At 42.9% G+C, this 138,487-nt stretch overlaps 1 protein-coding gene across 7 annotated transcripts; it reads right to left on the bottom strand.

Annotated features, from left to right (window-relative positions):
• Positions 1-31,392: 31,392 nt before the first annotated feature.
• epb41a (erythrocyte membrane protein band 4.1a) lies at positions 31,393-124,383 on the bottom strand. 7 transcript variants are annotated; one of them, XM_072370811.1, is made up of 21 exons: positions 124,222-124,383; positions 102,153-102,475; positions 97,986-98,240; positions 97,203-97,307; positions 96,988-97,030; positions 96,817-96,892; positions 95,856-96,074; positions 95,629-95,716; positions 89,302-89,454; positions 89,105-89,202; positions 88,808-88,983; positions 87,003-87,241; positions 85,278-85,346; positions 80,160-80,204; positions 73,901-73,963; positions 63,681-63,851; positions 51,541-51,669; positions 38,763-38,879; positions 37,376-37,456; positions 36,476-36,578; positions 31,393-32,533 (listed from the first exon to the last, which is right to left on the bottom strand). In XM_072370811.1, exons 2-20 carry the CDS (start codon positions 102,462-102,464, stop codon positions 36,480-36,482), a joined length of 2,538 nt encoding a protein of 845 aa, XP_072226912.1. In that variant the 5' UTR covers positions 102,465-102,475; positions 124,222-124,383; the 3' UTR covers positions 31,393-32,533; positions 36,476-36,479. The 7 variants fall into 7 exon arrangements, with proteins under 7 accessions (XP_072226912.1, XP_072226914.1, XP_072226913.1 ...); XM_072370813.1 differs by having other exon boundaries at positions 38,763-38,864; XM_072370812.1 differs by having other exon boundaries at positions 102,153-102,472.
• Positions 124,384-138,487: the final 14,104 nt, after the last annotated feature.

Genomic DNA, 138,487 nt, shown 5'->3' with positions numbered 1-138,487 from the left:
CGGAACACCTCCCCAGGGAGGCGTCCAGGGGGCATCCTAACCAGATGCCCGAGCCACCTCATCTGACTCCTCTCAATGCGGAGGAGCAACGGTTCTACTCCGAGCCCCTCCCGGATGACTGAGCTTCTCACCCTATCTCTAAGGGAGAACCCAGACACCCTGCGGAGGAAACCCATTTCGGCCACTTGTATTCGCAATCTCGTTCTTTCGGTCACTACCCACAACTTGTGACCATAGGTGAGGATGGAAATGTAGATTGACCAGTAAATAGAGAGCTTCGCCTTCTGACTCAGCTCCTTCTTCACAACGACGGGTCGGCAACACTGCAGACACCGCACCAATCCGCCCGTCAATCTCACGTTCCATTCATCCCTCACTCGTGAACAAGACCCCAAGATACTTGAACTCCTCCACTTGGGGAAGGATCTCATTCCCGACCCGGAGAGAGCATTCCACCCTCTTCCGGCTGAGAACCATAGTCTCGGATTTGGAGGCGCTGATTCTCATCCCAGCCGCTTCACACTCGGCTGCGAATCGCTCCAGTGAGATCTGAAGGTCACGGCCTGACGACGCTAACAGAACCACATCATCCGCAAAAAGCAGAGACCCGATTCTGAGGTCGCCAAATCGGACACCCTCAATGCCCTGGCTCCGCCTAGAAATTCTGTCCATAAAAGTTAGGAACAGAATCGGTGACAAAGGGCAGCCCTGACGGAGTCCAACCTTCACTGGAAACATATCCGACTTACTGCCGGCAATGCGGACCAAACTCTGACACCGGTCATACAGAGACCGAACGGCCCCTATCAAGGGGTCCAGCACTCCATATTCCCGGAGCACCCCCCACAGGACTCCACGAGGGACACGGTCGAACGCTTTCTCCAAGTCCACAAAACACATGTAGACTGGTTGGGCGAACTCTCATGCACCCTCCAGGATCCTGCCGCACTATAACGTAGAGACATCGTTCAAATGTTCAAAACACGGGACGCTTTGGACTACAACATATTAGCGTCTCGTTATGATGGCTACTACGGTGTTTGAGATATGAAACTTTAAATTGGTCATAATTTTAATGCTAATGACTGACATGCTGATTTTGGAGAGGTTTTGCTCAGCCAAACTTGATCGTACAGACATCGTTCAAACATTTAAAGACTCAGGACGATTTGGACTACAACATATTGTAACCTTATTAAGCTGGGATTTACAGTTTCTGAAAAAACTTTAACTTGATGATATTTTAATGCTAATCGAGTGACATGCTGAATTTGGAAGCTTGTTGCTCGGCAACATTTCATCGTAGAGACATTCAAACGTTCAAAGACCTGGGGCGCTCTGGAACCAGGGAGTGTGGTTCATTAACAACAGCACCCCAAACACAACCAGAACCACTTTAAACAGAACACAACACAAGCACTACCACCCCAAAGCAAAGCTGCAAGAGGGCAGAAATGGGCAGTAGGGCATGCCCATATCAAAATTTCCTGAAATGTTCTAGTTCTTCTTCTTCTTCTTCTTCTTCTTCTTCTCCTTCTTCGTGTGAGAGGTGTGGAAGTGGAGCTGAGAGAAAGACTGAGAGTGAAAGTGATTTTCTTACCTTTTTTTCTCTATCTTTGTCTAAATTTGTTTAATGTTTCATTAGTTGTGTTGGTTTTGAGTCTTTTGTGTAGTATGTGGACAGTTTAATTTCGTTTTTTTGTTGTTTTGTTTGGTGTGCTTCCCAGCCTTGCTGGGAGGCCAAAATGGCGTCCGGTGGCTTCTCCATGCTGTCACGGAAGCACGGCATCAGGGTTGGTGCCGGCTCTCCGTGCAGCGTGGAAGAAGTGGCGCTGGCCGTGGGGCAGGTGATCGGGCACGGCGCAGTTAAGTCTGCTGCCCGCATGAACAAGGCGGTGGTCTTGTTTGTGGAGAAGGTGGAGCACGTTAAAAGGTTGGTGGAGACAGGCATCACCGTGAACGGGATGTTTGAGCCGGTGCTGCCGTTAACGCAGCCGGCCACGAAAATCACCTTGTCAAACGTCCCCCCTTTTATTAGTGATGAGTTCCTGATAAAGGAACTATCGAGACACGGAAAGGTAGTGTCTCCTCTGAGGAAGGTTCTGTCGGGCTGCAAGTCTCCCCTGCTGAGACACGTGGTGTCTCACCGCAGGCAGCTCTACATGATCCTCAACAACAAGGAGGACGTGTTTGACTATCGTTTCCGTGTCCGTGTAGATGAGTTCGAATATATTCTATTCGCGACATCATCGTTTGTCAAGTGCTTTGGGTGTGGTGAGGAGGGACATCTGATCAGGGCCTGTCCCGGCCGCGGTGCTCCGACCGAGCGGGCGGCTGTCGCCGCTGGACCGGCCGCGGAGCCGGCCGCGGAGCCGGCCGCCGGGCCGGCCGCTCCCGGTAGGCGGTGGGCGGCGGTTGTCGGCGGCCGGCCCGGTCCGGCGGTGCGGCATGCGGCCGCGGCCGATACCGGGGGGGTCTGTGCTGCGGGAGAAACTGCAGGAACTGCAGAGAAACAGCAGGCTGAGGAGACCCAGAGCCAGGCTGGAGGGAGCACAGAGGTGAATGGTGAAGTTGGGGGGGGGGGGTTGAAACGGGTGAGGTGACAGGTGATAATGTAGGTGAAGTAGAGGGTGAATTGAACACAGAGGTGGATAAAACGGTTGAGGGGAGTGAGGTGGGTAATGTTGGTTGTGAAGTGGAGGGGGGACATCCGATGATAAGTGTGTTGGAAGGGGCAGGTGGGGATGTAGGTGTGTTGGAAGAGGTAGGGAATGTGACCGGAGGACTGTGTGAGGAGTCGCTGACCAACAGTGTCACAAAAGTAAAAAACTGGAGACACAAGACACTGAAATACGAGAAAACGAGTTGTGCGAGGAGGGTGCAGTGGCTGAAGCTGAGGAGATGGAGGCCTGTGAGGCTGGGGAGAGCTCTGCTCCTCAGAAAAAGCGCACCAAGAGAAAAAATGTGGTCATTGTGATGGCCAGCGGTAAGGCTGGACGGCTGGCAGGCACACCGGGTGCTGCAGAAAGCAGGCCTGCCTGTCTGTCTGACAGCAGCGACAGCGAGGGGTGCGTGTCTGACAGCAGCAGCGTGCTGTCTCACACCCAGCAGGCTGCTGTACAGATGTATCCTCCTGCCATGCTGAAAGGTTTCCTACAGAAGACCAAAGGCATGAAAGGTCTCATAATAGAGCAGCACTTCCCTGACCTGCAGGGGTTTTATAATTCAGCCAGGACCACGATAAAACAGAGAGCTGATTCAGACCTGACTGAGCAGGAGATATACAGGCTCAGGAAGCAAATGATCAAAGTCAGGAAACAGCTCGGTCTTTAATGTTAAATACACCACGGATCTTATTTCTATTTCTTTTACTGTTTGTGTTCACTGTGCATTTTAACATCATTATGGATGCTTTTAAAATAGCAAGTCTTAATGTCAATGGTGCCCGGGAAGAGAGGAAGAGGGCACTGGTATTTGACACAGCTAGAATGAAGCACATTGATGTTATGTTTTTACAAGAAACACACAGTGATCATAGAAATGAGACAGATTGGAGCAGAGAATGGGAAGGGGAGCTGATCTTAAGCCATCATACCAACCTCAGTGGAGGTGTGGGCTTCCTGTTCTCCCGAGAATTTGCTCCAACCTCTGTGGAGGTTCGGCACGTTGTGGAGGGGAGGTGCCTTTTAGTCAAAGCCCACTTTGAGCTTTTTAACGTGTTTTTTATCAATATTTATGCCCCCAACAACGGTACAGAGAGGAAACGCTTCCTGGAGAACTTGAACGATGTTTTAAACAGCTGCAGCTCGGAGGATTTTTTAGTCATGGGCGGGGATTTTAACTGTACAGATAATGACATTTTAGACCGCAACCACGCAGAGCCTCATCCAGCATCCCAGCATGCCTTGAGGCAGCTGGTCTCGTCCCATGGCCTGGTGGACGTGTGGAGAAGGATGCACGCAAGCTGCAGACAGTACACATGGTCCCACGTTAGCGAAAACAGAATCTCCTCGGCCAGACTTGATCGCTTTTATGCTTTTAAACACAGAGTCAGTGTCGTCAGGATGTGTAAGATTTTACCGGTTGGTTTTACTGATCACTCTCTGGTTTTATGTAGCGCTTTTATTAGGAATATTTTACCCAAAAGCGCATATTGGCATTTTAACTCTGTTTTAACTGTTGATAAATCTTTCAGGGAGGTTTTAAACTTTTACTGGAATGATTTTAGACAGAGAAAAAGTGAATTTGTCAGTCTGAGGCAGTGGTGGGACCATGGCAAGGTGCAGATTAGACTTCTTTGTCAACAGCACACGCTCAATGTCACACGTGACATTCATAGATCTATCAAAGATCTGGAGACTGATATTGTGGATCTCGAGTGTGAGAGCGAGTCCACAGGATATCGAGGATATATTGAAATCCTCAAGTCAAAAAAGACGGCGTTGGCCGACCTGCTGGACACTAAAGTACAGGGTGCACTGGTCCGGTCCCGGGTACAAGACATCAGGGAGATGGATGCTCCATCGAGCTACTTCTTCGCACTGGAGAGGAGACGAGGGCAGAAGAGACAGATCCACTCTCTGCTCTCGGAGACAGGACAGGAGCTGACAGAGCCGTGTCTTATAAGGAAAAGAGCTGTGGAGTTCTTCGCCTTGCTGTTCCAGAGTGAGCACAAGGAGGACGAGGAGCTGATGGAGGAAGTCTGTGGTGGGCTTCCTCAGCTGTCTGACGAAGTTAACTCGCAGCTCGATAAACCTCTGACCCCACAGGAGCTGCACGCCGCGCTGCAGAGCATGCAGGGGCGACGGGCTCCGGGTATAGACGGCCTCACTGTAGAGTTCTACAAGGCTTTCTGGGACATCTTGGCCCAAGACATCCTGGATGTCTTTGAGGAAAGCCTGGTGTCTGGGTCACTGCCGCTGTCCTGCCGGAGAGCGGTAGTCACCCTCTTACCGAAAACCGGCTGCCTACAAGACATCAAAAACTGGCGTCCTGTCTCTCTCCTCTGCACGGACTATAAGATTCTGTCCAAGGTCTTGGCCAACAGGCTGAGAGGAGCCATGGAGCAGACTCTCCACCGGGACCAGACGTACTGTGTGCCCGGCAGGTCCATGGTAGATAATATCTACCTTATTCGGGATGTTTTGGAGGTCTCCAGTTCATTAGGCATAAACACTGGATTGATCTCATTAGATCAAGAAAAGGCTTTTGACCGCGTTGAACACAGCTTCCTCTGGAAGGTCATGGAGAGGTTTGGGTTCAGCGCAGGTCTTATAGCCAAGATCAAAGTGTTGTACAGTGACAATGAGAGTGTGCTGAAGTTTAATGGTGGCTTGTGTGCTCCTTTTAGGGTGCATAGAGGCGTCCGGCAGGGCTGTGCACTGTCTGGGATGCTCTATGCACTCTCCCTGGAACCCCTCCTACAAAAGATAAGATCATCTGTTCAAGGCCTGCTTTTACCTGGTTTTAACAGTCGTGTTGTTTTATCTGCTTATGCAGACGATGTTGTTGTTTTTATCAAGGACCAACAGGATGTGAGCATTTTAAACTCTGTTGTTGAAAAATTTTCTGTTGTGTCGGCTGCGAGGGTGAACTGGAGGAAGAGCGAGGCCCTGGCTGTTGGCGAGTGGCGTGAAGGCCTCCCAGTTCTCCCTCACAGCCTAGCATGGAAAACAGAAGGTTTAAAATACCTTGGTATTTATCTCGGCAACAACGACTTCAAAAAGAAAAACTGGGACAACATCAACACAATGGTTGACAGCAAGCTGGCCAAGTGGAAATGGCTCCATGGCAAAATGTCCTTCAGAGGCAGGGTGCTGGTCCTGAATAACCTGGTGGCCTCTCTATTGTGGCACAGGTTGACCTGCCTGGACCCTCCATCGGGCCTCGTTGCGGAGATCCAGGCAAAGATGGTTAGTTTCTGTTGGGATAAGTTTCACTGGGTGCCGCAGTGTGTGTTGTTTTTATCCAGAGATGAGGGGGGCCAGGGCCTGGTCCACCTGGCTAGCAGGACAGCCACCTTCAGACTCCAGTTCATTCAGAGGTATCTGACTGGACCTGAAGATCTGGTGTGGCGGGATGTGGCCAGCTGCATACTCAGGCGTGTCAGCAACCTGGGGCTGGATGCTGCTCTGTTTTTAACTGATTTTAATTCTCTAAAAGTAAGTGGGTTGCCTCCTTTTTACCAGAGTAGTTTTAAATCATGGGCGCTGTTTAAACACAAGGTGAGCGGGAAGCGTGACTCTCTGTACTGGTTGTTAAAAGAGCCTTTGATATGTGGTGCCAGGCTAGATGTGTCTTGCAGCATCGTGCCTGGGGTGGCGGGGGCGCTGTGCAGGTCAAAGGTCGTCTGTCTGGAACAACTGGTGACTGCGGCAGGACCTGCACTGACTGGCAGCCGGGCGCTGGGCTCTGCTCTGGGGGTGCGCTCTGTCCGCCTGATGGAGAGGAGCCTGGAGCTCTGGAGGAAGAGGCTGACGGAGAAAGAGAGAGACCTCCTCCTCAGGTACGGCAGAGGAGAGGCCAAACCCGACGCCACAGACCAGTACCCAGAAATAGACCTGGAACCAACATTTACAGAGCTCAGCGGCCCAATGCTAAAAGTCTGCGGAGGAGACAAACTAAGCCTGCACAAGGCGGATAAAAAGACGTTCTACATGAACTGTGTGAAGAACTTCCACAAGAAAACACTGTGCAATAGGGCTGAAAGTGTGTGGACAGACAGGCTGAGTGGACTGAGCCCACAATGGAGAACTCTATATAAACCTCCTATAAAAAAGAGGACTGGAGATCTCCAGTGGAGGATTTTACATGGTGCCATAGCCACGAATGCTTATTTATCTGTTTTTACTCACAGTGTTTTAAACGAGTGCCCTTTCTGTGGTTTGCCTGAGAACATTTTTCATGTTTTTACCGAGTGCACTAGGTTAGCAGAGTTTTTTATCGTTTTAACTCGTGTTTTTAACCTGTTTGGTGCTACTTTTACTGTCCCTGGTTTTATTTGTGGTGTCAGATACAAAAAGACTGAGAAACAAAAATGTCAACTTTTAAACTTTCTCGTAGGTGAAGCCAAACTGTCCATTTATCTGACCCGCAGGGACAAACTGCAGGGAGGATCGACCCTGGATGCTGTGACTCTGTGGAGGTACAACGTTAAAGCCTGGCTGAGGCTGGAGTTTTGCTTCCACAGAGTCACCGGCAACATTGCAGAATTTGCACACCACTGGGCTCATGAAGAGATTTTATGCCAGGTGGCTGAAAACGAACTACAATTTGCACATTTTCTGAGATAATTTATTGATCCTTTTTTTTATTGTTGAGTAAATTGTGAAATGTGTTTTGACAAAGTGTAAATAAAGTGCTGTTAAAAATAAAAAAAATCTTCTTCTTCTTCTTCGTGTGAGAGGTGTGGAAGTGGAGCTGAGAGAAAGACTGAGAGTGAAAGCGATTTTCTTACCTTTTTTTCTCTATCTTTGTCTAAATTTTTTTAATGTTTCATTAGTTGTGTTGGTTTTGAGTCTTTTGTGTAGTGTGTGGAAAGTTTAATTTCGTTTTTTGTTGTTTTGTTTGGTGTGCTTCCCAGCCTTGCTGGGAGGCCAAAATGGCGTCCGGTGGCTTCTCCATGCTGTCACGGAAGCACGGCATCAGGGTTGGTGCCGGCTCTCCGTGCAGCGTGGAAGAAGTGGCGCTGGCCGTGGGGCAGGTGATCGGGCACGGCGCAGTTAAGTCTGCTGCCCGCATGAACAAGGCGGTGGTCTTGTTTGTGGAGAAGGTGGAACAGGTGAAAAGGTTGGTAGAGACGGGCATCACCGTGAACGGGATGTTTGAGCCGGTGCTGCCGTTAACGCAGCCGGCCACGAAAGTCACCTTGTCAAACGTCCCCCCTTTTATTAGTGATGAGTTCCTGATAAAGGAACTGTCGAGACACGCAAAGGTAGTTTCACCACTGAGGAAGGTTCTGTCAGGCTGCATGTCTCCCCTGCTGAGACACGTGGTGTCTCACCGCAGGCAGCTCTACATGATCCTCAACAACAAGGAGGACGTGTTTGACTATCGTTTCCGTGTCCGTGTAGATGATTTCGAATATATTCTATTCGCGACATCATCGTTTGTCAAGTGCTTTGGGTGTGGTGAGGAGGGACATCTGATCAGGGCCTGTCCCGGCCGCGGTGCTCCGACCGAGCGGGCGGCTGTCGCCGCTGGACCGGCCGCGGAGCCGGCCGCGGAGCCGGCCGCCGGGCCGGCCGCTCCCGGTAGGCGGTGGGCGGCGGTTGTCGGCGGCCGGCCCGGTCCGGCGGTGCGGCATGCGGCCGCGGCCGATACCGGGGGGGTCTGTGCTGCGGGAGAAACTGCAGGAACTGCAGAGAAACAGCAGGCTGAGGAGACCCAGAGCCAGGCTGGAGGGAGCACAGAGGTGAATGGTGAAGTTGGGGGGGGGGGGTTGAAACGGGTGAGGTGACAGGTGATAATGTAGGTGAAGTAGAGGGTGAATTGAACACAGAGGTGGATAAAACGGTTGAGGGGAGTGAGGTGGGTAATGTTGGTTGTGAAGTGGATGGGGGACATCCAATAATAAGTGTGTTGGAAGGGGCAGGTGGGGATGTAGGTGTGTTGGAAGAGGTAGGGAATGTAACCGGAGGACTGTGTGAGGAGTCCGCAGTCGCTGACCAACAGTGTGACATAAGTAAAAAACTGGAGACACAAGACACTGAAATACGAGAAAACGAGTTGTGCGAGGAGGGTGCAGTAGCTGAAGCTGAGGAGATGGAGGCCTGTGAGGCTGGGGAGAGCTCTGCTCCTCAGAAAAAGCGCACCAAGAGAAAAAATGTGGTCATTGTGATGGCCAGCGGTAAGGCTGGACGGCTGGCAGGCACACCGGGTGCTGCAGAAAGCCGGCCTGCCTGTCTGTCTGACAGCAGCGACAGCGAGGGGTGCGTGTCTGACAGCAGCAGCGTGCTGTCTCACACCCAGCAGGCTGCTGTACAGATGTATCCTCCTGCCATGCTGAAAGGTTTCCTACAGAAGACCAAAGGCATGAAAGGTCTCATAATAGAGCAGCACTTCCCTGACCTGCAGGGGTTTTATAATTCAGCCAGAACCACAATCAAGCAAAGAGCTGAATCAGACCTGACTGAGCAGGAAATATACAGGCTCAGGAAGCAAATGATCAAAGTCAGGAAACAGCTCGGTCTTTAATGTTAAATACACCACGGATCTTATTTCTATTTCTTTTACTGTTTGTGTTCACTGTGCATTTTAACATCATTATGGATGCTTTTAAAATAGCAAGTCTGCATGTCAATGGTGCCCGGGAAGAGAGGAAGAGGGCACTGGTATTTGACACAGCTAGAATGAAGCACATTGATGTTCTGTTTTTCTGCTCTGGGGGTGCGCTCTGTCCGCCTGATGGAGAGGAGCCTGGAGCTATGGAGGAAGAGGCTGACAGAGAAAGAGAGAGACCTTCTCCTCAGGTACGGCAGAGGAGAGGCCGAACCCGACGCCACAGACCAGTACCCAGAAATAGACCTGGAACCAACATTTACAGAGCTCAGCGGCCCGATGCTGAAAGGCTGCGGAGGAGACAAACTAAGCCTGCACAAGGCGGATAAAAAGACGTTCTATATGAACTGTATGAAGAACATCCACAAGAAAAAAACTGAGCAATAGAGCTGAGAGTGTGTGGACAGACAGGCTGAGTGGACTGAGCCCACAATGGAGAACTCTATACAAACCTCCTATAAAAAAGAGGACTGGAGATCTCCAGTGGAGGATTTTACACGGTGCCATAGCCACGAATGCTTATTTATCTGTTTTTACTCACAGTGTTTTAAACGAGTGCCCTTTCTGTGGTTTGCCCGAAAACATTTTTCATGTTTTTACTGAGTGCACTAGGTTAACAGAGTTTTTTATCGTTTTAACTCGTGTTTTTAACCTGTTTGGTGCTACTTTTACTGTCCCTGGTTTTATTTGTGGTGTCAGATACAAAAAGACTGAGAAACAAAAATGTCAACTTTTAAACTTTCTCGTAGGTGAAGCCAAACTGTCCATTTATCTGACCTGCAGAGACAGACTGCAGGGAGGATCGACCCTGGATGCTGTGACTCTGTGGAGGTACAACGTTAAAGCCAGGCTGAGGCTGGAGTTTTGCTTCCACAGAGTCACCGGCAACATTGCAGAGTTTGCACACCACTGGGCTCATGAAGAGATTTTATGCCAGGTAGCTGAAAAAGAACTGCAATTTGCACATTTTCTAAAATAATTTATTGATCCTTTTTTATTGTTGAGTAAGTTGTGAAATGTGTTTTGACAAAGTGTAAATAAAGTGCTGTTAAAAATAAAAAAAAAATCTTCTTCTTCTTCTTCTTCATAATAATAATAATAATAATAATAATAATAATAATGTTGTTGTCCAGTATGCAATCATTGCATAATTTTTGAGCTACTCAACTAATTTGAATTTACCCCACTGGGGGATGAAAAAAGTATTTTTCTAGTCTATTCTATTCTAATTAGCAGGGTCACGAAAGGGAAATTTCATTTCAGAACTTGATAGACTTTATGTGGACTTTGAGGTTCAGAGGACAGAAAAAAAATCGAGTTATGTTTCCTTTTTTCATATGCCTAAACCTAACCATGAGCAACTGAAAACTAATGTATCAATAGTCTTGAAAACACTAGAAAATAAGAAATGGAGCAGAAGTTACGCTAAGGAATTAAACCAGACTCTTTTGGTTTCAAGTCTTACATTCATGATAATACATCAGCAGCCTCTCCTTCTCTGTGAGTAGACTTATATGGGTAATTTTAGTGGAACCAATTTGTAAATGGTAAATGGACTTGTACTTGTATAGCGCTTTTCTAGTCTAGCTGACCACTCAAAGCGCTTCACTACATGCCGCATTCACCCCACTCACACACATTCATACAGCACGTCTTAAGATACACATAACTACGTGCTTTTCTAATCATTCATACACACATTCATACCCCAATGGATACACTGGGAGGCAACATGGGGTTCAGTGTCTTGCCCAAGGACGCCAGAGTTGAGCCACCGACCTTCTGATTGGTGGGCGACTGCTCTTCCTCCTGAGCTACAGCTCATCATGTTGTGTGTCCAACATGATGTGAAAAGTTGTGTATCTACCACGACCTGAGATAATGAGTGTTCATTACAACTGTATCTTGCTCATTCTATTTTTCTGTGATATGAGTTTGGCTGTTTAGTCAAAATAAAAAAATAAAGTTTTGTTATTTAGTATTCATATACTATTAAGTCCCTATTGCTGATGTATTGTAGACATCTGTAATCCCTAAAAATGTCTTTTTAGCATCTTACAACTGCATAACGTTATATACAATCCTCTGATAGACGTCTTATTTATTAAAGGATTGTATAATAGTGAAAAGTAATAATGCTGGGCTGAAGGTGTTACCAGTTTAAACCTCATCTCATAGAAATAGACAAATACTCTGCAACCTTTTTATCAAAGAATTATGTGGAGATGTTTAGGTGATGGAAGATGTTTTTCAGATGTGATTTTTCCTCAAGTAAAAACACCAGTGTAAACATACTCTTGTATATTCTGCATGACACATTCAATTCAATTCAATTCAGTTTTATTTATATAGTGCCAAATCACAACAAATGTCATCTCAAGGCACTTCAATACATGTACATGAAAGGTTCTCGATGAATAATCCTTCTCAAGTGACAGTTCTGGAGCAAAACATAGTTAAAATTGAAAAAATAAATAAATTTGGTCCCTCAGATTGATGTATTATTATTTGCAACATCACTCGATCATCAGACAGCATGCTGCTGTTGTAGCTGCAGAAGATGGAGCTTGTTTGAACTACTTTCATATATAGGATCACTTGATACTTGAATTTGAGGGCTCATGACATTAAATGGTGAGGGAAAGAAATAGTTTTGATGCAAAAATCTATTCTTGTACTTTTTCTGTAATCTTCACATTTTGGTGAATATTTTAATCTTTTAAATATTTATTGAAACAAAAAGTATGAAGGGGACAAAATGTATAGTTTATAGGGGTGTTAAGAACTCAGAGCTGAAAGAAGACCCAACATCACAATATTTTCAGAGACATCGGAATGTTGAGAACTATGGCTTTGATATTTAGAAGTATGTTGCATTTTTTCAAGGTTATTATATTATTGGCTGAGGCTCCTTGAAGTACCCGGCCCAGATCCTTCCCATCAAGAAACTTTTATATAAAGGTCACTCCTGCCACACAGATCCTTTAAAAAGGTATTAAATGATCCACCATTTAAATCTGTATTAAAAGGAGGTCTTCACTAAAGCTGAACATATTTGTAAAGTAACACAAAATGGATAAACAGTGCAGTGTTCAATTCAATTCAATTTTATTTATATAGCGCCAAATTACAACAATTGTCATCTCAAGGCACTTAAATAATATAGTCCAATTCAAGCCAATTGGAATTCAATTCATTGTAATCATAATCCAATTCATACATGTAGAGCCTATTCAAAAATTAATATCCTAGCTAAGGAAACCAACAGATTGCACCGAAACTTGTCTTCAGTCCAATCTCCCGTCCTGAGCCTGAGGGACTGTGGAAAGGAACGACTCCCTTTAACAGGAAGAAACCTCTGGCAGAACCAGAACCAGGAAGAAACCTCTGGCAGAACCAGAACCAGGAAGGGTGGCCATCCGCCTCGACCAGCTGGGGTTTGAGAAGACAGAAAAGGGGGAAAAGAGGGGGGAAAAACACCATAACACCATTCAAAGGATACCTGTTGGAACAGGGAAACACAAGTTAATAACCACAATAATGTCACATGTACATAATATCATTTGAGAAATTAAACAGGGGGAAAAAGAGAGCAAAGTGAGGAAAGGTGTGACAGATGAGGTCCCCCAGCAGTCTAAGCCTATAGCAGCTTAACTATAGGATGTTTCAGGATTACCTGAGCCATCCCTAACTATAAGCTTTATCGAAAAGGAAAGTTTTAAGCCTAATCTTAAAAGTGGAAAGGGTGTCTGCTTCCTGGACATTTACTGGCAGCTTATTCCACAAGAGAGGGGCCTGATAACTGAAGGCTCTACCTCCCATTCTACTTTTAGAAACTCTGGGAACAACAAGTAAACCTGCAGTTTGGGAGCAAAGTGCTCTGTTAGGAAAATATCTTACAATGAGATCTTTAAGATATAAGGTGTTAAACAGTCCTGTTTATTTTTGGTATTTCCTCTGAGACTTGTCTGAGCATTTTATTGGTAGTAGGTTAAAATTATGACAATAAGACCCAAGTTGGAAAAAATGTTGTTAATAGTGAAGGCAAATTTCTGTAATGGTCAGTCTTCTGAGAAATGTTGTCTTTTCTCTTGTTATCTTTCTGCTACTGGTCTCCTGTTGATTGTTTCCTTCCAGGATGCATTTGTATTTATGAGGAGGATTATCCCACAAACATCCGCCCTCCCTCTCCATGTTCTCCTTTAATCAATGACTGACAGAATGGATGTACAAAGAGGCCACCCCACAGCTCCACATGGATTCAGTAAACTGATCAGTGTGACTGCATGTAGCTGCGCATGGGGAAAAATATGAATCACAGTCTCGTGGACAGCTCCACTCTTCATACCTTGGGTAGATTTCAAAGGCGATTCATCCTGTAACAGTGATATTGTTTCCTTTCTGTCTGTGTTGCTTGTTTTGTATGTCATGTGTGACTGTGATGTATTCAAAGCAATATCCGCAGTCTGACAGAACAAGCCATAGCTGTGTCTTGTCCTTTGTCTGCAACAGAATTAAACATTGTTGTCATGCTGGCGTTGCAAATATACAGTAAGGCAAAGCAAATGCAACTGCTGTTTGTTTTTTGTCTCACTTATTTAAGCTGTCAAGGAAATGGCTTCTGGTTGTATCGAAAGTAAACTGCATGCATTTCTTGCCATGCATCCTAGTGACAACACCATCCCTAAAGCCAAAGGAGATTTTTCATTTCTGGGTAAACACCCAGCTAGTGTTACCAGCACCAGACCTAGGGGAAATCTGGACCAGCAGCAAGGGTTACACAGGCTAGAGAGCACTGCATAGCCAAGATATACGTGTACTTAATCTGTGAATCAACAAGGAGAGGACGAGAGTTAGTGTTGCTCATGCTCGTTTATTTCTGAGCTACACATGAGCGGAGCCAGGTAGCTATTCTCCCTTATGAAATCCACAGCAGCACTAGAGCATCACCTATAGCGTAACTATATACTATTTCGATGTGTAGTGTATTAAATGTCAAGTGAAAATACATGTAAGAATAATTCAAATATTACAAAAAATAGGGTGTGTGCCAGTTTACATAAAAAACTAAATATAGCATTTTCCTACCTATTACACTAGTGTATGCACCGATAGGGCAGAGATAACTGCAGAAGCATGAGAAGACACAAAAATGAAAAGTATGCATTCTGTTTTCTTCACCAGCTGGTCAAACTTTCACCACCAACCACAACAGCAATATGAGGAAAAATACCTTTCTGTAATGAATAACTGTGTAAACGTGCAACGAGGATAATTTTCACTGCCACATAGTTGTTTCTGTTCATTAGCTAATACAAACAAATGCATTAGTATCTGGCAAGCACTGATTGATACAACAGAGCCATCTACAGAATGAGGTAAGAGCAAGATAATTAGTACCACATCATCTGGTGATTGAGTTTTCATCCCTATTGATCTACTTTCTGAAATTCAAAGAATCAGCATCATTACTGATGACTCTTTCCACCAAAAGCATGAAAGAATGTTTCACAGCTTTTTCAATTCAATTAAGTTAAATTAGAAAATACTTTATTAATTCTGAAAGGGAATCATTTTACTGCAATACAAATTATTATTAAAGATATGTTTTTGTTATAGATAGATTAATAAATTGATTTGAAAAAAATCCCCAGACAAACATTTTGAAAGTTGATGTGTAGCAGAGAGAGTTGTGTTTGAAATATTCGCGAATGGTTTGGGGTGTTATTTTAGTAACTTAGCAACAACTTAGCTTATGAGTGCACACAAAGCGTCAGCAGGTAACACAGCTGAACTCAGTAGACAACATGGACTGAAACTCACAGCCAACATCTGGGGTGCAGAGGCGCTCCTTCTCAGTGACACGTCCAGGATTCCACCATCTGTTGTTAACCAGCTCTGTAATCCTCCTCCTTTCCTGTTACCTCTGTGCCCGAAACTTCTGTCAGCCCATGTAGTCTTAAAGCTGAATAAAGAGGTGTTCCAGAAGCCATGTTTAGGTGTAAAAAGAACAATATTATCATTCTGATATTCCTGCTGCATCTTCATCAGGACACCAAGCTCGTCCATTTTTTCCATCAGGGATTTTCCATCTCTCATGATGATGAAGGGAAGAAATGGTTTATACGTCTTCCTCCTTTTTCTTCAGTTTGTTCCTGCTCTGCATTCTAGATTTGTCCACTTCAACTCATCCTGATTCGGGGTCTTATTCCAGGCATTACTTGGGTTTTGAAAGCTCAGCTGCTCCCACATGCAAAAAAACCATTGCCATGGTTATGTTCACAACACAATGTGTGAAAAAGTTCCCAGCAGAAATCACTCCAGTAGCACAGTATCAACCAGCATAGAAAATAAAATTTGTATATCTGTGTTATCACCAAAAAAGCTCAATAGAAAATCTAGAGGATACAAAGAAAAAAAATACAAATAAGTTCAGAGCTACTGCTGGCTACCACTAATGTGGTGCCATTCTCAAACATATACTTCATGATGTGTTATTTTGATATTTCATCAAGCACCTCTCATCTCTCACGGGATACTTATGGATCTTGTTATATACAAGATCTATATATGTTGTATAAATATTAGAAACATAGATCTTGTTCATGAGTGATGGCGAGCTGGAATAAGAGCTCGGCAGATGGGTTGGGGCTTTGTCAGCAGAAATTAGGGCATTGTAGGAGCTGAGCCGAGAGAGGCAAAACTTTCAATTTACTACTCCATTTTGATTCCAACTATGATTGATGGTCAAGAGATTTGGATAATGACCAAAAGAAATAATCACAGAAGCAAGCAGCTAAAATGAGTTTAACTTCGGATGGTGGCTGGGCTCAGCCTTAGAGATAGGATGAGGACCATGAACATCCAAAAGGGAACTTGGAGTAGAGTCGCTGCTCCTCTGCATTAAAAAGAGGGAACTGAGGTGGTTGGGGCAACTGATTAGGATGCATTGGTTTAAGCATTGGTACAGACAATGAATGGATGGATGGATGGATTGGCCCCCAGAGTACAGATCTCATCCCATCTGAGAATCTTAAGAATGTGATGGAGAAGACTTTACACAACGGTCTGACTCTCTATCATCAATAAAATATCTTGGAGAAGAGATAATGCACCTCTAAGACAGAAGTGAATGAAATGAGATTAACTGAAAAATTACAAAAAAATGAATTTATGAATAATCATCATAAGCTGTCAATATGAAGAGTTTTTGCTGCTGGCAGGGATGACCTCCTGTATCTCTCCGTGTTAAAGCAGGGCTGAGGAAGCCTCACACTGATCATACACCATGGTTTTAACACAATATTATGAAGAGGATGAACTGTGTTATCAAATTCATGTTGCCCAATGATGTCAATTATCTTTAGTAACTTGTGCTCCAACTCCAAGGGCATTAGAGCAGTCCCCAGCACAGAGCCAGCCTTCTTTATCAATTTGGTCAGTTTCATTGAGTCTCTGGCTCTGATGCTGTAGCCCCAACAGATGCTGCAAAGCAGATTGTACTCTCCACCACAGACTTGTAGAAAATATGCAACATTTTGGAGCAGACGCTAAAGGACCTTAGCTTGCTCAAGAAGATTGAAGATAGCCTTAGTGTTGCGTTTCAAATCCTGTCTGCTGTCCAGGTAGAATACAAGGTATCTGTTTTCCTCTGTCACTTCCACCTCTTCACCTAGGATGGAGATAGTGTTTGGCTTATTCCTGCTCCTCCTAATATCCACAATCATCTATTTTGTTTTGTTTGTGTTTGGAAGTGATTGCTTCTACACCATGCCACAAAGTGTTGACCAGTTCCCTACACTCAGCCTCCTGTCTATCACTGATACACCCAACAACTGCAGAGTCATCAGACTATTTCAGGAGTGAGTTGTACTGGAAGTCTGAGGTGTACAGAGTGAAGAGAATTAGTGAGAGTGCAGTCCCCTCTGGTGTTCCTGTACTTCTGCAGCTTCTTACATATCAGTGTAGGCTGAATTGAATTAAAAGCGTTTGAGAAATCAAAGAACATTATCCTTACAGTGCTGCCTGCTTTGTCCAGATGATTGTAGATTTGCTGGAGCAGGTAGATGATGGCATCTTTAGCACCAATGATGATAAACAAACTGTAGTGTGTCCTGAAAGATGTTCACTTTCTTTCCAGCAAATCACTTCATTTGATTCTCAAGCAATCAATATCCCTACCTCAGATAAAAAACAGAATTTTTTTCTTATTGTCATATTTTCCCAGGTTGTGAGGGATGCCTACAATAAAGAGGATATATGTTTTATTGTTGTAGTTCCACATTGTATTGTGGCCACTGGAACTGCGACTTTTGGCACTTTGCTTGCTTGATTCTTCCGCTGGGGAAGCAATTGATTAATTGATAGACCACGGAAGCATACACTGTGAATGTGATCAACAGCTGTGGCTCTTTTGCCAGAAACTTAAGTTTAAATCATATTATGTATTCACTATAATGAACTACAGACCTGGTCAGACAAGTGAAGTCTGACACTTAGAACCTCAAAGGTGATCTGACTGGATGTGCTGAGGAATTCCATAATTATCAAGATGCCCAACTTGTGAAACTTTAAAGCTTCAAAGCTCATATTACAAAATGATCAAAAAGTGAATATTAGTAAGTCAAATCTGTTAATATCAGTTATTTGTGAATTCAGTCAGCAGTGTGACATACTTCGCTTTTAAATCCCTTTGTTTGTGTGGATCATTTATATTGTTGGAACTTGTATGTAGACTCCTCTCACATCTTACAATAACACTCTTATCTCTACATCATCATGATCCTTCCCTGGCATTTGCATATTGAGCATTACAGCAAAAAATACAACAGAACAAAGTCAACTAAATAAATAGAATTCTGTCAATTTTTTATGACCACAAATTTGCACCAACAAGGATTTATTTTAGTGCACTACATCAACCAAAGTATCATTTCTCTTTTTAGTTCAGCAGAATCAGCAGAGTTGTATTTCTTTACAGTCCAGAGGAATTTTAAGAGTGTCTTGATATTAATGGACAAGCATTACAGCATAGCCGACTACGTGATGTAACACATGAGTGCAAAAATTGTTATCTTTACACACTAGGCTGACCTCTTAGACAATCAACCTAATATGCCCAAGTGTATTTGACAGTGCTTGTCTAGCCAATACCTAGCCTGCAGTTAGCAATGATGATGTGCTGTGAAACCTTAGAGAACAACTCGCTCTTGAGATACATTGAAGAGAGTATTTCTGGCAGAGCGTAAGCACACAATCAGCTGTGAAAAAAAGACTAAAACTTAGATACAGTCTTACTTATAGATTAGGTGGACAGTGAAGAAGTGTTGTGGTATTTTCAGTGTCTATAACACCAGATTGCTATGTAAAAACTTTCCTGTTGTGGTACAAATGTCTTCCTTCTGCCACATAATCTTTTCCACTATCCTCCTGTTTTCTTTGTCATGGTTTGAGTATGTGAGAATCTCAATGCAGTTTGCTTCTCAATGCTGGAAAAGGGCCCTAAATCAAACATGGGAGCTAAATCCTTCAAACCCATAAAAATGAATTAAATTAAATTCAGTTTATCTATATAGCACCAAAATTACAACAAATGTAATCTCAAGGCACTTCAATGATACCATTGAAGCCAATTAGAGTCCAATTCATTATTGTCATAATCCAATCAAATCCAATTAATACAATTCAAAATTAGTCCAATTCATACATACAGAGCCAATTCAAAAACAATATCCTAGCTAAGGAAACCAACAGATTGCACCGAAACTTGTCTTCAGTCCAATCTCCCGTCCTGAGCCTGAGGGACTGTGGAAAGGAACGACTCCCTTTTAACAGGAAGAAACCTCTGGCAGAACCAGAACCAGGAAGAAACCTCTGGCAGAACCAGACTCAGAGGAAGAAACCTCTGGCAGAACCAGAACCAGGAAGAAACCTCTGGCAGAACCAGACTCAGGAAGGGTGGCCATCCACCTCGACCAGCTGGGTTTTGAGAAGACAGAAAAGAGGGAAAAGAGGGGGGAAAACACCATAACGCCATTCAAAGGATACCTGTTGGAACAGGGAAACACAAGTTAATAACCACAATAATGTCACATGGACATAATATCATTTGAGAAATTAAACAGGGGGAAAAAGAGAGAAAAGTGAGGAAAGGTGTGACAGATGAGGCCCCCCAGCAGTCTAAGCCTATAGCAGCTTAACTATGGGATGTTTCAGGATTACCTGAGCCATCCCTAACTATAAGCTTTATCGAAAAGGAAAGTTTTAAGCCTAATCTTAAAAGTGGAAAGGGTGTTTGCTTCCCGGACATTTACTGGCAGCTTATTCCACAAGAGAGGGGCCTGATAACTGAAGGCTCTGCCTCCCATTCTACTTTTAGAAACTCTGGGAACAACAAGTAAACCTGCAGTTTGGGAGCGAAGTGCTCTGTTAGGAAAATATCTTACAATGAGATCTTTAAGATATGATGGAGCTCGGTCATTAAGAGCTTTACATGTGAGGAGAAGAATCTTAAATTCTATTCTGAATTTAACAGGAAGCCAACGTGGCACGATGTTATGCAAAGCGCTGCAACATTTTTGTTATAAAATACATAAAACACATCTACACATTAGTCCGTGCACAGGTTTGTAATAAACAAAACGCAGGACCTTTCCCAGTACATGAAAGTTACAGAACCAAACAGACCCTGACTTTGTTTTGCGCAGCTTGGCGCACAGTTGTACAGGAGGAGGAGAGCTTATCATTTCTGCACCTTTTCCATATCCTCTGTTTCAAGTGTAATTCTTATGCAAATGTTCAAAGCACCACAACATTTTTTTTACAAAATATGTAAAAAACTAATCTATGCAGGCGCCTCTACACAAATAAACACATGAAAGTTACAGAACCAGACAGACAAGTTTATTCCTGGGGCTCCTGCTCAAGGTAAGGGTGATTGTTTCCACATTGTGTCACGAAGTAATTGGCCAGTTCCCTATACTCAGCCTTTTCTCCATCACTGACACAACAACTGCAGCATCATGTGAGTATTTCTCAAACTGTGGTCTGTTTCAGCTCACTTAATAATCCAGGTGTTGTTTGGAGCTTCTTTCTAAAGCATTTTGGCAGACACTTTTATCCAAAGCGACTTCCATACATATCCCAGGTAGGCAGGTAGCATCTTGCCTAAGGATCTTTCATGCAGGGGGTGTCAGGATTTGAACCCATATCACCCACATGAAACGTGGCAATCTTACAACTACACTATCCAGTCCCACTATCTGGCATAACTAGTGCAGTCTGAAGTGTATTAAAAGCACTGGAGAAATCAAAGAACATTTTCCTCCCTGTGCTGCCTGCTTTGTCTGGGTGAGAGTGAGTTTACTGAAGCAGGTAGATTATGGCATCTTCAGCACCAAGGACCAGGACAATATGTCAGAGCCGCCATATCCAGATTATCACAAAGATTAGCTAACAATATGTGTTCTGAAGTGGAGCTATCATTTGTCACCTCCACTACATTGATAACATCAAGCCATATGCTTGGACTGAGCGACTTATCGAATCACAGATCCACCTTACCAGTATATACGCCAAGTACATCAGATCACCCAAAAAGAGGCAAGATGATCACAACTGAAGGGGTTATATTAGATGTTCAGAAAAGCTACAAAAACCTTTGGGAGTGATGTTGCAAATTTATGTGAGCCCAGTGGATCTCTGTTTCTGGACCTCCACGACAGGTCCGGTTATGTCTCCTCTTCCCCACCGTCAGATAAGTTGGTGGAGCTAACGGAGGATGAGGAAGCCCCCGGGAGGTACTAATTATCTTATTTCCATTTCCATTTTTTTTTTTACATATCATTGAGGGCCTTAAGATCTGTTAAAAGCATTGATAACAAGGTAAAATTGTGTTACAAATGAAAGACTCAGTGACAGAGCAAGCTACACTGACTTCAGCTTCAGACGTATTTCGTTTCTCCCTGTTTGACTTTTTCCAAAGGAGTAATGATGTGGGCTTCTTACATAACAAGACAGATGTTGGATGTGGATGGAGTTACATATTTTTTACCTTTGCAAAGGTCACAGTGAGAGGCAACACAAATGTCATTGTTGAAATTTTACCATGTTTACAGAGTCTCTGCACATTCTTTGTGGTCTGCTGGCAGTTGCACAGGATGAAACATATGGCACATACTGTATCCTGCCATGACTCACAGTTGCTATTTTCAGTAGTACTCTACAGTGTAGTTCTTACAACCTGTTCATTTCTGCTCCTCTGTCTGAATTGAGAACGGTGGAGGGGATTCTTAAATGGTCTTTATTGTCTGAATGACAGAACTGGTGTCTGAGCTCAGTGCTGCAGTGTTATTCTGTCATGTGACAAAGCCTACCTAAAAGAACAGACACTGTTACAGCTAAGTAGACAAAACCTACTGCTTTACTTAGCCCATATGTGAGGTCTAAATTCAGCCCCAAGAGAGATGTTCAAAATTGGGCTGTGTTTAGCCTGTGTGTGGTGGTCCATCTTAACAGTAGATTGGCAGTATAAGATGATATTTAACAGACATATTTAATATCTTTGACAAAATATTCAAAGGTATATATATACATTATACAATGGTGTTGCAGCTTTTTTTTTTTTAAGTTTTATATTTATGAGACAGTTCACATAGTGCTACCTACTGGTCAGTGCTTGTAACTACATTTGGTGCCATCTGATCTAATTTATGCAAACTTTAATGTTTGCAGTGCATACTGACAAAAAGATAACTAAGGTGCTTTAATTTTTAAAATGAATTTGTGTTGTGGTCACTCATCTGCATGTGAACATTACTCAACTGACCAAAAGAACATTTGAAAGACAACAAGTTAATTAGGCCCGAGCACAGCCTCTACAGCGCCATCTATTGTGGGACTTGTTGAATATGCATAACCCTTTTGTGATGTAACCTTATCAAAACTGTGCATTTTCTCAAATCATATCCAAGGTGAAGTTGAGGTTTCACCAAGATGCAGGAAGTCCTTATATCTCAAGCATACAACCTCCAAGATTCACCATGACTTTGCATGATAAAGATTATGCCCTGAGTAAAAGTCAATGTAAATATTTTGAGAATGTGCCAAAATGGCTCAAGAGTGCCCTTTACAATATGATAAAATTCAGCTCCGCCTCCTACTTTAACCAACAGGTGTGAAAATCGGCACTTACATGTAACATGGCAAGATGTAAAAAAAGTCTCTTAGACCCATTGGTTAATTAAACAGGAAGTCAGCCATTTTGATTTGAAGTCTGAGTTTTGGTGCAATTTCAACCTTTTTTTCAGGCCTCATGTTTTATTGAACAGATTTTAACATATCACCCTGAAACTTGGTCAGTGTAAGCAGATAGCCCTTGTCATTAAAAGTTATTAAAAACTTTATTTTTCATCAAAAAGTGTGGGCATTTCATCCCAAGTTCAAGTTTGACCTATTACTATGATCTTTTAAGCCACTTCATTCAAAGGTTGTTAGACAACACACAAGACAACATTGATAATGCTTATCCCTGATATGAAGTGTATTCCCTATACATGGGAGTGTGCACTCTCCCAGCAGAGTTGAATTAACATAATTATGCCTAGATTTCACCTTCATAAAAAAATTGTTCATGTAGATCTGTAGTGTAAATAATAACATACTTTTAAGTGCTGTTACTGGTACAAAACTAACTTAGAGGAAAAATAATTATCATATTAGCGTAAGCCTAATAAATTGCTTTTATAGCTCTTTTAAGGTACCAGAATATATATTGGAAGTTTTCTTAACTATTTTTTTTACTAGTTTTCTTTCTTTAATAAAGTTGGAGGTGCCTCGATTCCCCTCCAACTTTATTAAGGAAAGAAGACACTTCACCAAGGTTATTCAGCATGATCTGAATGTATATATATAAGTATATATGTATGAACAATGTATATATGTTTGTATATATATATAAGTATATATGTATGAACAATGTATATATGTATGTATATATATAAGTATATATGTATGAACAATGTATATATGTATGTATATATATAAGTATATATGTATGAACAATGTATATATGTATGTATATATGTATAAGTTATATATAGAAGAGAAACAAATTATTCTAAATGTAATGCACAAGGCTTAATTGATGTAATATTTATTTATATTTATTAAGGGTTTAAAAATGGTAAATGGACTGTACTTGTACAGCACTTTTCTGGGCTAGCTGACCATTCAAAGAACTTCTAACACTACATGCCACATTCACCCATATTCATACAGCACATCTTAAGTCTGAACATAACTATGTGCTTTCTAAGCATTCATACACCGAAGATGTGCATCAGTAGGCAACGTGGGGTTCAGTGTCTTGCCCAAGGCTGTAGCCTGGGGGAGCCAGAGTTGAACCACTGACCTTCCGATTGGTGGGTGACTGCTCTTCCTCCTGAGCTACAGCAAGGAATATGTTAACGAAAACATAAACAAACATTCCTCTCAATAGCACTATTTAGTTGACGCAAGATTTACTTAGGCTTGTTCTGTGAATATGACCCTTGGTAGTATTTTTTATGGAAGCAAATCTGTACCATAATTCAAATTAAAATGCATTAACAGAAATGCTTTTTAATTTTCAGAATATAGCTGCATTATTTGACTCATAAATAAAATTAATAATAGATCATCCAAACTGCATTTTCATTTTCTTCTTCAAGACTGTTCATTTTGTAACTTAATTAAAATTATAAAGAAAAGGACATTGCTTTTTTCGTTTTCATGCCCGCCCCCGCGAAATTTTTTCCATTCAATTTGAATTCACAATCCCAAGTGGCGCAGGAGAGTGATGTCAGTGGCCACTTGTTGCGTTCACTCTTTCCAGTCCTTCAGGGAGGGTCTATATATTTTGTTTATATGACGTCGATTTGGGTTTTGACGAAAACCGGAAGTGATTTTGTTAGGAAAATAAAACAAGAAGAAACGGGGAAAAAACGGGAACTTGTTCGCCGTCATTAAAAGAAGCATACCAGCTACATAAAACTAAGGAATACGTTCATGTACCTTCTGAGATATTGCCCAACGTGGTAAGTTCCTTTTGAACATTGTAAACATTCGGGAAATGTGTTTTTCCTATGTGTTTGGCAGACAAGCATTAAGCTACTATCTAGCTACTTTCTATGAGTTCTGTACATTAGCGGCTAGTTAGCGGTATGCTAGCACTTGTTTATTGCACCAAACAGATTGTACTATGATGTGTTCAGAGTAAATTATTTGTGACTTATAATGTTGTAAAATGTGGGTTGAAGCAGACTCAATTTTGGCTGTGATATGCTCATATGTTTACTGTGAAATTTTAAGATGTATGGTTTAAAGGATGTGTTTATTGGAATGTTATAAAATTCTATGTTAAATATTGTAAATTTATTTGTTTACAGTTTAACCAGCTTGACCGTGTGTTTCACAAGGCAATAAACAACAACAACAACAACAAAGACTGGTTCATGTTATTCGTAACACCACTCTTCTTCTGGGTTGGTTGGGCTCACCTCAATCAATCAATGTACTTTATTAATCCCACAAGGGGAAATTCTCTTGATGCAGCAGTAAACAGTAAGCACACATAATCAAGTTATATTATAGACAACAAAAATAGAGGATAAGCCAAAGAGATATATTCATAGTATAAAAATATTTAAGAATAAATTAATATTTACAGAATAAAGTATATATGAAACTGTTTTTTTTGTGCAAATCAATATTGAACCAAAATGGATTGGTGCAAACGGAGTAATGAATGTGCAAACTGTTTCATCTGTAGCCCAAAGGAGAACTGTTGAAAAGTCTAATGGTGAACAGTAAGAAAGACTTCTTAAACCATTGTTTGTGACAGCAGAGCTGAATCAGACTGTTGGAGAATGAGCTCCACTGTCCCTGCAGTGTTTTATGGAGGTGGGAAGGATCGTCAGTGATGGAAAGCAGTTTGTTCAGTGATATCTTGCTGATCACTGACTAAATTGCCTCCAGTTTCAGTCCAATAACTGTGCCAGCCTTTCGTATGAGTTTGTTGATCCTGCTGGCACATCCCTGGCACATCCCTGGCACTGATGCTGCTCCCTCAGCAGACAACAGCAAAGTAGATGGCACTTGCCATCACAGACTGGTAGAAGATCTACAGTATCTTGCTGCACACATTGAAAGATCTGAGCTTCCACAGGAAATACAGTCTGCTCACCCCCTTCTTGTACACAGCGTTGGTGTTGGTAGTCCAGTCCAGTTTGTATTTCAAGTGCACACCTAAATATATATTTTCCTCAACTACTCCAGCCTCCTCGCCCATGATGTCAACAGGCTTGCTCTTGACTTGCTCTTGTCCTCCTGAAGTCGACCACCATCTCCTTGGTCTTGTCCAAATTCAGGAGCAGGTGATTCCGGTTGCACCAGTCCACAAAGTTGCCCACCAACTGCCTGTACTCCGATTCCTGCCCATCCTCAATACACAGTCATGTGCAGAATCATCAGAGAACTTCTGCAGGTGGCACGATTCCGATTGGGACTGGAAAATTAGAGGTGTACAGGGTGAACAGGAATGGAGACAGAACAGTCCCCTGTGGCGCTCCTGTGTTACCGAACACGACATCAGACAGACAGCTCCCAAGACTAACAAACTGCGGCCTATCTGACACATAATCAGCAACCCAGGAGACAGTGGATGAGCTGACATCAAAATATTTGGCTGAATGGTGTTGAAGGCACTGGAGAAATAAAAAAAACAAGATCCTCACAGTGTCTCCACCACTATCCAGGTGAGAGTGAGCACCCTGCAGTAGGTAGATAACAGCATCATCCACACCCACACAAGGCTGGTAGACAAACTGAAGAGGGTCCAGTGCAGGTTTCACCAACAGTCTCAGGTGGGATAGAACCAGTCTCTCCAGGACTTTCATCAACTGTAACATGATCGTGACTGGTCTGAAGTCGTTGAGGCCAGATGGGTTGGTTTTCTTTGGTACCGGTACTATGCACAATGTTTTCCATAGCATCCTAGCATAGTATCCTATCCTGCAATAGACTGAGATTGAAAATGTACTGCAGGATATCAGACAGCTGGGCTGCACAGGACTTAAGGACCCTTGGGCTGATGCTATCAGGTCCTGCTGCTTTGGCATGTTGGAGTCTCTCCAGCTGTCTTCTCACCTGGCCAGATGTCACAATCATGTTGGGGGGCGTGGCTGATCCTGAGGAGGTTGTTGGAGTTGGGGTAGTCCGGGGTACTCAGCAGGGGTGGTTGTGGGGAAAGCAGTGGCTGAGAAGGTGTGAAACAAGCTGCTCATGAAACCAACACACTGTAGGAAAGTTACAGTTGTCACGGTGAAAGCCAGGCTGACTCACAAATTGGACACAAGGGCAGATGCTGATTCAGAGAGATTAGAGTTAAGACAAGATTTATTAAAGATAGGTGCAGGAGCCGATGAGTGGGTCCAGGTGAACCGCTAAGTCTGAGAGGAGAGGGAGATTGTTAGTGTGAGTCGGATAGTAATTGTCCATGGGATGATGGGAGTTTTCCTTACTGAATCTGTGATGGTTTCCAGAGTGGAGGGTAGGGTGCTGGCTGTGGTGAAGAAGGTACTGAGTCAGTGGAGGGGTGAGCAGGCAGGTAGTGAGCAATCTACAGTGGAGAGCTAAATTAATTGAACTGAACTGAATTAAATCCTTTAGCTTGGAAATCCAGAGTGCAACGAGCAAAGACACTGGGAGCACAAGAGAATAAGGTAAGTACATAGAGAGTTTCATGAGGAAATCAGCTGGATTGTGAGAACAATCTGGCAAAGACTGGTTGCTCTTGTAGATCCTTAAGAAGGCGTTTTGATGAGCACAGATGGAAAGCAGGTGCGAGTGCAGGAGCTGAACCAGACTCTGACCCAGGTTTCCTGGAAAACTTACTCAACCCCACCTAAGACCCAGACACCAAACAAACACCACAGCCAAGCATGATTATGACAACGGTATGAAAAATTAACGTTAGTTTACCATTCATGCTCTTGGGCTTGATGTAGTAATTGATATACTGTCAAATAGAGTCAATGGGCTCTGAAGTCTGTAGGGATTTGTCGGAGATGCTGTAGTGTCACAAGATTCTATCAGCAGAATCAAACATGGTATGCCTCTAATGTAGCAAACAATTCAGTAAGATAATAACTTTGCCAATAACTAAAGTTTAAATAAATATATTTTCAAGGAAAAAAAAAATCACTGGAGTACAGCATAGAAAGTCTTCAAAAGAAGTTGCAACAAGGGGTCACTCGGTGTGACGTCTCCAACTGGGAATGATTCAGCTGACATTTTGAAGTAAATTGATCAAAATTATCCGGTTTCAACGCCCATTTGTCTGAGTTAGAGATTCTACATAGAGAGTTTCAGGCTTTAAAGGAGTCGTTGCAGTTCAGCCAGCAACAGGTACAGACGCTGGCTGCAGAGAACGCAACCCTCAGAGAGTCTGTGAAATCCCTCACCGAGGGAATGAGCTGAATTTCCAAAGAGAAAAAAAAAGAATTAAAGAAACGATTACTGATCTCCAGGCTCACAGTATGAGGGACAACCTGGTGAATCCCGGAGCAGGTGGATGAGGATCCTGAACTAACAATAAAAAACTTCATTCAAACACACCTTAAACGTCTGGGAGATACAGTGAAGAATATCACCTTTCACCAAGTTCACAGTGTGGGAGGGAATAGTCCTGATGCCCGCAGACCGAAGCCTATTGTGGCCAAGTTTGAACATTATAAACAGAAAGAACTGGTGAGGAGCCTCAGCAGGGAGCTGGGAGGAATAGACTACAGTGTCAATGACCAGTTTTCTAAAGAAATACTGGCAAGACGCTGGGTCCTGTTCCCCATCCAAAGAAAGTTCATGGAAGGAGGCTCCCGTGCTGTCATCCCAGTAGATAAATTATTCGTCAATGGGCAGCTCTACTGTGACCAGTACACCACTCCTTGGCTCTACTAATTCCAGGTGATGTGAATTTGCTCACTTCTGTAAATCACGTTACTATAGCTGGTACATAACCCTGATATATTTTACTTAATTCACAGTGAACTGTTAAGGCAAAGTAGAAAAATCACTGGCAGTCTCCAAGCACAGAATGTTATTGGATTCCACCTGCATATTGTTTTATTTGGGTTTGTTCTGGGCTTGTCATGATTATAGTTTTTGTTTTCATGTTTTAGGTGTCTGTTTAGTCATTAGTTTAACCATAGTTTCCTTATGTCATATCTGTTAGTTTTATGTGTTCATTAGTTTTTGTCATGTTTCCCCTCTGTCACTCTTGGTCATCAGCTTCACTCACTTCACCTGTGCTTCCCCCCTCAGCTGCACTCCATCACTAATCACCTCCCTTCAGTGTTTAGTTTCTAGGTTTCCCCTTGCACTTTGCCAGATCCTCACCTTCATTGATGTTCATTGAGGTTTAGTTGTAGCAGGTTTTGTTCATTGTTCATTATTCATAGCTATAGTCATAGTTTTAGTCCATAGTCCTAGTGATGTTTCATGCCATGTTTTGTTTAGTTAGTTTTTCATAGTCCACAGTTTAGATTTATTGTATTCCGGCTCAGCCACGCTTTATGTTGTTTTTTTGTGTTTGAAAGTTTTGCTTTGAATATCTGCACCCGGGTCCTAAATCTCCATGCCAAGCCACAGCACAGCAACCACAGCTAACCTGTTCTGACAGAAGGATCTGGCCTGAAATGGACGCGGCAGATATAACGGAGTTCTGGAAGTTGGTCTGTGCCCTTTTGACCTTGCGAGGGGCAAGAAACCAACCCTCTGTGACGGTTGACAGCGTCCAACGAACTCCTGGATTTTTTTTTATGATAAGCCTGTTCACACAATGATGACAGATATGTCACACATCTGGGAGGAGGCTGAGAGGATAAACCGTGCAGCCCTGGAGGAGATCATTGGGTTGGAGTCTGCACGGGTGGCTGCCGGGGGCGCCTCTTCCCTCAATCCAGCCATGTCACAGCCTGCCAGGTTACAGCTTCTAGTCCCTGCTCCAGAGGGGGCCCAGGGGGACCGCTCCCTCATCAGTGGAAGTCCGACCATCCGTCAGATTGGCTCCAGCTCCCACGTCGCCCGTGGTCTGGCTTCCCACCAGATCATCTCCGGCTCCAGGTCCCATGGCGTCTGGCCATCCACCAGCTCCACCTAGCTCGCCTCTTCTTGCTTCTGCTCTGGAGGGGGTCCAGCTGGGCTCGCCTTCTCCTGTTCCTGAGGTGGCTCTGCCGAGCGCGCTTCTTCATGCGACCCTGATTTGATTAATTATTTCAAAAGGGAATGGTCTGTATATATATATAAAATAATGACCTGGCAGGAATGTCAGCTTGTACTCTCTGGGAAGCAGGAAAAGCAGTAATGCAAGGCAAAAATAATAGAAAAACAAGGACAGTTAAAGAATATCAGAATTAGAAGTTGTCTACAGTGCCTCCCAAGAGGAACACATACTGAATAAATTAAGGAAAGCTAAACTTTAGTTAAATGAAATTATTGACAAAAAGCAGTTCCTGATTTTTTTTTTTTTTTTTTTTTTTTTTAAATTTAAAAAATTTAATTTAATTTTTTAAATGAAAAAAAAAAAGACTTCGCTTGGAGTACTTTGAGCTTGGCAATACATTTGGAAGATTCCTAGCCAATCAACCTTATAAAACCTTCACAAAATGATCCACCAGACAGTAACATAGAACAGTTTCTTAGTAATATCAACCTTCCGAAATGACAACCCCCTAACAGAGAGAGATAATGTTTCTCCACTGGCTCCCTGTTAAATTCAGAATAGAATTTAAGATTCTTCTCCTCACATATAAAGCTCTTAATGACCGAGCTCCATCATATCTTAAAGATCTCATTGTAAGATATTTTCCTAACAGAGCACTTTGCTCATAATTATAATCCAATTAATTATGATTACAATGAATTGAATTCCAATTGGCTTGAATTGGACTATATTATTTAAGTGCCTTGAGATGACAATTGTTGTAATCTGGCGCTATATAAATAAAATTGAATTGAATGGAATGTATAGCTTTAAGGCTTTTCTTGATATTGATCATCACAGGATGAATGCCAATGTGGTTAACCTTATGCCAACATTTAAACTTAATCTAAAGATATCTTTATAATGAGCAGACGTAAGTGTAATTACTAAATATTGTCACAGTCCCCACACTATATGTGGAAAATGCACTAACATCAATTTGAAATAGAAACCGTGAAATATAATTAAGATTAAGATCACAAGCTAAAGACAACATTTTAAGCATGATGCTCTTTACATGTCTTCCTGGTGAAGTCGAGGTTTACAATCTTAGAAAAATTAAAAATGCCTGTTCACTGAGACACTGCACAGAATGTAGTGTGGAACTACAAGCATCATGTTTGAATGTAGACAAAACAAAAGAGGTGCAAATACAGTCATGTGTCTGATTTGAATAGGCAGTGCATTCTAAAGTGGTTCTTTTTGGTATTATAAGTTTATTATTCTTATAATATCAATTTAATGTGGTTTTAGGGTTTTATCAGTGTATTGTAAACATTGTATATGCATTTTTAGAGCTGTGTCTGTGACTATTATCACAAAATGACCCATGAACAATACGAGAAAAAAGCAATAATAATTTGTTAGTGTTATCCTAAAAATGCTTAAAATATATACATATGCACATCATTACATGCATGTTCTGTGGTGAAGTTTTTCACTTTCTGTTATTATTAATCAACAAATTAAACAGCTGTCTGTCTGTCTGTCTCAGACAGGTTTACCTTCGTGTTGCTGTTGCAAACGGGCAACTTATCTCCCATGTCTCATCAATTAAATAGTTACTTGTTATGTTAAAATCAGAAATGATGGCCAAAACTATGAATACAATATCCAAGCTAAACTACTAGACTTCAGAACAGATGCCTCTTGTTTTCCATTTTTCTATATAATAATCTGGTGTAAATGCCACAGTAAAATGATTCATTGACCTTGATAATGCTTTTAAAATAGAGTATTATCAAAATCAGTAAACAACATTATTAGTGTACGTGTAAGACTCTGACACACTTTAATGACACAGCTAATTTCCAGGGGTTTCTGAGCTTTCAGCAATTTAATAACAATCAAGCAGGTAAACAAACATTGGAACTTCATCTCTATGGATGAGTTGCCCATTTAGTAGGAAGGCAGAAATGGGAAAATAGTTCAGGAACACTTGACAATGATGTCATGCTCAGTATAAATGATTAAAACTCTATTTGACAAACAGGGATGGCTTGAATCCAAAACTGTGAATTCATACACTATGCTGAGTCTAAACCTAAACCATAAAACACTGAAAAAGAAGACAGAGGTGGGAATGAATAAAGAATGAAGTTATTTAAGTACCCTGTGTCTCTGTGGTCCTGATCAAAGTCCTCTTTGAACGACACAAGTACTACAACAGCTAAAACAGTCAAAAGATGTGAAATCACTCCATAAATGTTTAAGTTGAACTTTAAATATGGTGAAAGAAGTAATACCCCACCCAAACCCTCTCCACAACCCGCCTTAATAGAATTAATCTATTTATACATAAATTGAAAAAATATTTTTTGACACAGAGGGAAAATAAAATACTTACTGTACAAGAAATGACACCAAACTCAAAATTAGAGAGGGATGCTCCAGTCCCAACATGTACAATCCCAAGAAAAATCTCCCACAATCCCTTAGTGTTTATCAATACGCAGTTAAAAAAATGTCTGCTTCCAAGATACTGATAACCAATTCTGATGGTAAGAAAAGTTGTAGAAAAATAAAGTACCGGTAATCTCAAGATTAAAAGACCAAATGCCCTTGATTGTTTTTCTTAAATTCTCCACGCAAATGGGAGAAGAGTAAATCCACAAAAGCTGCATCCTTTTACTACTTACAGATTTTTTTGATTCTATTCAAAACTCCAGCTGTTGCTCTGTTGGCAGTAAATGGAACAAGAGGGGCATTGTTGGGAATACTGGAAGGGTTCTTGGGAAATTTCTGGCGACTGTCTCCCTCAAGTCAAACTCCACATATGGAGGTGAAAACTTCATTCAATGTTGAAGCCCGTTCCCTCTGATAAGTTCTGGTGTTTCATGTCAAAGGCAGGACAGCTGGGTGTGACGACAGGGGCTGCTGAGGTAAAATAGTGTTACGGAGACACAAGTAATGAGGAGGAGATACGACGTCTGAGAGGGCTAAGATGTGTAGATTGATCTGTAGATTGAGAGAAAAAGACAGACAAAGAAGAAAAAGAGGAAGATAGATATTTATTATTATATATATCAGCTAGACCTCAGTCTTTAAGATTGCAACACTTGAATGAATAAGCAAAATCTGATACACTATTTGTACAGAGGAAAACTTCCAGAATATCAAGAGAAAAGAAAAACTAGGGGGGAATTTCACATACTGAAATTGTGTGAAAAAAACCACAGTGTTGACTAAAGAAAGGCTTGCTATTGAAATACTGTAGATGAAAATGATGTTTCGTATTTAACCATCAAAGCACCATGTGCTTTACCAACAAACTAATTCAAACAGCACAAAATCATGTCATTATTGCTATTCAGTATTAACAGTAATGTTTTGATTGATTAAATGTTTCCATTCACTTTTATTTTGGAGTTTTATGTATGAACGTCACTTCACATCGTCAGGAAGGGGAAGGGCTCAGGCCTGTTACCTTCCATCAGAGCTTTAAAGGCGCAGTGTGTAATGATTATGGTGATTTACTAACAGAAATGGAATATAATACATATAACTATGTTGTTAGTGCTATATAGTGACCCTATGAAACGAGTCGTTGTGTTTTTATTACTTTAGATTTCTCCTTTCTATTTACATATACCGCGGTCTGCTCTCCACAAAGGCTTACCTGGAAGGACACCACTTGCGTCGCCATATTGATTACAGTGGCCTAGAAGGGACAAAGGTTGGCGCAAGTGCGATTTGCCACTACTTTGCAGACGATCAGCTGATCTGATTAAACAAACATAACCGTTTTCTCCGTGTCCCTGTTGAAAACTGTTGATTCACTTGAGTGTATGCGCCAAAACTACTAAGTAGCTTTGTTAGCTGGACAGAAATTACTTGGCATCATGTTACGAAGATCAGCTGATTTAAATCAAAGAGTAACATGATACTAAGAGGCTTTGAAGATGTCAGCCAGATACAATGTGTTGCCTGCTATCAGACTGAATACAAACAGCCTTGAGCTTTACGTAGTTAATGTTAGCTTTTATTACCACAAATATGGGGTCCACAAAACACTGATATAATGCAGAACAACTGACAGTGACATTCACTGTAAGTTATCTTTTCACAGAATATCTACCCAAATGTAACATCTATTTATAATTTATATCTCTAAAAGTGACCTCAGAACTTGAGAAGGTGGTTTCACTCAAACGCACTCGTAAATGACAGAATCTGACTGTTCTGCCCTGAATATGTTATGTTAAAGAGAATCCAAGTTGATTGTTAAAATGAGTTTTATACACAAATGATTGTTAGGCTTTTATTTTGACACTGTCACTGTGGAGAAAAAACAGGAAATAGGAAGTAGAAAGCTCTGTAAACCGAAGACAAGCATGGTTTCATCTGAAGGTTGTCACATCTAATCCAAGCCAATTCATCACGTGTATCCTTCAGAAAGCAATGGCTGTGAGTTTTATGCAGTCTTTACATGTTTGATATTTATGATTATTGTGGACATTTTCTAAGTTTGTGTGACTATATTAGTGTGATCTGTTACTGCTTATAAGATAGCAATACCATCATACAGTTACATGCTACTCACCTGGTTGTTTGTTCTATTATTGTCCTCAAAGTCATTCATACTTACCTGTTGGTGATATAGTAGTTTATTAAGTCTATTTTTTGTATTTTCTTTTTTAGTTTCACTCCAATTCAATGTTGTCGTCTGAGAAGTGAATAAAGGAGCAAGCACGCTCACTTTCCTGGCTCATGAAAAGGAGTTTGGCTGGCTGTTTATCTATATTAAAGCTTTGGAAGTACAACATATAGAGAGAACAGTACACTGACGAACAGCGGAACTTCCACACTGCCCCTTTAATGTAAACCATTTCTGAAGAAAGTGATGTGTTAAACATTAACAGCTATATCAAAACAGCAAAATAAGTGAATAAAGTGAAAGAGACCTAGAGTGGAATAAAACATGAAACCAGAGGAAAAATATAAGAGTACACAAAGGCTTGGTTTCCTCTGCAGCGAAGGTCAACCATTTTTTTAAAAACAAGGATTGCATCTCAGTTTTGAAATATCAGCACTTTAAGCACAAGATACATTTCCGTTTCAAAATCCTACATATGTTTTGCTCGTTTGATGTTATCAGTTCCTATAAGAATTTAATGATTGCTATTTCTCCCACTTTCACGTGGGAACCACCACTCGTGGGGAGGGAATTTGAGGTCGGGTGCAATGTGAGCTGGGAGGCAGGGGAAGGCAATGTGGGTGTGCCAATGCAAACTGGCTCTATGGACATGGAATGTCACCTCGCTGGCGAGGAAAGAGGATGAGCTGGTGTGTCAGGTGAATCAGTACCAACTAGATATAGTTATACACATACAGTGTTGGCTCTGGAACCAAACTCCTGGAGAAGGGCTGGACTCTTTCATACGCTGGAGTTGCCCATGGAGAGAGGCGTCAGGCGGTGTGGGGATATTCACAAGCTCTTGGCTGAATGCGCCGGATTTTCTCGACCACTTTAGGTGATGAAAATAAAATCCATCTATCCATTTTCTATACCCACTTAACCCAATTTGGGGATGCAGAGGGGGCTGGAGCCTATTCCAGCTGCCATTGGTGGAATACACCCTGGACAGGTCACTAGTCCATTACAGGGACACACAGAGTATGTGTGTGTAACTAATGTCGGGGTTTATTAATTGGGACACTTTTTCATAGTGACAGACGAAGCACATTTACTCTTATATTTGGCAACAAGTGAATTCTCATGTCACAGGGTTAAAAAGATTTTTCTCTGTAGTTGTTTATAATTTGCTCCTTAAAACTAGAAATAACCTTAATAGGCTTTTCCTCATTTCCGTATCTTTGCAGTGTTTTGGCCTCATTTAAGCTGATACAATGTAGGCCTATAGACAATCCGTTTCAAGACCAAACAAGTTCTTTTACATTTTTAGGGAGAGGGGTTTGCAGAATGACTTCAAACACAATGTTACACAACTATCTGGTATGAGAACTTGCAAAGTTTGAAGCACAAACCTGATTCTAAAAAGCTGAGCTGTCATGCTACACTGCTGTGGCTTTGTGCTGATGTGACAGATTTTGGCTTTATAAAGGGGATACTTTACACCAGAAAAATTCAGTTAACATAACTTTTGAAGAATAACACTTGGTCATATGCAGTGTTGTCATTTATGCATGGTAGTGCTTTAAAATCTAATCTTCAAAATCAAACTGTTGAGAAAAAGAAAAATGAAAAGCCTTTCAAAAAAACAATCCGCCTGAACTAGTTCGCTCATCCACCTTCACATCACTGTAAATCTAGGGTTAGATTGTTGCATCTGTCCTGACATAACTGTCCAAATCAAATCTATTGCCTTCCATTGATTTAGAGATTCATTTGTAAGGTAAATATTTGACACGATCATTTCTGTCCTTATCCATTCATTTACTGGCCTTCGGGTGGCTGTATCAGGGAGAGAAGTAGAAGAATCTTTATCCGTCTCTTTCTTTTGTTGTCTTTTTGTCTTGCTGAGGCAGATGACCACCCTGATTTGAGTTTGCTCTGAGGTTTCTGAATAGGGAGGAAACCTCAGGATTTTTATAAAGTGATTTTAAATTGGTGTCTCTATCTGAAGTTAACAGGAAAAACAATTTTGTTATGAAGTGGCATCATATAAATAAAACTAAATTTAACGGAATCTAATGCAGTTTTGCTTCAAATCCATATCACTTTCTTTAACAGTGAGATAAGATACTGTCCTTAACAGAAGATTGTACTCACTGATGGCCCCTCTAAATGTTAAAGGTAACATTAAGGTAAAAAGCTATAATCTTCACAATATCTGTTTGAACTGCAAATGTTCACTGTCTCGGAGTCCGAGTTTCATCATACCATTAAAATGGATGGCAAACAGTGGTTGAAGATGGGTTTTCAGAATGATCACTCACCCTCTTACTCTGGGGTAATTTCTGTTTCCTGGTGCACAACCACTTTGGTAACAGACATATCTGGGTGCTGCTCTTTTGCTTCCTTAATAGCCTGAGCCAAAGCCTGAAGAGTGGATCATAGATATAATAGAAAGCATTGTAAGAAGAACATGAGAATGCCAAACAGATTTACGTATATAAAATCATCTTTACTGTCAGAGTTAGAGAAATTCATACACATTCATACGCCAGTGATACACTGGAAGGCAACGTGGGGTTCAGTGTCTTGCCCAAGGACGCTTCGACATGTAGCCCGGGGAAGCCAGAGTTGAACCACCAACCTTCCGATTGATGGGCAACTTCTCTTCCTCCTGAGCTACAGCCGCCCCAAGAGATACTAAGATAGGGGTATGAGGTATCATTGTGTGGTCACAGGTTACGAAGAAGTTTCCATGGATTGTTAATGCCGATATGTTTATCAGCATCAGTGCAAATATATATAATAAGAAGTGCTGTACAAGTCGTTGTCTGAATGGAAAACACTTTGTAAAGCACTCTGTGGAATCTTGACAAGGTTGAAAAGGTGCTCTGTAAATTTGGACCATTCAGCATTTAAAGCCTAGGGATTACATAATCAAGTCATGGCTACAATTTTCTTCATGTGAAAAGCTCCTGTTTGACTAACTTAGTACACTGTGAATGAACTTTTTTTTCTTATTTTCGCTCTATATTTTTCTTCTAAACAAAATAAGGCTGCAAATGATTGCAGCTTCTTATGTGGTACATCTACATTTTAAGCAGAAATCTGTGACAATATATAAACAGTTAAACCTGAGAAAAAGAAATCTGAGAAAAAACATCATCACATCATTTATTGTGAAAAATAAAGCAATTAAAAGAGTCTCTTCGTCCATTCCTCACCTTGTCATGATCAATTTCAGTGTCCCCAGTGATGACAATTCTCTTTTCTATGCGAGTCTCAGAGATCCCACCTTTCACCGTCTACAAAAGAGATATGACACAAACTAAGATACATGCCGAAAAAAAAATAATCATCTTCACTTTTGGATGAGAACAGAATCACCATTTTCAGGTAGCCACATGACATCATCAGCATAGCTGTGTCCTTCCCAAATACTGTGGGGTTAAAAGCGAGGTGGGTCCCAGGCACAGTTCACAGTATGATGTCGTGGAACATGGATGTATGCTCGACATGTAGTACTATTTCGGTAGTGCAACGTTTGACCGAGGGCATACACTTAAATCAAAACACTTAAAGTGGCAGCAGGTCATGCTGACAAATAGACTGCTGAGATACCTCCTCGTGTATCCTGTTTCTCAAGCATGTGTTATCACTAACAAACAATCATTGCTGCAAGGTAAAAATATTCAACAATGATTTACTCATAATATTGATATTTGTAATGTGATTTAGAAGCCAAAAAAATTGGATGAGGAAAAGAAATCTCTAACTAACACACTCAGTGATGTGACTGGGAGAGGAATTACTTCTACATGTGCATGTTTAATTAGTCCCATACTGGCCAAGGTACTCTGCACATGCCCCACAGTTCCTGCCAAAGACTTTTCCCTGAAAGTACAGAAGAAGCTGGTATGAAGGAGAAGAAGTAACAACAGAAGATAAGCACATGGGATAATGTGCGTCTCATTTGTGAGGAGAAAGTAAAGTGTACACATACAAAATGTACAGCACTGCTACAATGACCAATTTATTTGGTACCAGTTTGCTGTAAACTACTCTGGCTGTTGACTGTTTTTGTGATGGAGTGGGTTGCCCAGAAAAGTCCAATACCAACAAGACAAAAAGGGAGCATATCACCAGAGTTGTACAATTTCCCTCTAATGCTTGTATTCTGGTACCAGCATAGTAATCCAATGAAATTCAATGATATTGAATAAATTTTCTTTTTCTGGGATTAATTAAGAATGATTTAATTCAACTAGCCTAGTCAAGCTTTAACAGAAGCTTCTGTGAAAGGGGCCTCTCTGGCTATAGCCAAGTTTTGTTGGAGGAAGATGCATTTGGAAGCAGAAGCTGTTACCTGTTACTTTGTGTTTTGGAGAATAAAACTTCTTCTTTAGAACGTTCAGAGTAAGCCTTTTTTAAACATTGTCTTGGTCACTTCATGATATTACAATGTGATTTATGTTGTGGCCTATAATGTGAGTCACAAGTTGCATTTATTTACAACTGGGCAATCTCAGGAAGTTAAAGTAACAAGTGGCTGAAAACAGTATGTGGTGATATATTGCTGTATTAGGGGAGCAGTTTATTGGGTGCACAGACCTTTGTGATCTGGGTTGTAGTTGTGGTACTGATGGTCTCAGAGGTGATGGTCTGGGCACTCAGCAGCACTCCAGAGTCTCTCTCCGCCAGATTATCCACGGGCTGTGGGAAACATACCTTTTCAATGTTAGACAACAACATATTCAATTCCTTTAACTCTTTGAGCATTTTCTTATGCTGAAGATACACACAAATTAAATCAATTAAAACCACGGACAGATAAAATGAGCAACACTTCTCATCTTGATCCAATGTGTTACAGCCTGGCTCAAGGACTGTAACCAAGAACGGGAGAGGAGACGAGGTTGCAACAAAAGTAACAAATTTATTAATAAAAAGAAGGCAAAAGATCAGTATCAATAGTCAGTAGTGTAGGCATGTATGGATGTGCCTGTGTGTGTGTGTGCGAAACGAAAACGACACAAAAGAGCAAAGCCGTGGTGCGGCATCCCCCTCAGGCGGCGTGCATGGAAAAAAGGGGACCCAGGGGTCAGCCAGCATGAGAATAAATACACTCCACCGGGCCCAGGTGTAGCGCATTCATTTATGACAGTCCTGTCTCCGCTGAACCTGGAAGACACAGCAGAGACCAGCCAACAACCAGCCGGAAACACCCTGACATAGAGGCCGTCACAAATGCAATGTTCTGGATTGCAATTTTGACACCTACTTAAACGTATCTGCAGACCAATCACCCCCTACAGTATGGCACTAGCATTCCCCTCACGAGCAGCTTTCTGCAGAGGGACAGCACTGAGACCGGCAAAAACGGGAAGGGCTAAAAAGGACTGAAAAGTATGTCCAACAGTCTGAGGCGTTCCCCTGACCCCTAAACTCTCCAGATACCAATCTCATAGCATCTGTGGGAGGCAAGCCCAAGCTGTGGATTGTGGCTCTGTACACTTACACACTCATAATTAGGCAGGTTATCATGTAGGACCTGTGCACACATTCATGAGCCCAGTAGCATGCTCTCTAAGCAGTTGATGTGTTATCCTGTGGTTTCAGGTCATCTATCCACAGTTGTGTTGTATATGATTGCTGCTACTTGTGTTTGTTTTTTCTCTGCTTGTCTGCTTTCAGGTGCTCCTGGTGGCGCTAAGGCTGGATTCCCCTCAGAGGCCGTGGATTGTCTTCTGTTTTGTTTTTACAGGTGTAGCAGCTGGTTGTCTGGTTTTTGTTTCTATTTCTGTTCCATTCCTTCTTCTTTGCTCTTCCTCTTTCCCTGTCCGGTTCGGCTCTATTACATCTTATATATTGTAACAAAAATAAATAAATAAGCAGTTGATGGGCATCAAGGGGAGCTTTACATTTATAAAGCTTCCCTTGGCAAAGCAAATCTGTTTGGTATGAAACCATTCCATTGATCCTGCTTCTGCCCCACTCAGCCTGTCAGCCACACACACCTCATCAGTTAACTCCACTCACCTGTGCACACAGCTGCCTCTCATCACATGCAATCAGCCCAGCATATAGTCACCAGCTCCACACTCTATCCTTTGCCAGATTGTTCTTTGCCATGCAAGTCTTTCCAGCGTTCTCCTGCCAGCTTTACCGGTACCGACCTCGCCTCTCCCTGATTCCCTGCTTCGTCTGCCTCCTGGTAATTCGACCCAGCCTTCTGTCCCTGACCAAGAACTTTGCCTCTCCTCTCCTGATTCCTGTTTGCTGGTTTCTAAACCGTTTGTCTGTCTGCCAGAGTCTCAGTAAAGCCTTGAACTTTTTACCACTGTCTTCTGACTCCTTTGTACTGCAATTGGGTCCATACACCACCCGTTACAGTACAATCTGGCCAGACATGGACCCAGCAGGACCACCCTCACCACAGGATCGGTTTGAGAGGATTGAGCACGCGCTCATACAACAGCAGCAGAGAATGGAGGAGGCTGATGCATACGCCAGACGAGCTACAGAGGCCAACACCATTGCCTTTGTAGCCCTCTCCACCCAGTTGCAACAGCTGATGTCCACTCGCCCTCCTGCAGTTCCAGTCCCCACACTGGAGACTCCTGCTCCAGCTCTGCCACAGCCCAGAATGATCTCCGAGCCCAGAGTGGGAACCCCTGAGCGATATGATGGAAACCCTGAACTCTGCGGTTCATTCCTGACCTCCTGCTCCTTACTCTTCGGCCTGCAGCCATACACGTTCGCCACAGAGGATGCCAGGGTGGTATACGTAATTAGCAACCTGACCGGCAGAGCCCTCCTCTGGGGAACAGCAGAGTGGGAGAGGCGGACTTCCGCTTGTGCATCATTCCAGGCCTTCTCTGAGGAACTACGCAAGGTGTTCGGGTTGGGCGCTTCCGGATCTGATGCCGCCCGTGATCTGCTCTCCCTGCGCCAAGGGAACCAGTCAGTGGCTGACTTCTCCATCGACTTCCGGACCAGGGCCCGTCGAAGCGACTGGAACACTCTGCGCGATGCTTTTCTGCATGGTTTGGCAGACTACATCAAAGATGAACTGGTTTCCTATCCTCTACCTTCCACACTGGACAGTCTCATTGAACGTACTGTTCGGCTGGACCTCCGCATACAGGCCCGGAGAAGGGAGAGGAGACAGAACACTCCTGGTCATCTCGACCCAGCCTGCTGGCCAGGTTACTCATCTGCTTCTGGTTCCTCTTTACCCGTTATGGATATTGGTGTAGAGTCTGAGCCCATGCAGGTGGGCCGCACCAAGCTTACACCCGAAGAGCGAGAGCGCCGCCGTAAGAGGAATCTGTGTATGTACTGTGGACAAGCTGGACATTTTATCTCCCGCTGCCCGTTAAAAGACAGGGCTCACCAGTGAGTAAGGAAGTCCTGGTGAGTCACACGGCAGCAAAGTCTTCCTCCTCAAGCTTACGCCCTCTCTTCCAAGTCAAGCTCCTCCTTCCTGTTGGTGCACACACCCTGCCCACTTTTATAGACTCTGGTGCAGATGCCAACATTATGGCCGAAAGCTTAGCCATACAACTCGGACTTAAGAAGATTCCACTTGACACCCCAATTCCTGCCAAAGCCCTTGATGGCCATCTTCTGGAGACTGTCACTCACCAGACTTCTCCAGTCCACATGCTACTTTCCGGTAACCACCATGAGACCATCCAGTTCCACCTCATGTCATCTTCCAACATTCCACTGATCTTAGGCTACCCTTGGCTACGTCGACACAGCCCCCACATCGACTGGGCCACAGGGGGCATCCTCGGTTGGAAGAACTCCTGCCACCAGGTCTGCCTTAAAGTACCCCAGCAGACAACGCACTCCAGTTCCTGCCCTGACTTGTCCAGAGTTCCTGCCAAGTACCATGACTTCTGGGAGGTGTTCAGTAAAACTAAGGCGACTTCATTGCCCCCTCATCGGCCTTATGACTGTTCCATTGACCTGAGGCCTGGCACTTCACCTCCCAAGGGGCGTCTGTACTCCCTGTCTGGTCCTGAACAGGAGTCCATGGAGTCTTACATCAATGACTCCCTGGCTGCCGGTATTATCCGACCCTCATCGTCTCCTGCTGGGGCAGGATTTTTCTTTGTCGAGAAGAAGGACAAGGCCCTGCGCCCCTGCATTGATTACAGGGGACTTAATGACATCACTATAAAGAACCGGTACCCTCTTCCCCTCATCTCCTCAGCCTTTGAGTTACTTCAAGGAGCCATGATCTTCACCAAGCTCGACCTCCGTAATGCCTACCAACTTGTCTGCATCCGAGAGGGGGATGAATGGAAGACTGCTTTTAACACGCCCACTGGACATTATGAATATTTGGTGATGCCATTCGGCCTCACCAATGCCCCGGCAGTTTTCCAGGCCTTGGTCAACGACCTCCTCAGAGACGTGATCGACAAATATGTTTTCGTCTATTTGGACGACATCCTCATCTTTTCTGAGTCCCGCGAAGAACATATCCACCATGTCCAGACGGTCCTCCAACGCTTGCTGGAGAACTCCCTTTTCGTGAAGGCCGAAAAGTGGGAGTTTCACTCACAGACTGTGTCATTCCTGGGTTACATTGTGACTCAAGGTCACCTGGAGATGGATCCTGCCAAAGTGGACGCAGTTAGGTGCTGGCCAGTCCCTGAAACCCGTAAGAAGCTGCAGCAGTTCCTGGCCTTTTCCATTTTTTACAGGCGCTTCATCCAGAACTATAGCTCCATCGCTGCCCCTCTCACAGCCCTGACATCCTCCAAGACTTCCTTCCAATGGTCCCATTCTGCAGATACAGCCTTTCAGACCCTGAGGGACCACTTCAGTTCTGCACCCATCCTCCAAGTTCCTGACACCGAACGGCAGTTCATCGTAGAGGTGGATGCATCTGACATGGGTGTAGGGGCTGTGCTGTCCCAGCGAGCAGCCAGTGACCAGAAGATCCACCCATGTGCCTTTTTCTCTCGGCGTCTTTCCCCAGCCGAGAGAAATTATGACATTGGTAACCGGGAACTCCTTGCTGTTAAACTGGCCCTGGAGGAGTGGCGGCACTGGCTGGAGGGAACCAAGCAGCCCTTCCTGGTTTGGACGGACCACAAGAACCTGGAGTACATTCTAACCACAAAGAGACTCAATTCTCGACAGGCACGATGGGCCCTCTTCCTCACTAGGTTCAATTTCACCCTCTCCTACAGACCCGGCTCCAGCAACGTCAAACCTGACGCTCTGTCATGTCAGTTCCAGAGGGAGGACGATGGCACCAGTGCTCCTGACACCATCCTTCCGTCCCCGTGTGTTGTGGCATCCCTGACTTGGGAAATTGAGGAGAAAGTGAGAGCTGCCACAGAGGGTCAGCCTGGTCCAAGTGCTTGCCCTACTGGTTGGTTGACCGGCCATCCTGGGATCCAGAGAACCCGGGAGGTCCTTCTACAACGTTTCTGGTGGGCCACGTTACAGGAGGACACCCGGGAGTATGTCAAACCCTGCCAGACCTGCAATCAGAATAAAACATCGCATCAAGCACCATCCGGCCTCCTGCAGCCTCTCCCAGTGCCACATCGCCTCTGGTCCCACATTTCAGTGGACTTTGTGACAGGCCTGCCACCATCGAATGAGAAGACGGCTATTCTTACCATTGTGGACCGCTTCTCTAAGATGGCACACTTTGTGTCCTTGCCTAAGCTCCCATCAGCTAAAGAGACAGCCCAGCTGCTCCTCAACCACGTCTTTCGCCTTCATGGGATTCCTGTTGATGTGGTCTCGGACAGAGGGCCCCAGTTTTCATCAGTGTTCTGGCGGGAGTTCTGCAGCCTCTTGGGAGCCACGGCCAGTTTGTTATCCGGGTACCACCCGCAATCTAATGGCCAGACTGCGAGGAAGAATCAAGAAATGGAGACGGCCCTCCGGTGTATGGTGTCACAGACCCATCCTCTTGGTCCCAGCATCTGTTGTGGGTGGAATATTCCCACAACACCCTTACCAGCTCCGCCACTGGTTTGTCTCCTTTCCAGTGTACCTACGGTTACCAGCCTCCTCTCTTCCCAGCCCTGGAAGGGGAGGCCTCTTGCCCTTCAGTTCAAGCCTTCATCCGTTGCTGTCGTCGGACCTGGAGCCATGCTAGGGCCTCCCTCCTGAAGGTGGCAGACCGGTACTCCTCAGCAGCCAACCGTCATCGCTCGCAAGCTCCACAATACCAGGTGGGCCAGAAGGTTTGGCTCTCCACCCGTGACCTTCCTCTGCGTGTGGAATCCAACAAGCTGGCTCCCAAGTTTGTTGGGCCCTTCGCTATCGAGAAGGTCATCAATCCTGTGGCAGTCCGGCTCAAACTTCCTCGGTCTATGCGGGTGCACCCGACATTCCATGTGTCCAAAGTCAAGCCGGTCAGCGAGAGCCCGCTGGTGCCTGCTGCTCCACCTTAGCCCGCCATCCTGTTCCCCCTCCTCCCACCCCCTGGTTCCTTGGACTTGTTTTTGGGGACGTCAAGGGCTGTCCCTTGAAGGGGGGGGTGTCACAGTTTAGTCATCCAACCATCAGTCATTTTCCATTGATCCTGCGTCTGCCCCACTCAGCCTGTCAGCCACACACACCTCATCAGTTCACTCCACTCACCTGTGCACACAGCTGCCTCTCATCACATGCAATCAGCCCAGCATATAGTCACCAGCTCCACACTCACTCCTTTGCCAGATTGTTCTTTACCATGCAAGTCTTTCCAGCGTTCTCCTGCCAGCTTTACCGGTACCGACCTCGCCTCTCCCTGATTCCCTGCTTCGTCTGCCTCCTGGTAATTCGACCCAGCCTTCTGTCCCTGACCAAGAACTTTGCCTCTCCTCTCCTGATTCCTGTTTGCTGGTTTCTAAACCCTTTGTCTGTCTGCCAGAGTCTCAGTAAAGCCATGAACTTTTTACCACTGTCTTCTGACTCCTTTGTACTGCAATTGGGTCCATACACCACCCGTTACACAGGGGCTGGCTACCGTGTGTGAGGGCCTCTTTGGAGACTAGTTGAGGAGCGCCCTCACAGGCCCCCTCAGAGACTGGATGCTGAGGTGGGACCTCCTTGATCCCCTGAGAGAGTGTATGGGGGCAGGGGCAAGCTCCATGTGCTGATCTCAGTTCAAGAACAAGAATGGGAACAGGGAAACATCCTGTATCCTTGTAATCTCACACAAATTATCGGTCCAGTAGTGTTGGACTTTATCACATGACCATAAAACATTAACTAAATAACCTTCCTCAGATTTGCATCGCCAACAATTTGATGTGGGTAATAATCCTAATCTAAATAATCTGGAGGGAGTCCAATAAAAATTATGTATAATTTTGAATTGAATAAGACGTACTCTTGCATCCCTTGAAACTACTGTAACATTTTTACAAATTCTGTTCCAATCTTCATCAGTAAATGTCAGGGTCAGATCCCTTTCCCATGTCTTCTGCAGAGCTGAAATGGACCCATTGGCAAGAGTCTGAATCATCGTAGAATAATAGACAATAATGCCTTGTGCCCCTTTCCATAACTCTTAATAATATTATCTAGGCGTTCTACATTTTGGGGGAGAGATGCAGCAGACCCAAAAATCCCCACCAACATATGTCGAAGTTGCAGGTACCAAAAAAAGAGAGACGTAGGAATCCTGAATCCGCTGCACCAAATCCCCAAAAGATTTTAAGGAACCATCACAAAACAGAACCCCCAATGTGACCACACCATTCTAATGCCATATCTTCTAATAAATGGGGAATTTGTCATTTAGGACTTAATCAGATACTTGAAGAGACATTTAGAAAGGGATCAAATCTAAATATTTGAGCAACCTTGGTCCAAATTATTTTAAGATGAGAGATTACTGGATGTGTTTTTGCTCTTTTACTGAATTTAGTAGACAAGACTTGCATGGGTGATAGAGGGGCCGTTACAGCTTGTTCCATACAGTACCACGGGGAGTCCTTTCGGGAGGGAGAGACCAATGGGCCAGGTGCCTTTAATTAAAAGCATAGTAGTAAAACAGCATATTTGGCAGCCCTAAGCCTCCTCTATCAGCTGGTCTTTGTAACTTTGTAGATACCTTGATACCTTGCTGATACCTTGCTGAAGCCACTAAAATGCACCAGGATGGAAGGCAGTAAAGGGGCCATAAGCTGTCAAGGGGAGTGCCTCAGACTTGGACCAGTTCACCCTGTAGCCAGATAATTTTGCAAATTAATTTATGATTCTAAGAAGACATGGTACAGAACTGCCGGGGTCAGACACCAGTAATAAAATGTTGTCAGCGTAAAGCATCAATTTATGTACCATCCCACCTACAGTGACACCCAGGAAATTAGTCGCCTCACGTACAGCTGCTGCAAGAGGCTCAATAGCTAAACAGAAGGGCAAAGGAAAAGGGGACGGCCCCTGCCTGGTTCCCCTACCCAACATAAAAAAATCCGAGACAAACCCTAACCCACTGCTGCTTCTGGGTGCTTATATAATACATGAATCCATTTTATAAAGGTAGTACCAAATCCAAACTCTTCTAAAATTGTGAATAGATACCTCCATTCTACCTTGTCAAACGCCTTTTTGGCATCCAGAGAGATTGCTGCAACTGGGGACTGGGCGTCAGTCACTGACCACATGACATCAATAAGACGTCTAATATTATCTGAGGAGCTACGACCGCGAATTAATCCCACTTGGTTAGTATGGATCAATGATGTAATTACACTGTCTAATCGGTTTGCTAAAATTTTTGAGATTATCTTAACATCTACTTACATTAACGAAATAGGACGGTAATTCTTGCATTCATCCAAATCTTTACCTTTCTTAGTAACTAGACTAATAAGGGTTTGTCTCGGAGTTTGTGGTAGTATACACCTCTCCAGCACCTCCTTATACACTTCTAGTAAAGGTGCAGCTAGCTCTGTCGCAGAGCTCCTAAAGCATTCCCCAGTAAAGCCGTCGGGCCCAGGTGCTTTACTTGAAGGTAAAGCCATGATTACCACTTTAATCTCCTCAATAGTAATATCCAAATCTAGAGATTCCCTCAGTTCCCTTGTCAATTTTGGAAGTCCTAGTGGTTCTATAAACTTGTGAATTTCTTCTTCAGTATAGCTAGATGTTAAACTGTAGAGGTTACTATAAAATTCTTTAAAGGCCTGATTAATATCTACAGTTGCGGTAAGCAGGTCCCCAGTCCGTGACCTAACAGCAGGAATAGTGGAAGCCAACTCCCTCTATTTTATATAACTGGCAAGAAACTTTCCTGCTTTGTCCCCTGATTCAAAATATGTTTGTCTAGCCCGACATAAATTAAATTAAACCTTTTAGGTTATTATAATGATATTTTAACTTTGTCAGTTTTCTCATGCTGTCTTGTGTCATTTGTTGCTTCAACTCTGTTTCAGCCTGTTTAATTAAATTTTCAAATTCTAGCAACTCCCGTTTTAATTTTCTTATGGTATGACGTGTGTTGGATAATACGTCCCCTAATCACAGCCTTTTGGGCCTCCAACCTGACACCTGCGGATGATACAGATTGCCAATTGAACTCCAAATAATTATTTAGTTCTGTCCTTAGCCACTCTAAATTTACTGGGTCCTGTAGAAGTGACGGGTTTATTCGCCATCTATAAGACTTTCTTCTCTCGCTCTGGGGTCCAGGCCAACTCAAGCATGGTTAGAAATAAGAATATTCCCTATTTCACAACCCATAGCAGAGGAGATGACTGCTTTGGATATTAGAAAAAAAAATCTATTCGACTACAGGTCTGGTGTACAGGTGAAAAAATGTGTAGTCCCTACCAGAGGGGTTCATGATCCTCCAAATATCTATTAATCCCAAAGATTTGCAAATTCTTTGCAATGTCACAACAACCTTTGACACTTTACACAACACTGCCCAACTGTGGTCAAGAACTGGGTCCTTTAAAAGAGTAAATTCTCTCCCAGAACAACAGCATGATTCCCAGCGGCTTCGGATCACCCAAAGCTGTAGCTCAGGAGGAAGAGCAGTCGCCCACCAATCGGAAGGTCGGTGGTTCGACTCTGGATACATGTTGAAGCGTCCTTGGGCAAGACACTGAACCCCACGTTGCTCCCCCAGTGTATCATTGGGGGTATGAATGTGTGTGAATGCTTAGAAAGCACGTAGTTATATCCTAAGACGTGCTGTATGAATGTGTGTGAGTGGGGTGAATGCGGCATGTAGTGAAGCGCTTTGAGTGGTCAGCTAGACTAGAAAAGCGCTATACAAGTCCATTTACCAAATTAGGGTGAGTCCTCTCAGACTCCTCTTCTGACATGTGTTTCTTGGAGAAACACCACGTCATAGTTATCCTTTTTTCTCTTGACAGGGCTCCCCAGCCCACTTACATTCCAAGTGGAGAGAGCATTAAAGCTATTTGTGAAGACATGTCTGTCTACACAATAACACACAACCATTGATCAAAAACAGTACCGTTACATTTTTTTACGTGGTGGTGACTAAACGCAAACATCCCCATAAAACTAACAAATCAAAGGATGAGCAACTGAACCTTAACTTTGCACATTTGTGCCCCCACAGAAGTCCCAACAACGGAGGTCCGACGGTCCATGTCAGGTCCAAGAGGAAAAACTACACCAGTGTCTTTAATATAACCCTCGGGTGCGTAGGATGAGAATTGGGACAAATCAGTCCATCAGCACTCACTGCAAAGCGTCTATAAAAGCTATGGTCCCTGGGACAAGCAAAAGCCTTCTCCCCCTCACCGGTCTCGATTCTCAGCTTAGGGAACAGCATCCTGAAACTCACCCCCCGCTCATGTAGTTTTTTCTTGCAATCCTTGAATATGTCGCGCTTCATCGGGTTGGATCTGGAGTAGACAGTGACTGTCTCTCTCTCTCTCTGTCGGGTTGTTGTGACGCCCTAAACTTGAATGACTGTCAGACGCACATACTCATAATTCTTAATGACAAACATCAGATCAAGTGGAAAAGTGGGTTATCCTTTGCAACTAGAGTTTGTCTTTTGAAAACGGAAATAAGAATTTATGTAACCAACTATTATTGCCCACACCCGTAAAACTCAGAGAATTTATGCCCGCACAATAATAGCGATGCATTGATTTTGTGTCTTCTCCGTCCCGCAGGAGAAAACACGTCATTTAAAGAGATTCATGGGGTTGTTTGTTTCGTCTCCCTGGCCTGCATGTCTTTTGACGTACTGGTCTGGAATAGCAGTCATATTTTGTTGTTTTTTATTTAGTTTTTAATTTTTTTATAGTTTTATATTTTTTTAGGTGGGGCTGTGCCACATCCAGTAAAAAAGATATTTCTAGTCAAAAGGTTATACATTCAACAATAGCTTTATTCCATCATGAAATAACACTGACCAATACTAGAACATTTTATCTTAGTAACTCACACCGCTCCTGTATTTCATTGATGCCATTGATGTAACACAGCACAAGTACCAGCTGACAGTGAGTGGAAATGTCCGTCGTCTCGTCTGCTTGAATGGCGACAAAATTGGCGTTCTTCACTTCTTCCTGAATATAACTCCTCACCACGGACAACATACAGTCGAGCAGCTCATTCTGGACCGTTTTCGACATCCCCTTAAACACAGTCGCCGTCTTCAGTTGCTTCTCCAGCACGTTATCCAAAGAGGCAACAAAATCTACCAGACCCCGAAAAATACCAGGGTTTTCTGACGAGTCTGTCTCATCATGTCCACACAAGGCCAACTCAAAAGCACCACAAAACTTCACACAATTATTTTGGATAAAACATGTCGGTTTTTATCCACCTCCTTGTGCTTTTCACTGCCAGCCTGTAACAATCATCCAGCTGCGTAGCGATGTTCTGCTGTGCTAATATGGAGTTCCCGGAGTTATCCATGTGTGTTCTGGTGTTTTCTCAGAAATCATATTCCTTACTACTGTAACTGTCCAGGCATGATCTGTCCCAGGGGTTCTAAAACGCATGGCTGCATCCAGCTAGCCAAGCCTTTCTGGTGTACCAGTTAGGAGAGAAGCCTCTCAGGTACCGCTTTCCCTTCTCGCTTGCCGGCTGTTTGATAGCGAGGTCAGGTTGATCCAGGTCCAACTTTTTCACCAGAAGCTTCTCCATCAAAGTTCTCCTCTCAAATGGGTCTTGAAGGAGGGATCTTAGGAGTTAGGACTCGGGCTTATCGGGGTTGTCATTTTGCTTGCTGTCATATAGAAAAATGGTGCCTGTTGAGAGTCTGCTACAAAGCCCCGCTTCCTCGGGGCGATTTCTCCATCGGCCCAGAGCTGAATTTGAGACATACAGATAGTGGGTGTGCAGGAAAAACAGATTTTACAAAGTAGTTTGTATTTTTTAAATTATATTTTACACATGCTACTGGGTATATTAATATTTTAAATATTGACATTTTTGTAAAATTCGTATGAATGATGCTTTCTGCTGGGAGGGCGACGCCATAGCGCCCTCTATTGGCCAGCCGCTGTTCATATTCTATTCACATCCCAACCCAGAGATAGCGAGGGCTGGAGCGAGACACAGAGAGAAAGAGAGACAGAGAGAGAGAGATACGCCTCTCAGTCACAGCCAGTCAGTACAGTCGGGTCCTGGCCTAATGGCACATGGTGATGTGCGACTGGTGGAACCCCTCTTTGGCATTTGTCCAATTTTGAAGCCTTCCAAGCTGAAGTTGAAATAGATTTTTGTGGAGTTTGTATTATTTAATCAGCAAAGCTTTCTAATCTTGGTGCATCCACCTCCTGGAAAAAAATACTCAGAACTGCACCAGTTTTTTCAAGATGGGTGGGATTTGCTGCTGTATAACAATCTGAAGTCATACCATATTCTCATACCTGATTCGCATTTGGATTAATGTCTGAGCTGGACTGACCCTGGGCTTTGACTAAACACAAACTCAATACGATGAAGGGCCCCTTTATAGCAATAGGTTTCTGTGGTTACGTCTCTATAAGCCCCCACATCCATTTAGAAATCCACCTATACACCTTTGTATAAAGGCAGAATTGCTTCAACCCCTTCAAGCCGGATGGCTTCCCCCTCAAAGACTATGCCTACATTAACAAAACCCTAATTTTAGCTGATTTTTTTTTCTTTTAATAGTGGCTTTGAACCCTCCTGACCGAGTACACTAGCAAAATCTAGCTGAAAGACTAAGAAATTGACAGGACCGAAAGTTCAGGCCAGACTCCTCTACAGTAAATTTAAAAGTGTTAAAGAAGTGTTAAAGTGTTTGCTACCTGCATATCCATGAAAAATAACTTCACATTGCATACCAGGAGAGGTTATTTAGACTATATCTTTAGGTTACAAATATCAGTCTACATATACTTTGTGAAATGTTGTTCCTTAAGTGTGCAGTTCCCTGAATTCCCCTCACCTGTGCAGACTCGTATGTGATGGTCTTGGTTTCGGTGTGAACTAATGGGATGTCCTTGTAGGTCACAGTTCCTCTTAGGGAGTTGGTGAAATCTGAGATGGTGACTGTCTGGGTCTTTAGCACAGGAGACTGCAGGATCAGATAAACAGCAATAAACTCACTGAGGGTTTTATTAAGGCAAAACAAATGTAACATTATCGTTAAATCCAGCTAAAGGACATTCAAACATATTATTAAATCACTGCTTAAGTTCCTGCAATGTAAGTCAGAGCTTCTTTTCGTGTTCCTTTCAAAAAAGTTTTATCATGGGAAGAGTAGCTAATGTTATCGTCACTTTAATTCTTAGGTTATTGTTTCTTTTTCACTTAGAATCCTGTATTTATAATGAACAACAAGTTTTCATCCTGTATTTGTCAGTACATAATGAAATTTTGACATGAAACTATTAGAAGAAACTTGTGTCTACTGTAACATTAAGTAATCAACAAGCAAACTGTGGAATGTGTGAATTTGTAGCTTGTTTTGGGAAAAAGGAGGACACAAATGAGAGGAGATTGAAGAGATTGCCTGTTATATGTTTAGTTAGCTGTTGGCTTTCCGTCATCACACCCTTCTTGTGCACTCATTTGCTATGCTGAATAGCCAATCAGAGTGAGCTATTTCACTGACAGATTGGTTTTAAGGTCTGCTACACTTAATCCAGTGATTCCCGTGTAAGTCATACACATTTTTAATAAGTAAAAAGTCATTTTTGCTTTCCCCATGCCCTTGATTTTCTGTAACAGTCTGCTGTCCAGCAACTGGAGTTCATATTGCACATGTGCATACTGATGTGTTTTATTTTCAAAAACATGTATACCCTAAAAATCTATTAATCAAGTGCTATGATTAGACCGAGAATCAGCAGACAATTATACTAAATGTAAGTTATTTATTGGCCCACGAAGAAAAGGAATTACTCACAGCAGTTTTATATTTTTTCCTTTAAAATTTAGTGGAAAATTAAAAAAAACTGCCTTTTTGAAGAACTTCAGATTTAATCTGTGATTTGGCTAAACATACATACACAAACATGGTGGGATGTGAAGTATGATGATACAATGTCAGAGTGGAATATAGCAATAACATCACAGCAGCGTAAGTATTTTTTTGTCCAGATGTTTGGAACAATGGACATAAGAAAAGTCTGGATTGCACAGATGACAAAAAATAGAAAGTTTTCACAATAGGATAGGACCCTCCAGGTCAGGGATGAGTCTCTGCCTAATGCGAAATAGTGTAAATATCATGGGATCTTGTAGTTGGGGCTTGCTCAGCAGTAATGAGGGTGCTGCATTTTTGTGAGGAGAGAGCTGAGCCTGAAGGTGAAGCTTTTGATTTACTGGTCCATCTTCATTCCAACCCTCACTGGGTAGTAACAGAAAGAATGAGGTTGTGGATACAAGTGGCTGAAATGAGTTTCCTTCTGAGGGTGGGCTAAGCCTTCAAGATAGGGGGAGGAGCTCAACCATTTGCTGATGTGGTTCAGGCATCTAGTTTGCATGCCTCCTGGTTGCCTCTCTGTGAAGAATTTTCAGGCACATCCAATTGCGAGGAGGCCCCGGGACAGATTCACAGTACACTGGAGGGATTATATACACCTTCTGGTCTGGAAAATCTGAAGGATCCCCCAGGAGGAACTGGAAAGTGTCCCTGGGGAGAGGGATGTCTAGGTTTACCTCCTGGACCTGTTGCCTCACCAACCGACCTTGGATAAATGTAAAATAATGGATGGATGGATGATGACATCATCATGTGACAACAGAACGTCACAACAGTATGAAAATAGCCTTTTGCAAATAATTTCTTGAGCATTTGACTGAAGATTCTTGTTGGAGGATCCAAAGTTGCCTAAGGCCAAAACTTTTGAAAAATCTTAACGTCTTCCTCCTTTGTCTAAATGTCATTTACTTTGACACAGTTTTCTGGGACACTGGCTGAAAAACATCAAAAAAAGGTTTACATTCTTGAGCCCTGAATGGTAGTCATGGGAACTGAATCCTTGTCCCTCAAAGAATTGTCTGTGTAGAAGTTCTTACTGGATTCAGCATTATATTCATTTGAGGAGTTCTTTGCGTGGGGTAGAATGAACCTGAATGTAAAAAAGAATTTTTTTATTGTCTTTATTTTCATGGCATAATCTTAGTCACTCCTATTAAATCAACACATTTCCATGCTCCTGTCCAAACAACTAGTTTAATTTATTTCAATCACACAATTGACATCTAAAATGAATTCCATCCATCCATTTTCTATACCGACAGTCCGTTAATTGGGTAGCGGGTGGGCTGGAGCCTATCCCAGCAGTCATCGGGCGAAGGGCAGGGTACACCCTGGACAGGTCGCCAGTCCATCACAGGGCCACATAGAGACAAACGAGACAAACAACCATGCACGCTCACACTCACTCCTATGGACAATTTGGAGTCACCAATTAACCTGACATGCATGTTTTCTGGACGGTGGGAGGAAGCCGGAGTACCCGGAGAAAACCCACGCATGTACGGGGAGAACATGCAAACTCCACACAGAAAGGCACCAGGCAGGGATCGAACCTGAAACCCTCTTGCTGTGAGGTGATGGTGCTAACCACCACACCACCGTGCAGCCCCTAAAATGAATTCACAAGCTAAATTGTTAAATTCATTAAAATAGCATCTCTATCCTGAGCCATGTCCTAAAAAGCCTTTTGCCAAGTGTTTCTCATTCGTCTGTTCAACTACATATTCAAAAAACAAATATCCAGTGCTGCCATACAAGGTGTGTACCAGACCAGCCATCTGTGGCAGCCTGGTCTCAAACTTCAACATGAGGAGTGGCCGTGGACAGAAACACCAATCTTGATATGTGGACAACCTACTGTGGGGTCCTACCCTAAAGGAAAGCTACTTTAGCACATGTTTATGTTTATGTATTTAGCAGACGCTTTTATCCAAAGCGACTTACAAATGAAGATATAACAGCTATATAAAAGCTAACAATATGTACAACAACATGTAGCTGAAAACTTTGTTGCTGTGAAAGAGAAAGCCAGAAAACAATTTGCTGCAATACTACAGACAAGCTGGAGGCAGTGGAATCCTCTGGGCAATGAACTACTTTGACATTTACCACCAAACTAAATACCCTGGATGAACACCCCCACACCTTCATGGTAACAGTATTTCCTAATGGTAGTGGTCTCTTTTAGCAGGATAATGCTCACTTTAAAAATGCCCAGTTATTTATCAACATGAAAAAAACTGTTTGAGGTGTTGACAAGGCTTGATAGATGGCCAATCGAATATCTGTGGGATATGCAGGGAAACTCATTCCATGAGTCCAACTCATGGAATCCCCATCTCACAGTTTACAGAAGTTGAATAATCTGTGGTATCAGGCACTGGACACTCTGGGGGGGGGGGGGGGGGGGGTTGCACTCAATCATGACAAAAGCTATGGTTTTGAAAACTGTTAACTCCCTCTCTATCCAAACCATTGCACTTCTGGTTAAACCACAGCACACATCTGTCTTAATTTGCTTTCAACTGAAACTCTCCATATAGACATACAGATAATCATTACTCTTAATTTGGATCTCTTACTGTTGAAGATAGAAAGAAAGAATGAACCCTGAGAAATGTTTTTCTCCCAAAATGGAAAAATGTGATTCTGAGCAGGTGTGGATTTACTAAAACAAGAAACACGAGGAATACATAAATGAACTAATAAGTAAACAGAAACAAAACCAAAGCAAAGGTCACATACTACGATCGACAAAGTGGGTATGACATAGAAATCAAGAAACTAAACAGAGAAAATAATAAACTAGAATATTACGACCAAAAAAAAAATCCAAATTCCAAGAACAAAAAGTAGAAAACAGAAATCAAATCAAACAAAATCCCAAAATAAAACTGAAAATTCACAAACCCTAACAGCCACTTTATGGTTATTATTATCATTTGAAAGGTGTTGAATTAGGACAGAATGCAGGATTTAAATCTCTCATAAATGGTAAATGGACTGTACTTGTATAGCCTAGCTGACCACTCAAAGCGCTTCAACACTACATGCCACATTCACTCAGACACTCTTACAGCACATCATAGTCTCTCTGGAAACCTCCAGGAATTCCACCAATTAGAAGACACTTTAACCAGATCCGCTGGTTAAAGTTCCAAGCTCTTCCTCGTTCTGAACTAATTACAAACTATTTGGAGTTGTCTAATGCCAACACAACACAGAGTTTTGAAACAGTTTCACTCACAACTTGTGGTTCAGACTCGTGTCTTTTTAGTGTTGGAACACCCTCAACTTTTAACTTTTCACTGCAAAGCCAGCGTCAAACTCGTTTTAGTTCATAAAACTATCATCTGTGAAGTGTAGTGAACAAATCCAAACCTTTTCCAGACTGTGTTGTTGGCCAGAAAAAAAATAACTGCATGCAGAGATCCAAGATTGCTGGGTCATTGGGGAAGCTTAAAAAGGTCAATTTTCTTGAAGACATCTCTTCCTCTCTTTCACTTCTGCTGTTAAAATACTTGCAGTGGATAACATGCATGCTCTAGCTCCCAAGGACACACATTGCCTGGAGAATTTCACCATAAAAGGAAATCCTACCTTTCACTCACTGTGACGTGTGTGTAGCGAACTCAAGTGTGGAATTTAATACAAACTTAAGACTTTAAATTAGTCCAACATTCTTTTGTGAGATGTTCAGTGTGGAAATACCAGATGGGGGATTTCTACACCAAGGAAGAGAAATTTACAACAACCTTTGCCCATGAAAGCATTTTGGGGGAGTATCTCAGCCCCTCTTTCCACAGACCTATGCCATAAACTCGATGCATTAATGACTTAGAGCTAACTAAGCTGAACAAACAAACAACCCTCTTTAGGAGAATATTGGAGAAAACCAGAACAGGACACTTCCGACCTTATCTGGGTCAAAGTAAACGAACAGTGACCTTTGCCCTGACTCTGATCCAAGCCAGAGACAGTCACTGCATGGATCTCTCAAAATGACCTCCCTCAGATTCACTTTTAGCTGAATCTTGAAACTGTATTAAATGTGCTTTATATCTTTGTGCAAGTTCTTTCATGTTCTCAGTGATATCACAAGCTGTATTTTAATACCTTTTTCACAACAGTATTTGGAAGAATACTGAAGAAGTAATTATTCCCCCGCTGGCGGGTCAGAGCGACTTAACAGGACAAAAGTGTGTCAAGTGAGATCTGCCCTGTTCTTACATTTCAGACGGTATGCGGTGGGTGTCGAGAGAATTCGCTGTTAAAATGATAAAATAACCCAAGCTGTTAGCCTTTAAATTCAAATAGTAACAAACCTAGACTATTTGAATTATTCCGGTATCCATCCTTTACGTATGTGTGAGTCCAACAAAATGAGAATTCACGAGTAGCGACTACATGAGACTGGAATTTATTAATCATTAATTGTTCATTAATAATTGATTATTAATTTAACATACCAGAATCATAAGATTCTGTCTTTTTCCTTCGATTGAAGGTGGTGCCCAAAACGAGGTTAAATAAGGCTTATTCAGATAGTGAGAACTTTCAGATAAATCCCGCTACATGTGTCACTATATGTGACTTAAGGGTGTTGAAAAAAAAGTCTTACGAGCATGAGTTTGAGACTGTTAGATAAAATGAATTCTTTCAGGTTGAAAATACTAAAACACACAGATTTTTTTCTTTTCTTTTCTTCTCAATGAACAGATCTAAATGACACACATTCTTCATGGTCCAAACCAACAATATTTTGATCAATGCTGAACATACATGTGTGTCTTGTCAAAAACACTCCCTCATTAAAACCTGTGCCAACGATTTGACAATTTCAAGTAGTGAACATATACCCTGTGAGCAGGCCCGCATTAAAGCACTATGGGCCCGGGGCTAACCACTTTCTCAAGGCCATCCACGCCACCGGCACCGGAAATACATGCTTATAATACATAAAATAATACTTCAAGAATCACGGCAGTATAACTTTGACTGTAACAAAACATACTTTTAATGTTAAAGAAATTTACGCTCCCACTGAATTTCTGACTATTACCGCCCGCACCTGCATGTTTATGTCCACTCCCGCCCGCACCTGCATGTTTATGTCCACTCCCGCCCACACCTACATGTTTATGTCCACTCCCGCCCACACCTGCATGTTTATGTCCACTCCCGCCCACACCTGCATGTTTATATCCACTCCCGCCCGCACCTGCATGTTTATGTCCACTCCCGCCCACACCTGCATGTTTATGTCCACTCCCGCCCGCACCTGCATGTTTATGTCCACTCCCGCCCACACCTACATGTTTATGTCCACTCCCGCCCACACCTGCAATGTTTATGTCCACTCCCGCCCACACCTGAATGTTTATGTCCACTCCCGCCCACACCTGCATGTTTATGTCCACTCCCGCCCACACCTGCAATGTTTATGTCCACTCCCGCCCGCACCTGCAATTTTTATGTCCACTCCCGCCCACACCTGCATGTTTATGTCCACTCCCGCCCGCACCTGCAATGTTTATGTCCACTCCCGCCCGCTCCCGCAATGTTTATGTCCACTCCCGCCCACACCTGCAATGTTTATGTCCACTCCCGCCCTGAATGTTTATGTCCACTACCGCACGCACCTGCATGTTTATGTCCACTCTCGCCCGCACCTGCAATGTTTATGTCCACTACCGCACGCACCTGCATGTTTATGTCCACTCCCGCCCGCACCTGCATGTTTATGTCCACTCCCGCCCGCACCTGCAATGTTTATGTCCACTACCGCACGCACCTGCATGTTTATGTCCACTCCCGCCCGCACCTGCATGTTTATGTCCACTCCCGCCCGCACCTGCATGTTTATGTCCACTCCCACCCGCACCTGCATGTTTATGTCCACTACCGCCCGCACCTGAATGTTTATGTCCACTACCGCACGCACCTGCATGTTTATGTCCACTACCGCCCGCACCTGCATGTTTATGTCCACTCCCGCCCGCACCTGCATGTTTATGTCCACTCCCGCCCGCACCTGCATGTTTATGTCCACTCCCGCCCGCACCTACATGTTTATGTCCACTCCCGCCCGCACCTGCATGTTTATGTCCACTCCCGCCCGCACCTGCATGTTTATGTCCACTCCCGCCCACACCTGCATGTTTATGTCCACTCCCGCCCACACCTGCATGTTTATGTCCACGCCAGCCCGCACCTGCATGTTTATGTCCACTCCCGCCCGCACCTGCATGTTTATGTCCACTCCCGCCCGCACCTGCATGTTTATGTCCACTACCGCCCGCACCTGCATGTTTATGTCCACTCCCGCCCGCACCTGCAATGTTTATGTCCACTCCCGCCCACACCTGCATGTTTATGTCCACTCCCGCCCGCACCCGCAATGTTTATGTCCACTCCCGCCCGCACCTGCATGTTTATGTCCACTCCCGCCCACACCTACATGTTTATGTCCACTCCCGCCCGCTCCCGCAATGTTTATGTCCACTCTCGCCCGCTCCCGCAATGTTTATGTCCACTCCCGCCCGCACCTGAATGTTTATGTCCACTCCCGCCCGCACCTGCATGTTTATGTCCACTCCCGCCCGCTCCCGCAATGTTTATGTCCACTCTCGCCCGCTCCCGCAATGTTTATGTCCACTCCCGCCCGCACCTGCATGTTTATGTCCACTCCCGCCCGCACCTGCATGTTTATGTCCACTCCCGCCCGCACCTGCATGTTTATGTCCACTCCCGCCCGCACCTGCAATGTTTATGTCCACTCCCGCCCGCACCTGAATGTTTATGTCCACTCCCGCCCGCACCTGCAATGTTTATGTCCACTCCCGCCCGCACCTGCAATTTTTATGTCCACTCCCGCCCACACCTGCATGTTTATGTCCACTCCCGCCCGCACCTGCAATGTTTATGTCCACTCCCGCCCGCTCCCGCAATGTTTATGTCCACTCTCGCCCGCTCCCGCAATGTTTATGTCCACTCCCGCCCGCACCTGCATGTTTATGTCCACTCCCGCCCGCACCTGCATGTTTATGTCCACTCCCGCCCGCACCTGCATGTTTATGTCCACTCCCGCCCACACCTACATGTTTATGTCCACTCCCGCCCGCACCTGCATGTTTATGTCCACTCCCGCCCGCACCTGCATGTTTATGTCCACTCCAGCCCGCACCTGCATGTTTATGTCCACTCCCGCCCGCACCTGCATGTTTATGTCCACTCCCGCCCGCACCTGCATGTTTATGTCCACTCCCGCCCGCTCCCGCATGTTTATGTCCACTCCCGCCCGCTCCCGCATGTTTATGTCCACTCCCGCCCGCACCTGCATGTTTATGTCCACTCCCGCCCGCACCTGCATGTTTATATCCACTCCCGCCCGCACCTGCATGTTTATGTCCACTCCCGCCCGCTCCCGCATGTTTATGTCCACTCCCGCCCGCTCCCGCATGTTTATGTCCACTCCCGCCCGCACCTGCATGTTTATGTCCACTCCCGCCCGCACCTGCATGTTTATGTCCACTCCCGCCCACACCTGCATGTTTATGTCCACGCCAGCCCGCACCTGCATGTTTATGTCCACTCCCGCCCGCACCTGCATGTTTATGTCCACTCCCGCCCGCACCTGCATGTTTATGTCCACTACCGCCCGCACCTGCATGTTTATGTCCACTCCCGCCCGCACCTGCAATGTTTATGTCCACTCCCGCCCACACCTGCATGTTTATGTCCACTCCCGCCCGCACCCGCAATGTTTATGTCCACTCCCGCCCGCACCTGCATGTTTATGTCCACTCCCGCCCACACCTACATGTTTATGTCCACTCCCGCCCGCTCCCGCAATGTTTATGTCCACTCTCGCCCGCTCCCGCAATGTTTATGTCCACTCCCGCCCGCACCTGAATGTTTATGTCCACTCCCGCCCGCACCTGCATGTTTATGTCCACTCCCGCCCGCTCCCGCAATGTTTATGTCCACTCTCGCCCGCTCCCGCAATGTTTATGTCCACTCCCGCCCGCACCTGCATGTTTATGTCCACTCCCGCCCGCACCTGCATGTTTATGTCCACTCCCGCCCGCACCTGCATGTTTATGTCCACTCCCGCCCGCACCTGCAATGTTTATGTCCACTCCCGCCCGCACCTGAATGTTTATGTCCACTCCCGCCCGCACCTGCAATGTTTATGTCCACTCCCGCCCGCACCTGCAATTTTTATGTCCACTCCCGCCCACACCTGCATGTTTATGTCCACTCCCGCCCGCACCTGCAATGTTTATGTCCACTCCCGCCCGCTCCCGCAATGTTTATGTCCACTCTCGCCCGCTCCCGCAATGTTTATGTCCACTCCCGCCCGCACCTGCATGTTTATGTCCACTACCGCCCGCACCTGAATGTTTATGTCCACTACCGCACGCACCTGCATGTTTATGTCCACTCTCGCCCGCACCTGCAATGTTTATGTCCACTACCGCACGCACCTGCATGTTTATGTCCACTCCCGCCCGCACCTGCATGTTTATGTCCACTCCCGCCCGCACCTGCAATGTTTATGTCCACTACCGCACGCACCTGCATGTTTATGTCCACTCCCGCCCGCACCTGCATGTTTATGTCCACTCCCGCCCGCACCTGCATGTTTATGTCCACTCCCGCCCACACCTGCATGTTTATGTCCACTCCCGCCCGCACCTGCATGTTTATGTCCACTCCCGCCCACACCTGCAATGTTTATGTCCACTCCCGCCCGCACCTGCATGTTTATGTCCACTCCCGCCCGCTCCCGCATGTTTATGTCCACTCCCGCCCGCACCTGCAATGTTTATGTCCACTCTCGCCTGCTCCCGCAATGTTTATGTCCACGCCAGCCCGCACCTGCATGTTTATGTCCACTCCCGCCCGCACCTGCATGTTTATGTCCACTCCCGCCCGCACCTGCATGTTTATGTCCACTCCCGCCCGCACCTGCATGTTTATGTCCACTCCCGCCCGCTCCCGCAATGTTTATGTCCACTCTCGCCCGCTCCCGCAATGTTTATGTCCACTCCCGCCCGCACCTGCATGTTTATGTCCACTCCCGCCCGCACCTGCATGTTTATGTCCACTCCCGCCCGCACCTGCATGTTTATGTCCACTCCCGCCCGCTCCCGCATGTTTATGTCCACTCCCGCCCGCACCTGCAATGTTTATGTCCACTCTCGCCTGCTCCCGCAATGTTTATGTCCACTCCCGCCCGCACCTGCATGTTTATGTCCACTCCCGCCCGCTCCCGCAATGTTTATGTCCACTCCCGCCCGCACCTGCATGTTTATGTCCACTCCCGCCCGCACCTGCATGTTTATGTCCACTCCCGCCCGCACCTGCATGTTTATGTCCACTCCCGCCCGCACCTGCATGTTTATGTCCACTCCCGCCCGCACCTGCAATGTTTATGTCCACTCCCGCCCGCACCTGCAATGTTTATGTCCACTCCCGCCCGCACCTGCAATGTTTATGTCCACTCCCGCCCACACCTGCAATGTTTATGTCCACTCCCGCCCACACCTGCATGTTTATGTCCACTCCCGCCCACACCTGCAATGTTTATGTCCACTCCCGCCCGCACCTGCAATGTTTATGTCCACTCCCGCCCACACCTGCATGTTTATGTCCACTCCCGCCCGCACCTGCATGTTTATGTCCACTCCCGCCCACACCTGCATGTTTATGTCCACTCCCGCCCGCTCCCGCAATGTTTATGTCCACTCTCGCCCGCTCCCGCAATGTTTATGTCCACTCCCGCCCGCACCTGCATGTTTATGTCCACTCCCGCCCACACCTGCATGTTTATGTCCACTACCGCCCGCACCTGCATGTTTATGTCCACTCCCGCCCGCACCTGCATGTTTATGTCCACTCCCGCCCACACCTGCATGTTTATGTCCACTCCCGCCCGCTCCCGCATGTTTATGTCCACTCCCGCCCGCACCTGCAATGTTTATGTCCACTCTCGCCCGCTCCCGCAATGTTTATGTCCACTCCTGCCCGCACCTGCATGTTTATGTCCACTCCCGCCCGCACCCGCAATGTTTATGTCCACTCCCGCCCGCACCTGCATGTTTATGTCCACTCCCGCCCGCACCTGCAATGTTTATGTCCACTCCCGCCCGCACCTGAATGTTTATGTCCACTCCCGCCCGCACCTGCATGTTTATGTCCACTCCCGCCCGCACCTGCAATGTTTATTTCCACTCCCGCCCGCACCTACATTTTTATGTCCACTCCCGCCCACACCTACATGTTTATGTCCACTCCCGCCCACAACTGCATGTTTATGTCCACTCCCGCCCGCACCTGCAATGTTTATGTCCACTCCCGCCCGCACCCTCAAAACTTTGAGAATTTATGCTCGCACAATAATAGAAATGCATTGATTTTGTGTCTTCTCCCGTCCCGCAGGAGAAAACACGTCAGGCTATTAATAAAGAGATTTATAGACAATTGAGAAACTTCTCCAAATGTCAGACTTGCCTTGCTTTGTCTTTGTGCTGTAAAGACCTTCTTTGAGCTTCCTTTCCACATCATTTATTGACATCCTTTTGCTAGGATACATCCCGATCCCGCAGTGTTTTTTTTTAGCCGCCCGCTCCCATGAGATTTGAGTTGGGTCCTGTGGGACCTGGTGGGACCCAATCCCAATGCAGCCCTCTAATACCCAGAACGGTCTGAACAGTCACACAGGGAGCATGAATGTAAAAAAAACAAACCCAATCCTCGTAGGCTATTACACATGTGCATAATTTTCCTCGAGCCTTGCGTTGGGTCCCCTATGTGGTCGGGCCCCAGGGCTTGAGCCCCGGTAAGCCCGTGCATTAATACGGGCTTGCCTGTGAGTGCTGAAGAATAGTAACATCTGACACTTAAACAGCCAAAGACTCCAGCGAAGTCTTTGATTTGATCTTTAACACCTGTGATTTTTATTGAGACAAACACATTTTTTTATGAAATAGCTTTCTACTAGTTAAAACTTGCTCCCCCAAACTCCATTTAAACTGAATATGAGTACAACAATACATCTGCAGGGTATTTTCTACCCGATAAACAAGACTCACCGCTGGTTGCAGCTGGCCATTGATGCTCACTGTGCGCAGTGGTGAGTTGGTTGAAAGACGCTTGTCCCACTCACTGGGCCGAGGCTCTGGTACAGACTCCATAAAACTCCTCTTAAGCTCACTGATACTGGTGTGGTGGCGCATGATCTCTGTCTGGGTCTTATCCAGGTCCTTCAACAAGAATGTAAAAGTCACATCATGTCAATGAAAAGGAAAAAATAAGAGCATGAGTGGAGAAATGATGATGACAAATTACAATACGAGTGAAGTGTGAATAAAAAGAGGAGGGAAAAGTGAAGAAAGTGAAGATAACAGACCACAATGTAGCCAAAAAAAACCATTACACCAGTAAGGTAAAGGAGATTAGATATCAGTGCTTTTTTTAAAAACACGTTATGGCCTATTGTGGTTATGGAAGAAGACATTTTCCAGAAAAAACAGAAATCGGACAGCACAGTCTGTATTTTGCTCAGCAGCAGTTATATAAATGCAAAAAACTAAATGAAAAACAGATTACACCTGATTAGTAGTTACCAACAAGCCACTGGTTCAAAGACTCAAAGAATGACTATACTGTACAGAATAGTAGATATGATATGAGTTGGGTCCTGTGGGACCCGGTGAGACCCAATCCCAAAGCAGCCCTCTAATACCCAGAACGGTCTGATATGATATGATAGTAGATAGCTGTTTATGAACTATTATAAGACTGTATTTTTCCCACTTTTCAATGTTGACAATGAACTGCATGGAAATCAATATACAGGTCAATTGGATGTTTTATGTAAGTTATAATGGGTATTATTTAATGTCATGTGATCTTCCTTTTATTGGTAGAGATGAAACTGATACTGACTTGCTTGTCAGGGTTTGATAGTGGATGAGCTATTTCTCAATTTATCTGTTTCATTAATGTATATTCACATGAAACAACAATCAGAAACTCCAACCAAGTAAATCACACCATACTAAATGCTTACTTTTTATGCAACAGGCAGGCCAAATCCGAGAACCAAACTTATACAGCTATGAAAATTCAGTACTTACCATGCAAAAAGTTAGCTTTTGACATATTTAGACAAGCAACATGTGATCCTCTTTCAAACAGCGACAATGGATAAAGGTGACACAATTGATCAATATATAAGAATTTCCAATAATTTCTTCAAGAATATCAATAAGGATGTCAATAATTCTGCTTGTAAGCATTTAGCTATTGATATTATGATATTCCATTAGTCAGATTGGATGCAATTTCTGCACCACTGTTGATAAATTTGATACCAGCAGCTAGAATTGTTCCTGGAGACATATCTTGGCATTAGCGACACCAGCGACCATAGTCAAATGCATTCCAGGGGCCAGAGCGGGCGACATAGAATCCTATTTAAAACTGCTGGCTAAGGATAAACGTGAATACGGTAAAATAGTTATTCACGTCGGCGGTAATGACACCCGGTTACGCCAATCGGAGGTCACTAAAATTAATGTTGCATCGGTGTGTAATTTTGCCAAAACAATGTCGGACTCCGTAGTTTTCTCTGGACCCCTGCCAAATCTGACCAGTGATGACATGTTTAGCCGCATGTCCTCATTCAATCGCTGGTTGTCTAGATGGTGTCCAGCAAACAACGTGGGCTACATAGATAATTGGCAATCTTTCTGGAGAAAACCTGGTCTGATGAGGAGAGACGGCATCCATCCCACTTTGGAAGGAGCGGCTCTCATTTCTAGAAATATGGACGAATTTATTAGTCATCCAAAAACATGACATCCCAGGGTTGAGACCAGGATGCAGAGTTGTAGTCTTACACACTTCTCTGTGGCTTCCCACCTGATGCTGCCCCCCCCCCCTCAATCAAAAAACACAAAAGGAGCAAATCCTCTTGTGCAAAAAAAAATTTAAAACAAAAACTTTAACTGAACAAAAACATCAAACTATTAAATGTGGTTTGCTGAATATTAGATCTCTCCCTTTGAAGTCTCTGTTAGTGAATGATTTGATTTGTGATCATCATATTGATATATTTTGTTTTACAGAAACCTGGCTGCAGCAGGAGGATCATGTTAGCATTAATGAATCAACTCCCTCTGACTATTTAAATGTTCACGTTCCTCCAACCACAGGCAGAGGAGGAGGAGTGGCAGCTATCTTCAGATCAGGGTTACTAATCAGTCCGAGACCCAAGATTAGTTTTAGCTCTTTTGAATCTCTGATTCTCAGTTTTTCCCAAAGTGGAAATCACAAAAACCTCTTGTGTTTGTTGTTGTGTATCGTCCACCTGGCCCTTATTCTGAGTTTCTGTCTGAATTCTCAGAGTTTTTATCCCAGTTAGTGCTGAGTACAGATAAAGTCATTGTAGTGGGTGACTTTAATATTCATGTAGATGTTGAAAATGACAGCCTAAATATTAACTTTAATTCTATATTAGACTCTATTGGATTTTCTCAAAGTGTTCACAGACCTACTCACTGCCTTAATCATACCCTTGACCTTGTGCTGACTTATGGCATTGAGAGTGAACAGTTAACAGTGTTCCCTCATAATCCTGTCTTGTCTGACCATTTTTTAATAACTTTTGAATTTACATTACTTGACTACACGGTTTCTGAGAAGAATTCTACATATAGAAGGTATCTGTCAGAGAATGCTGTAACCAGATTTAAAGAGTTGATTTCATCATCCTTTTCTTCACTGCGATGTGCTGATATGACAGAGGACGGCTACCTAAATTTTACTCCAGTAGAACTTGACTCTCTTGTTGACAGCACTATAGCTTCAATGCCTACAACAGTGGACAATGTTGCCCCTCTGAAAAGGAAGGTAATCAGTCAGAAGAGGTTGGCTCCTTGGTATAATTCACAGCTGCGTGCGTTAAAGCAGACTGCAAGAAAGCTGGAGAGACAGTGGTGTTCCTCTAATTTAGAAGAGTCTCAATTAGTCTGGAAAGATAGTTTAATAACATATAAGAAAATCCTTCGTAAAGCTAGAAGTGCTTATTATTCATCATTGATAGAAGAGAATAAGAACAATCCCAGGTTTCTTTTCAGCGCTGTTGCCAGGCTGACAAAGAGTCCGAGCTCTGTTGAGCCATGTATTCCTTTAACTCTCAGCAGTGATGATTTCATGAGATTCTTCATCAATAAAATTGTTTCTATCAGAGAGAAGATTAATGGAATCCTTCCCATTATTATCACTGATGTATCATCAAGTAGAGCAGCTTTAGAAGTATCTTTAGAACCTGAATTGTATTTAGACAGCTTCTGCCCAGTTGATCTCTCTGAGCTGACAACAGCAATAGTCTCTTCTAAACCATCAACTTGTATGTTAGACCCAATCCCAACCAGACTGTTCAAGGAGGTTTTCCCCTTAATTGACACTTCCATATTGGATTTGATCAATCGGTCTTTGTTGATAGGATATGTACCTCAGACTTTTAAGGTTGCTGTAATTAAACCTTTACTTAAAAAAACCTACTCTTGATTCAGAAGTGTTGGCTAATTATCGACCTATATCCAATCTCCCTTTTTTGTACAAAGTTCTTGAAAAAATAGTTGCAGTTCAACTTTGTGATCATTAACATAGAAATAATCTGTTTGAAGAGTTTCAGTCAGGATTCAGAGTGCATCATAGCACAGAAACAGCACTGGTGAAAGTTACCAATGATCTCCTGTTAGCCTCTGATAGCGGACTTGTTTCTGTGCTTGTCCTGTTGGATCTCAGTGCTGCATTTGATACGATCGATCACAGCATTCTGTTACAGAGACTTGAACATGTTATTGGGATTAAAGGAACTGCATTAGGCTGGTTTAAGTCATATTTATCTGATAGATTCCAGTTTGTTCTTGTAAATGAAGAATCTTCCTCACACGTTGGAGTAAGTCATGGAGTTCCTCAGGGTTCTGTGCTTGGACCGATTCTTTTTACTTTATACATGCTTCCATTAGGTAACATTATCAGACAGCATGGCATAAAGTCCATTGTTATGCTGATGATACTCAGCTGTACTTATCTATGAAACCAGATGAAACCAATAGGTTGGTCAGACTACAAGCCTGTCTTAAAGACATAAAGACCTGGATGACTCAGAACTGTCTGCTTTTAAATTCAGACAAAACTGAAGTTGTTCTCTTTGGACCTGAGCGCTTCAGGGAGAAATTGTCTAGTTATATAGTTACTCTAGATGGTATTTCCCTGGCTTCTAGTTCTACAGTGAGGAACCTTGGAGTTATTTTTGACCAGAATTGATCATTTGATGCACATATAAAACTGGTTTCTAGGACTGCCTTCTTTCACCTTCGTAATATTGCTAAAATCAGGAACATCCTGTCTCAGGGTGATGCAGAGAAACTAGTTCATGCATTTGTTACTTCAAGATTGGACTACTGTAATTCCTTATTATTAGGCTGTCCCACATATTCTCTGAAAAGCCTCCAGCTGATCCAAAATGCTGCAGCCAGAGTTCTGATGAGAACTAACAGGAGAGATCATGTTTCTCCAGTTTTAGCTTCTCTTCATTGGCTCCCTGTTAAATTCAGAATAGAATTTAAGATTCTTCTCCTCACATATAAAGCTCTTAATGACCGAGCTCCATCATATCTTAAAGATCTCACTGTAAGATATTTTCCTAACAGAGCACTTTGCTCCCAAACTGCAGGTTTACTTGTTGTTCCCAGAGTTTCTAAAAGTAGAATGGGAGTTAGAGCCTTCAGTTATCAAGCCCCTCTCTTGTGGAATAAGCTGCCAGTAAATGTCCGGGAAGCAGACACCCTTTCCACTTTTAAGATTAGGCTTAAAACTTTCCTTTTTGATAAAGCTTATAGTTAGGGATGGCTCAGGTAATCCTGAAACATCCCATAGTTAAGCTGCTATAGGCTTAGACTGCTGGGGGACCTCATCTGTCACACCTTTCCTCACTTTGCTCTCTTTTTCCCCCTGTTTAATTTCTCAAATGATTTTATGTACATGTGACATTATTGTGGTTATTAACTTGTGTTTCCCTGTTCCAACAGGTATCCTTTGAATGGTGTTATGGGTTTTTCCCCCCCTCTTTTCCCTCTTTTCTGTCTTCTCAAACCCCAGCTGGTCGAGGCGGATGGCCACCCTTCCTGGTTCTGGTTCTGTCAGAGGTTTCTTCCTGGTTCTGGTTCTGCCAGAGGTTTCTTCCTGGTTCTGGTTCTGCCAGAGGTTTCTTCCTGGTTCTGGTTCTGCCAGAGGTCTCTTCCTGTTAAAGGGAGTCGTTCCTTTCCACTGTCGCCTCAGGCTCAGGACGGGAGATTGGACTGAAGACAAGTTTCGGTGCAATCTGTTGGTTTCCTTAGCTAGGATATAAATTTTTTAATTGGCTCTATATGAGTTAATTGGATTATGATTACAATGAATTGAATTCCAATTGGCTTGAATTGGACTATATTATTTAAGTGCCTTGAGATGACAATTGTTGTAATCTGGCGCTATATAAATAAAATTGAATTGAATTGAATTGAATCTTCCAAGCAATTTGAAGATCTATTACAATTCAACACCAGTATTATGGGAATCTACAATGTATTCTGTCAAGGCCATCGAGAGCTCATCATATCATAATGGCGTTAGAAAATCAGATTCTCGCAGTAAACATTTTTTGGCAGTCTTGATTCTTATTTTCTGTTTTAGTACATTTTCCTAAATAGGCACTGTTTTTGAGCAGATCAACTGATTGCTTGTCCAGAGATGTAAAAAGAAAAATCCATGAAATGTCCTTGTGTTTTTCGAATGGCTGTAAAGTGCAGACACTTTAAGAGATGACATAATCTGTGTGGTTGAATCAGAAGCCCAGGTACACTGTAAGTATAACAGCAAAAACAAAACCTAAGCTAAAGCCAAAAAAGCTCAATAAGATGCAGAATTTGTCTGTGGGCTTATCACTATGGTATTTCTTTCACATTACACGTAGATTTGAACAATATGAAATCTTCAAAGTTTAATAAACATGCTGTCCCTTTCATTATGTAAACTCAGAATTCCTTATATTGGTGACCACAGTAACCAGGGCAACAGACGTTCAGTCACACAGACAGTATTCTGGACTTCATGGACCAGTCCATGAAGATAATGATTCAAATGAAGGAGACAGGAATTCCTCAGTAACCATGAGAGCCAGTGAGAACAACTACAACAGAATTTGTTAGTCACAATAATGGGACATGCGTGATTGGGAAAGAGAAAATGATGTTTTTTCTACACCTTTTAACCTGTCAAGCAGGACAAGAATGGGTTGAACTGAAAATTTCTCTTACAGGAGGAATTGTGCATACTCGTTAACTCACAGAACTTACTATTATTGCTGAATAAATTAAACCATTTTAAATCACATTTTTACACTTGTGCCTTTCCTGCTTTAGCAAGTCAAAACGTCTGACATGAAAAGAGTTGATGACACCATATCAGAGCACCAGGCTTGGTACTGAAACAATTGTTTACCTACTATCTATGTACAACCAGGAGATTCTCATTACTTCTAAGTTGTTGATAATCTACAAAACAACATAAAATATTTTGGTTATAGATTACAATTTTTAGTACTGTTTTTATATACTGGTGTCTGAAAACTAAAACTGTAATTATACAGTAAAGTCCCCAAATTCATGACATTTCATTGAATTTAGATTTCTCATGGTACAAATATTGATTTAGGTATCAGGGTGAGACTGCAGCAGGAAACATGTAAACAGCGGATGCTGCCGGCAGTCATCTTCGCCATTGTCCACTCACTTCGGAAATAAACAGACAAACTACAGGCCAATGTGAACCATCTTCACAAGTACAGGAACGCTTCTACCCTGGCGTTTACACAGACCTGGCTTAATCATGATGATGACAACAAAGCACTGCACATCGATGGATTCGGCCCCCCCATGAGGCTCGATCGCAAATGTGATGTCACAGGTAAACAACATGGCGGCAGCGTGTGTTTCTACATAAACCCCCGGTGGTGTTCCACTGTCCACGTCAGAGAGAAGCTGTGAACTCCAGACATTGCTCCAGACAAACCATCATCAACAAAAATAAACTGATCTTCTCTGATCCAGAGATGGAGAAAAATAGGTCAATAAAGAGGTTAAGAGGGCCATTAAGATTGCCAAGCTCAACTACAAGAACAAAGTGGAGGAAAAGTTTTCTCAGGGAAACCTCCGCTCAGCTTGGCAGGGTCTTCAGTGAATAGCAGCTATGAACCTACCCACCAACAGCAACCCTGTAAACATCCCCGGCAACACCCCAGAATCTCTCCCCAATGACCTTAATTCCTTCTTCTCTTGATTTGAGACCAACAACTCCACCCAGTTAGCTGACATCAGATCAAACCTCAAACCCAATGACCTGCCCATCTCCTTCCTCACCGTGGATGTGGTGAGGGCCCCCAAGACGTCTAAGGCCAACAGCGCACCTGGTGCTGATAACATCAGTGGCCAGGTTTTCAGACACTGTGCCGACCAGTTAGGGAGTGTTTTCCAGAACCTCTTTCAGACCTCCATCAGCACTGGAATTGTACCCAAGTGTTGGAAACACTCTACTATTGTTCCTATTCCCAAGAGGAGCCCCCCATGACCCTGAACGACCGCCCTGTGGCGCTCTCCTCTCAGGTGATGAAGGCCATGGAGAGGCTTGTCAACCCTGTCCAAAGTCACAAAGATGTCGATGATGCCAAAGCCTTCATCATTGCCACCATCCACAGACACCTGGAGCTTCCCAACATCAATGCCAGCCTCTTGTTTGCAGACTGCTCCTTCCCCCTTTAACACCCTGCAACCCCACATCCTAGCAGAGAGACTCCACCAGAACTTTAACCTAAGCAGTCAGCTCATACTCTGTATCCTGGACTTTCTCACCAAGAGAACCCAACAAGTCTTGATTAACAACAACCTCTGTGATCTCCTCACACCTCCACGGGCCACAAGGCTGCGTGCTTTCCCCGCTCCTCTTCATTCTCTACACTGACGAGTGTAGATAATTTCACCCCAGCTGTCACCTGGTAAAGTTTGCTGACGACACAGTTCTCCTGTCTCTTCTGACTGGCCCCTCACTGTACCATGAACTTGCTCTGCAGCAGTTTGTAGAATGGTATGACCCTTCCTGCCTGGAGCTGAATGTCAGCAAAACCAAGGAGATGGTGGTGACCTTCTCCAGCAGCCGAAGAGAACTGGCAGCAGTTGTCACCACTGTGATCCATGGTTCTCCGATCGAGACAGTAGAGGAATACAAATACCTGGGCACCATCCTCGACTGCCATCTGAGGTTCTCCTCCAACACTGAGGGGATCCAGAGAAAGTGCCACTAGAGGATGTACCTACTCAGGAAACTTAACTCCTTTTCTGTCAGTAAGAACATCTTGCTGACCTTTTACTACACATTCATTGAAAGTGTTTTAGCTTTCTCCTTATGCTGCTGGTACCACTCAATCACCCTACAGGACAGGAACCACCTCCACAACATTGTGAAGGTGTGTTCTAAGATTATTAGACTTCCTGTCCACCACCTGAGCACTGTGCTCGAGCAGCAGGCAAGTGGCCTGGCTCGTCGTATTCTCAGTGACTCAGCACACACTCTATTCCCAGCATTTGAGCGGATGCCAACTGGTTGCAGGTTCCACTGTCCAGCTTGTTAGACCCAGAGAAGGAGAGCGACCATTCTCCTCCTGAACTCAAAGGGGTCACAATAATTTAAGATGTGTGCTTAAATGTGCAATATTACAATAATATGCAATATCATTATATCACGGGCAATTACCATACAGCTGCGCATCATCAACCATCTTGAGTATTTTTGTACATATTTTATTTAATTAATTTTTTAAAACATGCTCTTAAATGTAGTTCGCTCTTTGCCCTCCGAATTGCCCCTCTGGGAAGTTTTTTCTGATTCTGATTCATTACCAAAAACAAAACAAAAATCACAAACACCCAGACCTACACCACTTTCAGTTATTTGAGTCCAACAAGTCCTGCTGGCCATGGGCTGCTTTGGCAATTAGTTTGTCAAACTGTACAGGGGATCAACTGTTAAAAGGTTAGGAAAATGCTAAGTAGCTTAACTGTAATCACTGACTTGTATAAAAATGGACTTGTATGTTAATTAACCAGTATCACCCACTCACTTTATTTAAATGATAAATTAGCTAAAAATAGAAATGTCCTTTCGCCAAATGGGTTGCTGCAATGACCACAAATTTGCAACACTGCCATATTGATAGCACACCCGCAGGGAATAGTGTAGTAGCCTATGCCAAGGGAAGCCAGTCGCTGTTTGGCATCAAATCGCAGCAGTTTGTCAGCGGTATTGCAGTGTTATATGCAGCACTGGCAGGCTGAGTGCAATCATAGAGGGTAATGATTTAAAGTTCTTAGACAAAAACAATTTTCTGGAAGTCCTTTGGATGTGTCAGGCAAGAAACATTGACACAAAGAAACAGGTGAACAGGTGAAGTAGAACTGGTACATCTCATAAGACTCTGGTCTACAAGTTGTTTCAGCTTTGCTCACGATACCAACATATCGGCAAAGCACTCGTTTTCCTACAAACTTTTGTTAAATTAAGTTTAACCCTGACTAATACTAATGGCTGACTTTATGCTGCTGGAGTTGTTCTTTAAAGTTCACAAAAATATGAAAATACTGTCAATTTGAAACGTGAAAACATCCATCAGATGAAACAGAATCCCAAATTTACTGTCTAGTTTCAATTTGGAAAGAGCGGGATCCAGTGTAAGCATAATCAAAATGCATGACATGACTCAAACCACAGTGCAAGCATTTAGACATACTATATCAAAGTCAAGCTAAATCATCAATGGTACATAAAGCTTGCTTTTTTTTCTTTTTTTCCCCCCACTTTGTTTTCAAGATCTTTTCAATGGTGTCTTATCACATGTTTCAAATTTTTTAAATAGTTGTTTGTTTCAGTACCAAAGACAAATTGTTGCCGTAGTGCCAGTTTTACTATGACAGGGTATTTTCCAATCATATATTTTCTTGGATGAAAAACTTACATGACAAATACAACATTAAAATGATGTAAAGCTACTTGCATGAAAATCAGAGAGGAAAATACTGCATGCCAACCCCTTGGGGTTAAGCTACAAAAAAGAAAGACACAAAGAAAGACACAAAGAAAAGTATCAAGCAAAATGAAAATCAACACAACATTCATGCAGGCAGAAAAAATTAATACTAAAGATACAAACCTCCAACATTAAATTGCTATGTCTGATATAAATAGTTTCACCCTCAAGTCTCTTAGCTCTCCTCTGTGGAAAATGAGGAAAACAGAAAGCTTGCTGTAAACAACACATGATTTTAATAAGTCTCACAATAGCAGCAATGACTACGACAGTGACATAAATAACAAAAAGCAAAAAAGCTGCTGGGTTGGAACACTGAGTGCTATATGCAGTTCATACTTTGCTCAGCTCAGTGCAGCAGAAAGATGAGGAGCACAGCTACACGAACACCAGTTATACCTATTCAAAATCATATAGATGCTAATGAAAATACAGCAGGAATATGCTTTGCATGAAAAGGATGCCACTGGTAAGAAGAGTATCTCTACATATGCCTGTCTTGTCTACTGCATGTCTTCCACAATTTGCATATTTAAGAGAAAAACCACGTTCACTATAATGTAGAGTAATAATTTGAGCATTTAAGTTATCTTAGTAAGGATGGATGAAAATTACTGAATAATAAACAAACACTGTTACATCACACATTGTTCCAAAAAATGTGAGCTATCATGCATACTACTGCACAAACTGAAAGCCTTTCAGCGATTCTATGAATGGAAGCAAAGTGTTTCAAATTGTGTGTAAATGGGCAAAATGGCAAGACTGTAACCTAAAAAGTACATACAAATCTTGGGCAAAATTGATGATAACTATGAAAAAGTACAAATGGCATGGTTTACATATTATTTCATGTGATGATAGGGTATCAAAAACTGTACTACAAATGAACATTTACTGTCCTTAATACGCCGCTGCCTTCAACTACTCAGTAAGTGATTCAGTGTCAGTCTTATTAATTTGTTGTTAATTAGTAGCAGTTTAGACCTCCTATACTGTTCTGTGTTGCAGAGGATCTGAGGAAGCCTTTGAATGTTGGATCACAATGTTATGTAGAGAGTATGCAGTGTAGTTCAATATGTTCATCAACTTGTGCAGCGTTCTTCTTTTTACGAGCAGTTTCAAGGACTCAAGAGCAATCCCCAGCACAGAGCCAACCATCTTTATCAGTTTGTTCAGTTTCTTTGACTCAATGGCTCTGATGCTGCTGTCCCAACAGATGGCTGCAAAGTAGACTGTATTCTCTGCCACACACTTATAGAAAATATGCAACATTTTGTTGCAGACATTGAAGGACTTTAGCTTCCTCGAGGAGTCTGAGCTTTGGTTCTTGAAGACTGCCTCAGTGTTGTATTTCCAGTTCAGTCCCTTGTCAAGGTAGCATCCAGGTATCTGTAGTTCAACTTTTCTCCCAGGATAGAAAAACTGTTTGGCATATTCCCGGTCCTCCTAAAATTGATAATCGCTGCATTTGTCTAGGTCAGGGCATGCCTCCAGCAACCTTAATAATGATATGAGCGAGAAACACAGAATTGAAGCCAGACATCAGGTGTTGGTGGGACCAGAATATACTGATGGCAAGTGGGCTACTAGATAGTCATGGAATAGAGTGGAGAATCTCACATTGTTGGAATGCTACTATTCCAATAATCCTAGTGAGAAGGAGTATATGCAAAGGACTTGGGACCAGTTGATACTTTGAAACCCAACATCTAAACTAACTAAGAAACAACTTCTAACCCAGTGTTCTAGTGTTTGGAAACTGATTCTGCAATCACAACTAGACATAGATGAGGTACAATAAAGATGTTACAGCAAGGGAAGGCAGGATGGCAGGTCAGGGGGATACATCATAATCCCCACCATCTGAGAATGGGTACCAAGCCCTGAAAACCTTAACACTTACCTTTTCAGATTCAGATTCAAGCATTTGTCGTCATATATACAATACATGTCAGAAACACATTCCTGTACAATGAGATTCCTCCTTTGCTGTCCGCAAGAATGCTGATAGATTGAAAGGGCACAATAAAGTAAAAAGGCACAATAAAGTAAAAGGTCAGCGTGTACAAAAATACAATAGGTGACATAAGTCTGGTTTGTGTAGTTCCCTCAGGTAGAGAATTAGTGGAATATTGTCCATGAAAGTAACACTTCTGTAACTGAGCAAGAGTGCAATGGCAACATTCAAGGTGCAATAGTGAGATCAAGTCCAATGTGTGCAGTTCCTGAGGTAGAAGCAGTGAAATATTGAAATATTGTCTATAGTATGGCTGCTATGTGCTGTTTAGGAGTCTGATGGCAGTTGTAATGAAAGTTTTTGAGTCGTGACGTTTAACACTCCAGTACATCTGGTCTGAGGGTAGGAGTATGAACAGCTTGTGTGGAGGTCGGTGTGGTCAATGTGGATGGAGGCAGCTCTTCAGTGTACTCTGCGGTGGTAGATGTTCTGCAGAGAGGGAAATGGTGTCCTGGTGATCTTTTTGGTGGTCTTCACCACTCTCTGCAGGCATTTATGGTCCACGGCTGTAGTGCTGCCGTACCATGCAGTTATAAAGTTGGTCTGAGGCCTGCCTGTCAGAAAGTCCAGGAGCCAGTCACAGAGGGTGGGATGCAGACCAAGTGTGAATAGTTTGTGGGTGAGTTTGTGAGGGATGACCGTATTGAATGCAGAGCTGTAGTCAATAAAGAGCATCCTGATGTTGGAGTCTTTGTTTTCCAGTTGGGAGAGGGAGTGATGGAGGGAGGCCGCAATTGCGTCTGAAGCCAACTTGTTGCAGGGGATCCAGGGTATCTGGGATGCTGTTTTGAATGTAGGCCAGAACCAGTCTTTCAAAGCACTTTGATATGATTAAAGTGCTACAGGCCTGTAGTCATTTCGGCAGGTTGAAAGTCTACTAGAAGATGTGAATGTAGCACAATATACTATACCTATTGGGACCATCCCAGAGACCAATAAGTTGATGTACATCACAGCTGCAGTGATCCCAGAGATGCTTAGCTACAAGATGAACAACACAAGGAGGAGTAAGGAGCAGAATCCCACATGGAGATGAAGGTTGGATGCCAAGATCAATGCAACACGGATGGATAGCCAGCTATCAGAGCTTCTGAAAGATGCAATAAAGAGAGAAATCCCTAAGAAGACTGTCAAACAACGACTCACAGCTCTGGTCCGCCTGAGAAGATACACCAGAGAAGCAAAAGCCAGGAGAGTAGATAGGATGTTCTCTACTGAACCATCCAAAGTGTTTGCTTAGTGGCAGAGAAATAAGTTGAGAACAGACCCACCCAGGGCTGAGACTGAACAATACTGGAACAGCATATTGGGCAGCTGTAGCTAAGGAAGAAGAAGCGTCAAAGCATTCTTTGGCAAGACACTGAACCACATTGCCTACACATGGTGTATGGTACACGTATGAAAGTGGATCTGAGAGCTGAACAAGAAGAAATCCAGAGAGCTGGAATGCTGACATGATACGCGCCTACTGGCTAAAGAAACTAACTGCACTCCATTAGCAGCACAAACGAACCAGTTGCTAATGGATGGGACCCACTCTGATCATGTAAGGGACTGCCAGTCACTGAAACTCCTTTCTGGCATCATAGCAGATAAAAGGAGTAGGCACATGGCTCACTACCAGGGGGGAAGTGGGAAATGGGAGTAACACCATCTACTGATCGATAGAACTGTCCCTCATACACTACAGTTCAAAAGTTTGGAAGCTGTGCAGCAAAGTAAATATGACTATTGTAATTATTATTGTTTTTATTCAAAACTTTACTTTCTTTAAAGTAACCTCCTCTGGATGTTACAACAGTATGGCATATACGAGGCATTTGTTCAACAAGTTTTTTTTAAGGTATGTGCCAGGAATTGCATTCCAAGCTTTCTTAAGTTCATCAATGAGAAACTGCTGATTTGTGGGATGCACTTTTCTGACTGATCGATCCCATTCGTCCCACACAAGTTTAATTGGAGAGAGGTTTGGAGACTGAGGGGGCCAGACCATCTTTAAAAGAACTATTATTTTTTTGTCTAGATAATCCTGACAGAGCTTGGACCCACAAGTCTTCATCCAGATGTAACTGATGCTGGAGGATTGAGTGGTACTGTTCCTTCTTCATGATACCCTTTACTTCAAAACGTCCCCATACCATGGCACTATCACCTCCATGCTTTATGGTGGGTGTTATGCATGGTGATTTAAGACCAGTTTGTCTGCAGACATAGACTGGGATTTTAACCAAATAGTTCAAACTTGTTTTCGTCGGTCCAGAAAAACTTGTTTCCAGTCAGCATACGTGCAATATTTGTTCTGTGGATGAAGTAATATATTTCTTGCAGATACACAACCGTTCAGATCAGCCTTTCTCAAATATCTTTTCATAGTTATTCGAGATGTGGGTTTTGACCTTGTCATGTTGATTTCCTCCCTTATTTGTGGTGCTGATATCTCTTACTGTTGACAATGATATGTTTACCCTCTGCTTTTATAGTAACCCTCTTTCTTCCAGACCTTTTTCTATCATCATGACTTCCATTTTCTTCTAGTTTCTTCAGGGTGTAGTGAACTTCTCTGTTGGACACCATTAGGTGTGGCAATTTCTCTTTCAGTGTATTCATCTTTCCTCAATGTACAAAACTGTACTCTTGTTTGCGGTTTCTTTTAAGCTATTACTGCGATAGTTTGTCTGATATATGAACACAGTTGAGGTTCATTGGGATGTTTGTATGCAAAATCCAAGGGAATAATGTAAACTATGATTTTTTTTTATGTTTGCACTGAAGTTGTGACTCTTGAAAATCTTCTGGACCCAAAATCTAAGACCTACATTTGTTAACATTTATTCAGCAATGGCCTGGTAACATCAATGTATACCTATAGGTAAATTAAGGAAAATGGTGCTTATCAATGAAAGTAAAGTTTGATCATGCACTAAATACATCCCAAAATCCATAGAACTCCTACTGGTTTTTAAGAAAGGCATTGCGAACAGAACCTTGAAGTTTCTTCCAAACTTTTGGCCTTTAGTGTACAAATATGTCCACCACCTTGCTTTGTCCCCACTGCTGTTCTGCATAGCCCGAAACCCCCTCCACCACATCAACCCAATGAGTGGCTATGGATACCGATATTTAAATTTTTGAGCTGTACTTGTATGGGTTTGAAGTCTAAAAAATTAATTCTTATATGCATTGTATTGAGTGTTACTGTGTATGACCTGCAAATGACCGAGCTGCAAGATACCACCCTGTCCTGTTTTCTTAAATTCCTCTTCACAATGGTGAGCTTGTTAAAACGACATAGCTGCACTCTAAGGGGGACAGGGATGAAGCTGATATTTATGACTGTGTCCGGGTAACCTTAACTGGGAATAGGGAGGAAACGGTAGAAGAACGATTGACTATACCCAAAGAGAGATGACGTGACAATGGGCAATATAACTGAGTGTCTTTGCCTCAGTGGTCAGAGCAACTCTGTATTTTGTACTGTGTTGTTCTCTCTTGCAAGATGTTATTATTAAAGCCTCTTATCTCCTCAGAAGAAAATAACTGACTCTGAGCCTTACCAAAATTTCCACCACAAATCACAAAGTCAAAGCGGGAGACACCACCAAAGGTGGTGAAGAATGGCCGAGCTAAGATCCTGTGGGACTTCCAGGTCCAGACTGATAAACAGGGTATGACTAACCAGCTGGACATTGTGGTGGTCGACAAACTACAGAAGAAGGCAGTAGAAAGAACGAGAAGCTTGAAAAACTCCAAGGGCTGAAGGCGCAAGTAGAAAAGATGTGGCAATTGAAGGCAGCAGTGGTAATCTGAGCATTTGGGCCTGTGTGACTCCAGAAGATTCTGGAAATAACATCAGAGATCTCTGACAGAAGAGTGCAGTTCTAGGAACAGCTAAGATACTGCGTAGAAGGACCCAAGCTTTAAAAACGAGAGGATACTGCCCACAAGAGGGGTAAGTGTGGAGTTTGTACATATATACTGTATATATAATTGCATATAATTTGTTTAAATATGTAACTATAAATTTGATTTCTATACGAATTTGCAATGAATTTATTATAAATAATAATATTCATAGTAGTAGTAGTATATGTAATGATAAGCAATAGTGACCCAGTAAAAATGTGATCATTAGACTGATGTCTCCTGGAAGAGGAGGTAGAATGTTCTAGTTGAAATGATGTGTACAAGTTTTCAGAGACACTCAGCCACAAATTCTAAAACAGTCAAGAGATGAAAGCACTGTGTTCCTCTGCAATGGAAAACTCTACTGTTGTACACAAAAAAGAAAATGAAGTCTCTTAAATTTGGCAATGATGCAGGGATGGGAGATCAGTAAGAAAGCTAGCACAGAAACTTGCTAACCTTCCTCATGCGAACCATTTCCACCTTTTTGTCCTGAAGAGAGTGCTGTTTCCACATCAGAAGAAAGACATGTTAAATAAAGACACTTACACAACATAAAATTGATAAGCAAGAAAGATTTTCAAGAAGCGTAAAAATTCCTCTGATATATAATTTGCAAGTGATGTTTTTGGTCAAATCTAACAAATTCCCAAACAAAGGACAGTACTGGGATGAATAATTTGCTATTCTTTTGATCTTTTGATCTTTTGATCTGCGTTAAGCCACTATCAATGAAACTCCAATGCACAAGATACAATAATAAAATATAAAATTCTTCAATTGATGACAGCTCTCCTTTTAACTTTCTTAGCAGTATTAAACCATTGTTCACAGCATTGCTTATCAAGGATAAGGACAGATTTAGGTAACATAAAAGTTTGGTGACATAAAATTCTTCACATATAAAACTGGCTGTTGACAGTGGATTTTTTTAGTCCACGAGATATCTAGGTGAGGTGTCCAATGAACTTGTTGTGGCACATCCCACAGACCATCAATAGGATTAGGTTTTGAGGACATGACATCCATGAGGGTTAGGGTTAGGGTTAGGGTTAGGGTGACATCATGTTTTTGCACTATGTGAATTCTGTGGCCATTCTGTGTACATGTAATTTACAACTTTTGAGAGATTAGAGGGAAATCGTGTAAATGGAAGAGTAAATAAGTTGATACTACCCAGTTTGAAGGACATTTAAAAAATGCCTGATAAAGGAAGATGAAACTAATTAGCATAGTAGGTAGTGTCGTGGGACTGGATAGTGTAGTGGTATGACTGCCACCTTCCATGTGGGAGACCTGAGTTCAAATCCCCAGCATGAAAGGTACTACCTCCAGTAAGGGTCCTTAGGCAAGACCCCCTAACCCTACATGCCTACCCTACATACTTAAGTCGCTTTGGATAAAAGCGTCTGCTAAATGCATAAACATATACAGGTAGTATACCATTACAATCTTGATTCCTGAACTCATCAAAGGAACTGAAAAAATTTTGTGATTCATTTCAATGAACAGCAAATTGAAACACACATTAATCAAACACTCAAATACATTAGTGTTCTGCCCGTACTTCTAGTTTTGACAGTTTAGATAAAGTTATGTAAAAAATCATATGACATACAAATGCCCCAGTTTTAGACTCAAACTTTTTAAACATTTCTTTTGGGCTGCACAAATGAGACTTGTGTTTTTATGTGTTCAAGACGGTACATATACACACTGGCTTCACATTGAAAAGAAATAGTGTTCAGTGCCTCCTACAAATTGTACCATTTCTGGGCCCACCTAGAGAAGAACTGGCACCTTGAACTGAGGTCACTTTTAAAGATATGGAGATATGTATTTTCTCATTAACATGATTTGTGTTTTATGTAGACCTTTCCATTTAACAAGCAGGATACCAGATATAGAAACGGTAAGATCACCCACTGATGTATGTGCAGCAGGTATTTACTGGAGGGGCCAAAAGGATCCTTTGCTGAGGTCCTGGTACACCTTCAGATGTTCTTTGATCATGCTTTGACTGGTCAGAGCTCTTTGGGCAGGATGAGGAGAATACATCGATATTAGGCAGGTGGTCATAATATTATGGCAGATCAGAGTACGTTTGTATGCATTTAAATAAATGTATATTGGAGAGGGTTTTGATGTCTCCTTTTTTCCTATTTTTCTTCTTTTTCTTACCCTTTTTGAGTGTTTTCCCCCCTTTTGTTTCCCATAACTGACTTTCTATTTTATATCTGAATATACCAAACAGGGAAACAAGGAAAAATATGTTTGCTGTATTTTTATTAGAGAAAAACAATGATCAGTAACATCATTGTTTTTTATCAGTTTGTCACCCACAACATTAAAATCCTTAACAAGTTTTGCGTTTACATTAACATTAATCTGGTAACAATGTAATGTTTTCCTGGGAAACTTTAGGTTTTTGGATTCATGTGGATGTGTACATGCCAAAAACACTAAAAAACAACAGCCTAATAACATGATTAACTCCCTATATCTCAATCTGACTAAAAGTCAATGAGATGCACTAAAACAAGTTCAATTCATGAAGGCCCCACCTCAAATCATGAAGGACCTAAAAGATCCAAAGGTCAGCCACAGAGATCCTGTGTCCATGACACAATGAGACAGAGCTGTTTGGTGGGGCGAGGGGATTTAATTAAATATCAGGCAGACGGTTTTAATTTAAAAATTTCACATTTCTGAATATTGTCTTACTTGGTTTTTCTTTTAATTGAACACTACATTGAACCCAAAAACAGAGTGTAGCCTCTCACTGCGACCTGGAATTGAATCATCAAACATCTTGGTTTGTAAGAAGCCCCTCCCACATCTAAAACGTCTCTCCGGCAAAGGTCAAACAAGAGAAGCAGTTAGAACTTTTAAGCCAATACAGCTCACAATGTCTGTGAGTCTTTCCTTCGTAAACATAAATTAATTAGGGCCGGGACTTTAACGTGTTAATTAAGACTAATTAATTGCACAAAAATGAATGCCTTAATAAAATGAACGCATTTTAATCGCACTTATTGTTGCACCGCAGAACGTTTACCTCTGGATTCACTGAGTTTCAGGCATACAGATTATACTTGAGCACCAACGTTCATGACTTCAGACATAGGCTGTGTCTGAAATCCCTCACTCATTCCCTACTCCCTATATAGGGAAATAAATGTAGTGCACTATAGTGAGCTCAACAGAAAAATCTTTTGACACTTTCGGACTACTCTCGGCGCCGGTAATTACGTCATCGCTGTCACACAATTAAAACGTACCATTCTAATGTCATCTCACACAATCTTGTCTGTTTACTACTGCATTTTTGTTAAATTAGAGGCTTTTGATTACTCATGTGTAATCATATCATTTTTATTTAAGCATATTTTCATATTCTATTCTCTTGGCTCTTCAGTAACAGCAAGTTACAGTGTAACCTACTGGAATGTTTAATTACATGCTGTTCGTTTTACACTTTTTTTCTGTTTAACTGTTGTACTGCTCCACAACTCACGAATTTATCTCGTGCCTGTCATCCAACGGCTAACTACGAGCAATTCACCGGGAAAAAAACAACTTACCGTTATTAAGAAAACTCAGGTACCTCTACCGAAATGCCATCTTCTGTCAATATGGTAGTTTCTTTTAACAAAAATTAAATTAATGATGATACGGAGGAGAATTAGAATTGCGAGAGAGAGTGAAAGAAGAAGATGTGCTGCTCTTGTAGACGTCGTCAAATTGTGAGTGTCAGCCTACTTTTTACTGCCTTTTTAATTAGAGTAATATAATTTTTTCTTAATTCTCTGAACAATAAACTACGCTCTGTCAAACTACACCCCCTACTGGCGAAACTTCCTGAACCTTAGGCAGCTCCTTTATTTCCTGTCTCACAATATTGGACAAACTGATTAATCCATTTGTGTATGAGCAGTCAGAATGGTCAGATTCACTCAGCTGTTAGTCACACACTGTACTAGCCATCATTAATAAATGGCCAATTAAGCTTTACTTATTCAACGATTTATGTTCATTTTCTAGATAAAGCAGCAACTATTACTAGTTTAAATATTAATTCAACGTCCGTCTGCCATCCCTTACCCGCAGCCCAGAGAATTTCTGCCAATGCATTATGGGATATCGTGCTCCGGTTAGTGACCATCAGATGCTCACTACATTTCGCGGTGAATTGTGGGATACATTCAGTGCACTATATAGTGAGCATCAAAAATCCCTAAACATTCGGATACCACTACAAAATGGCGTGATCACTATATAGTGGTTAGGGAGTGATTTCAGACACAGCCATAGGCGGCGCCAGGGTAGGGCTTGGTGGGCTATAGCCCCACCAAGAATTGTGTTAGCCCTACCATAAAACCAAGAGAAGTGCAGAGTCCAACACGTCAGATGTATGTCACTCATGTGAGCGCGCTTTCTCGTCGTTTTGCTCGTCACAAAAACCAATTTGAAAATTTCAACCTTGTGAGTTTTAACATTGTTGTTATTGTTTTTGGAAACTTTGCTGACTGTGTTGCCTGTTTCATGCTCTTCCTTGCTGCGGTCTTGTTGCCTAATTAGCATATTTAATTGGTCGGGGCTGTGTTTTGACTCTTGGCTGTTGTGTGGTAGAATATATGTGGCTTTAGGACAACTTAATTATTAACTATACCGTCTGTGGGAGGGTATTGTTTTATTAGATATATATTCACATTGAAATTGTGGCACTGATTTGAGCCCCACCGCTGTGTGGGTTAGCTCCAACGTAGTTAAACCAGAAAAAAATCCTCTGGCGCCGCCACTGCTTCAGACAACAACAAACCACAGTGATCAACAGTCAAACATTAAGAAGAAGCTGATGAGACCGCTGTGGTTGGCCCTGTGGATGGAGATGTTGTTTTAAAAACAGGCGGATGGGATGGTCGTAGCGTAGCGGTGGGCTGTGCAGGCGCCCCGTGTAGAGAGGCTACAGTCCTCGCTGCTGTCGGCGCCTGTTCGAATCCCGCATCGGACGGCCTTTTACTGAGTGTCATTCCCCCCTTTCTGTTTTCTGTCTCTTTTTATCTGTCCATTAATAGGCAATTGAAATAATCGAAATGACCAAAACTATCATGGAAAGCAAGTGAACTTAAATAAAAGCTTTGCCTCAGAAAGCATCTTTAAAAGGATTTTAGCATCTCCTGCATGAATTGCATGGTTGAAGGAGCAGCAATTCGGCTACAGGATGGCCGATTTGGATATGGGTGAGGCGTGTTATCCATCCACATTTGATATCACAACATGGCTGACTGAAATGGATGTGGGCAGAGTTGGGCTGTCCAACAGCAGGTCACAGCAAGATATACTTGAAAACAGACAGTACATTTTGTTTTGGGTCCTTATTTCACAAAAAATAATTTCTTACTTTAATCAATCAAACTTTTTCTGTGTATTGATCTCACTGTGTTTATATACATTTAACTTGTTATTTTATATCCTTTGGTTGTCGAACACCCCATGACTCGCTGTGTTTCTTCATTGACGGAAAGATTTAACCTTTGCTAACACGTTTTCTGGTCATGAATCAGGCAAACAAACCTGGCTCTTTCTGTCTCTCTCCCCATTGATCACAGCTGGGGAGTGCCTCCGCTCTCTCCTGGCCACGGTCTGGTAGTATGCACAAAGCTTATGTATTAAGAGTCAATACCAAGCAAGAAACAGGGCTACAAACCTGTCTGAAGCCATAACCACATGCCTTTCCTTCCCATGGCAGTCATGCATATTTTTCTAGTTACAGCATTACTCCTTAATTAGATTGATGCATATACTACATTTCAACTAATCCTTTATGTTTCTATCTTTTCTATCAAAAGCTTCAAACATGTATTTATTAGTAGCTTACCATGGTCCTTAAATACTATTATTAACAGATACCATTAAAATATTACAGTTACGGAATCACCACACTTGAAAGTTTTGTAAAAGAATAAACAAAACTGATTACTGATGAATTTGTTTTTTTTCAGATGAAGCAAAGGAAAAATATGAAATCAACTGAGGAAAGAATTATGGAATCATTGCACACAATATACGCACATAATTAAATATGCAAATGAGTCATCAGTTGGAGTTGTTGCAGAGCCGAACAAGCTGCTGCACCTGAATGACTGACAGGAAGCATGGCCCCAACAAGAGAGCTGTCAGTGGAAGGGATTCTAAAACTCCTTCAAGAAGCCAATTCAGCTCAGAGTGTGGCAGAGGATGTTGGATGTTCCCTGTCAGCTGTCTGAAATGTGGAGTAAGAACAAACAAAATGGGAAGGTTGTAAAAGGAAAGCAGACAGGTTCGACCAAGGAAGGCGTCAAAGAGTCGGGACAGAAAACGCAAATCAATGTCTGAAAATAGAAAATGAACAAGAAAAGAAATAAAAAACTGTGGATGCTTGGATGAAAGTGATATTCAGAGATCAATCACAAATCTGCTCTGAACAAGAAGATGATCCTGGATCATAAGATGACTGGCTGAAGAAAACCAGCACATTTCCAGCATCACTGAAGATATGGAGCTGATGTCAGGTAAAGGACCAGCGGAGATGGCAGCCATTAGCTCTACAGGAGATGTACAGCTGGACACAGTCCTTCAATCAAATGGAGGTTTGCTGATGCTGAGCTCATTTTTCTGGATGATGATGCATCTCTGCACACAGCAAAGAGGCTTCAAACTTTACTTCAGCAAAGACACATCGGCTCAGTGACATGGCCAGCAAACAGTCCAGATCTCAGTCTGAGTTCAGATTTATGGTGGAAACTGAAAGAAATGCTCCGTTCTGCAGAGCCCATCTGTCAGCTGCTGAACAAGAAACTTCACTAAGGAAGTCCTCGAAGAAGTCAAGCTGTCACAAAAGACAGAGCAGCTGAAACTAAGTGATAACTCATTCTCTTGCTTCGTGATTTCACTTTTTTTTCCCTCCACCTAATGTAATGAAAAAAAAGCAGAACATGTTGAGCATTTTTTTCTGAATATTTTTCGGTACGTTACAAAGCCAGAATGTTCAGCTATGGAATGAAATTGTTTTGTGTAAAAAATAAAAAAGCTGAGTGAACATAAAAATGAATGTGTGATGACTCCATTTTTTTCTGGGGGGGTGTACCATAAAGTGTACATACATCATTTATAACACTTCATTTCTAAATTTGCTCATGAAACAGTCTTTACTCTGGTCTGGGATCATAGAGTCACTCTAAGGTTGTTAAGGTTCAGTGATAAATAGAAAGAAAGCCTGATTGTACGAACATAAGAAATGATGCATTTGAAGCACCCTACCTTGATTTCTGGAGCAGAGCCTGGTTTTGGGCTCTTGATGTATGCCTTCTTACATTCCGCCTTTACCTCCACTTTCCTGTCTGTAGAGCGTTGGTTTCTGGGGGTAGAGCCATCATTGTGGTCTAGGCAAGGCAGTGTGGAAAGCAGTGGCGATGGGGATGCCTCACCTGGAGACACTGGTGACATTACAGGGGCGCTGACTGGACGACTGGATTTGTTGTCAGGAGTAGATTCCATTGCTGGAAAGAAAACAAGATGGCTGATACTGATCACTCATCCTGCCCTCTGGAGTGTAATCATGAAAAACTCTAATCAAATGTTTCTCAAATGTAGAATTTAAGCAAGACTAATGCAGAATGATGGCAAATGCCTGCATACGGTCAGTGGAGCAGACTTATGCAGTGATGCTTAAAATTAATCCCACATTTCTGAATTTATAATATAACAGGAGAAGACTGTTGTTGCAGACTGGTCAGTCAGCGTCAGCTAACTAGGGATATGAGGCAGAAACTAGACAGATGTCACCTGACTCTGATGCAGGTTGAGAAAAAACAGTCCTTTATTGCAAACAGAATAATATGTTGCCAAACGAAAAAGTTATACTGGCAGAATACTAAAAACTGTGAATGTGGTTGGCGTAAGTGATTCCAGCAATCAGCAATGGTTGAACCCTAGAATTACGATAGACAGGAAGTTATATCGCCAAATCAATTGAAGGGGTTCGTATGAAATTTTGTGAACTTGGTCAGCATGATGTTCTGGGGTCAAAAATGAAGTCAAGTCAAAGTGGTTAATGGTTAATTCCCGCCCTTCAATGTTTAAAAGAACCCCCCCTCCAAAAAACAAATAAATAAATCACAATTTTTTCCTACAGATACTTCCAATAATTTTTTTGATTCATGAAAGACCGATTCTCACCACCAATTCAAATCTCAATAAATACAATCTCTGTGCAAAAACTGTTCAATCCATTCATCTATGGTGAGAGTTTAGTGTAGTAAATCTACATCAAATTCAAGGTGAGCTAATATTTGTATTTTAAAATGTCTAATTTTTAACATTTGACTGAAAACATATTCTATATTTTATGGATTTTAGTTCAGAAGGCTTGGAAATGGCTCTAGTCACCAGAGAAACAAAAATCAGTCCACAAATCTATAGTCAGTTGATAAACGCTCATGTCATTATCAGTCATGAGCACTGCATGTGCACAAATGAGACATTTGTGATGTTAATGTTGTAAACTGAGAGGCAGACTTTCAAACAACTTGATAGAACAAGAAAGTGTGTGTGTGTGTGTGTGTGTGTGCGCAGAGCTCTCTGTACAGAGTTATTTATGATGATTCTCTCTCACCAATCAGCTCTCTGTAGTGTTTCAGTGTCACTGTATAGCACTGAACCAACTTGCATGTATCACTTAATCACTTGTGTTACTGCTACTACCGGCAATGAAAACAAGAAGTTAGCTGTACCAAACCATGAAGTGGTAAAACTAAACAGGAAATTAAAATCACGATACCTGAGTAAAGCAGCTCATTTTTTCATTTTCTTAGAAAAATGACATTTTCTGTAATTCTCTGCATTTACAAGAAATACATGTTGAAGCTAAAGCTGAATGTGTAGGTCACTCTGTTTTACTAGGGCTCAGACTGTGTGTGCAGAAATGCTGTGATGATGTTTCCACTACATCTGTTCTGCTACAAAGGCACAAGACAGACGATTGAAGAATACAAAAGAAACAAAACTCTTTTAAACCTCCAAGCCATGCTGGATGTAGTTTGTTTGTGTGAACACTAATGATGTACCTCCGTCCAGACTGCGGGAGTTTCTCTTGCTGGAGGAGCGCTGAAACAGAGGAGCTGGTCTGGCAATCAGAGAGCTAGCCTGTCTGGATTGAGCCTGAGTCCGTCCACTGTAACGGAACTTAGAGCCCAGTGCCAGGAACTTCCTAGGAGTGGTGGCCATCTCAGTGGAGGTCAGCCTGTACACAAAGAATAAGGATATAGATCACTAGCTCAAAACAAGTGCCAGACAAAAGGCTATTGAGCTAAATCTGAACAGTGTTTTCAACAATACTGTAAGAAGTAACTGAAATAATCCACCTGAAGAAGGTGTGATGCTCAACACACACTTTCCACAACTTCTTGGCTGCCTTATAATTGGGTAGTTTGAAACCAATTGCGCTCTCATACTGTTCCACCTGTTGGAATAAAAACACAAAACAAACATAAAAAATGGTCTCATTAATGGTAAGGATAAGTGCAAAGTTGAAGAAGCGCAGACTTCATAGCTGGCCCACCTCAGATGGACGTATTTTGATGAAGAAGCTGCTGCGCTTGTATGAGACCTTGAGGACTTTAGGCCAGGGGAAACGGTTGATTCTCAACTTGTCTTTGTAAACCATCAGACCACTGGAGCACACGCCCAGCATGATGTCAACACCATCTAGATCCTGTCAGACATACCAGAAGAAAAAGAAGCTTTTCATCAGCGATTGAGAGGATCTGCACATTTCAGGAAGCTATGACCTTTCAAAGCAGTCAGTAAATAAAAAGGAGTGTTTTCCCATCACGCTCCAATAGAGCTTCCAGACGTCTACAGAAGGAACAAATCACATCTGAGGTCTTCCATTGTCTAAATGGCAATACATGGATCCCTAAAGAGTTTTGATGACTGTCCTGTTTCGCCTGTTGAGAGAAATTGTAGTGCATTTGCTTGTTTGGCTCTGTTCATTTGGGCTGGTGCTAGCTGTCAATGAAACACCACCTGGTACTGACCAAAGAATCAATCGGTAACTTCCAGAACGTTTGGATCTCCATGCCTGAGATGGAACAGTTTCACAACTTACTCGTTGTGACAACACACAACAATAATAAATCCAATTACTAATCATGTCACCTCAATGTGTTTATATATTTCCAGATGTTCAAATGTCTTTCATATGTGAAGTGTAGCTACTTTGTACTGCTCCAAATTATCCACAGGGGGCAGCAGAGTTCCTCCTTTAACTACTTAAAAACCCCGTTCTTATGCAAACAGATTGACCTGATTTCTGATGGAAAATCTCACTAGATAAGTCTTCCTGCTGTTCAGCCTAGCAAATTCATGGCACTAAAAATACTGACTTAATGCTGTTCATCGCTGACATTTGTCCTCATACAGCAGTATAAGACTGAATTGCATTCAGACCCACCTTTATCTGAGGAATTGTTGCTTCTCAGTCACTGCATGGCCCTGGAAGTCATTACATAACACTAACCCTCTCACTTCATGTCATATTCTTATTATTCATTTTTTTATCCCTGTGATGGGTGACTGGTCCAGGATGTAATCTCCTGTCACCCTATCACAGCTAGGAAAGAATCCAGCCCGCAGCGACCCTGAACAGATGACAACAGGTATTGAGACCAGATCTAGGCATTTGTTAATTTTGACTCTATTTCTTTTCTTCTCTTTCTTTGTATTCCATTCTATTTTAAATCAATAGTTTTCCATCCTCACTGCATGATATTCAGGGTCGCAGATATGCTGGAAACTCACCACCACACTGTGCAGCCCCTAATTTCATTTCGTTTCATGACTGACTGATTAACTTATTAACGCAACTCTCTTGCATGAGGGCTGCATTGTGGTGTGGTGGTTAGCACTGTCGCATCACAGCAAGAGGTTTGAATCCTGGCTGGGGGACCTTTCTGTGTGGCGTTTGTACGTGCTTGTGTGGGTTCTCTAATAGTACTCCTGCTTTCTCCCACCATCCAGAAACATGCTGGTTAGGTTAATTAGTGATTCTAAATGGACTTTTGGAGAGAGAGTAAGTGTGCATGGTTGTTTGTCTCTGTGTGGCCCTGTGATGGACCTGGAACTGTCCAGGGTGTACACTCCCTCTCGCCCAATGACAGCTGGGATAGCCCCCCCCCCGCAACCCGTTATTGGATTATGCGGGTATAGAAAATGGATTGTTGGTCTTTCAAGATTCATTTTTTTAAAAATTGGATCCACTGAGCTAAATGTAATCATTGTGCCACAAGTTTTTGTTTCTTCTTCTTCTGTTTCTTCCTCTTCTTTTTATTCTGCTTATAATTATCGTAAATATTATTATTATTCTTGTTATTCCAAGAAGACTAAGAAGAAAATGCGAACAAGCAAAAAATTGGAATTGGTTATTAAGACCATCAGTGTCAACGTAGCATCTGACTGGACCATTGCAACACCTTGATTCTTTTCTTTTTCACACATTCTGTTGTAGATCTGCTGCTGTGTTTGGGATCATTGTCCTGTTGATGAGCCAGTTTCAGCCCAGCTTTAGCTGTGGGACAGATGGCCTCACATCTGACTCTAGAATACTTTGGTATCCAGAGGAGTTCATGGTGGACTCGCTGTTGAGATTTTAAAAGTTTCTCTGAGCATGAGTCTAACCTTGGGGTGAACTTTAACCTTTAACATGCTAACTGAGGCCTGTAGAGTCTGAGATGTAGCTCTGGGCTTTTTCATCTTGGGGTGACCTTTAACCTTTAACATGCTAACTGAGGCCTGTAGAGTCTGAGATGTAGCTCTGGGCTTTTTCATCTTGAGGTGAACTTTAACCTTTAACATGCTAACTGAGGCCTGGAGAGTCTGAGATGTAGCTCTGGGCTTTTTCATCTTGAGGTGAACTTTAACCTTTAGCATGCTAACTGAGGCCTGTAGAGTCTGAGATGTAGCTCTGGGCTTTTTCACCTTGGGGTGACCTTGCTGGGACGTCCACTCCTGGGAAGATTGACAGCTGTCCTGAATGTTTTCCACTTGTGAATAATCTTTCTCTCTGTAGAATGATGGACTCCAGATAGTCTGGAAATGGCCTTATAACCCTTCCCAGACTGATGGGCAGCAACAGCTGCTTCTCTAAGATCATTGCTGGTGTCTTTCCTCCTTGGCATCGTGTTAACACACACCTGAAAACTGACAGAACTTCTGCTTTTATAGAGCTGCTCACACTGACTGATGATCAGTTAATCAGAGCTTTGATCAGCAACTCCTGGCTGCTACTTACCGTCTTAGTTCCTGTGGAAGCAGGGAGGGTTCACTTAGTTTTTCAGACACTGTGAAACACACAGGCTGAGCGGTTCCGGCTAGATATAGTCGGACTCACCTCGACGCACGGCTTGGGCTCTGGAACCAGTCCTCTTGAGAGGGGTTGGACTGTCTTCCACTCTGGAGTTGCCCGTGGTGAGAGGCGCAGAGCAGGTGTGGGCATACTTATTGCCCCCCGGCTGTGTGCCTGTACATTGGGGTTTACCCCAGTGAACGAGAGGGTAGCCTCCCTCCGCCTTCGGGTGGGGGGACGGGTCCTGACTGTTGTTGCCTATGCGCCAAACAACAGTTCAGAGTACCCACCCTTTTTGGAGTCCCTGGGGGAGGCACTGGAGAATGCTCCTACCGGAGACTCCCTCGTTCTGCTGGGGGACTTCAATGCTCACGTGGGCAATGACAGTGAGACCTGGAGGGGTGTGATTGAGAGGAACGGCCCCCCCCGATCTGAATCAGAGTGGTGTTATGTTGTTGGACTTCTGTGCCAGTCATGGACTGTCCATAACGAACACCATGTTCAGGTATAAGGGTGTCCATATCTGCACTTGGCACAAGGACACCCTTGGCCGCAGTTCGATGATCGACTTTGTGGTTGTATCTTCGGACTTGCGGCCGTATGTCCTGGACACTCGGGTGATGAGAGGGGCAGAGCTGTCAACTGATCACCACCTGGTGGTGAGTTGGCTCCGCTGGTGAGAGAGGATGCCGATCAGACCTGGCAGGCCCAAACGTACTGTGAGGGTCTGCTGGGAGCGTTTGTCAGAATCCCCCGTCAGGAGGAGCTTTAACTCTCACCTCCGGCAGAGCTTCAACCATATCCCGGGGGGATTGGCCATGTTCTGTGACTCCATTGCCGAGACGGCTGATCGGAGTGGAGCTGTGGCCATAAGGTGGTCGGTGCCTGTCGTGGCGGCAACCCCCGAACCCGCTGGTGGACACCAGTGGTGAGGGAAGCCGTCAAGCTGAAGAAGGAGTCCTATCGGGCCTTTTTGGCCAGTGGGACCCTGGAAGCAGCTGATAGGTACCGGCAGGCCAAACGGGCTGCGGCTTCGGCGGTTGCTGAGGCAAAAACTCGGGCCTGGGAGGAGTTCGGTGAGACCATGGAGAACGATTTCCGGACGGCCTCGAAGAGATTTTGGTCCACCATCCGGCGTCTCAGGGGGGGAAGCGGCTCACAGTCAACACTGTGTATGGTGGGGACGGGGCTTTGCTAACCTCAACTAGAGATGTTGTGAGTCGGTGGGGGAAATACTTCAAGGAACTCCTTAATCCTACCAACACGTGCTCGGAGGAGGCAGAGTCGGAGAGCTCGGAGACGGGGCCTCCCATTTCTGGGGCTGAGGTTGCCGAGGTGGTCAAAAAGCTCCTCGTGGCAAGGCCCCGGGGGTGGATGATGTCCGTCTTGAGTTTTTCAAGGCTCTGGATGTTGTAGGGCTGTCTTGGCTGCAGCATCACGTGGACATCGGGGACAATGCCTCTGGACTGGCAGATCGGGTGGTGGTCCCTCTCTTTAAAAAGAGGGACCGGAGGGTGTGTTCCAACTATAGGGGTATCACACTCCTCAGCCACCCTGGTAAGGTCTATTCGGGGATACTGAAGAGGAGGATACGTCGGATAATCGAGCCTCGGATTCAGGAGGTGCAGTGTGGCTTTCGTCCTGGCCGTGGAACAGTGGACCAGCTCTATACTCAGCTCAGGAGGAAGAGCAGTCACCCACCAATCGGAAGGTCGGTGGTTCGACTCTGGCTTCCCCAGGATACATGTCGAAGCGACACTGAACCCCCAGTGTATCATTGGGGGTATGAATGTGTATGAATGATTAGAAAAGCATGTAGTTATGAATCTTAAGACGTGCTGTATGAATGTGTGTGAGTGGGGTGAATGCGGCATGTAGTGAAGCGCTTTGAGTGGTCAGCTAGACTAGAAAAGCGCTATACAAGTACAAGTCCATTTACCATTTACCATTTACCATTCGACCGTGCCCCTCGTGGAGTCCTGTGGGGGGTGCTCCGGGAATATGGAGTGTCGGACCCCTTGATAGGGGCCGTTCGGTCTCTGTATGACCGGTGTCAGAGTTTGGTCCGCATTGCCGGCAGTAAGTCGGATACCGTTTCCGGTGAGAGTTGGACTCCGTCAGGGCTGCCCTTTGTCACCGATTCTGTTTCTAACTTTTATGAACAGAATTTCTAGGCGGAGCCAGGGCGTTGAGGGTGTCCGATTTGGCGACCTCAGAATCGGGTCTCTGCTTTTTGCGGATGATGTGGTTCTGTTAGCGTCGTCAGGCAGTGACCTTCAGATCTCACTGGAGCAATTCGCAGCCAAGTGTAAAGCGGCTGGGATGAGAATCAGCGCCTCCAAATCCGAGACTATGGTTCTCAGCCGGAAGAGGGTGGAATGCTCTCTCCGGGTCGGGAATGAGATCCTTCCCCAAGTGGAGGAATTCAAGTATCTTGGGGTCTTGTTCACGAGTGAGGGACGAATGGAACGTGAGATTGACGGGCGGATCGGTGCGGCGTCTGCAGTGTTGCGGGCTCTGCACCGACCCGTCCTTGTGAAGAAGGAGTTGAGCCAGAAGGCGAAGCGCTCTATTTACTGGTCAATCTACGTTCCCATCCTCACCTATGGTCACGAGTTGTGGGTAGTGACCGAAAGAACAAGATCGCGAATACAAGCAGCCGAAATAGGGTGAGAAGTTCAGTCTTCCGGGAGGGGCTCGGAGTAGAACCGCTGCTCCTCCGCATTGAGAGGAGTCAGATGAGGTGGCTCGGGCATCTGGTTAGGATGCCCCCTGGACGCCTCCCTGGTGAGATGTTCCGGGCACGTCCCACTGGGAGGAGACCCCGGGGAAGACCCAGGACATGTTGGAGAGACTATGTCTCTCGGCTGGCCTGGGAACGCCTTGGGGTTCCCCCGGAAGAGCTGGAGGAAGTGGCCGGGGACAGGGACGTCTGGGTTTCTCTGCTCAAGCTGCTGCCCCCGCGACCCGACCCTCGGATAAGCGGCAGATGATGGATGGATTCTCTGTTTCTTCTCAGTTTTTGTTCCGTAAATAATGACGCAGTGTGATCTGTCATGTGTTGTTGCTAGTCAATTGAGGTTGCATTTACCAAATTTTAAGACTTGGTAACGGCTTATGTCCTGATATGCAATGCCATGCAAGTGAAAGGGGTGTACTTTCTTTTTCATGTGACTGTATTTGAACTCTCTCTTTGTATTTCTAAATGAAGGAGGAATATTATACAATAGAGGCGAAAATGTAAAGTTGCTCACTCCAGCCAAGACTTGCACAGACACAGGTGGCCACAGCAGCACTGAAAACAAAGGCTTTGTGCTGTATGCGTGCGGTCGACGAACGAGGCACACAGGGAACTCCGGTGAGAACATTTCTCACGATTGCTCCAAATAGGAAGCATTTCTTTGTGGCTGTATTAGGTTTTACTATATATTGAAACTTTAAGTAAAAAATCTAAATACAACCTATTGAAAAACTGGAAAGGCTTACAAAGAATGGTTAAAAAAAAAAAGATAACAGTTAGGACTTAAACTTTACAGAGCTCACCTTTGCCTGGTGGAGATCTACTCCGTACATGGAGAGTTTCTTGGCATTTTCCAGGAACATCAGGTCTGCCTGGGCTGGACTCATTGACCTGCCATGACATCACACAAGGAGAGACTTATGCAAACATATACTGTATCTTTAATAACATTTTGATAACTTTATTTAGCTAATAAGTTAAGGAACCGAAAACCTGTTCCACTACAGGTAGTCTAAGACAATGTTCTGACCTATAAGTACGATGCAGCTCCATCATTTTGTCCTCTAGCTCCTTTGTCTGGCCTTGGGCCATTTTCATCTCCCTAGCATATTCGTTGCCATGCACCTCAGGGTCATACTCGCCAAGCTCTGACTGCAAGGCGTAGGAGCCGAGGAGAGCCAGGGTGACGAAAGAACAGGGAAGGCGACCCTGGAGGATGTCCTTTCGCAGCTGAAGACACAGGTAGTACCTGCAAAGTACAAGCACAAATCACACGTAATACATATAGAACTCTCCTGAAGAAGACTGTGAGTTTGGTTTAAAGATAAAGAAAAAGATGTGTAACTACAAATCAAAGTTAAAACTAAGGGCTGCTGGTCAGTTAGCTCGAAGTGAGGCTCCAATGCTAATATAAATGATAATTGGCCAATAAATGATTATCTAGTCAACCACAACTTGTTCAAACTCTTCTGCATATTCCAAATTAAGCTTGATTCATACATCATTTTATACATTTGATGTGTTTTACAACTGAACCTTTTTCAAGAACTAACTTCACGAATAGTATATTTGTTCTAATTAGTCGTCTTCAATAAATTAATGTTTTCATATGAAACTTAGAACACTAAAGAAGATTTCTCAGTAAAAGTTGTTCGATCCACGTGAAAAATCTCAACCGGACTGTTGAGTGCATGAAGGAAGAGAAGGTGCAGAGTATTGAATAAAAACAAACCTTCCCTCCCCCAGTCACCCCTGACCCCGTCTGCCTCAGGCATCTCGAAACCTAACTCACATCTTATAGACAGCATTTGTGTTCATTTGCAGTAAACTTAGAAGCTTCCATGGGTTAGGGTTATGGTTTTTGCTCCGCACAGTCATGAACCTAACAAATACAATGTTAAAATCAACACTAATATTATTTACATACTGAGGTTTTATACAGCACATTTGGTTTTAGGTTGTAGACAGAAGCATGGGTATGCATACAGTACCTTGTAATGTCTTCTGACAGCTGGGCTGGGTCAGGTGGATAGAATTTCACATTGAAAGTGAAATTGTAGTTAGTTCCTTAAGAAGGAAAAGAGGGTCATGATGGATTAAGTAAATATCTAATAAGAACTTATTAGAAAAGAGAGCAGGGGTGTATCTGTGGTCAGGCTCACCTCGTGACTGCCTGTGGATCTCTTTGGTCAGGTCCATCCAAGTCTGATCAAATAAATTGAGCCATTTATTATCAAATACTGAACTGCTTTAGCACCAAGGACACAGCTTAATGTTAGCATTTACAATAACTGAACATCTTTTTTCTTCTTCATAGAATACTGAATAAGGAACCATAAGGTAAATACCACCAAGTGCCAATAATGATTAAGCTCACCTTCATAGTGGGTGTCTCCCAGATAGACAGGCCATAGTAGTCTTTCTCCAACAAGTTGAGATGGTCACACACCTTCATGAACAGCTCCTGGCCTTTGGCATGTTTCTAATACATATACAAACATAAAGAGAACAAGACGATGAAGAATTAGAAATTGATCTTGCGATGCCATGGACCAGTCATCACCAACATAATTGCTTTTACAACATGTTGAACATGAAAAAGCAGATACACTGGTTCTTCAACATAAAGATGATCTCACAAATGTCCTTAATGGATGGAGAAAGTAAAGCTCTCCTGACCATTGGCGTTGCAGCGTTTGAGCGTGACACGGTGCTCTCTCAGATAAACAGAGACTGAAAAGTGTGTCTGTATTCATTTAGCTGCACTGAACAACACAAGTGTCCTTCTGTGGTCTCTGTCAACATTATTATAGCATGTCTGCACTACAGATTAAACACTGCAAAACATTAAAAAGACCCAGAGACAGCAGCCTGCACTGTGAGCTGCTCCACATCTGGTGACTCTGGGATGGTGGATTATCCAGGGTGGGCACACATGACTCGGTGGGTGAAACTGGACCAACAATGCTCAACAATGAGTCCAAACAAAAGTTGTTAAAAGTTTTTCATCTATATCCTAATGATACATGTTTTTAAAAAAATCAATGAATTTACAAGTGGAGTTGTATAATACTTCATTCGTCCCAAAGTAAGAAATAACTTTCAATGACATTTACTCTTGATCTGTTAAATAAAGAATTGTAATGAAAAATGTTCTTACATCCAACTCACACTCATACAGAATGTCATCCAGCAGGGTGACTTTGATCTGTATGGTCTTTGGTCGACGTGGAGTTCTGGAAGGTTTGGTCTCCTTCTCTGTTGTCATCTCCTTCTTCTCTCCACCCCCCACTCCTGCAGGATTAGATTCTTTTTCTTTCTCCTCCTCTTCTCCCCGGACAACCTCCTCATCCCTCTCATCGTTGTTTTTCTGTTCCTTTCCACCTTTCTCCTCCTCAGCTTCTTTCTTTTCAACCTGTAGAGCCCAACACAGTCACTTAGAACACAATACTAGATTCTCTCATATTCTTTCATTCTGTAGTAAATTGTCCTTGTGACAGATTTTGTATGGACTACAATGTGCATATATTGAAGTTAAACTGGCCAAGTGGCATTGGTGGTTCCAGTATGCATTTAAGCCCACAGCTACTGTATTTTCCCCAAGTAAAAACTGGAATTCAGTTTTAAATTCAGGCCTCTTATGAAGGCCGGGGCATGTTCGACCCAAACAAAAGGACAAATTATGTGAGTTGGGGGATAGATGCATGCCTCATTGAGCTGTGTGCCAGAGTTAAAATACTGAATTCTAATATTTACCACTTTCATTTAAAAAAAAAAAAAAATTAAAAAAACAATCATGCTGTTTCTAAAAAAAATGTTGTAGTTGTAGTTGTACTACACTGAGCATTCATTACTGTTACATGTTATCATTTTACAATGCTTGAACACCTCATTTCCACATGTCTGTAACTCTGCCTGATATACAGACTGTTCAGTGCTCAACATATGAAGATGCATCTTTTTTTTTCAAATGGGTGGAAGTTTGTTGCAGTAATATCCTCCAGTTTTATGCATAGATATACAGAGTTTGTTTCTGATTTTCTGGCAGCAGATTGTCTCAGAGGCTCCTCTATTACATTTCTGGGGCCTCATGTATAAACGACTGTGCAACTTTCATGATGAAAGAAGACTTAGTCAGAAAGTCTGAAAAGTACGTATGCTGAAAAAGAGCCACATGTATGAAACCACGCCTGAGTCCCGGTCCTCTGTGGTTAGATGAGTCTGCACACCTTCTGTCATGTATGCTTCTGCACAGCTGGACAGCTGTGTATTCATTAAGATGTTCAAATCACGAAATCAAAGAAAGCTGTCCAGTTAGTTGGCGATTGTGCTTGTAGTTGTGGCAATATAAGAGGACACAGACAGCTGTGGGAAATTATATTCAACAACTTTATAACACACTCAATGAGACTCAGGTTTTATTGTCATTCAGATTTACAAGCTTACAGAATGAAATTTCGATGCATGTATAAAGATATAAAGATAATAAAATAACAGCAGCAGGCGATGTTGAGAAGTATGGTTGGTACATAATTTAGGCTATACTGAATAAAAATAAGAGAATTTAAAACCTAAAAATATGTATAAACAGAAGATAAATAGGAAAACCAGAGGTCAAAGTGATGAGTGAAGTATCTGTGCAGTGAGGTAGTGTTATTTCCTGTTTAACAGTCTGGTGGCATGGGGGACAAAGCTATTCCAGAAGCTGGTGGTCCTGCACCGAATGCTCCCAAACCTTTTCCCAGAGGCCAGCAGGGTAAACAGTCTCTGGTGGGAGTGTGAGGCATCACAGATAATGCAATGTTCTGCTGTCCTCGTCACCATCTTCACGTTCCTCCAGTCAGAGGCCCAGCAGCCTCCACACCACTCAGAGATGCAGCCGGTCAGGATACTCTCTATGGTGCTCCTGTCGAAGGTGCTGAGGATGGGTGGGGGCAGATGGGATCTCCACATTTGCCGCAGGAAGTGCAGACGTTGCTGTGCCCGCTTCACCAGTGATGTGGTGAAGGTGTCTGTGATGTACACCCCCAAAAACTCAGTGCTGTTGACCACCTCCACAGCCGTGTTGTTGATGAGGAGAGGAGTGAGGCTGGACTGGTTCTTCCTGAAGTCGATGACGATCTCTTTGGTCTCGTCTACGTTCAGGATCAGGTTGTTCTCCCTCGACCCGTCCACCACCTGCTCCACCTCCTCTCTGTAGGCCATGTCATCGTTGCCCCTGATGAGGCCAACACTGTTGTGTCGTCTGCAGACTTCACAATGTGGTTTGTGGCAGAGCTGGGGACCCAGTTGTGTGTCATCAGGATGAACAGCAGGGGGCTCAGAACACAGCCCTGAGGAGAACCTGTGCTGAGGGTGATGACAAGGGAGGTGTTCCTTCCGACATGCACTGACAGAGGTCTGTCGGGGTGGGGTTCTTCGACACTGGGACGATAGAGGCCGTCTCGAAGCAAGCTGGGACTTTGGCTTGGTAGAGCAAGGTGTTAAAAATGCCTGTTTGAACACAAGCCAGCTCAGCACCTGTTCGAAAATGTTGTCTGGACCGGGGGCTTTTCAACCTCCACACGTCCAAGGTGTCAAGGCAAAGTGCCTTCTCATCCTGGCGGGGGACAGCTTTCACAGCAGGGGTGCCGTTTAGCGCCTCAAACTTCCCAAAAAAGTTATTCAGATCATTCAGGAAGTCAGTATCATCACTACATGCCATTTGGACTATCGTGTAGTTGGTGAGAGCCCAAATGCCTTGTCACATGTTCCTGGTGTTAGTGGAATCATGGAATTAGTCCTGGATTTTCTTGCCATGAGCATGCTTTGTCAGTCTGATGGCGCGGTTCAGGTTGGCTCTGGCTGTCCTCAGACTTAAAGGCTAAATTCCTAACCTTTAGCATCTCACTTACTCCTTCAGTCATCCAGGGCTTTTGGTTGGCACGGGTGGTGATGTTTTTGATGGTGCTGCTGTCCTCTGTGCGTTTATTACCTGTCATCTGGGCAGTTAAAAAGGTGTACAGTTCACAGTCAGAGGCTCAATGTCCGGTGAGCAGAACTTTAAGTTATGCAAAGTTAAGCATAATTCAGACAAAATATTTTCCCTGTAGTAGCTATTAGTATAACAATGTATAAACACAGTATAAAAATGTTGCCAGGTGGGTTTTAGTTCTCTCATGTCAAACTATGTCCTTTTCCATTATCAGAGTCACAGAATATCCGCTTACATAATTCTGACTTTTCATAGACATAGTTCAGAAACATCATCTTGATGACATTTCTGAAGAAACAGTGCTTTGTAGTTTGCTGCTGGAAGCTGAAAGCAGCCAAACAACCTGAACCTGATCATTTTCAGGGTGCTGCTCTACCTGCACACTCTCATGCCACATTCATTTTCATCCATACAGGCGTGTGTGGAAACTGGCATATGTAACATTTTTGTTTAAACATGAGTCCCCTGGTCTTATCCGGCTATCCTACCTAGCTGTATCACCCTATGTAAGTGTATGTGTGCTGCAGACATGGTCTCATATTTCCACCTGTATTTCTTGGAGCTTCTCACATAACAGGACAGGCTGAACTGTATTAAAAGCACAAAAAAAGACTAATAATTAATTAACCTAACATGCATGTTTTTGGACTGCATGAAGCCAAGAAAGAGTATTGATACCCACAAATGCAGGGGAGAAGACACACACACACACACACAAACACACACACCATCTGACAGGAATATTTAACAACAGTACAGGGCTGTACCATGTTCCATGGTAAGGAGGACTCAAACATTGGATGAAGAGGCTGGAGGCTGTTGATGAGGCAACTAAGTTTTACATAAGCAAAACCTAAAGTGCTACCAAAGCATGAAACTTTGAAGATATGCAAAGAAACAAATAATCAGCTGTGTAAATTCAGAGTAACAAAGGAATAGTGTGATTCTAAACCAGCAAACAAAACATTCATCAGGACTGAAGAGGAGGAGCAACAGCTCCTGTTTAATCTGCAGCAGGTGAACCTTTCTTTAAAAGGGTTTTCAAGGATTTCTTTTGCACTACTGAGGGTGATGTGATGGCTAAGGGCTTCCTCGTGATACCTCTGGCAACTTTTACATCTGTTATGATTGCTTGCCATGCCAAAAGGAGAGCTATTTTTATGTGAAAGCAGCTGATCCACCTTGGCAAAGCCCCCCTATTGCCCCAAATCCAAAATCCCAAATCCACAAATTGAACAGGAAATGTCATAGATTATCAAGTAGTTTGTCAACAAAGCATTAAATTAAATAATGTAATGTCAAGAAATTCTAGTTCTTGGTATGTTAGCAAACCAATAAGTGATATTGTCTGACCTGAGCCTCAGCACTGCTGACTGAGTGCTGGTCCAGGGCGAGCTCTCCCTCTATCCTCAACTCAGGCTCAGGGTCAGCGATTGGGGCTTTAGCTTCTTCTTCTTCCATATTACCCCCCTCTCCCTCCTCACTCTCACACTGTGAACGCCTTTTCAGGAAGGATGAAAAGAGGCGTGAGAGACCACGACCAGCAGAGTTACGGTTTCGGGGGCGGAGCTGCTCATCCTCAGGAGAGGGTGGCCTGACATCCTGGCCAGCTTCCTCCTGCTGCTTTGGCTTCTTCTGGTGACTTTCCACCTCATCTGTGGTCATGGCAACAGCTGCTGATGTATACAAAAAGATCAAATTTAAAAAACATAACTATAGAGGTAATCTATTCAGACAATTCTAAGAGCTTTAACAGAAACCAACTTGACTTCTTTCTGAGTTTTCAAGGCATCCTTAGTTGAAACTGACTGCTGAGGAGTCTTGTTTAGTGATTAAGACCTCAAGAGGTCATATGTGTGTCTCTGAGCACCCATGTGCTCCAAAATCCACTCTAACCATTCAAAATCTGGATTCTCCAAACCCAAGCAGGAAGCACCGTAACGACTTCACACCGATAACTGTAAGAGACACCCTCCAACCGACTGCAAAGAACCTCATTTCTGTGAACATGGAGGACCTCGTGAGTTCCCAGATGAGTTACACTTTTGAGGCTGCCTAGTTTGAAAATGTTTGATACAACATTTGATTGTGATAATACAGGTAAAAAAAAACATGTGTTGTGTGTATTAATGAAAATATTGATGAATAAAACGTTCAATTCAATTCAACTTAGTTTATTCATCTAGTGCTAATTCACAACAAAAGTCATCTCGTGGCACTTTAAATACAGTCCAATTAGTAAAAATTCCAGTTCAATCCAATCATAATCCAACTAAGTTCATAAAAAATCTAAAGAAACCAATGAATCACGTAGAATCATGACTGTAAGTCGATCCTGCTTCCTGATCATGCACAGGGCAGCAAGCTGTGAATTGACAGTTTGGACTGTTGAATGTAAATGAATGTGAAATAGCATAAATCATTTTGACTTAAAATACAGCTGAACATAGTGCATAAAGTTCATTTTTTAATTATAATTTGATTTCTCAGAAACAAATGAGACCAATTGTTGTTTTTCTTTAAAGATAACCTCCAAACACTTTTAATATAGCAAATTATATAGTGACTGCAAGAATTTTACTGGTGTAATACAAATATTCTTTTGTAAACAACAAATACAACTATTGTAGGCAGCTGTAGCTCAGGAGGAAGAGCAGTCGCCCACCAATCGGAAGGTCGGTGGTTCGACTCTGGCTTCCTCAGGATACATGTCGAAGCGTCCTTGGGTAAGACACTGAACCCCACGTTGCCCCCCCAGTGTATCATTGGGGGTATGAATGTGTATGAATGATTAGAAAAGCATGTAGTTATGAATCTTAAGACGTGCTGTATGAATGTGTGTGAGTGGGGTGAATGCGGCATGTAGTGAAGCGCTTTGAGTGGTCAGCTAGACTAGAAAAGCGCTATACAAGTACAAGTCCATTTAACTACCGGAAAAAAAAATCTACATTTTTTAAAATCCAGCTAAATTATGATCACGGCCCAGCATGTGACAGATTACCTTCTTTTACATTACATTTTCAGGATCTCCTCCATCACATCACACTGTGATCAAAATAATTTCCATGATATGTTTTAAAATAATTTTTTCTCAGTTTTTCACCCTTCACATTCGTGTCTCCATTGCTACAGTGCTTATTTCTTTTTTCTCACACTCAGTTAATGTTAACACAGAAACTGAAGCTCGGGATTGATGGAATACTCACTCATAAATCACCCATGTTTTCTTTGTTTTGATCACATCACCACGTCATCCATACATAGCAGAACTTTGCTTGCAATTAGTGCAACTCTGAAAGCTCTCTGCTCTTGTTCATTTTCAAATGTCTGCACAAGTGTATTTAAGTACATCAGTGAAGGTGGGCGGCTAAATCAGATGGCAGCTGAATACAGATGAACAACAACAGTCAGAAATGTTGTTGCTGTGGCAACTACAACCAGGTCAGAAAGGAAGTGTACATGAAAGAAAACAAGACAACAATGTATGAAAATCTGTGTCGCAATAAATTCATTTAAGATGTAACTGTGTTGGAAACAGTGACTGCTGATTAAGGTGGGAAGCCTTGAATGGATCCAGAGAAGAAAGGCAACTTGAACAAGTTAAACACCGATAAATGGGGTAAACACAGATAAACGGGGTAAACACAGATAAACGGGGTAAACACAGATAAACGGGGTAAACACAGATAAACGGGGTAAACACAGATAAATGGGGTAAACACAGATAAATGGGGTAAACACAGATAAACGGGGTAAACACAGATAAATGGGGTAAACACAGATAAACGGGGTAAACACAGATAAATGGGGTAAACACAGATAAACGGGGTAAACACAGATAAAACGGGGTAAACACAGACAAACGGGGTAAACACAGATAAATGGGGTAAACACAGATAAACGGGGTAAACACAGATAAAGGGGGTAAACACAGATAAAGGGGGTAAACACAGATAAACGGGGTAAACACAGATAAACGGGGTAAACACAGATAAACGGGGTAAACACAGATAAACGGGGTAAACACAGATAAATGGGGTAAACACAGATAAACGGGGTAAACACAGATAAACGGGGTAAACACAGATAAACGGGGTAAACACAGATAAATGGGGTAAACACAGATAAACGGGGTAAACACAGATAAATGGGGTAAACACAGATAAACGGGGTAAACACAGATAAATGGGGTAAACACAGATAAACGGGGTAAACACAGACAAATGGGGTAAACACAGACAAACGGGGTAAACACAGATAAACGGGGTAAACACAGATAAATGGGGTAAACACAGACAAACGGGGTAAACACAGGTAAATGGGGTAAACACAGACAAACAGGGTAAACACAGATACACGGGGTAAACACAGACAAACGGGGTAAACACAGATAAACGGGGTAAACACAGATAAAGGGGGTAAACACCGATAAATGGGGTAAACACAGATAAACGGGGTAAACACAGATAAACGGGGTAAACACAGACAAATGGGGTAAACACAGACAAACGGGGTAAACACAGACAAATGGGATAAACACAGATAAACGGGGTAAACACAGATAAACGGAGTAAACACAGATACACGGGGTAAACACAGACAAACGGGGTAAACACAGACAAACGGGGTAAACACAGATAAACGGGGTAAACACAGATAAATGGGGTAAACACAGACAAACGGGGTAAACACAGGTAAATGGGGTAAACACAGACAAACAGGGTAAACACAGATACACGGGATAAACACAGACAAACGGGGTAAACACAGATAAACGGGGTAAACACAGATAAAGGGGGTAAACACCGATAAATGGGGTAAACACAGATAAACGGGGTAAACACAGATAAACGGGGTAAACACAGACAAATGGGGTAAACACAGACAAACGGGGTAAACACAGACAAATGGGGTAAACACAGATAAACGGGGTAAACACAGATAAACGGAGTAAACACAGATAAACGGGGTAAACACAGATAAACGGGGTAAACACAGATAAACGGGGTAAACACAGACAAATGGGGTAAACACAGATAAACGGGGTAAACACAGACAAATGGGGTAAACACAGATAAACGGGGTAAACACAGATAAACGGGGTAAACACAGACAAACGGGGTAAACACAGATAAAGGGGGTAAACACAGACAAATGGGGTAAACACAGACAAATGGGGTAAACACAGACAAATGGGGTAAACACAGACAAACGGGGTAAACACAGATAAACGGGGTAAACACAGATAAAGGGGGTAAACACAGACAAACGGGGTAAACACAGATAAACGGGGTAAACACAGATAAACGGGGTAAACACAGACAAATGGGGTAAACACAGATAAACGGGGTAAACACAGATAAACGGGGTAAACACAGATAAACGGGGTAAACACAGATAAACGGGGTAAATACAGATAAACGGGGTAAACACAGATAAACGGGGTAAACACAGACAAACGGGGTAAACACAGATAAACGGGGTAAACACAGATAAAGGGGGTAAACACAGACAAATGGGGTAAACACAGATAAACGGGGTAAATACAGATAAAGGGGGTAAACACAGACAAACGGGGTAAACACAGATAAACGGGGTAAACACAGATAAACGGGGTAAACACAGACAAATGGGGTAAACACAGATAAACGGGGTAAATACAGATAAACGGGGTAAACACAGAAACGGGGTAAACACAGATAAACGGGGTAAACACAGATAAAGGGGGTAAATACAGATAAACGGGGTAAACACAGATAAACGGGGTAAACACAGACAAACGGGGTAAACACAGATAAACGGGGTAAATACAGATAAACGGGGTAAACACAGACAAACGGGGTAAACACAGATAAATGGGGTAAACACAGATAAATGGGGTAAACACAGACAAACGGGGTAAACACAGATAAATGGGGTAAACACAGATAAATGGGGTAAACACAGATAAATGGGGTAAACACAGATAAATGGGGTAAACACAGATAAATGGGGTAAACACACACACAGGGTAAACCCAGATCCAACTTGATCATTTTAACAAAGTCCACTTACTATTTGTGAACGATAAACACGTTAAACATACAAGCGGTGTGATTTTTCTGACAACTTCAGGCACAGACTAAGACGTGCTAAGCCTAATATGATTAGGCTAATCTAATCTGAGCATAATATGACTCAGAATTCTGTTAAAGATACATAATAGATATTTAGAAAATTAAATACAAAGACAATGTATTTTTTCATTTTAAAAGAAATAACAAATGAAATACCGGTATATAAAAAAATATTTGTTTAGGGCTTACAGAGACAGTTTATTCATGGTGTTTCTTCTGGCTTACTCTTTACCACATTGTTTTTCCTTTTTTCACTAATTCATTGGGTTAGGGGGTTCATTTTTATTCTTTTCAAGTGGTTTTGCTTTGCTGTTTTTGCTGCTCCTGCTATTATGTGCTGGTGTTGTTTTACTTATGACAAAGGCAAAATAGCCTTTGCTATTTCTCTGATGCTTTTGCTTTTTCTCATCCTTTAATTGCTTTTGCCAGTTCCTTATTGCATGCAGTACTCTGTAAAATTAAAGTTAAATTGCTAAATTTTGCTTTCAAATAAACTTACAACTTGACAATGCATTTCAGATGTTCAACTGGCCCAACATGCACAAAGAGTAGGAAAAGTCACTGAAGCAATTCATAGATGGAAAAAAGCAAAAACAACTGAAAAATAGAAAAATAAAAGTGACTGAGTAATAGCTAGAGAAATGCTAAATGTAAAAAAAGAAAAAGAAAAAAATATTGAGAAATAAGAAAATCAAAAGGAATGTCAAAACACTAAAGAAAAAGAACACTAGAATTAACTTATTCATAATTAACTGCATTATTCATACTTTACTTCCTCTTTTTAGTTCTTCATTTATTTTTAAAAATCTCATCTAGATTTTCTTTTTTTGTGGCACTCCTGTCATTCTCCATTTTGCACTACGTCTCAGGTCAGGATCAAGATCTTAATCTCTGTAGTCACAGTTCCAGCTGTAGACATACATTTACATTTATTTCATTGTAACTTTAAAGATAAAGATCCTCTACTTTACTATAATCTTATCTTTTTGTATCCAAAAACCCAATCCCAATGAGTTGAACCTCAAGAACCTTTGAGACGGTTTTGCTTTGCGGTAAGATGTATTGCATCACTTCCTGTTGCTTTGTGTGTGTACTGTGACATTCCTTTCTCCTCTTCGACTGCTAATAATCACCTTATTTCTCCCTATAATTTACACATCTTGCATAGTTAACTCTATCCCATACTTGTTATATTCTAACGCTCACTCTTACAGATCTTTAGTCTTTATTTTTCATTTTTTAGCGGTGTGTCTGGTTCTCTAGCTTAGCATGGCTACCAGTTCTCTTCCTCCATCTCCTGCTTTCACCTGCTCCGTGTGTCAGATGTTTAGTTACTCCTCTGCCTCCTTTAGTGATGATGGTACATGTAACAAATGTTGTCTTTTTGTAGTTTTGGAGGCGAGGTTATCTGAATTGGAAGCTCGGCTCTGCACTGTTTAAAACCACCCGATAGTGAGCCAGGCCCCTTTAGTCAGTGCGGAGCCACCTAGCGTTGCTAGCTCTGTTAGTCGTCCCCGAGCAGATCCCGAGCAGCCGGGACTTAAGAGTGGCTGGGTGACTGCCAGGAAGAGGAGTCATAGTCCTAAAGTCAAGCCCGTGGTTCACCATCAACCTGTCCACGTTTCAAATAGATTTTCCCCACTCAGCGACACACCCTCTGAGGACAAAACCCTGGTAATTGGCAGCTCTATAGTCAGAAACGTGGCATTAGCGACACCAGCGACCATAGTCAAATGTATTCCAGGGGCCAGAGCGGGCGACATAGAATCCTATTTAAAACTGCTGGCTAAGGATAAACGTAAATACGGTAAAATAGTTATTCACGTCGACGGTAATGACACCCGGTTACGCCAGTCGGAGGTCACTAAAATTAATGTTGTGTGTAATTTTGCCAAAACAATGTGGGACTCCGTAGTTTTCTCTGGACCCCTACCAAATCTGACCAGCGATGACATGTTTAGCCGTATGTCCTCATTCAGTCGCTGGTTGTCTAGATGGTGTCCAGCAAACAACGTGGGCTACATAGATAATTGGCAATCTTTCTGGAGAAAACCTGGTCTGATGAGGAGAGACGGCATCCATCCCACTTTGGAAGGAGCGGCTCTCATTTCTAGAAATATGGACGAATTTATTAGTCATCCAAAAACATGACAACCCAGGGTTGAGACTAGGATGCAGAGTTGTAGTCTTACACACTTCTCTGCGGCTTCCCACCTGATGCTGCCCCCCCCCCTCAATCAAAAAACACAAAAGGAGCAAATCCTCTTGTGCAAAAAAATTTAAAACAAAAACTGAACAAAAACATCAAACTATTAAATGTGGTTTGCTGAATATTAGATCTCTCCCTTTGAAGTCTCTGTTAGTGAATGATTTGATCTGTGATCATCATATTGATATATTTTGTCTTACAGAAACCTGGCTGCAGCAGGAGGATCATGTTAGCGTTAATGAATCAACTCCCTCTGACTATTTAAATGTTCATGTTCCTAGAACCACAGGCAGAGGAGGAGGAGTGGCAGCTATCTTCAGATCAGGGTTACTAATCAGTCCAATCAATTAGTTTAGCTCTTTTGAATCTCTGATTCTCAGTTTTTCCCAAAGTGGAAATGACAAAAACCTCTTGTGTTGCAACGGACAACATGAGACCAGGTTCTGGTTGGGGTTGATGACTTTGGTTTGGCACCAACACTGTTCCAGTGCGAGATGTCAGTCGGACCGGCCGGTTTGGGAGCTTCACCAGATAATGGTAAATGGACTTGTACTTGTATAGCGATTTTCTACTCTAACTGACCACTCAAAGCGCTCCACTACATGCCACATTCACCCCACTCACACACATTACACATAACTACGTGCTTTTTTTCTAAGCATTCACACACATTCATACCCCCAATGATACACTGGGGGGGCAACGTGGGGTTCAGTGTCTTGCCCAAGGACGCTTCAACATGTATCCTGGGGAAGCCAGAGTCGCACCACCGACCTTCCGATTGGTGGGCGACTGCTCTTCCTCCTGAGCTACAGCCGCCCCAGTGTCATTTGGACAAATCCAGGGAAGCGTGTCAGCCAAGTGTGCAGTGTGAGGCTCCACAACAGCTGTTATCCCGTGTAGAAAAATCTGAGTTAGTCCTTTGGCACATGAAGGCTCTACAGCCTATACAGGAGCTATAATAGAGTCAATAAATTCCTCGTTCGCATGAATGTCTTGCAGCGTTTCAGTCGTCTTCTCAAGCTGTGTTATCCTCACAGAGAGTCGCTCACACTCTCATCATTGTCATCACTCTCATCATTGCTGTCATTAACTTGTGTTTCTCTCTCTCAGCAGGTATTCTCTGGCCTGGTGTTACGGTGCTTGTTGTCCCCTCTTTCCTGTCCTCTCAACCCCCAGCTGGTCCAGGCAGATGGCCACCCTTCCTGGTTCTGGTTCTGATGGAGGTTTCTTCCTGGTAAAAGGGAGTTTTTTCTTTCCACAGTCGCCTTGTGCAGCTCAGGACAGAGGATTAAATCAAGAAGAATGTAATTGGTTGGTTTCCTTAAGGAACTAATTCTTTAATTGCCTTTGTATAAATTGTACTCATTTGGAATTTATTAATTTGATTTGATTGGATTATGATTGGATTACAATAAATGTAACCTGTCTATCTGCATTGGAGTTAATACAGAGAAATACAGGTTTTAGATCATGTTGATAATAAAAAAGTTACAGTTTCAGGAAAAGTGGTATAGTCAATATCCATGGCTCCAATATAGTCCTACATTGAAAAGGGGTACTTTGTTTTGAGTGTGTTATAGCATACACCATCAAAAAGACCACTCTGGAAAAAAAGCATGACCAGCCTTCTGCTTAAATGGTTTTTGGAAAAATACTGTTGTCAGCGTTAATCGCCATCAAACCAGCAAGGCACACAATCATGCCGTTACTACAAATGCACTGGAAGAAACACCAGTTCAAACTCAATTATTAAATGTAATAGCTGAAACACAGGAAGAAGCAAGACACTGCCTTTTGAAAAGCATGGGACTTATGAAGTATCTTGCAAGACAGGGGCTAGCCTTTCGAGGACATGAGGTGGCTGAAAGTAATTTGTACCACCTTGTTAAATCTATAGCAACAGGTGATCCTCTTTTGTCCCTTTGGCTTACCCATTCACATGATTATATCAGTCCACAGTGCCAAAATGACTACCTGACTTTGTTTTGCAACACAATTCTGAGAGGACTTGCCTCACAGATCAGATCCTTGCCAATGGTGCAGTTTTCAATTATAATGGATGACACTCAGGATGTGCTGGGGAAAGAGCAGGTTTCCATATGTTTAAGATATGTGAATAAAGACCAAGTGCCACAGGAAGTATTAGTGGGACTGTATGAGGTGCCAGAGACAACTGGTGAGCAGATGGCCAAGTTAGCTCTTGATGTGCCCCTAAGATTGAATATTCCAATCTCTTGCTTGTGAGGTCAGACATACAATGGAGCTGCCAATATGGCAGGGAAGTTCTCTGGTACACAGGCAGTTTTGAAAAAGAGCAGCCACTTGCATTGTATGTGCATTGTGGTGCACATTGTGTGAATCTTTTAACACAGTGTGCTTGCAGTGCCTCTTCCGTACTACGGGATGCATTGCAGTGGATCCATGAATTAGGAACTCTGAGTAACCAATTAGGGAAGTTCAAAGGCATCTTGGGTGGATATGCAATAGACACACAAAACTAGGTGGACAGTGCGTGGCCAAGCTGTTGATACAGTTCTTAATCAGTAAGAGGCTGTTTTAACCACTTTAGAGGAAATGGCCTCAACTGTTTCTGACTCTGGATCCAGAGCCAATCGTGTCCGAGAACGCTTCCTTAAGGGCAAAACAGTCCTTGGATTAATGGTGGCCTCTGAAGTGTTGCGTGAGCTGGAGTGTTTAAATCGATCATTGCAAAAACAATCAGAAACGATTTGTGGCATGCAGGCTGCTGTTGCCTACATGAGCTCTACACTTCAAGATAAAAGAACTGAAGAGAAGTTTGCAGAGGTGTTTGAGAAGGTTATTTCAGAGATTGAGGATCTGGAAATAGAGCCGATTCACATTCCCTACCAGAGAGCTCCACTCAAGAGATTTACTGGTGGGGCTCGCCACCACAAGTTCTTTAGGGTAGAGTTTTTCAAGGTGTTGGACTGTTTGGCTGTGCAGTTTAAGGAGATATTTAATCAGCCAGACTTGGAAAGACTTGAGAATGTTCTCCTCACAGGGAAGATGGATGATATCATTGTACAATACTCAGAAATAGACAGGGATAGTTTGAAAGTGCAACTTCCAATGTTTCTCTCAAAACATCCAGTCAAGTCTACTAGAGGATACTAGGATATGATACTACCCATATCCATTGCTATGCGCTGGCCTTATCGGCAGTAAGTAAGGCAAGGCAAGGCAAGTGTATTTGTAGAGCACAATTCATACACGAGGCAATCACATAAAATTACAAGAAGGTCAAATAAAATCATTCCAAAAACATAAAAATAATCATTAATTGATTAAATTAAAAGTGAAGAGTGCAGATAAAATACTTTCAGTAGTCATATGCACAGCTAAATAAACTGTTTTCAGCCTGGATTTAAACATTGTCAGAGTTGCCTGTCTCACATCTTCTGGAAGACTGCTCTAGATTTTAGGAGCATAAAACTGAAACGCAGCCTCACCTTGTTTAGTTCTGACTGTGGGCACCAACAGGAGACCCCTCCCTGAGGGTCTCAGAGTCCCAGTTGGTTCATATGGCTCTAACAAGTCAGAGATGTACTTTGGCGCTAGACCACGAAGGGTTAGGGTTAGTGTGTGGAGCTCTCAATTTTGTTTGTCGTTTATGTAATTTTTAGTTTTAATCTAAACATCTGCTTAAACATAAATAATTATGTTTAGTTTTATTTCCATTTTTTGACCAGTAGAGCAGTCACTGCACTATAGCCAATGAGAATCCAACAGTATACAAATGTTTCCAGGAATATACAGGAAGATCTAATCTGTAACAGATCCTAGTATAGAATATTACTAATAAACTAATATTACTAATAAACAACTTCCGTCCTGCTCAAAAATACCTAACATTCAATCATTTTTAATATTTTAACACTTTAAATGATGGTTTAATTATTTTAATTAATTATTTACTAAAAACACACAAAACATTAAATATTTTCAATAAAATAAATATTATACAGATGGGGCTTTGGTGGTAAATAGAGTCTTGGATATGTCAAAGATTAGCAACAAATTTGATTTGATATCATTAGTATATTTTTATGTACTACAAACCGAACGTGTTTTACTGCCACTTTGAAAGACCCACCAGTGTTCTGTCTCTTTTATTGTGTTTGTTCACCCCAAGACAAATTCCTTGTATGTACAAACTTACTTGGCAATAAAGACCCATTCTGATCCTGAAATTGCTTATTTGTCAGAGATGCTGAATAGAAATAAGAAAATAACTTGAAGTAGCCAGTCAACTTAGAATATTGAAAACATGGCTTGTTATATATTTTTCAGAGAAACAACAAATCTTATTCCAAAATAAAAAAGAGCAAATAAAAATGAAAAAAAGAGAGGGGGGGGGGGGGTAATTCAGTAATGTTTCATTTATCAGTAATGTTTTAGCCTAAACATATCCTTGTCCCTAAATGTATCTCAGTGATGACACTGGAACAATGCTTGCAGTTTCCTCCCTACGTCTTGAAAACCTAACCTAAGTATTGGTATAGGCACAACGGCCAATGATTCTTTTCAGTGGGAGGTATGTTGCATGGGAAAATGGTTCAAAATCTACTTCCCAAACAGAACATGAACATGACTGCAATAATATCTATCACCGTGTTGTTTGAACCATTTAACCCCAGTCACAATATGCTCAGCTTTAACTGTCTCACCATCTTTTTTCAAAAAGACTATGACCTTAAGCATTCTGGAAATCAACGCCAGTTGAGCTTCAGTTTTCAGATCAATAACAGGTACTCCAGTTTTCTCGTAATTTCTAAGCCACCTTCCGAATACACATGACTTTGCATCAGCTCTGTAGTCTCCTGTTGATAGTAATTCCCCTCCTAGTGTGCATCTGTCAAACCTGATGGCATTGAAAGACACTGCGATATCCTACATAACAGCAAAACATGGCGCTGCATCATATCGTAGTGGTCTTCGGTTGATCATATTTCTATCAGGACTTTTACCAAGTTCTTCCACATCTGATGTTGCAAAACACAATTGAAAATGTTTCAAGGCAATGTCCAGTGTGAACCAAACAAGATGATGGATGTGATGACTAAGGCGGTTGAGAACATAAGAGGACATAAGAGTCCAACTGGCAGCGGGAGCAGTAATAGCAGCAACTCCACATCATGTTCCTAAGGCCCTATCTGTAAGTTATACACTAAGCCTAAGTGACAAAAGGAAATGAAGGTTTAAAAACATGCAGAAAAACTGAAATAGAATATAGAATATTGCTCCATGATCACAGAAAATTTGTTCACACAAAGTTTCAAGAATTTTTCTCTCTCTCATGATCTCACTTTTCTCTATCTGTGATGTTGGCTTTTTTAGTGTGAGGTAAAAAGGATCCACAGGAGTCCGGAGGATGGACACAATTACAGGGGAAATGAGAGGTAAGACCTCTATTACCATATAATAGTCTGTCATCTAATTACAAGATTGATGATATATATGTTTTGCTCAGAGGGTACAGCAGCATCAACTTCAGTGGTCATTTATTCGTCAGATCATAGACCATTTTCTTAAGATGCTTTAGTCCATCTTAAATTGACTGAGACCAAAAAAAAAAGGCACTTTTTTTTAAAGGGGAACTCCTGTATTTTTAAACCTAGACCTTATTTCTGGCATGAAATACGTTTGGCGAAAGTCAGCGTCCTTCGGAAGCTATTTAGATAACTCCAGATCCATATAACGGAGTGAATGATGCAGCCTCTAAATAAGGCATCATCTGTCTTTATTTCACCAATACTTTAAGAAGAATGAATGAATGAACGTGTGCTATAGCTCTGTTAGCTCATAGCTGCTGTTATGTGGCTACTTGCGGCTATAGGAGAGCTAATGGAGGGAATTCTACACAGGCACTCTACTGGGACCACTTCATCCACACGCATGGCTGCAGCACAGCTCATTCACTCCGGTAAGAACGTCCATCTTACTCAAAGTCGTCATTCACTTTGTCAAAATTTGATAAATATCCTGCCAACTCTGCACAAAACTAGCAGTAGCAAACTCTGTGTGAAGTTAGCCGACTGTCACAGAGAAAAGAGTAAATAGACTGTGCTCCAGGGGGGCGTGTGGATGAAGTGGTCCCAGGAGAGTGCCTGTGTATGGGCATAATAACTGTTACTGAGGAAAAAATATGTTCTCATATGTGGACAATGGCTCAGTGTTAATAGATTAAACTAGAAAGTTACCCCTATGCAACAAATTGTGAGGCTCCTGTTTACGTCCACTAAAAGACTAACACTAAGTGTAAAATGCAACAGAACAGTGAGGCTTTGATTGCAGGTTCAGGAAAACATCGTGGTACGCACTACACATGAGATTTTCCTGCACAGCCCTTTTCATTACAAGTATTTCTCTCTCAAAAGAAAGTATGACAATTGGTTGAAATTGTTCCAATTGGTTCCTCAATTGGTTGTCATATATTGATATGTGTCACTTTCTGTATTCATAGGAGCCTGCAACAGATACTTTGAGAACATCAAGAGGGAATATAAGTTGACTGAGGACAACAGAATGGAAGAGGATCGGAGGGCCAAAGCTCTCAACAACAGAAGCCATAAGGTGAGTTGACTAATTCATGGATTGTTGACATGTTTTTTTTAAAAGGTCCTTTGAATGAAAAAGAGATCTCTGACTTGCTTTTGTGTCACATTACAGTGTTGTAGATAGTCTGCAGTGTTATCTCTGGATACAATAACTGAAATATGTTGTATAAACTGTGCATAAAGATGTAGTTTCTGGCATTGCAGAAGAGGTAAAAAACATGTTTTAATGCGTTAGTTTTTTAAAGTATACATTTAAAAAGTGTTCTCATTGACATATGGCTGTCATCATTATCAAGAGTAATATCTAACTAATGTTTTCTGTTTAAGCTTTTAAGTTCGCTCTATTTTAACTGATAAGTACAGATGCCTTGAAGGGGTGCCTGCATGCCTGATGAGCGATGAGGAGACGGACACTAAACGTAAAGAAACATGGAAAATGTATCTACCTGAAAAAAAAAAGGTGCCAGTGCTAACTTGCTGAGATACAAAAAAAATTCCTGCAGAATGGTACACAGCAGAGTGCCCAGTGGCGTGTACAGCATGGGGCAGCGTCCAAAAGGCATCAACAAAATGGATCTGATATGAAACTGTTTGTGTGTTAAACTAGAATAGAATAGAATAGAATAGAATAGTCTTTATTGTCATTGTACAGGGTGGTACAACAAAATTTGAGGGTGCTCCCACAGAACTACTGTGCATAACAAAAACAACAAACAAAACCAGAAACATTATTTAGCAGGTAAAAACAATAAAGGACACAAGGGAGAGACCGTGTGACAGGTAAAAAAAAAAGGTGTGAAATGCTCAATGGAAATGAAATACTGTACAATAATAAATACTATAACTGTGGAAGTATTGCAAACTGTGTGGTAATAAAAATGTTCTTAAATAACTCTTGGTCTGTTTTTTTTACGTCTGATATATTCTCATTTATATTTCATAAATGCTTATTGAAATGGTCATGTGTTTATTGGTCCAGCTAGTGATTTATGCAACATGATGATGGTACAGAAATCTAAATTAAAGACTATTACAATTGATTTATGATTGTGATGTAGAAAACTGAGGTGATCTGGGTTATCCTAAAATGTCTGATAAGGAAGATCTTAGCAGATAAGATTATTTAAGATGGTTAATACTTTTACATGACGGCCTATATGCCATATTTCATAATTAATGAAGAGAACTAGTACATCAACCATCGGGTTCCCACATTTGCATAAATGAAAAATCCATAAATATCCGGCGGGCATCCGTCACGTATGGTCGTGAATCTGTGAACATTATATGCCAAAGATGCGGCGAGTATGTGGAGAGATCTGAAGTAGGAACTGTGGGGGATCAAATACACACGTATTTTCTGGATACGTCGCGGACGGGTATCCGGATCTCAGGGTTTTTCAGGATCCATTGCTGTCCATATACGGGGATATCTGAAAACCGAATCCATCATGTATGCGATGCAGATTTTCCCATATATTGTCCATATATGTGACATACACGGGTATATCACCGCATCAGATAGTACCGTATCTTTATGCTTTTAGTGCAGTCAGTGTTCACAAGAGAAGAACTGTTGGCAGTGTCAAGGACTGGACGCAGAATGAAACATCCAATTCCGACTGAGCTAAGAAAGCTGAACCGTGGATGCAAAGCTGGAGCAAAGCTAAAGGAAAAGAGGCACAACAGGAGGTGGAGGTACAAGCCTTTTCTGCCCTCTGTGATTATGGGAAACGCTAACTTGCTACCAAACAAGTGTGATGAGCTAGAGGCGCTTGTGCGGAACCGGCTGTATAAGGAGAGCAGTTTGATCTGTCTGTCTGAGTCCTGGCTGAACAACAACACACCAGACTCATGTGTGGACATACCCGGCTGCACAGCCGTATGAGCAGGTCGTGTCCAGAGTATGAACAGTAAGCAGAAAGGTGGGGGTATTATTATTTTTAACCCCACAATGTGACCGTTAGAGAGGGTATGCTGTCCAGACATTGAACTGCTGTCAGTTGGTATAAATATATATATATATATATAGAGTTGTCATTGCTGTTTACGTTCCACCGAGGACGGTACCTACAACGGCGTGTGACGTCATCCATGATGCCATCCTGAGGCATTCATTGCAATCACAGGGGATTTCAACCACGTCTCTCTATCCTCCTGCCTGCCTGGCTTTGTACAGAATGTGGACTGTCCAACACGAGGAGAAAGGACATTAGATCTGTTATGCTAATGTGAAGGAGGCTTACAGGGCAGCGTCTCTTCCACCACTGGGTAGATCTGATCACAGCATGGTCTATCTACAACCCACATACAGACCTTGTGTACAAAGACTTCCTGTTACTACCAGATCTTTCAGGAAGTGGTCACCAGAAGGTGATTGATTACATTACCTTCTGTAGGGACACTGTGATTCCAGTGAGGACTGTAAGGTGCTATCCAAATAATAAACCATGGATCACCAGCGACATCAAAGACCTCCTGAACCAAAAAAAGAGGGCGTTCCAGAATGGGGATGGAGAAAAGCGGAGGAATGTACAACGGGAGCTTAAAAAGACACTACATCGAGCTAAGGTGGAGTACAAGAAAAAGGTAGAGAGACAGCTGGAGAACAATAACACCAAGGAGGTGTGGAGGGGCAGGAGGACCCTCACTGGATACAGACTGAAGAACTCTCAGTCTGTGGAAGGTGAAGTGGAGAGAGCCAATACTTTTAACCACTATTTCAACAGATTTGATAGTGTGGCTTTTTCTACCTCTGCTGCTGCTCCCTCTACCCCCAACATTTCAGCTGCTTCCTCTAAACTGCTTCCACTGCCCAGCTGTACTTCCACTTCAATGGCAACTCGCTGCGCCAAGCCTCTTCCTCTGCCTAACTGCACCTCCACCTCTGCAGCAACTCTCACCAACAAGCTTCTTCTGTCTAGCTGTACCTCCACCACTGCAGCAGTTTCCAGCGCCAGGTCTCCGGAGTCGAGCTACACCTTGACATCCACGGCAGGTTCCACCTTCAGGAATCCCGAGCCCAGCTACACATCCACCTCTGCAGCAGCTTCCACCACCAGGCATACTGAGTCCAACTGTACCTCCACCTCTGCAGCAGCTTCCACCACCAGGCCTCCTGAGCCCAGCTGCACATCCACCTCTGCAGCAGCTTCCACCACCAGGCATACTGAGTCCAACTGCACCTCCACCTCTGCAGCAGCTTCCACCACCAGGCATACTGAGTCCAACTGTACCTCCACCTCTGCAACAGCTTCCACCACCAGGCATACTGAGTCCAACTGTACCTCCACCTCTGCAGCAGCTTCCACCACCAGGCATACTGAGTCCAACTGCACCTCCACCTCTGCAGCAGCTTCCACCACCAGGCATACTGAGTCCAACTGCACCTCCACCTCTGCAGCAGCTTCCACCACCAGGCATACTGAGTCCAACTGCACCTCCACCTCTGCAGCAGCTTCCACCACCAGGCATACTGAGTCCAACTGCACCTCCACCTCTGCAGCAGCTTCCACCACCAGGCATACTGAGTCCAACTGCACCTCCACCTCTGCAGCAGCTTCCACCACCAGGCATACTGAGTCCAACTGCACCTTCACCTCTGCAGCAGCTTCCACCACCAGGCATACTGAGTCCAACTGCACCTCCACCTCTGCAGCAGCTTCCACCACCAGGCATACTGAGTCCAACTGCACCTCCACCTCTGCAGCAGCTTCCACCACCAGGCATACACCAGGCACCTCCACCTCTGCAGCAGCTTCCACCACCAGGCATACTGAGTCCAACTGCACCTTCACCTCTGCAGCAGCTTCCACCACCAGGCATACTGAGTCCAACTGTACCTCCACCTCTCCAGCAGCTTCCACCACCAGGCATACTGAGTCCAACTGCACCTCCACCTCTGCAGCAGCTTCCACCACCAGGCCTCCTGAGCCCAGCTGCACCTCCACCTCTGCAGCAGCTTCCACCACCAGGCATACTGAGTCCAACTGTACCTCCACCTCTGCAGCAGCTTCCACCACCAGGCATACTGAGTCCAACTGCACCTCCACCTCTGCAGCAGCTTCCACCACCAGGCATACTGAGTCCAACTGTACCTCCACCTCTGCAGCAGCTTCCACCACCAGGCATACTGAGTCCAACTGCACCTCCACCTCTGCGGCAGCTTCCACCACCAGGCATACTGAGTCCAACTGTACCTCCACCTCTGCAACAGCTTCCACCACCAGGCATACTGAGTCCAACTGCACCTCCACCTCTGCAGCAGCTTCCACCACCAGGCCTCCTGAGCCCAGCTGCACATCCACCTCTGCAGCAGCTTCCACCACCAGGCATACTGAGTCCAACTGTACCTCCACCTCTGCAGCAGCTTCCACCACCAGGCATACTGAGTCCAACTGCACCTCCACCTCTGCAGCAGCTTCCACCACCAGGCATACTGAGTCCAACTGCACCTCCACCTCTGCAGCAGCTTCCACCACCAGGCCTCCTGAGCCCAGCTGCACATCCACCTCTGCAGCAGCTTCCACCACCAGGCATACTGAGTCCAACTGCACCTCCACCTCTGCGGCAGCTTCCACCACCAGGCATACTGAGTCCAACTGCACCTTCACCTCTGCAGCAGCTTCCACCACCAGGCATACTGAGTCCAACTGCACCTTCACCTCTGCAGCAGCTTCCACCACCAGGCATACTGAGTCCAACTGTACCTCCACCTCTGCAACAGCTTCCACCACCAGGCATACTGAGTCCAACTGCACCTCCACCTCTGCAGCAACTTCCACCACCAGGCATACTGAGTCCAACTGTACCTCCACCTCTGCAGCAGCTTCCACCACCAGGCATACTGAGTCCAACTGTACCTCCACCTCTGTGGCAGCTTCCACCACCAGGCATACTGAGTCCAACTGCACCTTCACCTCTGCAGCAGCTTCCACCACCAGGCATACTGAGTCCAACTGCACCTCCACCTCTGCAGCAGCTTCCACCACCAGGCATACTGAGTCCAACTGCACCTCCACCTCTGCAGCAGCTTCCACCACCAGGCATACTGAGTCCAACTGCACCTCCACCTCTGCAGCAGCTTCCACCACCAGGCATACTGAGTCCAACTGTACCTCCACCTCTGCAGCAGCTTCCACCACCAGGCATACTGAGTCCAACTGCACCTCCACCTCTGCGGCAGCTTCCACCACCAGGCATACTGAGTCCAACTGTACCTCCACCTCTGCAACAGCTTCCACCACCAGGCATACTGAGTCCAACTGCACCTCCACCTCTGCAGCAGCTTCCACCACCAGGCCTCCTGAGCCCAGCTGCACATCCACCTCTGCAGCAGCTTCCACCACCAGGCATACTGAGTCCAACTGTACCTCCACCTCTGCAGCAGCTTCCACCACCAGGCATACTGAGTCCAACTGCACCTCCACCTCTGCAGCAGCTTCCACCACCAGGCATACTGAGTCCAACTGCACCTCCACCTCTGCAGCAGCTTCCACCACCAGGCATACTGAGTCCAACTGCACCTCCACCTCTGCAGCAGCTTCCATCACCAGGCCTCCTGAGCCCAGCTGCACATCCACCTCTGCAGCAGCTTCCACCACCAGGCATACTGAGTCCAACTGCACCTCCACCTCTGCGGCAGCTTCCACCACCAGGCATACTGAGTCCAACTGCACCTTCACCTCTGCAGCAGCTTCCACCACCAGGCATACTGAGTCCAACTGCACCTCCACCTCTGCAGCAGCTTCCACCACCAGGCATACTGAGTCCAACTGTACCTCCACCTCTGTGGCAGCTTCCACCACCAGGCATACTGAGTCCAACTGCACCTCCACCTCTGCAGCAGCTTCCACCACCAGGCATACTGAGTCCAACTGCACCTTCACCTCTGCAGCAGCTTCCACCACCAGGCATACTGAGTCCAACTGCACCTCCACCTCTGCAGCAGCTTCCACCACCAGGCATACTGAGTCCAACTGCACCTTCACCTCTGCAGCAGCTTCCACCACCAGGCATACTGAGTCCAACTGCACCTTCACCTCTGCAGCAGCTTCCACCACCAGGCATACTGAGTCCAACTGCACCTCCACCTCTGCAACAGCTTCCACCACCAGGCATACTGAGTCCAACTGCACCTCCACCTCTGCAGCAACTTCCACCACCAGGCATACTGAGTCCAACTGTACCTCCACCTCTGCAGCAGCTTCCACCACCAGGCATACTGAGTCCAACTGTACCTCCACCTCTGTGGCAGCTTCCACCACCAGGCATACTGAGTCCAACTGCACCTTCACCTCTGCAGCAGCTTCCACCACCAGGCATACTGAGTCCAACTGCACCTCCACCTCTGCAGCAGCTTCCACCACCAGGCATACTGAGTCCAACTGCACCTCCACCTCTGCAGCAGCTTCCACCACCAGGCATACTGAGTCCAACTGCACCTCCACCTCTGCAGCAGCTTCCACCACCAGGCATACTGAGTCCAACTGCACCTCCACCTCTGCAGCAGCTTCCACCACCAGGCATACTGAGTCCAACTGCACCTCCACCTCTGCAGCAGCTTCCACCACCAGGCATACTGAGTCCAACTGCACCTCCACCTCTGCAGCAGCTTCCACCACTAGCCACCAACCCAACTGCCTGGTTCACACCCCCATCTCCATCATTGATAGCAACAACACTCCTGTCACCATCCCTCCACTACAACCTGAGCGGCTCCCCCTGTGTTTAACTACAGAGGAGGTTGGAGCTGAGCTCAGGGAGGCTGCAGGCCCAGATGGAGTCTGTTCAAGGCTTCTGTGGGACTGTGCTGGTCAACTAGCAGTCCCTCTTCAGAGGCTCTTCAATATGAGCCTTCAGACAGGAAAAGTCCCAGTGCTGTGGAAAACTTCTTGTTTCATACCGGTGCCCAAATCATTGCAAATGGGAAAATGAACCCAACAGTTTTCTGATGTTAGCTGTAAAATATCCTGCTATGTAGACATAGCCATGTAAGTTTTAACTTATCTTAATTAAGTATTTTCTTGTTCAGCATAATTCAGTGACAACTTTTTATTTTTTCCTGTGTTGGTTAGGGGGTTTGGATGCTGGGAAGTGTCTGTACCAAAGCTAAGACCAAACTTACACCCTTGGCAGAGTCAAACGCAAGAGGACTGGGTGGACACTCACAGAATCATAAAGATACTGAAATTTACATCACACAGACCTCAAACATAAACAAACACACTAATAATGAATTGCCTTAAACACTGAAGTCCATTTGTGACAGATGAGGGCACGGCTATGTAAATCTGTATCTGGCTGCATGGTAGCTTGTGTTAGGATGCTGACAGTGAGTTAAAGCACTAAAAGCAGCTTTAAAATTAATCTGGCACTGTGTGGGATTAAATGCTGTTGTGCGCAGATGTGAAGGCCAGAGGAAGTTGGCTTTGTATCAGCCACTGCTGGCTGCAACCACCCCACCCCCCTTCTCAACGTACCCAAGGCCAAACACTAGTGCAAACACTGGAAACATACTCTCGGTGTTCACAGACATATTCAGCCTCTCTCAGGAAGTGTGTTGTTCCAACCAGTCTTAAGGCACTGTTGTAGTGCCTGTTCCAAAGACATCTCAGCCCAGCAGACCAATGAAATGTTTTGCAAGACTGATCAAAAACTTAATCACCTCCTCCCTACCTGCCACCCTGGATCCACTACAGTTTGCATACCGCCCAGGAAGATTCACAGACGACGCCCTCACACTACTACTCCACAAGAGTCACTCCCACTTGGACTCTGGGAAACTATGTGAGGATCACAGCTCAGCTTTAAACATTATAGCGCCCTCCAAGTTGGTCACTAAGCTGAGCAACCTGGGACTGGACATAACTTAGAACTGTAGAAGTATATGTATATATATATGTTTCTATATATATACAGTAGTAGTTTCAGTAGTACTGCAAAACAACAGATTTAGATACAAAAAAAGAAAAGAAAAACATTTTAATGCAGATCTTTAGTCTTAAAGGATGAAGCTGACTTTTTCTTCTTTCATCGAAATGACAACAAATAAATAAATACAGCACAAAAAGCCACACAAGTTGTACACAGTCATGTCTTCATGATGGTTCTGTGATGTACTGGAAAAACAGATGATATGAGCTACCGACCTGCACTGCAACCGTGATGAACATATGCAGACTGGCTGCAGCGCAGGCCTGGGCAGAAACACGTTTCGAATGACTAATAAAGAAAAGCAGCCTTTTCCCTCTCATTTTATCCTGTGAACTACATGGAACATCGCTGATACTTAAAGCTAATACATGTCTCTCCGTTCATACTACTGTAAAATTCTAATCCTAATTCTAATTTATTTTGCGTTCAGTTATGAAAAATGTAAGATTTTATTTTTTCATGATGAATCCAAAGAGCTTTAGGAAGGACAGGAGGTGTAGCTACCTGTCTGCAAATGGCGCTGAATGTGAAAAATGTCAACAAATTCTCTGTGAGAAGCTGTGATGGATTCAGTCACTCACCCGCTTTGTTAAAATCATCCAGCAGAAGAAAAACCCGATGTTCAGCGCCCACTTTTCCTTTCAAGCGTCAGATTGGAAAGATAGAGCGTAAATTCAACAACGTTATCAAACGAGTGGCTGTTAACAATGTGTTTGGGTACCACGAGCGATCGATGTGACGCTGCGATTACACCCTCAGTATTGTCTGACAGACAGCGACAAGACGACCTGAAGAGGATGATGCAGGTGGGGGCAGAATCAGTTTGTATTTCGTTGACCTAAATTTGAGTTCCAATTCGTTCACCCACTCTTTTGCTTTTAAACTGAAATATCAAGTTATGGGACTGAGATTGGGTTCAGGTTAAATGTAAGCTGTACCACGGATCGTGGATGAATAGGCGGTTCAGGACCCAAATGTCGGACTGAGAAGGCAAGGACAGGCGAAGATGAAAACTAAAGGCTTTATTATAACTAACTAAAAAGCACTGCCGAGACAGGAAATAAAAGCTAAACTGGAGGAACTAAACAAAACAATAACTACCTGACAGGAAAAAACAAACCATCAAGGAAAATCACAGCGAGCTGAGCCAGACAGAGACATAAAAAACAACCTACATACAATGGTCTAGCACAGAGGGGAAGGGGGCGAGGGAGACCATGAGAGACAGTTGTAATCAACATGAGTGGAGAGGTAATTACACAGGAGGGAATCTAAACAGCACGTGGGGATAGACACAAATATTTCAAAATAAAACAGGAAGCAGGGCAATAAAGTGCAAAAGTAAACCAAAAACAAAGCAAAATACAAAAACTCGGGCCGTGACAGGCACACAAAAGTCATTACTTTACACCTCTGTTATACTCTCTATTTGTCATTTGGTTCCTGACTCTTTCCAGCCACTCAGGTTTACACCATGTTCTGCATACATCACCAACTCTCACCAACAGCAGTCCAGAAGGAAGCAGCTTTGAAGCAACAACACTTTTAACTCATGAAGAGGCAGGTGCCCCCTGAAACTTTTCTTTAGGCAGTCCACAGGAGTATGCAATCAGATTTAATTGGCCAGAGATTTCATTTAATAACCTTTGAGTAGATATTCAGCTTGGCAGCTAATTGTTGCTAACTTACACATCTAGGGGTACTACAGAAAGGATATCATTTAGATTCAAATTTCCAAGCACTTGGGAAATAAAAATCTTATGTTCAGTGGATCTGTCTGATGCTGCATATAATTATTTTATATCATTATTGTTGTTTCTGTTATTAAATGAGTGTACATTGGCTTTTTACCGCTACTTTTTTAGAACAGAAAAAAACAGCCTTTCATGCATTTCAGTAAACTGTAGAAGTGATCTAAATGGAACAAGCCTGTAAGACAACTCATAGGGCTTTACATGCTAAAGTGCACAAACACACGCACACACACACACACACACACTTTTTTTTTTAAAGGAGGGTTGAGTTTAGTATGTAATGAGATTAGAGTTTTTTGTGAAAGCAGCCAATAAGAACAGTAGAGGGAGCAGCCTGCTCCAATCAGAATTCTTAAAGCTCCTTATCCTCACAAAGCTCCACCTTCTGTAACTAAGGGTCCCTGTGTCATAAAAAATAATGTACCCATTTCCATTAAGTATTAGTGTAAGAGCAGAATGCATACAGTGACGTTTCAAAAATGTTTTATGATGATCAGACACAGTCCTGTATTTCAGATGTCAGAATGTTTTATTTTACTGTGTCATCTGACATGGCATGCTAATAGGACCACTGATGCAAATTTGTGAATCCTATTTGTTACATCACAGTGTGTTAGGCCAGCATTCATAAAATAGCTTGTGAAACTGAGCTCTGTTAACAGATCAGGCATCATAAAATAACAAAGTTTAAGGAAAGGGGGAGGGGGAGGGACATATACTTCAGATCATTAGCTATAATTACCATTCAATACACAGTACACTTAAGAAGGGAAATCCTTATTTCATTATTTTCATTAAATTTTCCCTTAAGATTTTCTAGTAAAGAGAAATCACTAGAGCTACTGTTATTCACCTAGCTTTGCAATGTGGAAGTAGGTATAAACGGTTACAAAAGTCTTCCCACAGTTTACCAGAGACCTCAGACATTTATATTAATATTCATTTCTATGTAGATCTGACAATAATAAAGATTAAAATAGGATAGTAAGAAGTTGATTGAAATGCTGTATAGACCTTATTTCCTTTTTATTTGTTTTTGTGTAACTTCTAGAATAAAAAAATATATATTGTAAAGTGCAAAGTCACAACCACACAAATGGTGCGACACTGGTGTGATTTAGATTCAAGATGTTTATTTGTCACATACATAATAACAGACACAGTGGTTATTGTTGGGTACTGAAAATTTTACTTTGCGACTTCCCAACCAGAAGAACTATGCTACTATTTAAAAAAAAAGAAATATATATATATATATATATATAGTGCAAAATATGCAACAAAAGATCAGTGTGCAAATGTTGTGCAGAAATTGCAAATATTGCCTGTAGATAGGTTATTGTCCACAATTGAGGTAATAGTCCATGATTCAGAAGCCTGATGGCCCGGGGATTAAAACTGTTTGTCAATTTTGGTGTCTAAAACAAGTATCAAAACTAATAGACTACAAAATTAAGTGACATGTTGACTAACCTTTTATTGAATATTTTGTTGAATATAGGCAACTGACAATGCTCACTGCAGTTGAAATAGATATCATAGTGCATAAACGTATGTCACGACTCATGACATGAGTCTCTTATCACACCTTTTTACTTTTAGATGATTAACCAAGAAATGAACATTTTGGCCAGTCATTCTAGTCAAATTTTCTTCACAGATTTGGTAAAATTGAATTAAAAATAATAAATACTGAGCAAAGACAGAATAAAGCTGTTATTCAGTTGCCAACGGAACTCAGAAAAAAAAGCATACTAAAGCAGGACTAAATACTAACAGAAAACCCATGTAGCATTTGTATGGAGGTAAAAATAGATCTCCACAGACAGAGGAGAGTTGTGATAATTGGCATATCTAAGCCATGTTTAATGCATTTGTGCAGGGAGTGGTCTGATCAGCACAATGCTCCATGCATCATCAGCATCAGCATCATCAGATATCACACATTCATACAGACACTCCTTCCCCCATCACTTAACAAAAGGACACTCCTTCAGTCCCCTCCCCCTTCACTGGCACCCTCCACCCACCCTTCCCTAATGTGAGGAGCAGGTGCAAAGCCAGACATTTGCTGTGAATAAGCAACAACATGATTCAGAGCAACTCCCAAGAGAAAAACACACTGAGCTCTACAATCTAAGACCAAAATCCTTCCATATGTCCTTATCCCTCCCAACAGCTAAGGACACTAACTATAGTCATAAACATAAACACAAAATAAATATTGAGAAAAAAATGCATGATATATAAATTTATATGAATGTACTCCAATTAATAGGTCCATGTATGTCACAATATGTATGGTGGAGTGGGATGTTGAGGACCCAGAATGCCAGGAAGAAGGTGAGGAACTAACGACAGAATGAAAAAGGGGTTTAATGAAATTTTAAATGAATGGCAAGCAGAGTTGAACCAAAAAACTGCAAACAAAAACTAAAAACAGAAAAAGAGAAACAGACTGACGAAATAAATTGAAAACACACAGGAATTCACACTACTACAGCAGGATTCAAGGATTCTTTATTGTCATTTCGACACATGTTAAAAACATGGGGTGAAACAAAATTGGTTACTCTGCAAGCCCAATAACAAATAGAATAAAAAAGAAATAGCCAGCTGAGGATCTATACAATAAGCAAGATAGACTAAATGGGTCCTCCAGAGTTCAACAGTGTCACAGCTTCCAGGTAGAATCTGTTCCTCAGTCTGGTGGTTCTGCTCTTAATGCTCCGCAGTCTCCTGCCTGATTGGAGGAGGACAAAGTGTGTGTGCACGGGGTGAGCGGGTTCCTTCATGATGCAGGAGGCCCGCTTCCTGCATCTGGAGGTGTAAATGTCCGTGGTGTTGGATAGGCTGTGACCCACAGTCCTTTGTGCAGCTTTCACCACCCTCTGCAGCGCCTTCTTCTGTGCTGCACGGTGATGCAGGAGCAGAGGACGCTCTCCACCGCACATCTGTAGAATGATGTCAGGACTGAGTTCCCAACTCCGGCGCACCTCATCTTCCTAAGGAAGAAGAGGCGGTTATTTTAGGAGCATAAGACTGAAACACAGACTAACCTTGTTTAGTCCTGACTCTGGGTACCAGCAGGAGACCCCTCCCTGAGGTTCTCAGAGTCCAATAAAATCCAATTAATTAAATTGAAAAATAGTCCAATTAATTCATACAGAGCCAATTCAAAAACAATATCCTAGCTAAGGAAACCAAAAGATTGCACTGAAACTTGTCTTCAGTCCAATCTCCCGTCCTGAGCCTGAGGGACTGTGGAAAGGAACGACTCCTTTTTAACAGGAAGAAGCCTCTGGCAGAACCAGAACCAGGAAGAAACCTCTGGCAGAACCAGAACCAGGAAGAAACCTCTGGCAGAACCAGAACCTGAGCCATCCGTAACTATAAGCTTTATCAAAAAGGAAAGTTTTAAGCCTAATCTTAAAAGTGGAAAGGGTGTCTGCTTCCCAGACATTTACTGGCAGCTTATTCCAAAAGAGAGGGGCCTGATAACTGAAGGCTCTACCTCCCATTCTACTTTTAGAAACTCTGGGAACAACAAGTAAACCTGCAGTTTGGGAGCGAAGTGCTCTGTTAGGAAAATATCTTACAATTAAATCTTTAAGATATGATGGAGCTCGGTCATTAAGAGCTTTATATGTGAGGAGAAGAATCTTAAATTCTATTCTGAATTTAACAGGGAGCCAATGAAGAGAAGCTAAAACTGGAGAAACATGATCTCTCCTGTTAGTTCTCATCAGAACTCTGGCTGCAGCATTTTGGATCAGTTGGAGGCTTTTCAGAGAATATGTGGGACAGCCCAATAATAAGGAATTACAGTAGTACAGTCTTGAAGTAACAAATGCATGAACTAGTTTCTCTGCATCACCCTGAGACAGGATGTTCCTGATTTTAGCAATATTACGAAGGTGAAAGAAGGCAGTCCTAGAAACCAGTTTTATATGTGCGTCAAATGATAAATTCTGGTCAAAAATAACTCCAAGGTTCCTCACTGTAGAACTAGAAGCCAAGGAAATACCATCTAGAGTAACTATATAACTAGACAATTTCTCCCTGAAGCGCTCAGGTCCAAAGAGAACAACTTCAGTTTTGTCTGAATTTAAAAGCAGACAGTTCTGACTCATCCAGGTCTTTATGTCTTTAAGACAGGCTTGTAGTCTGACCAACTGATTGCATGGTATCCGTGGGGTATTAAAAAGTCTTAAAACGTCTAAAATCCAATAATTTGAATTTAAAGCCCTTTAAATGTCTAAAATTATCTTAAAATTTCATAAAATGTTTTAAATACAATTTTGAAAGGTCTTAAAAATGTATTGATGTTACTTTTATTTAAAACAAATGCATAAACTTCAGTCTCGCTTTTAATTATTTTGATTTTTGAGGACGCTACAACATAACAACAAGACGGAATTAAAGTACCTGTGCACACCGGTCACAATTTATCGAGCACAACTAGTTAATGTGTTGTGCGTGCGCCCCGGTGTGTTGGCGTACGACATGTTTTTGCTCCGTTGCAGTATTTTGATGAAGGGAGGGGGGGGATCACCGGCAGCACGGCACACCCGGCATATGTTCACGTCCAGGCAGGTGTCTCTCGTCCGTGTGCGCCGTTATCCACACACGTAAACTCAGATCTGACTGCATATATTCTGTCAGAGTGACAAGCTGCTGTTGCATATAAGCGACGTCCCGCGTCCCGTCAACGGTGTATTTTCCACTGGATTCCGCTCAGGAAACGACAGCAGTCTAACCTTACATGCACTGACACATGAAATTGATGAGAAACCCTAACGTGATGATGTTAGTACACGATGTAAAATTACGTTACTGTGCACGACGTCACCTAATGTTACTGTAATTACTGTATTTTCATGTCTCCATTTATATGGCCCTTCACAATCCACTTCTTCATCACTTCCTTTACATATATTTGTTGCAATTAACTATACTTTGCAAGTAATTCCGGACCTCCGAGTTCCCCCCAATCACAACAACACGGCAGCTCTGAACTAACAGTACAATAGCACACGTTCGTTAATTCATTCGTCTTAAAATATTGGTGAAATAAAAACATATATTGCCTTATTTAGAGGCTGTATTGTCTATGGCCCATTCACTCCCATTATATGAATATACGTGGATCTTGAGCGACCTAAATAGTGTCCGAAGGACGCCGACTTTCACCAAACTGTTATCGGTGAGTAGATGACCGTATTTTATGCCAGAAATATGGTAAAGGTTTAAAAAACTAACTTCCCCTTCAATGGGAATCATTGAAAATAAGTAGTTAACTTTTGGTAGTACCATCATTTTAATGGTAGCAACTCTCTCCATGAGTGATATGAGTAAGGGCTTCCATTGGGTGGGATCGTCCTCTACTGTCTTTAAAAACTGAACATAATTTAGCTTTGTTAGCTCTGAGAGCCTGGCGGAAATGTTCTAATATTTCCTGACTGCGAAGTGACAGCAGGTATATTCTGGAAATTACAAATAAAAGGAAAAACTGTGGTCTAAGACCAGTTAATAAATGTTTATGTTTATGCATTTATCAGACGCTTTTATCCAAAGCGACTTACAAATGAAGATATAACAGCTTTATAAAAAGCTAACAATAAGCTCCATAGAAGGAACCCAGGAGGCCGGCTCTGTCAGAGGGGACAGAGTAGAGATAGGGTGCAGGCATAGAAGGAAGAGCAGAACGATAAAGTGCAGAGATAGAGGGGGTAGGGAAGTACAAGGTAAGTGCTGGGATAGGAGATGCTCTCTGAAGAGCTGGGTTTTCAGGAGCTTCTTGAAGATAGACAGGGACGCCCCTGTTCTGGTAGCGCTCGGTAGCGCAAAAATGTGATCATGTGAGTGAGAGATGTCTGTGAGTTCTGGAGGAAAAGTAATACATCATCAGAAGAAAGACTTATTTCATGCTCAATATATTTGGGTTGGATACCTTGAATATCTATATTTTGTCAGATAGCAGCCAAAAGTGAATGAATAAATCTCCAATTATTATTAAATCTCCAATCTCCAATTTCTAGCTGGTGGTGTAACTGTTATTCTTCAGCGTGATAGACTGGTGCGTGATTACCAATAGTGATGGGATGGATTTTGGTGTCTTAAATCTCACTAATCAAAGAGCTGCTAACTAGTAAATAATATATGTCTTGAATATGAATATGAATATATATGAATGACTGTCTTGAATATGAATGGTGCACTGGTGAAAATAAGATGTATTCCCTGAGAGTGGGAAACATGTAAAACATGTACTGTTTTGCCATGTACAATATTTGTGGGCTGCCAGTTCTGCGGACTCCCTGTGATACTGACCTGTCCACTCCTGGGTCTAATACCATGTTGAAGTCCCCCTCCTATGATCAGTGTGTTATCTGACTGATAAGAGTGAGGTGAAAAGGGAGTGGAAAAATCAGGGGTCGTCAACATTTGGGCCATATATATTATCAATTCATATTTTAGATAGATTGCTGTTGTTCCCAGTTGCTTCCACTTTGTCCTAATACCACTGACAACTGACTGTGGAATATTTAGTTGTGAAGAAATTTCACGACTGGACTTGTTGCACAGGTGGCATCCCTTCACGGTACCATGCTGGAATTCACTGAACTCCTGAGAGCGACCTATTCTTTTACAAATGTTTGTAGAAGCAGTCTGCATGCCGCGGTGCTTGAATGTATACACCTGTGGCCACGGAAGTGATTTGAACACCTGAATTTAATTATTTATGTAAGAGTGAATACTTTTGGCAATATAGTGTACATCATTTGACAGTCGCAGTGAATTTATAAAACATGAGATTTCTTTCAAATCAACTAGCTGGTTCAAGCTTCAAGCTGGTTTCATCCCAGTCAGCTATATCATCATATATCATTCTGCTTACATGCAGCTAAAATTATATTCTTTATTACCAATATTCATTAATATTGTACTACTGTAAGTCCGTATTTAGATTAGAAGGTCTGCTTTAGTGGCAGTCTTCCACAAAAAACAGTCTCTGTCTGTCATTTCAGCAGCACAGAGAAGATCAGCAGAAATGCATGAACAGGTGGTCTCTGACTTGGATGGATTATCGTCATCAAATGCTTGCCTGTTGATCCCGTGGAAAGAGGAGAGCAGAGTATTTACTTGTAGGCAACCGAGACAGATGTACAATCAAACTTGGTAACGGTAGACAGGATTATGTCCTCTCCTTCTTTTAAACTACCTCACTGTGTGGTAGTCTGACAGAACAATAAATATTTTCTTTTAAAATAGCAGTATGCAATATTGTATTGCATTGAGAAGCTCTGAATTCAATTCAGTTTGATTCTGTTTTATTTATATAGCGCCAAATTACAACAATTGTCATCTCAAGGCACTTAAATAATATAGTCCAATTCAAGCCAATTGGAATTCAATTCATAGTAATCGTAATCCAATGAAATCCAACTAATTAATTTCAAAATATTCCAATTCATTCATATAGAACCAATTAAAAAATATATATCCTAGCTAAGGAAACCAACAGATTGCACCGAAACTTGTCTTCAGTCCAATCTCCCGTCCTGAGCGTGCCTGAGGCGACTGTGGAAAGGAACGACTCCCTTTTAACAGGAAGAAACCTCTGGCAGAACCAGAACCAGGAAGGGTGGCCATCCGCCTCGACCAGCTGGGGTTTGAGAAGACAGAAAAGAGGGAAAAGAGGGGGGAAAAACACCATAACACCATTCAAAGGATATCTGTTGGAACAGGGAAACACAAGTTAATAACCACAATAATGTCACATGTACATAATATCATTTGAGAAATTAAACAGGGGGAAAAAGAGAGCAAAGTGAGGAAAGGTGTGACAGATGAGGTCCCCCAGCAGTCTAAGCCGATAGCAGCTTAACTATGGGATGTTTCAGGATTACCTGAGCCATCCCTAACTATAAGCTTTATCAAAAAGGAAAGTTTTAAGCCGAATCTTAAAAGTGGAAAGGGTGTCTGCTTCCCGGACATTTACTGGCAGCTTATTCCACAAGAGAGGGGCCTGATAACTGAAGGCTCTGCCTCCCATTCTACTTTTAGAAACTCTGGGAACAACAAGTAAACCTGCAGTTTGGGAGCGAAGTGCTCTGTTAGGAAAATATCTTACAATGAGATCTTTAAGATATGATGGAGCTCGGTCATTAAGAGCTTTATATGTGAGGAGAAGAATCTTAAATTCTATTCTGAATTTAACAGGGAGCCAATGAAGAGAAGCTAAAACTGGAGAAACATGATCTCTCCTGTTAGTTCTCATCAGAACTCTGGCTGCAGCATTTTGGATCAGCTGGAGGCTTTTCAGAGAATATGTGGGACAGCCCAATAATAAGGAATTACAGTAGTCCAATCTGGAAGTAACAAATGCATGAACTAGTTTCTCTGCATCACCCTGAGACAGGATGTTCCTGATTTTAGCAATATTACGAAGGTGAAAGAAGGCAGTCCTAGAAACCAGTTTTATATGTGCGTCAAATGATAAATTCTGGTCAAAAATAACTCCAAGGTTCCTCACTGTAGAACCAGAAGCCAAGGAAATACCATCTAGAGTAACTATATAACTAGACAATTTCTCCCTGAAGCGCTCAGGTCCAAAGAGAACAACTTCAGTTTTGTCTGAATTTAAAAGCAGACAGTTCTGAGTCATCCAGGTCTTTATGTCTTTAAGACAGGCTTGTAGTCTGACCAACCTATCTGGTTTCATAGATAAGTACAGCTGAGTATCATCAGCATAACAATGGAAATTTATGCCATGCTGTCTGATAATGTTACCTAATGGAAGCATGTATAAAGTAAAAAGAATCGGTCCAAGCACAGAACCCTGAGGAACTCCATGACTTCATTTACAAGAACAAACTGGAATCTATCAGATAAATATGACTTAAACCAGCCTAATGCAGTTCCTTTAATCCCAATAACATGTTCAAGTCTCTGTAACAGAATGCTGTGATCGATCGTATCAAATGCAGCACTGAGATCCAACAGGACAAGCACAGAAACAAGTCTGCTATCAGAAGCTAACAGGAGATCATTGGTAACTTTCACCAGTGCCGTTTCTGTGCTATGATGCACTCTGAATCCTGACTGAAGTGTGTAAGACTACAAATCTGATTATAAGACACTAAGGCTTAAAGAGGACCTCTGGTATTTTTAAACCTAGACCTTATTTCTGGCATGAAATACGTTTATCTACTCACCGAGAACAGTTTGGTGAAAGTCGACGTCCTTCAGAAGATATTTATATTACTCGATCCGCGTATATCCATATAACGGGAGAGAACGGGGGCATTGACAATACAGCCTCTAAATAAGGCATTATCTGTATTTATTTCACCAATACTTTAAGACAAATGAATGATGAATGTGTACTACTGCACTGTTAGCTCATAGCTGCTGTGTTGTTGTTATTGGCGGCTATCAGAGGGCTTATCGGAGGGCGTAGTTTGAGTACGATGGACGTGTAATATGGATGGAATAATGGAACCAGTTATTCATGTTAAATAAATCAAATTGAAATTTAGATGTGGACCAGTTATTCAGAAGATTAAATTCACTCGGGAGAAATGGGTGTGAGTAGGAAAAGACAACAAACAAGAGATCACTGTTGTGTTATATTAAAAAAAGTAAAACATAATTTATTTCGATATGAATTAATTATCTTCTTCTCGGTTTCTATACAATAATAACACATAAGACAAAATCAAAAATACACAAACTATTCCATTTTTTCCTATACAAATCCACCTGTCAGGTTAGTATCTAAATTTGATGTCTAATTCTTAGTTTAGTGCTAATTTAGTTATTATTCTAATTGTCTAGTTTAATTCTAATTCTGTATTTTAATCCTATTTTAGTGTGTTTCTTACTGACAGGTGGTTTCCTTAACTTATGCCTCTTTCAATCAAAACAATAAACAAAGATAAATAAAAATAGTTACAACAGTAAAAGTAGGCTATACAATCACAATATATCACAAATAAAATCAGCTTCTCTGACAGTCTAGGTTCAGTGGGGTTTGGCTCGCCACTTCAGTTCAGACTGTAATGTCTGACCAGCTGAACTGAAGAATTTGAATGCTGTCCATAAAGAAGGAGGGGATGATGATGAAAGGGGGTGGGGATGATGTTGAGGAGGGTCACGATCAGCACACACACAAGCTCCAGCCTTGGAAGCACAAGCCAGGAAAATAATCAATATAAATCTAAAACACACCTTCCAAATTATGCTATGTTATCATTTGATTATAACATCATTTATATTATTAATATAGAGTAAAAACAAAACAAAACACACCTATCTATAATTACAAACTGGATCAGCTGATAGTCAGCTGATTCACCTGCAACAATGCTAACGCTGTAGCCGTTAACATTTAAAATTAGCCGTTGGTAGCTAAAACGCACCTTATAAATTATGTTATCATTGTGATATTATTTTTTATCTTATTAATATTACAAAAAAAAAAAACACACTGATCTATATTTACATATTTACAAACTGGATCAGCTGATAGTCAGCTGATCCCAGCCTTAACATTAGTCATTGGTAGCTTGCCAACGTTTCTTTTTTTTTCTTTCTTCTTAAAGTTCTCAGGGGTCCGTTCTGGCTCTCTGGCTTTACGGTGTACACTGGAAGCTCACCGGCACGTTTTGTCACCACATGAATTTCAGTTTCCCACTTATCTGCCAATTTGTGTTTGCCACGAAGGCGTACGCTTCTAACTAGCACACGGTCTCCAACTTCAAGTGCACATTCTGTGATGTGTCGATCAAATCTGGCCTTGTTCCTTGCAGCATTTTTGGCAGCATTGCTGGTTGCTAGTTTGTAGCTCTCCTCCAAATGAGACCTCAAGTTGCGTACATACTTTGAGTGGGATGTTTGAGGATGCTCTTTGAGTGGGACTCCAAATGCTAGGTCAATAGGCAACCTTGGTTGCCTCCCGAACATCAACTCATATGGGCTGAATCCAGTGACTTCATTTTTAGTGCAATTATAGGCATGCACCAACGGCCGTACAAAGTCACGCCAATGCACTTTGTCTTGATCTTGCAAGGTTCCCAGCATGCTCAGAAGTGTTCGGTTGAATCTTTCAACAGGGTTTCCTCTTGGGTGGTATGGTGTTGTTCTAACTTTCTTGATTCCGGTCTTGGATTCGAAGTCTGGCCCTTGATCACTGTGTAAGTGCTCTGGGAAGCCATAGTGGATGATGAAGTTCTCCCAGAGACACTTGGCCACAGTACAAGCTTTCTGGTTGGGTGTGGGGACAGCAACTGCATATTTGGTGTAGTGATCTGTTAGCACCAGGATGTTGCTTGCGTTGCTTCTGTCGGGTTCAATGTAGAGGAAGTCCATGCAGACCAGTTCCAAGGGACGGGTAACTTGAATGTTTACAAGCTGTGCAGCCTTTTGAGGTGGTGTTTTTCTCCGTATACAGCGGTTGCATGTATTGATCTTTGGGTTGGGCCAGTAGAACCTGGATCTCAGGAGATCTCCAAGTGACCCATGTCATCATGTAAGCTCCTCATGGCCGTTGCTCTCAGCTCTTTGGGCAGCACTAGTTGGAAGTTGGTATCATCTCCTTTTTTCCTCTTCCTGTAGAGAACTCCTTCTCTCATCTCCAACCGAGGCCACTCTCACAGCAATGGAAGTTCAGGGAGCTCTTTTCGTACAGCTGTCGGAGGATTCTGCCCAGTCTCTATTTGGAGTATCACTTCTCTGATGGGGTCAGCTCTCTGCTTTTCTTTTAGTTCTTCTTGAAAGAACAGTTAGATAAAGCTAAAGATGAACAAAAGATGATAGGTATTCCACAGTTCATCAACAGCTGGAACACCTATCAGATAAATCAGAAGGTGTTAAGAGAGGCCTACTTCAGTCCTTGGACACTGGATGTGAGCAGGAAACATGTTATCCCCCAGGGAAACAGAGGGAACCCTTTTCCTGACAAGAAAGGGACCTACAAGAGCCCAACTGTTTTACCCCCGTCTTCAACGACAACCAATTTTTTCAGAGCTGAAAAGATTACTTTGGTCCAGGTAAATGGACTGTACTTGTATAGCGCTTTTCTAGTCTAACTGACCACTCAAAGCGCTTCTAACACTATTGTATGCCACATTCACCCATTCACACACACTCATACAGCACGTCCTAAGTCTACACATAATTACGCGTTTAACCATTCATACACACATTCGTACACTGATGGATACATCGGTAGGCAGCGTGGGGTTCAGTGTCTTGCCCAAGGACGCTTTGACATGTAGCCCGGGGAAGCCAGAGTCAAACCACTGACCTTCCAATTGATGGGCTACTGCTCTTCCTCCTGAGCTACAGCCGCCTGGTAAACCTGATCAACCATTTCCTTTGAGCTTTTTAAACTGCAGTTGTTCTCTTTGGACCTGAGCACTTCAGGGAGAAATTGTCTAGTTATATAGTTACTCTAGATGGTATTTCCTTGGCTTCTAGTTCTACAGTGAGGAACCTTGGAGTTATTTTTGACCAGAATTTATCATTTGACGCACATATAAAACTGGTTTCTAGGACTGCCTTCTTTCATCTTCGTAATATTGCCAAAATCAGGAACATCCTGTCTCAGGGTGATACAGAGAAACTAGTTCATGCATTTGTTACTTCAAGATTGGACTACTGTAATCTTTATTATTGGGCTGTCCCACATATTCTCTGAAAAGCCTCCAGCTGATCCAAAATGCTGCAGCCAGAGTTCTGATGAGAACTAACAGGAGAGATCATGTTTCTCCAGTTTTAGCTTCTCTTCATTGGCTCCCTGTTAAATTCAGAATAGAATTTAAGATTCTTCTCTTCACATATAAAGCTCTTAATGACCGAGCTCCATCATATTTTAAAGATCTCATTGTAAGATATTTTCCTAACAGAGCACTTCGCTCCCAAACTGCAGGTTTACTTGTTGTTCCCAGAGTTTCTAAAAGTAGAATGGGAGGCAGAGCCTTCAGTTATCAGGCCCCTCTCTTATGGAATAAGCTGCCAGTAAATGTCCGGGAAGCAGACACCCTTTCCACTTTTAAGATTAGGCTTAAAACTTTCCTTTTCGATA

This window comes from Leuresthes tenuis, unplaced genomic scaffold, assembly GCF_036924035.1.
Source record: "Leuresthes tenuis unplaced genomic scaffold, fLeuTen1.0.hap1 SCAF_18, whole genome shotgun sequence".
NCBI classification, from domain to species: domain Eukaryota; kingdom Metazoa; phylum Chordata; class Actinopteri; order Atheriniformes; family Atherinopsidae; genus Leuresthes; species Leuresthes tenuis.
Note: the sequence above shows the minus strand (reverse complement) of the source record. Positions and strands in the feature narration are given on the sequence as shown.

Bases quoted from the DNA above. Each gene is read 5' to 3' on its own strand.
- epb41a (XM_072370811.1), bottom strand. From the start codon at position 102,464: ATGACCACAGATGAGGTGGAAAGTCACCAGAAGAAGCCAAAGCAGCAG. The intron at 97,031-97,202 runs GTGAGCTTAATC...TTATTTGATCAG, and splicing joins GGGAGACACCCACTATGAAG to ACTTGGATGGACCTGACCAA. The intron at 80,205-85,277 runs GTTTGTTTGCCT...ATGTGGAAACAG, and splicing joins AGAGAGACAGAAAGAGCCAG to CACTCTCTTCAGGACAAAAA.